General features: G+C 43.5%; 1 protein-coding gene, 1 non-coding gene and 1 pseudogene across 2 annotated transcripts; all 3 read left to right on the forward strand.

Annotated features, from left to right (window-relative positions):
* Nucleotides 1-2,293: 2,293 nt before the first annotated feature.
* Nucleotides 2,294-91,406, forward strand: SHQ1 (SHQ1, H/ACA ribonucleoprotein assembly factor). Its single transcript, XM_030867730.3, is given in 12 exon segments — nucleotides 2,294-2,546; nucleotides 7,402-7,466; nucleotides 9,155-9,277; nucleotides 10,277-10,437; nucleotides 16,370-16,482; nucleotides 22,937-23,064; nucleotides 33,172-33,326; nucleotides 35,580-35,633; nucleotides 38,010-38,133; nucleotides 55,039-55,159; nucleotides 90,130-90,633; nucleotides 90,635-91,406. Coding segments are annotated over 12 exon segments (1,731 nt in total). The 5' UTR covers nucleotides 2,294-2,403; the 3' UTR covers nucleotides 90,675-91,406.
* LOC115859161 (U6 spliceosomal RNA) lies at nucleotides 88,466-88,572 on the forward strand. The gene has a single exon (XR_004041942.1). It is a non-coding gene; the product is annotated as a U6 spliceosomal RNA (small nuclear RNA).
* Nucleotides 91,407-96,954: 5,548 nt separating the features above from the next.
* LOC115859095 (large ribosomal subunit protein uL11-like) lies at nucleotides 96,955-97,510 on the forward strand (annotated as a pseudogene).
* The last annotated feature ends 46,669 nt before the right edge of the window (nucleotides 97,511-144,179 follow it).

Genomic DNA, 144,179 nt, shown 5'->3' on the forward strand with positions numbered 1-144,179 from the left:
TAATGTACCCATGCACATACAGACATAAAGTAACAGGGTGCCTAGAAATATGTACATAGAAAGATAAAAAGCTCTGCAAGAGTGGCTAGATGGATCACTCTTGGGGAAGCAGAAGAAAAGACCGAAGTTGGACAGCAATCAAGGGAACTTTATCTGTAGTCTGTTTTTTAAAAAAGAGAATGAGCTTCTAACTTGTGTAATTTATCACTAATTAGAAATCCAAGTAAACAAATCCCTGTTATATATATCAGTATTTTATGATATAGCAAATGCAATATATATTTCATCGAAATAAATAAATAACAGCAGCAATGTACCATATAGTCTTTCTGTGTTGCAATCTTGTGTGTGTGTGTGTGTGTGTGTGTGTGTTGCCAAACAAAGAGTAAAACATCCAGGAAATGCACAGCTCTACTTTGTAAAGTGCTTTCAAACAGACTTTCCTCATGCATAGCTTTTAATAATTTAAAAAATTAATGCTTGTGACCTCCAGGAATGAGGTCCCATGGTAAGTGTAAAGATTCTTTTTAGAGAAGCTAATTTGGAATGATCCAGCCAAAGGTCTATCTCAAGGGACCTTTTGAGAGCTTTACTATTTCCAAGTTTGTATCAATTTATTTTCATTATTGAGTGCCTATTATTTATAAGGCCCAATATGTTCTAAAGCAGCGAGACTTGTGCTTACAATGGGAAAAAAGTTGGGTATGTGGTAATATTAAAGGGAGTCAGCTCTATAGTATTTTAGAGCTTGGGCTCAGTAATCAGACTCACTTGGGTTTCAATTTCCATTGCACCACTCACTAGCTGTGTAATCCTGTGCAAACCATGGGGATATATAAAGCCTAGTTCACGGAGCTGTCAGAATGGGGAAATGAGATCATTATAAAGGATACTGTGCAGTGCTGGCACACAGTGAGTATTCAGTCAATTCAATTAATTCCTCTGCCACCCAAGGAATGGATGAATGTGTAAAGAGTGCTCTTTAAACTGTTTTACACGTAAACTCTTTGTCTTCATCAAAACTCCTAGATTTAAGCTGAATGATTTTTATTTTGAATTTTTTATTTTATTTACTCCTGTTAATATGCTTTAATGAGTCTTAATTAATTTTCAAGACTCATAAAAAATTGGAGGTTGAAAAGGCTTTTGAGGTTATCTGGCCCACTGTCCCCAGAGATGACTTTCACCCATCTTCCACTGATATTTAAACCCAGGAAATAAAAACATTTCCTGGACTATTCTAGTTACTGGTGGAATAACAGGAAATAAAATGAGAGGGAAGGAAGGCCAAGGGAATATGCACGGGAGGAGGGAGACTAGTGAGAGAGGCATTGGGAGAGTATGACCAGCATAGAGTAAAAAGGGGAAATACAAGGAAGAGAAGGAAAAAAGACAGAAAAGAGGACCTCGATTGAGTGTAAGGAGAAAAGTGAGAAAATGAAAGAGGGGAAAGTACAGAGGCATTGCAATTCGTCAATTGCAGGCACTAACAGTGGTTAAGAGTCAGACATTCTGGGTTTTGGTAATTGTAAAATGCATGATCATAAGACATATTGCTTAATCTCTGTGAGTCGTGTTCTTCGGAGTTCGTGGTGTAGATTAAACGAGCTAAGTGGGATGGACGCTCTCTAAACAAGAAAATTCTGTTTAAATAGGAGCTAGGAAGAGGAGAGAAAGTGGCAGAAAAAGATACAGGGAGAGGGACGTGTAGGGCGAGAAGGAGGAGATAGAAATCGGTAGAGACAGAGGGAGAGGGAGAGGGAGAAAGGGGAATTGTTGACAAAGCAGGTGAGAACTAAGGAAAACCACAGTAACGATGCTTCTGTGGCTACTGCGGTGACGGCTCCAACACACCGAACACTGACAACTTGCCAGGTATGTTGTTAGAGCTTTACATGCATAATTCCATGCTGTACTCACATCATCTCTACGAGTCTATGTTCCAGCCTCATTTTATAGAAGAGATATCTGAAGTACAGAGAGGTTTTGTAACTTCTCCAAGGTCTTACAGCTGCGAATTGGAGAGAAGGGATTCAAACGCGGGTCTCTCTGCCTGCAAAGCCAATGTTCAAATCATCTCTAAGAACCTCCAAAGAGGCTTGGTGGGTCCAAGGCGGACTCTAGCCCAGGTTCTTCCAAGTTATGCCCTGGGTTCAATTTCTGCGCCCAAAGGCTCATTCACCCCGTTCCTTCTCCACCTCCCCACTAACAGCGTCCCGTCTCCACGGAGATCGCCGTGGGGCGGGACTTCCTTTCTCACGCACGAGCACTTCCGCCTCGAGCCGGAAGCGCCGTGTCTAACAGAAGGGGCACCAGAGCGTGGGGACTTCTTGGAGAGTTTGAGCGGCAGGACTGCGACTGCTGCGAGAGTGACCGACTTGGGCCCCAGAGTCCGGCGTGGTGATGCTGACCCCGGCGTTCGACCTTAGCCAGGACCCCGACTTCCTGACTGTCGCTATCCGCGTGCCCTACGCCCGGGTCTCCGAGTTCGACGTCTACTTCGAGGGGGTCGACTTCAGGTTCTACGCCAAGCCGTACTTTCTCAGGCGAGTTCCGGGTGCCTGGCTCCGGGAAAAGCGTGTTTTGGGGATTCATTTATACATTTATTCACTCATTAAATAACTGCTTATCGAGGGAGGATGAAAGAACAAGAGAGCACTTCTCAGCATCACGACTACGTTTTCCCGAGGTCCCTGCAGCACGTGCTGAGGAAGCGAACTCTTCCAGGCGTGCGTTCTGGATGTTGCAGAAGCTCATCCTTTCTTTTTTTTTTTTTTTTTACATCTTTATTGGAGTATAATTGCTTTACAATGGTGTGTTAGTTTCTGCTTTATAACAAAGTGAATCAGTTATACATATACATATGTTCCCATATCTCTTCTCTCTTGCATCTCCCTCCCTCCCTCCCACCCTCCCTATCCCACCCCTCTAGGTGGTCACAAAGCACCGAGCTGATCTCCCTGTGCTATGCGGCTGCTTCCCACTAGCTATTTGGTTTACGTTTGGTAGTGTATATATGTCCATGCCACTCTCTTGCTTTGTCACAGCTTACCCTTCCCCCTCCCCATATCCTCAAGTCCATTCTCTAGTAGGTCTGTGTCTTTATTCCTGTTTTACCCCTAGGTTCTTCATGACATTTTTTTTCTTAAATTCCATAAATATATGTTAGCATACGGTATTTCTCTTTCTCTTTCTGACTTACTTCACTCTGTATGACAGACTCTGGGTCCATCCACCTCATTACAAATAGCTCAATTTCGTTTCTTTTTATGGCTGAGTAATATTCCATTGTATATGTGCCACATCTTCTTTATCCATTCATCCAATGATGGACACTTAGGTTGTTTCCATCTCCGGGCTATTGTAAATAGAGCTGCAGTGAACATTTTGGTACATGACTCTTTTTGAATTATGGTTTTCTCAGGCTATATGCCCAGTAGTGGGATTGCTGGGTCATATGGTAGTTCTATTTTTAGTTTTTTAAGGAAACTCCATACTGTTCTCCATAGTGGCTGTATCAATTCACATTCCCACCAGCAGTGCAAGAGTGTTCCCTTTTCTCCACACCCTCTCCAGCATTTATTGTTTCTAGATTTTTTGATGATGGCCATTCTGACTGGTGTGAGATGATATCTCATTGTAGTTTTGATTTGCATTTCTGTAATGATTAATGATGTTGAGCATTCTTTCATGTGTTTGTTGGCAGTCTGTATATCTTGTTTGGAGAAATGTCTGTTTAGGTCTTCTGCCCATTTTTGGATTGGGTTGTTTGTTTTTTTGTTATTGAGCTGCATGAGCTGCTTATAAATTTTGGAGATTAATCCTTTGTCAGTTGTTTCCTTTGCAAATATTTTCTCCCATTCTGAGGTCATCCTTTCTTAAACTTTCTTACATCCCCGCCTGGAAGAGATTCCGGAGCCACTGTAAAACATGGAGTTTGGGACCATATCGCCTTTCCATTTTCTGTCCTGTTGCCCTAGTTCTTGTCCCTTTTTCTGTTTTCTTTTCGCTCTGCGTTAGTCATCCTTGCCCTGGGACAGCGCGCGCTGACTTCCCAGCTGACCCGTCCATTTGACTTTTCTCAGTCCACGTTCTGTTCCCCGACCTCTTGGCTGACTGCTCCCTATTCCCTAAAATTTTCGCCTTCTTTGGCCCCGCCGACGCCAAAGTCCTCTCGTTCTCCTACCTCCTCGTTGTCTGCTTCTCTGTTTGGTTTTTGCCCCCTCGTTGTGGTTGTCGCCCCCCAAGCCTCAGGGAGGGACCTTCAGCACTTGTCTGTTTGCATTTTTCTCCTTGAAGAACCGTAACAGCAGTGGTAACAGCTAACCCCTTCTCCTCCCCTTTCGTGTGGCGGGCAAGCAGTGCGTGTAAGTGGCGGTTAAGTACTTGTGTGCATTGTCTCATTTTACCTGGACAGCGATCCTTAGAGATAGGCATTATTATTAGCCCCATTTTAGAGAGGACACAGCCAGATTATTCTTACTTAACGTTGTCAATACCTTGTTCTCTCCTTTCCGCCAAGGGAAAATCCATTCTCCTCATCTTTCTCATTCCAGCCTACCTTTCCTGCCCAACTAAGTACTTTCCCAGCACAGACATTGCTCTTGAGTTGAGCTGGTTCCTTCACTGGGCCTGAACCAGTTTTGCTCAGGTATCTATTAGGCCTTAACTTAATCCATCTATCTGAATATATTGCATTTCCGTACTTCTTCACTCTTTCGTTCTTTCGCTTGATTTATCGAGCTCATGGTATATTCCAGACTCTGTTTTTGGTATTGGGGATGTGGTGGTGTCTTACGTAGTTTTCATTCTAGTGGGGAGAGAAAAACAATAAACAAGTAAACATATAACTACAAATTGTGGTAATTTCTCTGAAGGAAAGTAAAGTGCACTGATAGAGAATAAAAAGAAGCCTGGGTTTATTCAAAGTGGCCAGGGAAAGCCTTTCTGAAGAGGTGACATTTAAGCCAGAACATGAAGAATGGGTAGAAGACGATGATGGTGTTAAGAAACATTTATTGACTTTTTACTTCAGGTTACTGCTTTATGTAAATTATCTCACTGGATTTTAGGACAGTCCTACAAAGTAGGTTCGGTTATTTACCCATGTTACAGATGAGAGCGCAGAGGCTCAGAGAAAAGATATTAAATGAGAGAGGATTGTAAAATAAATGCAATACAATAAAAATTTCAAAATAAAAGCCACTTGCTTAAGTTTGGGAGTTTTGATGAAGACCAAGTAAGAGGACGTGTGAAGCAATTTAAAGAGTAGTTTTAATACAAATTCATCCATTCCTTGGGTAGCAGAGGCTCGGGAGTTGTGGGTCTGAGCACACTTAAAGTTCTGTGACTTTTGGCAAGTTATTTAGTCTCAGTTTCCTAATCTGTAAAATGGAACTAATATTACTAATCTTAAAGAGTTGAAGTGAGGATTGAGATAATACATGCATGATGCTTATTACTGTGCCTGGTAATTATGTGTTCAGTAAATGGTGGGTATTATTATTTATTAAGAGCATCTTACTGTTGCAGTTATGTGCTGCTAAATAACCAGTCAAGCCTAATGGTGTAAAACAACAATCATTTAACTCCCTCTCTTGGTTTTTGTGCCTTAGGGATTTGGTAAGGTGTTGGCTGAGCTGTTCTGGCTTGAGGTCTTTAATTTAGTTGTAGTCACACGGTGACTAGACCTGGGACAGGAAGGGCTGAAGCAACTGGGGGCTGATAGGGTGGGTGGAGGAGGGAATCTCTTCTCGAGTGGTCTCAGGACCTCCCTGTGTGGTCTGTTTTCATGGTCTAGTTTGTGATTCCTTCAGGGAGTTGGACCACTTCCATGATACCTGAAGGTTTTAAGGGCAGATATTCCAGGGAGCAAGGCAGAATCCATGTCATCTTTTATAACCTAACCTCAGAAATCACAGTGTCACTTCTGCTATATTACATGGGTTAAAACAGTTCCAGAAGCCCACTCACTTTTAAGGGGAGGGGACATAGATTGCACTGTTGGGAGGAGTGATGTGAGATGGACCATCTTTGGAAATACAGTTTGCTACAGTATACCAGAGATGGATAAAACCTCACCCCTGTCCTTGAGGAATTGAGAGTCTAGTGGGGAAGGCAGATCTGTGAGCAAATATGATTTCACCATCATGCATTACGAATTTAACTCTATAGTTACAAAGGGTTTAGGAGAAGGGAGATGATAATAATAGTTTACAGTTTCTGAATGCTTGCCTACTGTACTAGCCACTAAGCTTTTTACATTATCCTTTCTTCCTCAGAGTAACCCTAGGATAGATTCTGTTATTTTTCCCTTTTTATAAATGATGAATATGAGCCTTGAAGTTAATGAACTTGTACCAAGAAAGTTACAGAGCTAGTAAATGGCACAACTTAGACTTAAGTCCACAAATGGACTCCATTCAGATTCTGAGAGTAAAGTTAGTGTTTGTGTGCATGATAACAAACTAATTTATTCGTAACTGAATCTTTAGGCTGAGTTTAGAAGAGATTTTTGTTTGGAAAATGTGTTGTAGCTTCAGGAAACATTGGGATCAAAGGTAGGTAGGTTGGAAAGCCCCGGACCTCTTGGGGGTCTGCCAAGTTTGATGATGATGATGATGATGGTGATGATGTTAGAATAGGTAGCATGGAGGAGGGGGGTGTGGGAGGAAAGGAGGTTCATATTTTAAGTTTGGAGTGGAATGGAGCTGGCCTCATGTAGTACTGGTGAGTTTAAATTATCTAGTCAGTATCAAGGCAGCGATAGAAGCTTTTTTAATAGAAAAGTGACAATCAAATTTCTGTTTTAGAAGAATTCTTCTGGGGCCTAAGTGGAAGACTGACTGACCCAGAGTGAAACTGCAAACAGGGAAATCAGTTCATGTCCTTTAGTAGGAAAGAGGGGGAAATCCCCATATAGTATTAGTGAGATATGAGAAAAACACTTTTGCTTTCTGCCTTTTTTTGTACTACTTAAAAGTAGTAATTTTCCCAATATAAACAGTTGGTTTTGTTGGTTCTTTATTCTTTCTTATTTCTTGATTCTTTTTTTTTTGGAAGCTAATTAGTACACTTTTATTGAGCCCATGCTGTATCGGGCACCAGGTATATAAATAACTCTCACTAGGAAGGGAAAAAACTGTAACAGTAATGATATCTAATATTTATTGTGGCTTTTCTTTTTAAGTGTTTTATCAGTGACAGCGCCTATTCAAACAGAAAGATGAGTCACCTCTGATTTCTTTCTTCTTAGCTAGAGAAGAAATGTAAGTTATTTAGTTTGTAAAATTTAAATGCTAGGATTATCCTTCTAAAATTGTTGATGTTTAATATCACGGATGGTCCCTTATGATGCTTTGTAATTTAAGGACTTCATGAGACCTTTTATTACATCTGCAGATTAACCCTTCCTGGAAGAATTGTAGAAAATGGAAGCGAGCAGGGATCCTATGCTGCAGATAAAGGTATTGCCTTTGGAATTTTTGTTAGTTTTTTTCCTTTGGATTCTTCCTGTTGGAGTAGTTAAATAATAATCTCACGTACTATGGGGACCTTTAGGTGTATGGCAAGTGCAATCTGCCCCTGTCACTCTGTATCGTTTCTTAATGTCCAGTGCCTGTTATTCATGGATTTTTAACAATTACATTTCCTCAGTCCTTTAAAGTACTTCACAATATTCTTTAAAGTAAAGTTCAATTAGTCATATACTCTGGCTTTGCTGTCTAGAAGTTTTATTTCCTACTTCTCCCTCCATTTAGTAAGTTAGATTGTTGGAGGTGACTGATTAGAAAAGATGTGGATGATTTTTGTAAGTTGTGAGTCGAATGTTTCTTTTTCTTTTTAAAAATTTTTTTAATTTATTAATTAAAAAATTACAGTTTTCTTTTTAAAATTTTATTTTTTAATTGAAGTATAATTGATTTATAATATTGTGTTAGTTTCAGGTGTAGAGCAAAGTGATTCAGTATATATATATATATTCATGTTTATATATATATATATGTATTTGTATATATATTCTTTTTTCTTGTGCAATTTTCAGTCTTAAAATTTAATTACATGTAGGTGAGAGAGAAACTGTCCATAGGGGGCATTTAAAGGCTGATTGAATTTTCTACTCCTAATTGATAAGCCCTTCATTTCAACTCGTCTTGAAACCATTTATTTTCCTTCTGTAGAAACCACTGGATTTTCCTTTGTCACTGGATCTGGAGTAAGAATAAACTTGTGTACTGTTGTGTGGTTTATTCAGTGACTATTTATTGACCTCAGTGAACTAGGGTAAGGGAGGAAAGATGGGATGAAAGAGTTAAATGACAAAGTTCTAACCCATAGCACAATATAACTAATGTGGTAATAAAGTATAATGAAACTGCCTTTCTAGGTAGTAAATCTGCTTTTAATTGCAGTAAGTTGCATACAGGAGTAAAGTTATTAAATCTTGAAAGTACATGGGGGTTTAAGAAGGTTGTATATGTGGAAATATTTGGGTTTAGTTGTAGCTGATACATTAGAATATGGGTTAAGTGCACTGAAAGAGGTAAACTGTTTTAAAATGTAAGAGTAGTGAATAATGTAATCCATTCATAGGCAAGCCTAGATGAAGCTGATAAACCCAGTCAAGGAAAGAAAAGGAGTACACAGATGGAATCTGGGTCTGCGTTAGACAGACTTTAGGGATATATTTCTTGAGATATCAAGAACTTTATCAAGCTGTCATTGCCTTATTTAAGATTTCATGTGTATTTGAAACTGCTGCTCTTCTTCATTGGATTAAATATCCTGATTTCCCCCCCCCCCCAGTCCAGAAATAAATCTTATGAGTAGCTACGGGTAACTCTAAGCTATTGCCTTCTCAGGCCATTGCATTTTTGACTTGAACCTTTAATATTATAAATAGGTGAAGGTGATATTGGGTAGGATTTAAGTATTCTGTGGCTTTAACAGATTAATTTCTCATAGAGGTGACAGCTGAAACAGTGGTTCTGAAAAGTCTTGTTTGAGCCTTTTTCACTAACTATGTAATAAGGGTGTAATTTTGGAGCTCTGTGTAATAGAATTACAGTTTACCAAGATACCTGTTTCTTAACTGTATTTGTGAAGTCTTTGTAGTTTTAAATCTAGCTAAGCATAAAACAAATTTATCTTTAAGGAATTTTTACCATTCGATTGCCCAAAGAAACTCCTGGCCAGCATTTTGAAGGGCTGAACATGTTAACTGCTCTACTGGCACCAAGAAAATCCAGGACTGCAAAACCACTTGTGGAAGAAATAGGTATGTTTATTGCCTTTGGGAGGAAATACAGGTAAACGAATGTTTGGAATGCTGTGTGTTTCTAGGGGAAAAGGGATATAGCAAATAGGAAATTGGAGAAAATACTTCAGGTGACAAGATAAGGAAGTCATGTGACACCATGTGAAAATAGTTCATTTGCTGACACATAAGTTAAAGACAGAAACAACTCTGTTGAACCTGTAGGTCAGTCATGTTTTGGGACGAATTGAAATAGCATCTCTGTGTTTGGCGAAATATTGGCCTCTTGAGCTAAAATCAGAAGGTTACAATTCAGTGTAGTAAATATAAAGTGGACGCTGCCTAGGTCAAGAAATGGAACGTTTCCCACATCCTGGAATCCTACCCTGGTTATTTCACCCTCCTTACTCTCCAAGGTAACCACTACCCTCAGTGTAGCCTGGTTTTGAATTGTATATATAATTCATACAGCAGGCGTTGTTTGCTATCTGGCTTCTTTCACATAACATTTTTTGTGAGATTTATCCACATATAGCTGAGATATGTTTTGCTTTCATTGCATTTATTATTTATGCATCCTGCTACTGATGGAACTTTGGGTTGGCTCTATTTTTTTTTTTTTTTCGCTAATAAGATTAGTGAGACTAGGGGTGGGCGAAATAGGTAAAGGGGATTAAGACGTACAAACCGCCAGTGACATAATAAGCAAGCCACAGTGATGTAATGTACAGTGTAAGGAATATGGTCAATAGTAGTCTAATAACTTTGTAAGGAGACAGATGGTGATCATTTCATAATGTTTGCCAATGTCAAATCATTATGTAGTACACCTGTAATGAACCTAGTATGGTACATTAACTGTATTTCAATTAAAGAAAGAAAAAGAATAGCGGGGCTATTCATATCCTTATACATGTCTTTTGGGGTACATGGGCAGGCATTTTTTTCCTATACTTTTTCTTCCCCAGGTTGTACCTAGGAAATCCAATGCTTTAACAAATTAGTATTTCGCACATTTAGGTGCTTCTGAGGTTTCTGAGGAAGGAGTAGAAGATGACGATGAAGAGTTTGATTGGGAAATTGAACAGTCTCCCTATGAAGAGGTACCGGAAAGTACTTTGAATCCGGAGTGCCGCTATGGGTTTGGAAACTTACGCTCAGGGGTGTTTCAGCGGTTACAGGTATGTTTTTCTAAAAGACTTTGGTATATACCAAGGGTTTTACTATTTGCGTATTTTAATTTCAGTTCTGCTTATACCTGGAGGTTTTTTATGAAGATTGTAGGAGGTGACGTATTTAGAGCACAAACCACAGCTCCTTGTACGTAGTCGTTTACTCGGACGTTCACTCCCTTCCGTTGCACTGGCTGTGCTGCCCAGTCTCACTGCGCTTACACATGGAAGGTGCCCTGGTCTCCTTTTTTTTCCACTTCATTTGCTATTGTGGACATGAAGTTTCCAAAATACAGAACAGAACCCCTCTCTCATCATACTTCCTGAAAAGCTTTATGTTTTATACCTCTAAAAAATGAAAATCGTATACTTGTGGCTTGATGTCTCTTCTGTTTTATATGTAAATGAGACAGAATATTCCTGGTGAGAATGGGTTTGTGGCTTTTGTGAAATTGTTTAGTTCTTGATATACAAGTAGGCACTTTTGTTTATTTACTCTTGATGGGGGTTGAATGTAATCTCTTGTTAAAATCTGATCGTTTGTCAGTTAGGCTAAAAAGGAATGACATTAGTCTTTCTGTTCCTCAAACATTCTAGTAAATTCTACTTCATGAATGAAATGGAGATTCTGGATTATTTTCTATTTGTACTACAGAAAACAACATAATGGGGTCTTAATTTTTTTTAAATGAAAGAAATGGTGGCGAACAGTTTTTTACTTTAACTTCATCCCTGTCTGGGTAGAGGATGTTAAACCTGCTTAGCATGTGGTTTATTATAGTAAGACATATTTGAGTCTGCTAAGGAAAGTTAAAGGACCTATGTTTTAGTCCCACTTGTACCTCTGTTTAGATTTCGGATGCAGGCCGGTTATTTGACCACAAATAAGTTTTGTCTGCTCTTTGTAAAACAGGGATAAATTTGCTCACCTACTTTATAAGGCCATTTAGAAAATTTAAGGAGATGCTACATTGTGAAAACTCTTTGACAAAAAGAATAGGATGCTAGAAAGACCTCTGCCCTTGAGAAATATAAAATGCTCTCAAGACTCCTTAAAGGGAACAAAATTGGGAGTTACTTAAGAGCAACTATTGCTGATGAGATACTTCGTTCAGAACCTTATGTTTTTCTGCTGAGTTATCGTTTCTCTGTCTTCTCTCTCCCTAATCACATTCCCAGGTCATCTCTGAGGTAGTAAGAGTAGAGTCAGTTTTTTCTACAGCAGAAACTACAGCAAATGGATCTTAATTGTTTGGCTGAGAGTATTATTAGTCTATTTGGGGATTACCCGTCTAAAGCTATAAAGGAATGAGAGAGAGAGAGAGAAAAAAAAATATATATATATATTCTTTTTCAGATTCTTTTCCCTTATAGGTTATTACAAAATATTGAGTATAGTTCCCTGTGCTATACAGTAGGTCCTTGTAGGTTATCTATTATATATAGTAGTGTATATATGTTAATCCCAAACTCCTAGTTTATTCCCCCACCCAAGACCTTTCTCTGCTAGTAAACCAGCTAGAGGAAACTGAGACCACTATTGCATAAATAAGAGCTTTGAGAACATCTATTTTAAAATGATGTGTTTAAGAAACCACTGTTTTCTCAACTAGTGAGAAAATGTTTTCTCCCAAGTTTATAGTTTCTCTGGTGCTGCCTTTGGATGAGAAAATATCCATAGAGTTTTGCTGACTACTCATACTTTACTAGTATTTTTAGTCTCTTGCCACCACCACCCCTTTAAATGAAATATAGCTTCATTTATCTCTGATGATAAAAGTGATACGTATTCATTTTGAAAGTACAGTATAACAAAGTAAAACATCCTCCATAATTCCAATACCCGGGTATCTTCTCTGAATTGAATAATTTAACCCTTTATTGGGGGAGAGGGTATAGTCCTTCATACTTTTTTTCCCACCAGCCATTTACACAGGGTTGGCTTGTGAGCATCGGTATTTTATACTGATACCGAGATGGAAATAAAAATACGTGTGCTGAAACAAAATCTGTCACCCCCCTCCCCATACAGACACGTGCGCGTGCGTGCGCTCGCTCGCTCGCTCGCTCTCTCTCTCTCTCTCTCTCTCTGTGTCTGTCTGTCTCCTTTCTGAAGTTGCTGCCAGCCACAGGGCGCCTTTGGAAAGCTGCTCTGGCTGCTCCAAGTCAGGGCTTCACAGCAGGCTCCTGGTGACAGTGGCTGCCAGCAGCAACAATCCTAGAGTCTCTGGTCTTTAAATAGCTCTCCTAGCAGTGACCTTAGCAATGCTTTCAAAACAGAAAGAGAATCACTTTCACCCTGCTGTAGTGTGTCATTTCTCATCCTCTTTTCTTCCTTCCCTTTGGTTGACAGATGCCTTAGACTGATTTCACTACCCCAAGCTAACTTTACTTTTTAGTTCCAGTTTCTCTTGAGGGTCCAGTGGGCACAGAGCCGCTGCGGATGATGGTGCGAAGGACAGGCCTGGGCGGGGCTTGCACTGCTGTGGACGTTCACGTTCTGCGGGGCACGAGCTGCGCAGCTGTGTGGACGCCCTGAGTCTGGAGGCTGGGGGAGGAGGGGGAGAATTCTCTTCTGGCTGTTGAATTGTCACTCCCACGGGAGCAGGGGCCTTGTCTGTATGTTTATTTCCAGGTCTCCAGCGCCCAGAGCAGCGTCTAGCTCAGAGCAGAGCCTCACACGCTGTTTGCTGAATGAGCAATTTGAAAGTGAACACCAGGCAGGGTGCTGGGGGTACAGTAAGCAAGAAGACAGACCAGATCTCTGCCCTCATGGTAGTTTCTAGTGGAGAGACAGATAGTAATCGTCTAAAGGGCAAATCAACAAGATAATTTCAGATACAAGTGAAGGAGAAGGGGGTGATGTGAGAGCCGGGGCGGGGTGGTGCTGTTTTGGCCAGGAGGCCCCGAGAAGACCTCTTGGAGGAGATGACATTTGCTGAGTCCTGAATGACGAGAAGGGTGCTGTAAGCGCAGAGACTCAGTGTTCCAGAGATGGCAAGAAGTCTGGTGTGTGGCTCCTGTGTATTTGAGCCAGAAGGGGAAGGTAGGAGATGAGGTTGAAGTACAAGACAGCAGCTAGATTCTGCAGCGCTTTGAGCCATGGTAAGAGTCTGGGTTTATTCTTGGTGCAGTTAAGGTTTTGAAATGCCTGGAGTTACTTCGGTCCAGTTATCCTCTGAAATGTGAGTCTGAAAGATTATACCCCGTTGTTGACCTTGTATCTGGTCCAGATGAAATAATGAAGCAGGACATTATAATCCTCCCTGGCTCCCCAATTTTTTTTTTTTCTTACTACTTGCAAGTGAGGCAGCTGAAGAGGAGGGAGGGTATGTGCTCTCAATAGGAAGTCAGCGCCTGAGCCACAGGGAACAGCAGTGGAGCAGGGAGTCAGAGAGAAAGAAACTGACGTTCTTGAATGATCACACCCTGTACTTAGGCCTTGCTCATATTAGTTCACTTAACCCTTCTAACAGCCTATGGGAGACAGAATGCTGTCCCTCACCCCTGCCCCTGATGTCCCCGTACTGACCCCATGTACTAAGTACATGGCGAAAGGGACCGCGCACATGTGAAGAGGCTGAGGATCTTGCGATGGGACGATTATCCTGGATTATCCAGGTGGGCCCTGTCTAAGCACAGGGTCTTTACGAGAGGGAGGTCAGAGAGTCAAAGTGAAAACAGAAGCAAGCGCATGATGACGGAAGCCGAGGGAGAAGGAGACTTGTGATGAGGGGCTCCTAGGCCAGGAGTGAGGACAGCCAGCCTCTAAGCTGGAAAGGGCAGAAAAGCACACAGTCCCGCGGAACGTCGGAAAGGGAACCAACCCTGCCTTCGCCTTCGTTTTAGCCCAGTGAGACTGACCTTGGACCTGTGACCGCTAGACCTCTACGTTTGTGTTGTGTTAAGCCGCATTTGTGGCATTTCGTTACAGCAGCAAGAGGAAAGTAGTCCCAGCCTTGTGACGGAGGCGTGTCTAGTTTGTTCACAGTGAGGGTGCTGAGGCTGAGAGGTTGCACAGTTAGACTGGACCTGGCTTTTAAATTCAGAGTTTGTCTAACTCCAGAGCCACGGTTCTTCTACCTCATCAGGCTGTTTTCAGAAATGTATGTGTGTCGTGGTGGGCAGCAGGCAGGGAACTCCTTGGGGCTCGAAGGAGGAAACAAATCCGGGGACTGGAGGCTGCTGGGGAGAGGGGCTTGGGGTCCCCGGGCAGGAAGCGGCTCTGAGTACTCATCCAGCGGAGGGGAGTCCTGTGGACACAGCACCATCCTTGTCTCCCGCAGGGCCTGCTTCACCGCCCCTCCTGGCTCTGTGGCTGAGGAGCTGATGCCAGGCAGGTAAGGAGGCAGAGAAGCGAGGAAGAGTGCAGGCTGTCCTGCTCAGGGGAGAGGTGCTTCTGATGGGTGAAACTAGAGCTCTGAAAGCGTTTTCCCATGGAAGCATTGCTGCACACTTGTGAACTTTGTATTGTGAGTGCTCTATTTACAGTTTATTTTGACTTGAATAAACTTGCGGGCTGCCCTGAGATTCTCTGTTATTTATCATAGTATGTCTATAGGAAAATACATTCTGAGTCTTCCAAAAGTAAATTGTAAAAGAACTTTTGGAATGCAAATTTTCCTAAGCTTGGGGACAGCCAGTGATCTGATTTTTGCCCAGAATGTTTGTACTTAAAAGTATTAAGATGTTCTGGATGTGACTTCCAGAAAGTTCCCCGGGCCCCTTCATTGTACTAGAATGTGCTTATATTAAATGTTGTTGATGTTACTTGAGCTCAGTGGATTGTGATAGGGAAGAGAGATTTTTTTTTTAAGTGCAGAAATTATGATTGTGTGGGGAGTTCTGTATCCTAGTCTTTCCCTGGCCGATTCTGTGTAGCTGGTTTCATTGTAGTGATTTTGCTGTGCTATAGCTGCCGACTTTAAGCCTGGGTACTAGGCACTAACCTACCATTCAATTTACAAGTTTGTTCTAATGGTTTGCGTCCACAACTGTCTACCAACTTATTTCCCTTGACTTCTTTTCAGCTAATAGTGTTCAAGCTGCTTCCGGTTTGCCTACTATCCCTTGCGGTTGGTAGTAGGAAAGGGCAGACTGAAGAAAGAAAAAAAAAGAGCTTTAGGAGTATTTTGCATTGTACAAAGTTTCTTTCCTTCATAATTCTGATCACAAGAAAGAAGACCATGTGGCATTGTAGGTGGTTTTACTAATACACCTGTTTTCTGTAGGGTTGGGCTTAGGAAACAAGCCATACAGCAGTATGTACTCATCCAGGTGAAGGTGATTACAGTAAGGGTGAATATTACTTGGGATTGGATTTGTAAATTTTCAAGTGGAAAGTCATATCTATCAAAATTGCCCTTAACAATTCTCGATAGGGGTGAGAAGGGACCAGGAAATAAGGACAGAGCCCACAGTTGGCTTGGCCTTGGGGTGGGGGTCGACTGGATAGCCTGCATTTCTGTTCAAGGCGAGTATTTACAGGGACACGGAAGTTACCAAGGTTTGGTTTGCTGACGTGGCACCCCTGGCAGCAGCAGCTCTGTCTTGGGTCTAGAAATTCATTTCAACTTGCCTTTCCTAACTTTCAAATCTCTGGGAGTAAATGGGGGAATGAGTGCAGAATTAAATGTTCCTGTTTGCTTGCAGAGGATTACCCTGTTTTTCATGTTAAACTTTTATAGCCTTAATCTATGTTAATCAGTTTGTTTGTTTTAAGGATTAGATGACATAATTGATGTGAAAGCTTCTAACAGGGCCTGGCAGGTAGTAGGTGTCTAACAAACATTTGCTGGATTTGAATCTAAATGTCACACGTGGTATCACGGCTTACCAATCAATTAGATTCTTCCTGTGTTTGGGCATTTTGTACAAAATGAGATTTTTCATCGCTAAAATAGGAGATAGCAATTATTCTTTCTTTCCTGGGTGTTCTTAGGATGAATTGAGTGATGTTATCGATCTTAAGGATCCAGATTCCACCCCTGCAGCTGAACGAAGGCAGAAACGCCTGGCTGCTGAGCTGGCGAAGTTTGATCCTGATCATTACCTGTGAGTATTGAGGGATTTTTTTTCGTTTTGCTTTTTTTGAGAATTGAATAATTTACTTGACATTGAGTATTTAAAAATTTTTTGAGTATCTTTTTAACTGTTAGGTATGTGCTTTTTTGGACTCTAGAATTTAGTGATGGCTCACAACCTTAGTTGACATTTGAATTAGCCTACAACTGTTATACCTCTGTGATCTTTGTAAGATACTGTTTTTCGTTACCTCATTGCAGCACCAGAGAAGTCTTTTAGTGTACTTTGAGTTTTTTCCTCGCCAAACTTAAAAATAGAACATTGCATCCATGAGAATCGTAGGTACCATTCTTTTCAGGAGACTCTTTGCTGTGATTAATGGTATATATAATTGAAAACATGTTTCAATTTCTTTTAAGAATTTGAATCTACATGTCCCACGTTTCTTGGCTGATCCAGGGTTTTCCCAACACTTTCATCCACTGGCACCTGTAATCGAGGATCTGTTTCAAATTAACAAATAACTGTTCATTGGGGTAGGGTATAAACAAAATCTACTTTTAAGTTTTGCTGTATTTCCCACCTGCATTAATTGTGTCTTGAGCCATCGTGTGTCTCTGTCAGGCTTATATTTGTCTAAGGAACAGATGTAATTAACGGGTAGGTAAATAATCACTTGCCTCGGAAAGATTGTGATGTTTCTCATTGGCCTCGATAGCAGCACTTCTTTCAAAGAAGTGGTTGTCCCCGGGCCTCTGTGGGTACTCGGTGGCTTTCCTAGGATGTGAGTCGTGTTTTGATGTAGACCTCACTTATTATTCTTCCCAAGTTCCGGGCCCACGATTTTTAAACTGTTATATATGCAGCTGTCATTGTCATATTCCCTTATACTTGTATAGTGCTCTCAGCTTGTCAAGTGCTCTCATGTGATTATTTAATTCAGTTTTCACAACAGCTGAGGAAAGGAGGTTAAGGGACTCATCCAAGGTCACACCACTACTAAGTGGCTCGGCCAGGACTTGAAAAGAGTCTTTCCATTTGTCATTTTGTGTTTCCTTTTCATGTACACTCTCAGTTTAACTGCTGTTGCTCTTCTGATTAACATTCTATCTCCTGTGACACAGTGGGAGACTAATTGGAATGGCAGAAATATATCCTGTGATGTGCAAATGGGCTGAGTGATGTGTAGTGATGAATGGGGGAACTCTTGGACATCCTGAGGGAAGCTGAGTAAGAGCAGGCTGGGTTATATTTTGGAGGACGTCTGGGAGATTCAACTCCATTTACATTGCCATTTCTAATTACCTTTATCTCTCCAATTGTGATTTTAAAGGTCCACTGAAGAATAATTTGAAGAAACGCATTTAAAATCATGCTGAATATTTAAAGCAGAAAGATTTCATTGTCACCGAATTTCCCGGGCAAGCATGAGAACAGATTGAGCCTTACAAGACAGAAATTTCGAGTGGGAGGGAGCTTAATTAGCAGAACTGCCTATCTCTTCTCTTCTAAAACTCGAAGTATAGCGATATGGCCTGAGAACATCAAGAAACTGGAATTTATACTTAGCAGTGTGATATTAGAAGCAGCCCTTATTTTTCTCCATCTTCTGGTTCTTTATCCAGAAAACCACATTTTCTTTAATAGTATGCATGAAATGCTCTTCGCATTTCTCCAGGAAGAGTTTTTTTTACACGAGTGACTTAAGTTTAGTCACAGGCAAGTTGGAGAGTGGGTGTCAGGAGATAAAGGTTCTTTGTGACTTTTCTGGTAGGAATAAGACTTCGGCAAATTGTCATTTTTGCGTTACTCATTATTTATATTAGCTGACTGACTCACCCAAATGTATTATATTAAATGAAGTGCAAGCAAAATTCTTTTAAATTTTCAGTTAAATTTTTTTAGCTCAGTGCTTTTTTTGTTGTTCTTAATGGTTAGTACAGTGGAAGAAAAAGTTTATTGTAAATTCTTATCTACCATGCAGACAGTACATTGCATGCATTGTATTAGACATTTATATCAATATACGTAAATGGGTAATACGTAATGCATGTACATGCCAGTGTAATACATAATATAAAATATATTACGTTAGCATAATATATGACATTTTCAAGTTGTTTGACTTGTCCTCACAAGTCATGATGTCTCTTCATGTTGTCGGAGTTTTTAGGAGCTTAAGGAAAACTAATTTTAATTTCATCCTAAAGCGGAAAGGTAAATTGACTATATACAAAAATGTACACGTTTCAAAGGCACATATAAATGACTTCAGATTATTATTGTTTTTAAAATCCTCTCTTGTAAAGTATGGGTACCAGTGTGTGATTTTTTTTTTTTGCCCCCTATGTTTTGCAGCCCAGCAGAATTCTGGGCATATAGATGATCCATAAACAATTATTTTTTTTTTACTATCCATTTCTTGCCATTTATAATTCCTTTTGAGTAGTATTTTTACAGTAAAATATGTTGAAGGCATCTTGAAACATTCCTTCATAGTCCTTTCCCTTTTGCTTATTATAGCTAAGTTTTCATATTTCTCTTGCTGAGAGTGGTGTTTTCTTTTCCTTCCCAGGCAAAGTGTTTTTTAATTGTTGGCATATTTTTTACTTCAACCAGTTCATAAAATCTCATTTATTTCCTTCTTTGGGAGAAAGTAAAAGAATTTAGTCAACATTCAAAATATCTATGAGATAAGAAAAGGGACAAAAATGATCGTATAGCATTTGGGGTGCCTTTTTTTTGGAACAAGAGAAGGCCCTCTTTATTGTTTGTTTATTTTTTATTGAGATATATTTGATTTACAATATTATATTTGTTTCAGGTGTACAACATAGTGATTCAAAATTGTTATAGATTATACTCCATTTAAAGTTATTAAAAAATATTGGTTATATTCCCTGTGCTGTACAGTACATCTTTGTAGCCTGTTTATTTTATACATAGTAGTTTGTACCTCCTAATCCGGGGTGTTAAGTAAAATTGTAATGTACAGTGCTACACATGTGTTAAAGAAGATGACAGACTGATCAGCGTTCTGGATTTACTGAGGAAATCTCAAAATGACAAGTAGTAATTAGAAGGCTGAGAAGAGGATCATCTGCTTCCAAGGTGGCTCTTTATTCAAAACAGCAACCTTAGGAAAAAGCACTGGGATAAACATGTCACTTATTCATCCTTTCACGTACGCACTTATTTGTTCAACAAATATTTGTTTGAATGACTTCCGTGCCAGGCAGTGTTGTAGACAGCAGGGAGAGTGTGGTGAATACGAGGTAGCTGCCCTCATGCGGCTTACACTCTAGTGGGGAAGTGGATAGTATTTGGACTGTGATAAGTGCTATGAAGAAAAGCCAGGTTAAGGGTTTACAGAGCCACTGGGCATCTCACTGACTCCTTTGTTTCAACATATTCAAAATCGAACTCATCATGTTACCTGTAAAGTCTTCCTGAATTTTCTGCTTGGTGGAATGCCCTTTTTTTCATCCCAGTCACCCAGGTTAGATACCTGGGGTTCATCTTTGACTTCATTCTTATCCCACCCTTTCAATCAATCCTGAAATTGTACCGTTTATCTCCTTGCTCTGTCCTTCACTCCGTCTCTTCCTGGCCCTCGTCTGTGGTCTGTGTCTGGCTTGTTGCAGCTGTCCCCTAACACCCAGTTGGCATCTCTCATTCCAGCCTGCACTTCTGCAGATCCATCAACCATAAGACTACCAGCAGGATGTCTTACGTACTGAGAGTGAAAATCTGCTTAAACCCTTACTGGGTTCTCCTTTGCCTACAGCATAAGCTCCTAACTCCTTAGCATGTATAGAAAGTTCTCTGTGATCTGGACGCCACCTGCCTCTGTAGCATCTCTCTTGCCACCCCCTGCCCACATTTCATACTGTGGCGGTGACGAATGTTTGCATCTCCCCGCCTGTACTACACCGCTTCTCACACACTTTTTACTCCTGGTTTCCCTTTGCTGACTATTTCCCCACCCCATCCCGCTTTCCCTGAAAAACTTTGACTTACCCTTTAAGGCTGGGCTCAGTTGTCACCCCCTGGCACCCTTCCTTCCAAGTTGGCATAGGAGCTGCTCGTGTGTTATAGCTCATCTTGTTTTTACTGCATGGTTTTGTAACATTCTGGGTTTGTGTCTGTGGTTCCCGTTAAACTGTGGTGCCCTGAAGGGCAGGGACTGAGTCTTACTGATCTTCATCTGCCCGACCCCTTCATATAGAGGGCCCTCAGTGAATGCTCGTTGAATTAATGGCATTTAAAAAGTTGAAAATAATTTATTCGGGAAGGTAGAACATCAGTTGACCTCAGATCTTGGGCATCATAAAGAATAAACCATCCCAATTTAGATGAGGGACTGTATTAGTGAGATTTTACTCAAAACACTTTGAAAGTTTTTTGGGGGCAGGGCATGAAGGTGGCAGAGATACTGTGCTACAGAAGCAATTTTCCCCAGTATTTTTCTCCTGGGGAGAAAAGCGTCTTTTCAGATGGGCTCTTCTAGCCTTGACTTAAATGTCCTTGGTGCCCCAGCTTTCGACACCCTTGCCTCTCACTGTGCCACTTCTTTCTCCCTGGGCATTCTGTCCTCTTCTCTGGCCTCAGTAACTGTCTGAACGCTCAGGACTCCTAGGTGGTCTCTCTTGAGCATCAGATTTGCATGTCTGACCGCCTGTTGGACAGGTCTTTGCTTGTATGTCCTGCAAGGACACCTCAAGCAGCCCATCCCAAAGCAGAAGCCATTCCCTCTCCAGTCGTGTCTGCTAACATCCCAAGTTAGCAAAGGGCACTGCGGTCCACCGAATTGTCAAGGCCAGTGTCCTGGGCAGCAGCCTGATCCTGACAGGAATTGATATTGAGAATTACTGTTTCAAGATAATTGCTGTTCAGTTTTGTCCAATATGTGCCTTATGTCCTCAGTCATAAAAATGGAATGTTTGTATTGGTTAATAGCTTGGGTTTCAGACTGAGACTTCAGTGGATCCAAATTGTGGCCGCACTTCTTACTGGTTCTTTGACCTTAACCATGATATACAATTTTTCCAGCCCTCAGTTTCTACTCATGTAAAAGGGGAGTATTAATAGCACCCCTTGCCTGTGGGGGTGGTGTGAGGATTCAAGGAAATAATTGATGAAGAGTACTTAGTGCAGTGCTTGGCACATCCAAAGAACTCAGTGAGTTATCTGTGATCCTTTTAATTTTAAAAATATTTCAGGGACTTCCCTGGTGGCACAGTGGTTAAGAATACACCTGCCAATGCAGGGGACATGGGTTCGAGCCCTGGTCCAGGAAGATCCCACATGCTGCGGAGCAGCTAAGCTTGTGCGCCACAACTGCTGAGCCTGCACTCTAGAGCTCACGAGCCACAACTACTGAGCCCGTGTGCCACAACTAGTGAAGCCCACGTGCCTAAAGCCTGTGCTCCACAGCAAGAGAAACCACTGCAATGAGAAGCCCACGCACTGCAACAGAGTAGCCCCTGCTCGCCACAGCTAGAGAAAGCCTGTGCGCAGCAACGAAGACCCAACGCAGCCAAAAATAAATAAATGAAAAAAAATTTTCAGTATCTCGGTTGAAAGAAAAAATATTTAAGGTCACAAAACTGTGAGCTAGGAAATCCAGTTTACCAAAACAGCCAGTGTGTTGAGGTTCTAATTACCTGAAATATAAATGAATTTTCCACCATGAGTTATATACTTTTTGTCATTCTTTTCCCAAGAATATCAGTTTCCAATTTTGAGTGCAAGACCGTATAGTTTCTGAATAAGTGACCTCCAAGAGTATATTTTGAATGTAGCAGTTATTTTCCTAGTTAAAACTGAGAAAGTAAAGTGTGGGAAAATTAATTTTCTGTTCTCTACAAAGGTTGCTTTTATCTTTTGCAATAGTTTTAAATTAAGGAACTATTAAGATTAGCATAGCTAAATAAAATAGATTGCATCATGGAAGGAAACATGAGTGCACGTGCTAAAAAAAATAAGGGGTGTGTGTGTGTGTGTGTGTGTGTGTGTGTGTGACATCTGTGGATATGTAGTATCCTAAATCTTCTCATGTGTTTATTTATTTTTTGTTGGTGGAGTTAAAAGATGCTTTCCTTTAACTATATAACCTTACAAAAATCTGTGATATTTGCAAACCTCGCACAAGCCCTAGGCTTCAGTCCATTGTGTGTTCAGATTCACTTCATCCCACATGGCTGTGGTACAGGGCATGGGACTTCAGAAGGAGACTGGTCTTCTCTGTACTTTCTGTCTAAAGAGATCACAGATGTCAAATATCCCTTTAGTCCAGTGCTTACTTTTTACTTATGACTATTAGTAACCACAACAAAAGTAATAGCAGGGCTCAGTCTTTCCTTGAAATGTACTTTTAGTCTGTATTTCTGGTGCAGATGTGATGAGTTAAGGTAAAATTTTAAAAAGTGAAAACCAGCCTAACTCGGTGTAACAAGACCCTTCATATTTTTTTTTTCCCTAGAGCTGACTTTTTTGAAGATGAGGCAGTTAAACAGGTTTTGGAATATAATCCGTGGTGGATTGATCTGTATTCAAAAATGATGGCTTCTTTGGGAAAGAGTCAGGAACAAGAAGATCTTGATGCGTTAGGTAAGAAACTCAAAATTAGGTCATTTGTTTACTGCCTTTCCTAAGCACACAATTATAATTGCCTCATAGAGTGAAGATGTTATTTTGATTTGTTAATTTTGGAAATGGGTCTTCATCCCAGACTGGGAAATGCCACTCAATAATTACACTTACTTGTCTTGGAAAATTCTTTTGGAATATGTTTTACTTTTGAATCATTGGGGTCTTTTAAATTTTTAAAAAATTTTTTATATTTTTATCAAATTTAGGGACACTAACAGAATATTTGTAGCTGTTGAATAATCTGCTTGAGAGATCTGACCATTCCTCTGTGGCAAGGGCATTTGAGTATTAGAAATGGTGAGAAGAGACCCAGTTTTCAATCCCTTTGTCTGTTGAATGAATTTGTTAAGTTCTTCCTAGTTTTTTCACATGTGGTTTCATGTGGAAGCAGAACTAATTATCTTCCCTTCCGTACCTTACAGAGAGCAGGTGAGCCAGTTTTTACCAGCGAAGGCTGAGCTGGGGGGTTTTATGAGCCACAAGAGACTGCTGTGCCATATTTAATATTAAGCTAAATGTTATGCACAGAGTCATTTCTTAGATGGGCATTGTATTAACACCTTCTCTGAGTGGGAGGTTGGTGTGTTAAGTCTGTAAGTTAGAATTAAAACAGTTTCTAGTAGGTCAGTGTTTTCTGTTACACTGATTCAGTTACACTGTTACACTGATTAAAAATACTACACCTAGACTTGTGGTGTGGTTGTGGTAGTATATACAAATGCTGAATTTGTATATACAAATCAGTATCTGTATATACAAATCACTTTGTAGTATATACAAATGCTGAATTTTAATGCTGTATACTTGAAAATTATATAATAAAAAGTACATGTATTAAAATTTTAAAAGTCTATTCTATGCAGTATTTGAGAATGAACAATTTTACTACCCCCCCCGCAAAATTTAGTGTTTAAATGAAAGGAATACACACACACACAAACACACACACACACACACACACACGCAAATACGTTAAATGGAATATAGAATTTCCCCACTCCAAATTCCTCTTCTTGAAAGTAATCACTACAAACAATTTGGGTTTTTTTTTTTTTTTTTTTGTGGTACACGGGCCTCTCACTGTTGTGGCCTCTCCCATTGCGGAGCACAGGCTCCGGACGCACAGGCTCAGCGGCCATGGCTTACGGGCCCAGCCGCTCCGCGGCACGCGGGATCCTCCCAGACCGGGGAACGAACCCGTGTCCCCTGCATCGGCAGGCGGACGCTCAACCACTGCGCCACCAGGGAAGCCCAATTTGGGGTATTTTTAATGCATATCCTGACATCTAAATATTTGCTTTAAGAAATGTATACACATAGACTCATATACACTCTCTTCTCACTGCTTTCTCCAGTTCGCAGTGTATGTTGTACCTCTTTCTTCAGCACTTACAGTCCTACCTGAGGCTCTTAATGCCTGCCTAGTGTTCTGTTGTATATTTGTGTCATGATTAGTGGCCACGTGGTCTGTTTACCACTGGTGGGCATTCGGGTTGTTTACAGGGTTCTGCAGTGGTCTTTTTTGACCACTCATTCTGAAGTAGCTGTTGCAGCACAATGTTTTGATCCTCCGCATAGCAATGCAATATCCTGCTATTTGCTCTATTTCTAGAGCCTAGAAAGAACCTGTTATGTAATAGGTACTCAGTAAATATTTGTAGAATAAATAAATATTGCAGTAAATATTTTTGTAGTTAGGTTTCATTAGAGTTTAGGTGATCTCTACCAGGTTGAAAAATTGCCACTGTAATTTTTTGGAATGGACTCTATATTGCACAACGGAAACTCTTTTATAAGTAATGACTCTTGTTTACATTGTTTTCAACAAATCCTTGGTTTTATATTTGATTTGAGTTTAAGAATCTTTCAGAGACCTCCCATATCATGTAGGCGAATTTTCAGGTACAAGATTGCTAACACAATTTAGATAGTTAACTGTATATGCCATGTGGATCTGCTCAGAAAGTTTGCTCAAACTTAAATCATCAGTGCTCTCTAGTGAATCATTTTCCCCAGTTTGGGTTCAGTATTTTACTGAAGTGGTCTGGGGAGGAATTGGTGGTTGTGTAGTTAAGTTTTCTGTCCACAAGGGTGCGCTAGTTGCCCTAAAAATCGAGAGACGGCATTACCTTTGATTTGAATTTTAACTTGCTCTGCTTTGATCCGTTGCAGCTTGTTCTAGGTCCTGTTTTCTGTGTCAGCCGTGCTTTGAGTTAGTTCTCTATGTGTAATTTTAACAGAAGGTTAAGCCAGTCGGTGCCTTTAACCATTGGCCTTCCTGACCCTTTATCTTTATCTGACCTGTGGCATATATCCATACTGGTGCTTCAGGCACACTCATATTCTGCTAGCTGTTACGGTGGTTCATTCTAAGAATCACCTTTAAAAACAGCAAGGGCATGTGATAAAGGTAGAACAACTTGAATTCAGTGTTGTACAGAAAGTACCTCTTGTAAATGTGCCAAGTATCAGGTTATGCATAGAAGGTAAATGCGGGTTTCTGGGTTTAATGCCTTGCTCCGCCACAGGCTGGCTGTGTGACTTTGCAACTTCTCTGGGTTGCTGTGGAAATCCTGTACCTACCTCATAGACTTGTCATGAGGATTGAACTAGACAATGTACTTAAAATCCTTAGCATACTATAAGTGTTGGAAATTGTCATCATAGAGTAAATCAGTGGCAGGAGAGCCAGGAATTACCTGGCTTCCTTTTGAAATCATAATTTTTATACATTTACACAGCTTTAAGGGGAACTTCTTTAACATGATTCCTCTTTCAGTTTCTTTTTCTTGTTCAAATATTTGAGACACCCAGAATTGGAGGCGTGAATTGAAGTGTGTCGAGCCAGGCTCAAATAGGAGAAAAAAGAAATAAACCAAAAAATAAACCTTAAAGTTCTCAGCTCACTCAAGCAGCGTGATGCTGCTGTAGTTTTCCCCTGCCTCCTCTTCCTCTTTTTTCTTCTTTGCCTCCCAGGCCTTCCTCTCTGTCCCTGCAGTGGCACGTTGCCAGGCATATATAATGGTGCAGGTGAGGGGTGCACCTTTGATTCCTCCTCATAAACTATTAAGCTGGTTTGTCTCGATTTGCAGATAAGCCTTAGGTGGTGAACTTTGCCCCCCGCCTTTGCCTTGCCAAAGACGAGGTTATGGCTCTTGTCATTTTCATCGTCGCCCTGAGTTACAACACGGGGACTTTCATTGCCATCTTCAGTTTTGTAATGATCCGGATCTTCCTCCCCAAAGGCTTGTAAATGGAAGTGTTAAATGCTGTACTCGCACTGAGCTCTGGTTTCACGAGGATGGACTTCCCGCATTTCCCATGTTGTCTCTCAGTGGTTAATTTCAGCCCAGGAATCTTGGCACACGATTGCTTGTTATGACACCACATAACATTTATAGTCAATGAACTTCCTACCAGGGACATCCTGTTTGGCACCAGTGTTTGCAGAGCTGTCAGCATCAGCCCTGAAAGCTGCAGCACTGTGGAGCTGCCCATGTGGGCCAAGGGTTTGAATGAGCACATTTTCTTCTGATTCCCTTGATCTGTTTCCAGAAAGTGGACAATGTGATGCATTTGCATTCCTCTGAGAGGAGCCAGATCATGGTTGATTTAATTGTTGACCCGTGGAAGACAGGGATGTTTGGGAGGGGAATTAGGCAGAAGAGAAGATTTAAAAGTAACAAACGAGGTGATGTTCGAAGTGAAGTGACAAGGTCACTTTCCACTTTGATGGGAGCCCCCGGGTAGTCCTCAAATGTTTTGATGGGGTATTTCATGTTGGGAGTTGGTCCTGGGCCCTTTGCTTCAGTGTTAGGGCGCCAGTTTCTTCCCCAAATGAACTGAGCTTTAAGCTGGCTTTTGTTTGACTGTAGATTATGTGTAGAAGTATAATTGACCGAAATGTTGTGAACTGTCAATATATAGCAAAGTTGCTCTGTCGTGTAGCTAAGTCATACGAATGCTTGACAAATGTTACTTGTGGTGGCAAATCATCCAGGTATTGCTGGCACCGTGTCTGTACTTATTTCTAGCGTTGCTGCTTGGTTAGACCTGATTGTGTGCAAACCTCCCCAAGATCCCCTTTGGGTGATATTATTTACAGCTCTAAAAAAAAGGCCTGGGGGAGCTCAGACTTTTGGTTTCTCTAGTGATTTCCCAGGCTGTTGTTATTGTTATTTATGATCTCTGGTTTCTTTGAATTTCAGAATTTAAATACTTCTGTGTATTATTAATGAAGTACTTAGGCCAAAATGGAACTCAAAACCACCCAGAAAAAGGTGGTGGTGTTTCATTTTTAAAAATTTAATTTTATTTATATATATATTTTTAAATTTTATTTATTTTTTTTGACTGCGTTGAGTCTTCGTTGCTGCACGCGGGCTTTCTCTAGTTGCGGCGAGTGGGGGCTACTCTTCGTTGTGGTGCACGGGCTTCTTATTGCGGTGGTTTCTCTTGTTGTGGAGCCCAGGCTCTAGGCGTGTGGACTTAGTTGCTCCGTGGCATGTGGGACCTTCCCAGACCAGGGATCGAACCCACGTCCCCTACGTTGGCAGGCGGATTCTTAACCACTGAATCACCAGGGAAGTCCCAGTGGTGGTGTTTTAAAGGAAAGTTAGGGGCACCCAGCATTCAGGAATTCAGAAGAGTACATTCAAGTCGGCCTTCCTTGTGTGTACGGTTGTGGGAAGTGACCCGTGATATGTGGAAGCACTTAACTTGTGGGTCATGTAACATCAGAACACGCAGTTCCCAGGTCATCCTTTACAGATCACTGAGCACATACAGGTGTGATGACCAAAGAGTAAGGAGTAAACATGTGGATGAGTTGATGTGTCGTTCAGCGGTTCTGGGCACGCTTACCTTGTGATTCAGACTTCCATGGAAGCAGAAGTCTTAATTAACCAACTAGGATCTAAAGGCTTTCCCTCTAGTGAGATACTGTGGTCACGGACACCTGGCACTTTGCTATTAGCTAAACTAATGAACGTCTCCAAAACTGTACCTAAGGGAAGGAATACTGTCTCAGCCCTTCTAGGGGTCTTCAAATACTTTGTGAGATAATACGTTCTTCATGTAGTGAAGAAATGTTCCTCCTTACAGGTTCCTTACATCAGACCACTTTAAGTGAACCGAGAGATTCTCTTTAAATTGAGAAATCTTCGTACGAGCCCCGTAATGGAACACTAAACACCCAGTTGATCTGTCACATGAATTTCTTTTTTGAATGTCAGTCGTTAAAGAATGCTTCATTTGACACTGGCCTGCATTAAGTTTAAAAATATACACATTTCTTTATATTGCTGGCCAGCAAATTAAATAAATACATTCGCATAGTTATTTGTTGTTTATGTAAGCAATGCTTGTATAAATACATTTAAAACTTTTTTTTAATCATAAGGTTTTTAACATGCTTGGAAAAAATACATATTTTATGTCAAAACCTTGTTGTTGTTTTTTTGGCACTAAATATATTTTAGTGAGTAAAGGAATATTGCTTCTCGTAATACCAAGTAAGTGTATTTAAGATTTTTTTCCCCCGGAGGACAGGCTGCTAAAAAGTGCTGGAAGGAAGCCTTACAGCAAAAAGAAACCATGTTAAACTTAAGGCTCCTAAGAGAGTACAGAAGTGAGTTTGGAAAACGATAGGTGAAAAGGGACCATTATGTGGGAGTAATCAGTCATATTCTTTTCCTTCTGGCTTTTGCCCAGTTGTGATGAACAGAAGGGCAGTCTTTTGTTGAGCAGAGACAGAAAGGGACTGGGACTTGACTAGGTATCAAGAGAGTGCTCTGGGAATATTAAAAAAGGCAGTTTAATAATTTTTGGTCTCTGAGAAGGTGTCAGAGACACGTGTCTTTTATTAACCCTTCTAAAAAGAGGCTTCTTGAGTTAGAGCTGGGCTCACGCCCACTTGGCTAGCGACCGAGTTTCTTTCCTTCCTTGCCCCTGGGTGTGGTCATGAGACTAAGTCTTCGATGATGGGAAGTGAGTGGCAGTGCTGTGTGTACTTTCTGGATCAAGTCTTTAGAAAGGAGGTGTTTGTCCTCCTCTTCTGCCTTCCCATTGGTTGGAAAATTTTGGCACCTGGAACAGCATCTTGGACCATAAATGGAAGTCATATGGTGGAGGCTCTGATGCCCACCCATCCTGGATCGTTCACTCCGATTAGCAGCATGAGAGAAAAACTTCTGTCTTACTGAAACCACCGTATTTTGGGTCTGTCTGATACAACAGTTTAGCCTGTCCTGACCTGCATATAATGGACAGTTCTAAAACCTGGAGAAAAAGGCTTCAAAGTTATTTTAACATTACTTTGATATGCACTGGCACTAGAAGCTGAATGCCCCTCTTGACTGGGTTGGACAGCTTTTAAAGTGAATTTGAAAGTGGTTGTCTGATAGGACATGGAAGGAAAATTAAGGATTACTTTGCAAGGGAAGAGATCGATAACGCTCTGATTTAGAGGTAGCAATATATCTAGATGCTTAAGTTTCTTTAAAAATTGTTCTAAGGAACTAGTAGGCTGTGTTTTACTCTTTACTTTAACTAGGAACTCAGCACGTCTATGTGATTAGCTGTTACTCTCTCTGTAAGTCTTGCTCTAAGACAAGACGTATTTTACTTTCTATGTATAATAATGAGGAACGATAATGCTCATGTTTTCTTAACTTGAGAAGATATATATTTTATGATAGCTTACCTAAATTGTAGACATTAAAGGCAACTTGGAGGGAACTACAGTCTTAGACTTGCTTGCCTTCCCAATGTAGACATAAAGGTGTTTTTTTAAATCATTAGCTTTTATTAAATATCTTAGTTTTTTGGTCCGGGTAGCCAACATTTGGTAAGGTGACTGATACATAAAAAGAAATAGCTTCTCACTCTTCTGTCAGTAATTTATTGGGAATGGGGAAAAATATTATATTTGCAGGTGACAAAACCCGAAAGTGCTTGGAAGTAGTTTTTAGCAAGAAAAGCAGCAGATTTATTTGATAAAATCGGTGGTTCAATACAGTGGAAAAGATGGATTAGTGAACAGACTGCTGGCACAATTAACTCTTCATCTGGAATTAACGAAAATCTTAAAACTTGAAAAAATAGCTTTCAGATGGATTAAAGACTTAAATTTTTTTAATTTTATTGATGTATTTTTTAATAGATCTTTATTGGAGTATAATTGCTTCACAATACTCTGTTAGTTTCTGTTGTACACCAAAGTGAATCAGCCCTATGCATATTCATGTCCCGATATCCCCTCCCTCTTGAGCCTCCCTCCCACCCTCCCTATCCCACCCCTCTAGATCATCCAAAGCACCGAGCTGATCTCCCTGTGCTATGCGGCTGCTTCCCACTAGCTATCTGTTTTACATTCGGTAGTGTTTATATGTCGATGCTACTCTCACTTCGCCCAGCTTCCCCCTCCCACCCTTTGTCCTCAAGTCCATTCTCGATGTCTACGTCTTTATTCCTGCCCTGCAACTAGGTTCATCAGTACCATTTTTTTTTTTTAGATTCCATATATATGCGTTAGCATACAGTATTTGTTTTTCTCTTTCTGACTTACTTTTCAGTCTGTATGACAGACTCTAGGTCCATCCACCTCCCTACAAATAACTCAATTTCATATTAAAGACTTAAATTTAAAAGAGAAAACAAGTAAATCTTAAAGAAAAGCTGAGAGACTCCATGTACAATTTCAGGGATTGGGGAAACCTTATCAAAGGCTATAAATTCATAGTCTGGTGAAGAAAAAAAGATAGATATACTGGACTACACACAAACATAAATAATTCAATGGCAGAAGATCCCCTAAGCAAAGTCAGTAGAGATGCCGTAGATTTGGAGAGATGACTGGGGTTGATGTCCATAATAGCCGAGTTCTTAAATATTTGACAAGCCATCCAGAAAAAACTGGGCGAGACATATTCTCAGGGGTAATTTACAAGAGAGCAAATCCAAATTGCCAACAAACCTGTGAAATAATGTTCAAAGTTTAGCAGTTAGAGAAATACTAACTGAAGTAACAATGATATGTCACTGTATTAGTTTCCTCCTGCTGCATGACACGTTACCACAAAACAGAAACACAGTTCTAATCTGAGTCAGTTTCCACGTGTCAGGAGTCAGGCATGGCTTAGCTGGGTCCTCTGCTCAGGGTCTTGGAAGGATATAAACAACTGTGGCCATCTTTTCTTTTTCTTTTTTTTTAAAATAGGTGTTGGCAACCATGATCCTTTCTGGAGTTCAGGGTCCTTTTCCAGGCTCACATGATGGTGGGCAGAATTTGATTCCTGCGGCTGTAGAACTGAGACCCTCCATGTTCTTGCTGGCTTTCAGCCGGGGTCACTCTCATATCTTAGAGGAACCCACAGCTCCCTGCCACGTGGCCCCCTCACAACATGGCATCTTAGTCCTTTAAAATCAGCAGGCGAGTCTCTGGCTCCAGTCTGCTGATAATGGAACATAATCATAATAATTATAACACCGTTGGCATATTTTTTTAAATAGAAGCAAGTTGCAGGTCCTGCCCACACCCAAATGATGTGACTCATTGGGGGTCATTTTACAATTTTTCTTACCACAGTCACTTCGCATCCATTAAACTGGAAATGATTTTGATTTTTTAAATTTCTTTTGATTTTTATTTATTTGGCTGTGTCAGGTCTTAGTTGCGGCATGCAGGATCTTCATTGAGGCATGTGGGATCTTTCGTTGCGGCGTGTGGTCTCTTCGTTGCAGCACATGGGCTTCTCTCTAGCTGTGGCGCGCGGGCTCCAGAGCACATGGGCTCGGTAGTTTGCAGCACGCAGGCTCTCTGGTTGAGGCGCGTGAGCTCAGTAGTTGTGGCCCACGAGCTTAGTTGCCATGTGACATGTGGGATCTTAGTTCCCCGACCAGGGATCGAACCCGCGTCCCCTGCATTGGAAGGCGGATTCTTAACCACCGGACCACCAGGGAAGTCCCTGGAAATGAGTTTTAAAAAAGCGTTTATTGCTGGGAGTGGGCAAGAGATATGTGTAGGAAAGGGAACTTATCCATGACCATTAGAAAGGAGAGTTGTAGCCCTTAAATAAAGTATCTCTTAAAAACAGATAAACTTTTTGACCCAGTAAATCTAAAGCCTCCAGTATCCAGTGACATATGATATAACATTTATTGCAGCATTATTAGCAGTGACATAAAGCTGGAAGCAGAGTGAATGCCCATCAGTAGGGGGAGTGGTTGGATAGAGCATGCTACACCATGGAGTATTCTACTCCTTTACAAAATTAGCTAAGTACCAAGTGACTTGGGGGGATTTCCTAGAGGTATTGTTGAGTGAGATGGGCTAGATGGAAAAAAAAAAATCTAATTCTCTGGGTGGGGGGGACAGTATCAACTCGCTTGTATACACATTTTTGTGTCTGGTTGTAAAGAAAAATATGAAGTGATATATACTAGATATTTTTAACATGGGGGAGGCAGTTGTTAAGGATGGAAACAGGGTGCCAAGCAAAAGGAGAAAAGGAAACTTCCTCTTCCCACAAGTCTGATATGTGTGGTATGGTCACATTTGCATATTTATGTAAAACTTTGTTTCTCTGTGTAACTAATATTTAAAAAATACGATGCCCTTAAAATTGACTAATACATGGGAATATTTCCGTTTCTTTGTATAGAACTTTCACAGTAGATAATGAATATTTACAGAGTGTTTCATTTAGCTTTTATATGTTTTCCGTTGTCAAAATGTAATTATCTTAAAGTCAATAACTGTCATTTAGCTGCCTTGAGTACAGAACAGTGTAGCGGGAAAAGATCAGGGGCTGGGGGGGGTCTGGAAATAAGGAATAGATATTGTTTAGACATTTTTTTCTGTTTTTTTTAGCTCTACTAGGATTTAAGCAAATACATAGGTCTTAATAAAACTGTGACGTCTAGTTAAAAAGTTGTTTCTATGTCCAGAGTTAAATAACTTTTTATTTTAGCTTCTGTAATCCAAGTTATAATTTTGACGAATCTTCTGCAATGGGGGTTTTGCAGCACGTAATGGAACTAATTTTTAAATGCATTTTATTCTAGTGTGTTTTTCTGAAGAAGAGAAATACCAGCTGCGGAAATTTGTCAATAAATCTTACCTGCTGGACAAGAGAGCCTGTCGTCAAGTGTACTACAGTTTGATTGATATCCTTCTGGCATATTGCTATGAAACTCGTGTCACCGAAGGAGAGAAGAATGTAAGTGCATGTGTGTCTGTGCAGGTTGGCATAGACTGTTGTATGGAGTAAACTGCATTAATGTCATGAGTGAGACCAGTCGTGATTAGTTACTTAGTGACGCTCTGGGCGGAGGTGCACAGGTGTGTTGGTGATGGGTACCAATAATGTTTTTATTTGGTCTTTTTTTTCTTCTCTCTTGGCTTTAGTCTCTGCCAAATAGCAGAGTATGGAAGTAAAGCTGAGGGTAGAGAAAAAGGATATCCTGAGCTCTCATCTCTTTTAGGAGATGAACTGACCAAATGAGAGGGCTGTTGCTACATGACACTTGACATTGGCAAGGGGTAAACTTTACTATAACCATTTCTAGTCTTTCTCCGACCTGTCCATTAACAGACATAAGGTATAGTATTTTATAAAGAAAGGAATGTGAAGCGTTTATCTGCAGGTGTTCCTCAATTTTTTTTTTTTTTTTTTGCGGTACGTGGGCCTCTCACTGTTGTGGCCTCTCCCGTTGCGGAGCACAGGCTCCGGACACACAGGCTTGGCGGCCATGGCTCATGGGCCCAGCCGCTCCGCGGCATGTGGGATCTTCCCGGACCCGCGTCCCCTGCATCGACAGGCGGACTCTCAACTACTGCGCCACCAAGGAAGCCCTCAATTTAAATAGTGTGTGTACTTCTGAAAAATTGTATATAAATCAGATTTTAAAAACTGGATTGTATCTTTTTGGTATTCGGTGAAATCCTATTGTAAAAGTAAATCCTTTTGTAAAGTATGTTGTTTCTTAAATGATCTTTTTTTAAAAATATAGACTGTACTGTATCTCTTCTTAAACCACACTTGATTTTGTAAATGAAGAGCTAAACTTCTTTCTCACCTATGTCACTGATGGCATATATTTAAAACAAGGCTGGAAAACAAAACAAAACAAAACAAAAAAACTTTCCAGTTAATGTGTCCCTGCATCTGTGTATAGTAGTCTTTGCTCAAGGGATTATTTTTGAGCTGTGCATATGCTTCCCTGTTTTTCATTTATTTATTTTATTTAAAAATTTTTTCAGTTGGAGTAAAAGTTGATTTACAGTGTTTCAGGTTTACAACATAGTGATTCAGTATTTTTATACATTTTATTCCATTTAAAGTTATAAAATATTGGCCATATTTCCCTGTGCTGTACACTATCTTTTTGTATTTATTTTATACATAGTAGTTTGTACCTGTTAATCTCCTACCCCATCATGCCCCTCCCCCTCCCTCTTTTTAAATTACACAAATAATTCATATCATTGTAAAGAAAAATACACATAGGAAGAAAATAATTAAGATTTCCTGTCATCTCAGCCATTGGAGGTAGCCACACTTAACAAGGTGATGTTTCTCTTCTAGGCTTCTTTCGTTGTGTATGTGTATTTACATTGGGTTATAATGTATATACTATTATTTAACCTGCTTTTCTCACTCACCATCATAGCATGAGCATAGTGTTAGGATAAGGATTTGATATGGGCCAAACCTTTTGCTGCTGGGATTCTGAAAATTTCAAAGGTGACTTTTGAGATTTGGATTTGTCTCCAAAATGAATATTAATGAGCGTAACAAGGGCATACTATAACTGAAAATGGGTTTTGTTTCCGCTCATCTTTTTAGAATACCATAATCAGCGAAAATGTTTTCGTTGACAAAAAAGTGCTTCATATTGCTTGAGAAGATGAGTGAGAGTGTTTAGTTATGCTCGATATAACTTCGCATTTTTGATTTGATTCTTGGATTCACATATTTGAAATCATGAAGTCTTGCAACTTCAGAATCTTCTCTAGAATGCACTTATTCTCACAGGCATTCTCTGAAAGGCCAAATTCTTGAGCAGCTATCTAAGTGCCAGAAAGAGCACTTCAACATTATCTTTGAGTCTTTTGGTAGATTATTTATAGCATATTTGGGAGGCAGGTAACCTAGTTGAGAAGGACGGAAAGTGAGCACGCATTGCTTTGCTTTAGTTTCAAAGTCCTTGCTTTTGTGTTCTTGTGTTCTGGTGCTCTTACCAGTGCAACAGCTTTCCTTTATAAATTTCCAAGGAAAGTAGACCGAAACTTGCCTTTGATCTCCTTGACATCAGTAAAGCCATTATTTTCCTGCAGTCATAGATGCTTCTTAGGTTTTACATATGTCAATACTATTTATATACTAGTTGAGTAAGTGGATCTATTTGCTTTAGTTTTGAATGACCTTACCTCTAATGTGACACTATCCTTTTCTTCAAAACAAATAAAGGTTGAATCCGCGTGGAATATCAGAAAACTGAGTCCAACACTCTGCTGGTTTGAGGTATGATTGTCAGTTGCAGTTGTTTAGATTTTGTTTGTTCAGAGTTATTTTTTTGTTGTTATTAGCTCATTTGGGGTAATTCAAGCAATTCCTTAACTTTTTAAAAGTGATAGCTTTATTGTACAAAGTTTTTTTCCATCTTTTTAATAAAACTGATTTTATTTATTACTTTTACTTTAATCATAGTACACTAATAAGGCCAGCTGTAGGGTATCTTGGAAGTTTGGAGAAGGAATGGGTATACTGTCCGTTGCAGGAAGATGTTAGGTTGAGTTTGAGGCATGTATGTAAGTCGGCATATATTGGGGCTCAGAGCTCAAAGATGGGCAGAAAACCTAGGTGATACTACTATTAAGTGTCACTTACCACCAGAAGCCGTGCTAATAAGGCTTTTGTGTACATTACTTCACCTATTCCTTTCTACTGAAGTGTGTGAGATAGAATTATTTTACAGATGAGGAAACAGATCATATGGCTTAAATAACTTATCCTGGGTCCTACAGTTAGTATGTTTAGATCTGGTAACTCTTACAATAGAGTAATAATTGCTTTTATATCTGTTTTGTAGAAAATAGTTGTGTAGAGCTCACCAAATATAGCAAAGAATATTATCTTTAAATTTACTAGTTTTGGGACTTCCCTGGTGGTCCAGTGGGTAAGACTCCGCGCTCCCAATGCAGGGGGCCCGGGTTCAATCCCTGGTCGGGGAACTAGATCCTGCATGCATGCCACAAGTAAGAGTTCGTATGCCGCAACTACGAAGTCCGCGTGCCACAGCTAAGAGTCTGCATGCTGCAACTAAGACCCGGTGCAGCCTAAATAAATAAATAAATATTTTAAAAAATAAAATAAATTTACTAGTTTTGAACACACTGTTGTCCATCAAAGCAGAAGCTTTAAAACAGTGTTTATTTAAACAGTTGATCATTGCATCATCTATTAAGGCAACTAGTTTTGTTTCTGTTTTTTTTCCAGTTTGAATCCTAGACAGTGTACATTTTAAGTTGGAAAATCAAAGTTGTTTCATGGCATCACTTTATTCAAATAATAGATAACATGTAAACAGGAACTGAAGCACTTAACTTTAGCAAAGAATCTTGCTATTCGTGAATGTCCATGAACCAACAGCTTGACCAGTGTCCTCTGCTGGGAGCTTGATGGAGAGTCAGGATCCCATTCCAGACCCTCTGAGTTAGAATCTTTAGCAAGATCTCCAGGAGTTCATATGCATGTTTAAGATGGAGAAGTGCTGTTCTCCAGACTTCCCTTGAGTTCTACATATTTCCATAATCAGCATATAATGGAGAAGCTGGCTTTCGTAATAATTGCATTGATTATTCCAATATTGAAAACAAAGTAGTTGGGGACTAGATAATTTCATAGTTTAGTTATAAAAGTCTGCATGAAGAGATCCACCTATTTATGATTTTATTTTGACATTTTTATTGTTTTTGAGATAACTTAGAATTGCCAGGCATGTAACTAGCTCTGTCAAACTTTATAAATGTTTAGTTTTGTGCCAGAATATTTTAGAAATTCATCATTCCTTTTTAGATATAAAGTATCCTCTGTTGGGTACTCAGTATTCATAATCAGATCACTCATTTGTTAAGGATGAAAATACATGGAAGTGATGTATACTCCCTTACTTTTAATTTTATATTTTAATTTTTGTATGTGGGTTACATTTTTAATGCATTTTTAATCAAAACCGAATTAAAAAACAATTCTGTAGAAAATTGCCTTTGTTTAGTGTTTTTGGTAAGTTTTGCATTGTTAATGGTATCATTACCATTAACCAGGATAAAGCCTTTTTTCCAGAAATGAGTAGTTTTCTCTTTGAAAAGTGAAAGCAAATTACTGAAGTAAATACCATGTATTACTCATGCCTAAAGCAAAAAAACCCAAAACAAACAAAAAATCAAAAGAGGGGGAAGGGGGAACTGAGAACACACTTCACTAAAGAGTTCTATATTTTTCATCTGCATTATCTCGAATGGTCCTAAAAGACAAAAACATGAAACATATATCATTTAGAAATGTCTTTTATGTGCATCTGTATTTTGTTAGTGCCATGTGTTTTACATTCCTATTGGTAATTCTTAAAAGACTTTTTAAAACTTTCCTCCTACGTATGTGATTTCTAAGGAGCATTTGTGATACGTTGATAAAGTATGAGAAATTACAAAGACTGAGATAAAAATTTTATTGTAAGGTTTACAGAAAGAGTCTCACTTCATGGCTTTGTATTTGTCTTCCACTTGGCTTCATGTTGATCCAAACTTAGTTTTTAATTGAGAATAGTTTTACATTTCATTGTGTGCTTTTGTTTTGTGTAATATGGAAACGATTACTCATTTAAATGATACTTCACAGACTTGGACTAATGTTCATGAGATCCTGGTGTCTTTTGGAAGAAGAGTTTTGTGCTATCCACTTTACCGCCATTTCAAGCTGGTGATGCAAGCCTACAGAGACACTATAAAGATGTTGCAACTAGGTAAGATGTTATTATGCTTGCAAATTTGAGAGTGAAAAGTTAAACACTTTTATAGTCTGTGAGGCTATAATCATGATTTTTGCTTTTTTTTTTCCCATACAAAAAGAAGTAATGAAAATCATCCCATCCAACCCCTTTTCCTCCCAGGTATTGTATAAAGTAATAGTCCCTCCATATAGGTGTATAATCACACACAGAAGTATGGTACTCTTTTCAGAGAGGAGTAGGAGGGGTAAATAGAGACAGTTTTCCAAACCATCTTGTGTTATAGTAGATTGTAACGTGCAGTATTTCTGTGTCATTCAGATGCCTATAATTTTCTAGGCATTATTCTAGGATTGTGAGTATAATAATAAATAAGTTCCCTGCTCCTATGAAGTTTATGGTTTTGCCAGGGTGACGGATGGTAAGTAAGTGAGCAATTCCAACATTGAGTGAAAAGTTCTCTGCTGGGGGAAGGAGAGTGATCATAGGAGGGGGCATGGAACCTGGACTTGGGAGGTCAGGAAAGGCTTTGCAAAGAAAGCACAGCTACTCCGAGGACTTTTGACTATTGCTGTATCAAACCCGAAAAGACAGATATTTGCTATTTTTAAGGATGTGGCAAATTCTAAGCTCTGAAACAGATTCCGAAGTGCCTATAACAGCATCATTGGATTAAGTATATAGTTTCCAAGGTGATGACTTTGAAGGGGCGACATCCACTTGCATGTCTTAATTCTGGCACATTTATTCAAAAGTCACTTGCTGTACTTTATGGTCGTTTCTTGTATTTTTCCTCCGAGAGTCTTGTTTCTTTGTCCTTAGATAAAAATGCTTCTGGGGGTTTAGTTTTCAGACTTGAGGATAAGAAGGAGAAAGAAAGGAAGAAGTTCTTTCCTTTATATCTAGGTGACTTCATTGGCTTAACGGGAAGAATCACATCTCTAATGTTTTGTCCCTCCTAGAGGTTTATCTCGGTTTTTCTTTGACTTCTGTGTAACCTATAGTCTTCTTGCTCTGGGGGAAAAAGTCATGTTTGAAGTAGATTCTTTCAAAGTAGATAATAATTGTAAAAGTGAATCATAGTTAAATGGAAGATACTTTTTTATTAATCCTGTTGGTTCAGACTGGCCGTATTTTATTTTAAAGGATTGTTGATTATAGGACAGCAGAGCTACTACCTTTGAGGACTCTGTCTTCTTTAACAGTGGGAAACAAACTGCTTTGGTTTTTTTGGGTTTTTTGTTTTTTGCATGTTCTTTCTTCTTGCCTTCTGTCCAGGATATTTTTTGAACTGCAAAAATTACCTTGAAAAATTAATCTACTGTAAATGACTGATTGTTGAACTTGAGTTACATCACAGTTAATTTCTTGTTTAAGTCATGCTAGATTATCTGCGCATTATTCATAGATTTAAACAGTGAGAATGCAGTTGGTGATTATCTTGTTATATCGTGGCTTCGAGATGGAAAACTGGCAAAACCCCCATGTGCATGTGCGTGCACACACACGTGTGCACACACACCCTCTTACTTGTTACTTTTCATTCTGGGAAATAATCTAGTTCTCTGCATTTTTATTTGAAAAGTAAGCAGTTCTGTGATTCATAACCAAAAATAAATTTGATTGCCTTGACTTACACTGTAGTCAATTACTCAGAGTTTTAGTAGGTTGAAATCATTATCTATCTGACAAAAAATAGGCTTATCAGCTGTGTTGTAATAGCAAGAGAAAACCTGAGGTAGCGCGCTGAAAATGAATACCAACCCTCTATAAATCATGCACAGTATGTTCTGTGGCTAATTTAGGTTGTGGCTCGTTAGTGCTGAAACAGGGAGCTGGATTGTCTAGAGTTCACACCATAAGCTAAGGGGATGGCAAGTTCTGGATGAGGATTGAAACCTTTGCTCATACAGGTGCGTGACACTGGGATGCCTTTAATGCCATGGAAGAGTCTCAGTTGTTTAGACACCTTATAATTTAAGTGCAGATAGCTCTGGTTTGGCATTTAATGTTCTCCAAGAATGAGTTCGTGCCTACTTATAATTCAAAAGAGTGATCACACTTTTATATAAAGGTCAGTATAGTGCTTCCATAGTTGAAAGTAATAAATAAGTCTTGCCCCAGAAGAAATACCAACCTCAAGTGAAACACGCTTCCAGAACCAATGAAGGAAGGCTGGTGTCAGAATCCACAGAAGATTGACTGAGAGCTAGGTTTTTAAACAGCCATGACTTTGCTTTACGTGACTTCACAGAGGCCTTTACAAAGATTCTTTACTGGGCCTTTGGCTATTTTCAATTTTCCATTCTCTCTGCTGTACCTTCCCCACCCCGGAAGACTGTACATTCATCTCTCACTGTTACCGTATGTCTCGCTCAAATTCCTGCAAGGCCAGAAAACCTACTTTGTCCCTGTGAGTGTTATTTTAGTGCTTAACATAGGGCCTTGCATGTGGAATTGCTCTCCCTGAATTGATATTCTTGGGGCACATGATCATCCCCATTTTTTCTATCTGTTCCTGTCTCTTTAGCAATTTTCACTTCCTCCTCCTTGTTCCATTCTTTGGGGAAGAGTGGGAAGAATCCTTCATGGAAGCATCACTTAGGTGCTGTTACTCACTGAAAAATCAATGAACAAAAGGAATCAAAAGAGAGCAGCTTTTCTAATATGTTTTAAGAAATTTTATTCTCTTTAGAAGTGACATAGTTTAGTATTTGATTATACATTGTTTATACAACTTACCGTTAGTACTCCTGTCTACGTTTCATTCAGCTTTCTAAAGGGATTCTTTACTCTTCTTTTATACTCTTGTGCCGCTGTTGAACATATAATGTAACTGTTAGATCGAAAGGGCTAAACTTCAAGGGGTAAAAGGGGAAAAACTTAATTTTTTCTCTCCGTTCCCCCCTTTGAGCTCATTCTGTGGAGTCTTTCTTTGATTGTTTCTGGATGGAATATGTATCCTATAAATATCACATCACACACGTATATCCTATAATATATGATATTCTGTAACTTTTTCTATTGCTTTAGATTATAAGAGGAGTCTGATTTCAGCACTCAAAGTGTTTCCTTTGAACTTGATTAAAAAAATAAATCTTGCCTTCCCCAGCTCGGGCCTGCGTCAGGTTGGGAAGCCAGCAGTGGCGAGGGGCCCATTGCCCTGCTGCAGAGCACTGCTTGCTTCCAGAGCTGCCCTCCACTCAGCCGCGGGCTGTTCCTTCATGCTTCTCCCTGGGGGCCTGTGATCAGGTTCGGGTCAGACACCAGGCTTTATATCCCCACAGCTTCCGGGCCAGGTAGGTTACGTTCTCCAGGGTTCCCCCACAAAACCCCCTTTCTCTTGGGGGTTTAAGGTGGTAGGAAAGTACCTTCTCCTCTCCCTCCTGAGTGGTGGTAGAAACCCCATAGCGCTCCAGCGACCTTATCCGAAGAGACTTTCTGGACCTCTTTACACTTAAATTCCCAGTGGTGAATATTGTTCTAAGGGGTCATAAATCAGTTTTTGGTTAGTGTCTCTACAAGCTTAGCCCAGAGGGTTTTAGCATGTCTTGTTACTATATGGGAACACTCGATATCTCTTTTGTCCTTTGTGAGCCTTATTGGAAGTGAGTCAGAGAGAGTCCGGCCTTAACGTGCTAGCACAGTAGGCATTCTAGCTGCAGCGCCCTGTTGACTCCTTTCTGTGCGCCAGCGCTAGGCTCAGTTCCTCATTTCATCCACACTGTCTTCCTGAGAAGTCGGGATTTCTGTCTCCATTTTGCAGATAGAAGACAAGCTCAAGGAAGTTCACTCTGCTTGCCCAGGGTTACCCAGCTAGGAGTTGGCGGAGCCTGGACTGGACGCCTGGTCTGTCTGACTCAAAGTCTGTGCCCTTTGAAGTGTTGAAATAGTTATAGTAAAGGAAATTATATGAAGCCAGGATTCACTTCACAATAATCCACAGTGGGTCGGGGGAAAGTGGGCAGGGTGTGGAGGAAACAAGGCTGGCCACGAGTTGGTACTTGCTGAAGCTGGGTGATGAGTACTTGGGGGTTCACCGTCCTGTGGTCTCTCTTTGTACATGTTGTGATCTTTGTTTATTTAAGTCTGGACTCTTAACCCCTATTCACCATTTTGTAGAAAATATTATACTTTTTGTTCAGACAGTTGTATAAATTTTTTTGGCTAATGAAAACACACATTTGAAGGTATTATTATTATTATTTCTGGTTCTGTTTTGTTTTTAGGGCTAACCAGAAACCTGCCTTTCCATGAACATTCGGGGTCTGATGCCTAGTGGCTGCATGGCAGACCATAACCTAAGAAACAGGCTTCTGGAGATTAGTTATTGTTACCAAGTAAAAACTGGCATTACTTCATACAATTAATAACCCTTACATATTAGTCTCACTGGGTTCAATAATCAATTTGTCAGAAATGACTGCTTTACTAACCTCCTCTGTAGATAGTTGTAATAACACAATCAATGTGAAAGAAAAGAACCACAGCACAGGACTTGGGGGCTGATCTTTTCCTTTAAGGAAAATGATAGTTCAAGATACTGAGCTATGGCCAGTATGTTGTGTGAGCTCTGAGTCCTCACGCAACCTGGAAGATGAGTTTGTTTTTAGTGTTTGAATTCTATTTAGTCAAAAGTCCAAATGCTGCTTTTTAATTGAATTGTAAAGATTACTCTAACTTGAAAACTAGAAGATGAAATCGCTAGGAGTTTTAGGTGTTGACATTCATCTGTATTTCATTTTTGTGGCTTCTCTATTAGGGACATTTTAAGGAACCATTAGACCTTTTAGTTTTTCCTCAAGTGCATTATGTAAAATGATTTTGAGGGTTATTCAACAAGTGTTGGTTGAGCACTTGCTATGTGAAGGTGCTGAGCTGGGTCTGAAGATCCAGGAGCGAGCAGGAAGGATGCGACTCGCACTCAGAGAACTTAAAATTCTAATGGGGGCCCTGGAATAACACAGCTACCAGGTTTAAAAAAAAAATTACATTCGTAATAAGTAGCTCAAAGCAGAAATACAGCGGGCGAAAACATAAAGCCAGGAAAATTGGCTGAGCTTTAAGTCACGTAAGACATTTAACCTCCTACAGAGGGGAGCTTCTGCCTTATTTGACTTCAGATTATCGGCTCCTCAATTTCCTGTTGCTCTGAAGTACTTGTACATTGGTTGATGCGTCCATCTATTTATTCATTCAGTAGGTATTTTGTCAGTACCTACTAAAAAGCTATTTATTACGTACAAAGCGCCCTGTACATACGAAGAGCAGCAGAAAGCTGAATTAGATTCCTGTACTGTGTTTGGGAGCACCTGCATGAGTAGGGGAGCTAAGATGTCCATCACAAATGTAAAATACAGGGTAGGCAGTGGTGAGCACCTTACACGAAATGCCAGCTAAGTAGTTCAAAACAGGGAGAGGTGACATTTCATTGGGGATCAGAGGAAGCTTCATTTGGGACATGAGATTTGAATTGGCACTTGAAGGGTGGGTAGTACTGGCCATAGGAGTAGGAGAAGTGTTCTAAATATTGTGAGTGCGGGGCATGAGGCAGTTCATAGAGGAGCATGATTTCATCAGTGAAACTTGGGAGTTATAGGCTCTCTGACCCTGAGATTTGCTCTGCAGCCTCTAAAACTAGTTGACAGTTCCTTTGCTACCTGAGTCAGCTGGTCTCCAGAATTGATTTCTCTGCTTCCCTAATATGATCACTTAATTCCCTGCTCCCCAGCCAGGAGATGATAATTCTTTCTGTTTTCTTCTTCATTCTAAATTGTGCTTGAACTTTTCATTTCCTAGTCAATTCCCCATCACAAAATGTCTCAAAGAATGGAACAACCATAGTGCTTTCAGGAAATTTCAGTAGCGTGGAATTCAGATCAAATATTGAAGTACTTTTGGTACCTGCTTTTGCTGACTGCTTACTTGCATACCAGCTAACCTAAGAAAGGAGGGGCTTCTGAGCCCTGGTGCGTGGGAGCTGCAGCTGGAACGTGTGTGGGAAAGAGGAGGACTCTGCTGGGAGGTCCCCATGTGCCAGTCTTTGGCCTCACTCTCCTGGGTTTCTTCCACCAGGCAAAGCAGATTTCTTTTACTCACACCTCTTCATCAGAGCCTAAATCTGGGTTCCCAGTCTTAAATTGGCACCTTCTTGGTATCTATCTGTATTATTTACCCTCAGAGCATTTGTGGGTTGATACATACACTTTTGTATGGAAGGATGCTGTGTATGTGCATAAACATTAAAGGGAGCAAAATCAAATTCCGATCAACTCCATAGACACTTGTTTCCTCTAAGGAGCCTGTTAATCATTGAATATTGTTAATCTCTGAAATTTTTTTAGATTGCTCACGTCGTAATCTCTGGGTTATTACATTTGTATAAAACATTCTTCGTTCCCTTAAACTACTCTCTAGGGGGCAGCATTTCCTGTATGGTTTACAAATGCCTTTTAATTGCCACAGATGATTAAGATCTTATGGTTATTCTGCTCCAAAAAAATCACTTAAAGTATCTTACGGGTGGGTGATGGCTCAAAATCCACTGCTGATCTCTTAAATATTTACATATATGTGTGTGCGTGTATAGATATAGATATATACACATATATATATACATATATCCAATTTAAATCTACGTTGTATTTCCTGTACTATTTATATAAGATTTTTTGTTAATTTCTGCAGTTTCTGAGCTGAGTGGTGTAAAAGAACCCCCAGGAGGTTAGTTACATGGTTTGATATTATGGCTTTTAAAAAAACTTCTCTGGTTAGTGCCTCTTTTAATAAATCTAAAGTCAGTTTAGAGATATTTTTTATTGATCTGTTTTTTTTAAGGAAGTAACTGTAAGTTTACGTTCTTTAAGTAAGCAGATAAAGGCAGGAAAATGTATATATTTAAGACAAATTTGGGAGAACAAAGAGAAAATATTTTATTTACCCTAATGAGTGAAAGTCCTGTTGCATGGTGATACTGAGACCTAGATGAAGTAAGTTGAATAATACTTTATATGTTAAATGGAAATCATGGAAGAATCCTATTTTTGCAAGTTAGGGTTTCTTTCAATAGGAATTAATACTGAAAAGTAATAAGCAAGCAGATATTTATTCAACAGACACAGATCAAATCCCTTCTCAGTGCAAGGCATTAAAGGAGAATCATCAAAGAGTTATGAGACTATGTATGACTTGACCTTGGCTCTTGAGTTTATTGTGTAACAGGAATGATAAGACAAAAGATAGTATACAAAATATAAGGATTTGTAATATACAAAGGAGAAAAATTCCTTAAGAAAATACCTTAACTACCACCCACAGGCCAAATCCGTGCTGTATGACTTGTGAGTTAAAAATGCTTTTTACATCTTCAAATGTTGAAAAAAATCAAAAGGAAAATAGTATTTCATGACACATTTAAATTATATGAACTTCAAATTTTGGTGCCCAGAAAAAAAGCTTTATTGGAACACAGTCATCCTCCTTCACTTGGGTATTGTTTATGGCTGCTTTTGTGATACAGTGGCAGAGTTGAGTAGTTGCAACAGATTATGTGGCCTGCAAAGGCAAAATATTTACTCTCTGGCTCTTCAGAGAAAAAATGTGCCTCCCCTTGCTATAGGTATACCTGAAGTTGGCCCTCGAACAACGTGGGTTTGATCACGGGCAGGTCCACTCTTAGGTGGATTTTTTTCCGTAGGAAACACTGTAGTGCTACAGTGTCTGTGGTTGGTTGAATCTGTGGATGGGATGGAACTGCAGATACAGAGACTGCCTATAAGTTACATGCGGATTAATCCCTTCGTTGTTCAAGGGTCAGCTGTGTACGGGATTGGAGGGGAGCCCTCTCCAAGTGAGCCAAAGTCTTTGGCTGCCTTCCGTTCCAGGTAGTAGCCAGTGTTGAAGAGGATCCTGTCAGCTGTTTCTGTCCTCCCCACAGGATGAGACAGACCTGAACTAGTTCGTTCCTGTTAGAGTAGGTCCTTCAACATTAGGAGAAACAGAGATGCCTGCTTGGCCAAGCAGGCGAATGAATGAGGGTGGCAGAGTTGAAGAAACATGGGAGCAATGAGGCCTGTGTGAACTGGAGACATACATGCTCCATCGGTAGCCTGTTGTTGCCATGTGGATATGTAGAGTTGCCACCTTTAGGGACTTAAAAGGAAGTGGAAAGTCATGATCTTTAATATAAAATTGCTCAAAAGTTTGAATGTGAACAATGATGTCAAGATTTAATGTGATACTATAAGAGCCATGGCTTGTCTGGGCACCCAGGTCAGCCTGTGTGGGCCATCAGTTTATGATTTCGACTCTAGAGCAAGCTAAGTGCCAGCCTGATTTCTCACACCCTCTTGGTCCTGCCTGTTTCCAGCTGCCGTGAGGCCTTGTACCGGGTCTCTGCTCCTTCTGTCGCAGCTTGAGACCCAGTCTCCCCCTGGTGTGGGCTCCAAGATGAGGTGGGGAAGGAGGTAGAGGTCCTGCATTCTCTTAAGTGACTATGACCAGGAACCTTAAAAAAGCAGAACAGAACAAAACCCAGATCCCTTACCTCTCTTTCTACTTGCTTTTGTATTGCTACCCTCCTCAGCTTAGCCTGGTCCGGGTGGAGGGGATGAGTCCCCGGATTCCAGTACCATGCCTCCTCACTCGGACTCCAAAGGGTGCTTTTGATACGGGGGAGGGGAGGGGCTAGACAGGGCAGAAGCAAACAGCCTGATGCGTGAGGTGCACGGCCCTTATTACTTCAAGAATGTGTAGGATTTAGAAAAGAAGTGGAGGAAGGTATTTCCTGAGAAAGCAGAAAGTAAAGAAAATCAGGGAGAGGAAAAGAAAAGAGTTACACGTTAAGAAATGACAAATATTCTGCTTTGTCTGGAGGCCTGGGCTGTGAGGGGAGTTGAAGGAAGAGGCGGGAGTGGTGTGTTGGGGAGCACGGTGGAGAGCCTGCAGTGCTTCCTAAGGAGACTGGCTCTGTTTTTTTTATATATAATTTTTAAAGGTTACGTTCCATTTACAGTTATTACAAAATATTGGCCATATTCCCCGTGTTGTACAATATATCCTTGTAGCTTATTTGATACCTAATAGTTTGTACTTCTTGCTCCCCTACCCCATCTTGCCCCTCCCCCTTCCCTCTCCCCACTGGTAACCACTAGTTTGTTCTCTCTGTCTGTGAGTGTGTGTCTTTTGTTTGTTGTATTGTTTAGATGTCACATATAAATGATACCATACAGGATTTGTCTTCCTCTGAGGAGAGTAGGTCTTATTCAGTGAGGGACCACTGCAGAGTCTGGCATTGGGGTCTGTGACAGGCCCATGGAGTCACATTGATCTGGCAGAAACACCAAGTCATTGCAGGGGGTGAGATTCGAGGTGTGGAGAATAGAGGAGACCGCCATTCTCACCTGAAGCCGAGTAGTTTGGGGACAGGTACTGGGTCTGGACTGGGGTGCCAGCAGTGGTGCGGAGGAGGAAGGAGTACGTGGGCACGTGCTTTGCAGGTAGAAGGGTAGGAGCTAGTCAGGGGAGTCCCGGGACCCTTGATCCCATATGACCTGATGTCCTCCTTCCCTTGTCATCTGTAAAGTGCTTACATGTCCTTGTCTCGCTCAGTTCCCACAGCAATTCTGAAGAATTTCCCCTCTCCATCTACAGACCTGGAAACAGATTCAGATTAAGTACCAAACAGCTAAGAAATGACACCAAGGCAAGCAGATTCTGGGCTGTACAACTGTTCCACAGTGCAAGAGTTACCATTGTTATTTTTACTTTGTAAAGAAATTAGCTAAGAACTGCACAAGATTATTTATGTGTAGCTTTTTAATGATCTTTCCTTAGCCTTTTAGAATTTTGAGACTAGAATTCTTAGACCTTAATTTCATAATCAAAGTTTTTATGTAACTTTTTAATATAAATTAAACTTACATGTAGATAGAGATATGTAACCATCTTTACTAGATTCTGTTTCCAGTACACTGATTAAAATGTGAAGAAGCGTAACTCAGTTCTCCCAGTATGTAAACCATTCAGCCATCACAGACATTCTCAACTGTGATACAGTGAGGGTGTCGAAAGGCTTTGGTTTTTTTCCTTTTACCTTGACCTGGTCAGTATTTCCCATCACCAAAAGGGACTCGTAAGTCTGGTCGGACTGGGTTTGTTTTTCCCCTTTGTGATCCATTTAAGGAATCCAGTTGTCTTTCTTCCTATATGTTTCTTCTCTCTGACTGCATGTACAGTCTTAGTTTTCCCAATTGGAAACTAAGCTAATTCCAAAAAAAAAAAGTCAGAACTTTTCATATTAAGTAATAGCTCCTGGGAAAGTGAAGTGTAATAGTCTTAATTAAAGGAGCAATGCAAAAAAGTTATTTTAAATTGAGCTGCCCGGTATTGAGATACATGCTGTATTCATAAGGTGGAATAGTTGAAATAAAATTTTATCCACAGAATTAAGAAGTTTTAGGTGCTTATGGATTTTTTTGTTTTTAATTCAGGTCTACATTGCAACTGTTCCAAGAGCTTTTTTCCGTGCATGTTCAACTTTTTAACCTTTCTACTTTTATACTTACTGTATAGATGGGATTTTCTTTTTTAATGTTCTACCTTGAACTTGGATGCCTCACTCTTAACTGTCTGAAGAAAAATTAGTCATGCTGCCATTATGTAATTTTGATGACATCCGGCCATGTATTTCTAAACTGACACAACCACTGCTTTGACAGGTGACTTAAGGAGGAGGATAGAGTGAATGTCCAAGCTGTCCTTTCAAACCAGCAAATCTGGCAGGGATTGTTAGAGCAGAAAAGGCAAAAAGCAGCCTTGGGTTAAATTCATTATTTGAACTTCTGATGGTGTGGTGATAGAAGAAAGTTGGCACAGCTACATCCTTTTCTTGTCAGGGAATAGAAATAAAAAGGAGAGGCAAGCCCATTGTATAGCCCACATCTGTCATGACATCATGGCTTAAGTGTACAGATCACAAAGGTGTTACAACTAGTACGTGTTAACTGAGCAATTTGACCAGGTGCTTTTAAACTTAGGTTCTGTGTGAGCCAGGCTACATTAACAGCCAGTCTTTACTGAACAGGATCCTACAGTTTGCCAGACATTGTTCTAGACCCGGGAAGACAGATGAGAAGCCGTGTTCTTTCCTGTCAAGGAGGTTGCCACACAATGTGATAAATAGTGACGCTGTATATTACGCAGTGGCTGGGAGGCAGATGTACCTGTTTTCATCCTGACTGTTGCTTTCCAGCTGTGATCTTGGCCAACTCTTTCATTACACTGAGTCTCAGTTTCCTCATGTATGAAATGAGCAGGAGGTCACCGACCTTAGTAGGGTTAAATGATGCAGTGTATGGAGAGTCCTTGGTGCAGCGGAAGTGGGTAGCTGTTAACTATCGTAAGGGACAGTGTGGCAGGCGTTATGGAGCAACTCAAACCGGCTTGGGTCGGGGTAGGGGTTGGGTGAGTGGGAAGCCAGTTCCTAAGGAAGTATATGCTCCTTGTGAGACTTGATGGTAAGTTAGGTTTGGGTTGAGGTTTGTGCATTGCAGGCAGAGGGAACACTTACAGAGTGTATGTTTGCTTTGTGTTGATTTTGTTTGTGGCTATACAGACAGTATATGTAATTTTAATAACAAAAAAGAATCTAAAAATTTATTTAGGGCTGTGAATTTGTGCTCAAAATAACAACTATCATGGCTTCCAGTATTTGTTTCTTACTACAGCCCCAAAATGTAAGAGCTTAAATGGCATCTGAGGAAGTTGAGGATAAAAATACTAAACAGACTGAGAAGCTTTCATAAAGTTAAATTTAACGCATGTTTGTGTTAATTGTTAGGGACTGGACTTTATGCTACTTCCTAACAGGGCCCGATATTGAAGCAAATTACCACACTTCGATTCTCTTAACTTGGATTAATTTGACACAGTTCTTCTGTCATCTCTTTATGGTCAGATGATCTCTGAAAATTAATGTTGAGAATAATTCATGAATTATCCCTCCTGATAATGTGGTCTCATCAAAAATCCCAGAATTCTAGCCAGATATCTACTGAGTTATGCATTTTAGGATGATAGCCCTGTTGGCTTTCGTTTTGAGATGATTTTACAAATGAAGACCAAGCAGTGCTTTCCTCCAGGTGTTTTGAATAACCACCTCTTTTTCCTTTACTCTTTTTGGCTTCTTGTCTTGTATGGCTCAGACTTTCAAGGACAGAAATAGCTACCCTGAAAACCACAGCCATATCATTGCTATAATGTACCAAGAGTTGAAAAGAAATTCAGCTCTTGCTATATAGAGTTAGCAGTTTTTATTATTTTTTTCCTATGCTGGCTTTTAGCCAGTGGAAACATCCGCTATCCTTTTAATCTCCTAGAGATGGGAGCCATTTCTTAAGAGCCTTCAACCATGAGCTTGGTCTGTCAGTGAGCGATTATGGCCAAACCTCGTCGGCTAATAGGAAGATTTCAAATAGCCAGTGGATTCTACTGTAGAACAGCTCAGTCTCGTCTCTGGTTTAAGATATATTAACCTGAGATGCCGCATCTGTCCAGAACAGGAAAGCGCATTGTTCTTAGTTTACGTTCCCTTTAAAGAAAAGCTGGAGAATGCGTAGCCAGAGACTGTGTTGGATACTGTTTACTGCCTACCTGCTTGTTACTATCATCCTTTTTTTTTTAGTGTTGTTACTGTGTTTCTCTGTTGTCATTAGACAGTCATTTTCCCTGAGGTAAAACGTTCATGGCCCTTGTCATTTATAGGCCAGGTTACTGGTTTTAAACTGCCTTCACTGGTTTTAGACTCTCTTGGAGAGATCTTGGTGTCAGAAGTCTTTGCTCCATGGATAGGGTTGGCTTCAATGAGGACGAGGTTGAGCATAGAGAATCCCTAACTCTTTGGACAGGCCTGTTATTGCATCTCTGTGGTGAAAATAGTTACCATGGTTACTGTGCAAGGTACCTGCTTTTTCCTGCTCTGGACCAGGCAGTGAGCTGGCAAAAAACGGTCACTTTCCTGCAGTGCCTTTGAGCAGAAATGAATCTCTCAGATTTAGGCCTGAGCAGTTTTTCAGGCGCATGGGATGTGTGACGAGCCCATGACTGGATACAGCCCCACAGGAGGCAGGTACACTGAGTCCCCTTCTAACCACTGGCTGTGTGACAGCCTGGAGGAGGGCCAGCGCTTTCCTTCGCTGATAGCTGTTGGATAAGTGGTTGGCAACCTGAGAGAAGGAGCAGTCAGTGCAAGAGAGATGTTATAAAAAAAAAAAAAAAAAAAGCTGCATGCTTCCTGAGCTTCCTGGCTGTAATGTAATCATCTATTGATGCTGTGGTCACCTCTGGTGATCTAGTGGGAACACACGAGGTCAAGTATGGCCTTGGGGTAACAGTACACAACGTTGGGGGCAGGATGGTTTTAATGTACTTTTTGTTCTAGAGTGTCAGCTGCCGGGAGCCTACTTTTCATTTAACTTACTTGTCACATAGCACACTGAAAATAGTTTGAGAATGAAAACACAAGCTTTTGAAGAATGCGTAACTTTCTCTTTCAAAAGTGCCTCGCGTGTGATTTTCTAGAATCACCTGATCTAAATATTGCTTCTCAGTTGTGCAAAAATACAAGGTAAAGAAAATTGAAATAGGAATTTAAAAATTTTAACATTCTTTGTCAGTGTTTCAAGGGTTAGCTATGTAGTAAGGAATGTCTGACTTTTTGTTAAATAGATAAATGTTTATTGTGCAGAATTTTGAAAATAGGGGAAAGTTTAAAGAAGAATAACTGTAATCCCATGTGTGGTGTTTATGTTTGAGTTTTTTCCATGTGTATTTGTCTTTTTTTTTTTTTAAGAAAATAGGGATCAAAACATGTAAGTACAATGCAGCTTCACTTTAAATTTGATTACTTTGGGTGTTGCTATTATTATTATTGTTGTTATTTTGTGATAACTGGAAGATTTCAACTTGCCTGTGGCCCTTAGCAAGGGACAACCTCACTTTAGGCATGTCTGCAAAACGAAACTAGGAATTTTTTTTTTAATTTGAAGATTTAATTGGCTTTATTCAGTGATTCATGAATCGGGCAGCATCCCATCTAGCAAGTATCAATGGAAGAGAGCTCCTCTAATTTCATTAGGTAACGGTTGCAATGGGTTCTCATTAAATATGTGACCTTAATTCCACACTCCTTTTCAGAAAACTCTCTGGTGTGTAGGGTCTTCTGTCGCTGCCGTGCACACCTGCCTTTAGGTGTTGTCCCCACCGTCCTGCCTGACTGCGTTCATCTCCTGCTCTCTGTCACAGCCTGGCTTCTCCCAGGCTTGCCCGTGTACTCCCTTTGTTCTTCTCCTGGAACCATCTGCTCCACCTAAATGGTCTTTTTCTGTTGTGCCCCAAACCTACCCTGTTTTAAGTCCCACTCTGCTCCTTTTCACACCGCCCTCCAAGCTGGCATACCTACCCCTTTTCTTCACTTGTTGAATTATTTGCTGTGAGGCCCAGCTCCAAGTCCTGGATTTTCTATTAACCCACTTCTGTTAGTAAGGCATGTCCTCGAGAGGCAGTATTCAGGGGCATCACGCTATAGAGGAGCTTATACAAGCTTCAAGTGAATGGTTTATTTTTTGGATAAAGACCTATGGCTGACTTTTAAAACTTTAAGTTAGTAGTTTTCATAAACCCCCCGTCCCCATTCCCACAAACGAGAGAGAGAGAGAGAGAGAGAGAGAGAGAGAGAGAGAGTAAGAAATTGGCATACCCTTGCCCTGACATTTTTTCTCTGTTGCAATTTAAACTGTTCCAAAAATTCTCACAGTTTAGTTAGTTCTCCCTTGATTTTCTTCTGTTTGGATAACACGGCTAACTTGGTTTCATAGTTTTGTGAGTTTTGATTGTATTCTCTCCTCCTGTCATCAGACTCTGCCTTCTAGGCCTGGGGCGTGGGGGGATCCCCACTCTTCGCTACACATAGTTGCCCTGGGCCACTTTGATAAGACACAAAGACCTTGACTTAACCAAGTGTAGTTTTAGGCCTTCTAAGTATTTCTTTTAACCCGTTGAGCAGTGGAGGTTTATTGACATTCCTCCCCTCTGCGTATGAGGAAGCCACATAGTGAAAATTTTTGAAAAAAACATGGCCCCTGTTTTGAACTTACTACCTGCTTAACTCAAATAATAAAAACGTGATGTAGACCGAATGGCCCAAGAACACATGGGTAGCGTAGCGGGTAGCTTCGGGAGTCAGTAAATTAAGAATTTGGATCCTGGGCCCTCCACTCAGTGGCACTGTATCTTAACGGTCCTTGAGCCTCAGTTTCTCCTTCTGTGAAGTGAGCAAAGGAGGTTATGAGGAGAATCAGCCGAGTTTCCTTTCCGTTTCTCTCCTTTGCAGGGTTTAGTAAGAGCTCTGACGATTAGGGAAGTCAGTCCGGGCTTCCTGCAGGATGAAGGCTTGAGCTGGGCTGTGAAGGCAGGCTAGGATCCCTCCAGGTGGAACAGAGAGGAAAAGGCCTTCCAGGTGTGGGGAAGCAGTTGAGCAATGGGCCACGGACAAGTCCACAGAGCCTTGAAAGCAAGCGCAGGGAGGGCCCTGATGAAAGCAGTGCATCAAAATGCAATGTCAGCGGGCTCAGCGGGAGAGAGTCCGAGGGACGTGGAAGAATTTATAATCTCCGCATGAGTGAGGATGGGTGGTCGGGGAGTGGTGGGGAAAGGGCAGCTACAAGAGGCATTTCCAGAGAAAAATCGTCAGGGCTTGGTGTGTGAGGCTAGGGGATGGAAGACATTGTGAGCCTTTAAGCAGGTGATTACTGTGTCATTCATTCATTCATCCTTAAAATACTTCAATTGAAAATGTACTGCTACAAGGTTCTGTTCTAGGTATTGGGGATTAATGACTAAATAAAACAGAAGTCCCTGCTCTTATGAAGCTCACTTTCTAGTGTTAATTGTGTTAAAAATTTAGTGGCAGCAATTTTGGCATCTTGTGATGTCATTAGGTAGCTCACGATCCTTTTATCATATCTAAAAGCCAAGTGGGAAATGTCGATGAGAGCACATCCAGTGTCCTCACGAAATCAGTGTACAGTATTTTCACGTTTTAGGACTATAAAGATAAGAATAAAACAGTGAAGCTGAAAATGCCGTATTTCACAGAGCTAAGGAAGTGGCACTACTGTAGATTTAGTCATTTGCCTTATGGTTAATAAATTTCAGGGACCGTCTTGAAGTTTGGAACACCTAGGGAATTGTTGTCGAGTTGTGCGATTCCTTTTGTAGGCTTGGGTTTGGATTAAAATTAGGTTCATTTAACAACCAGGAGGAAGTAATTAGGTTGAACAAGACTTCAGTATTTGATGGCTTTTTTTCCCAAGTGATTTTGTCAGCTTGTTTTTGAAGTAGGGCTATGATATTTTAGTTTTCAGTCTGAGTTTTCTTCAGTTCTTCAAGGTGAAAAAATTTAAGTTTGTACTAGATAATTCCTTGACAAAAAATGTTGATGTAAGAAATAGAGACATTTGAAAACTAAAATATAATTTTCCATGGTATTTTGAAAGCTTGAAATAGAAGAACATTATCTAAAGTTATGATGCATTTAAATACTCATTTACTTAGGAAGCTTCTCTCCCTGTCATTTAATGTACCTACTCATGTTTTATGTTATTTTTAAGGTAACCACAATTAATCAGCTATAACAATAGAGTATAAAGATTTTTTCATACTTCTTAAGGAAAGAAATAAAGAGGTTTGGACTTAGTACTGATATGATTTCTTGCAATAAAAGAATATGAAAAATATTCAAATAATGATTAAAACTCTGAGCTGCCGTAAATATATTACCCCTCAGTGTGTGAATTTCTCAGTTAAAAAAAAATCAGATGTTTTTCCTTGAGGATGATTTGATTTTTTTTCAATTTCCTTCAGGTAAAAGTGCAGTTTTAAAGTGTCTACTGGACATTCACAAAATTTTTCAGGAAAATGACCCAGCTTACATTCTAAACGATCTCTACATCTCAGACTACTGTGTGTGGATTCAGAAAGCCAAGTAAGTTTTCAGTTACGAATTTTACATGCTCCCATTTCCGGAACACCTACTTACCTGGGAGGAAGAAAATGAAATAACCTGGAGGATAAGTTTTAATCAGGGACAAACCCGTACAGGTACCAAACATTTGAGAAGTCCTGTATCAGCACAGGGAACTTGGTGAAGTTGCTTAGGGAGGAGGTGCAGATGACAAAAAGGTTAATTTTCCTAGAAAGAAATTGGTACCGCCTGGAAAATATGTGTTAAAACTGACAGTTGTGACTCTTCACTGTTACGCTATTGACTGTCCTCAGTGAAATCGCAAGACTGGTCTATCTGAACTTGTGTCTGTGGTTTAATTACAGTGGGGTGTGAATGCGAGTGTGTGTGCAGGCATATGTGTAAACATCACAGGATACAAACCTAATCAAATGTAATCACAACGAGAGCTGTGCCCTCTTTGGTTAATCTCTGGCTTACAGAATCCTTTATTCAGAGTAGAAGAACGAAAGTCTTCAGGGCCTAATAAAATGTATCTAAGGGTCTGAACATTTACAAATGGCCTCCTTGAACTTGGTATGTAAAGAATTTTTTAATTGTTTGCCATTGCCTCACTCAAGGAAGCATATCAAGTTTAAAAATGCAGTGAATTTTCATTTTGTAAAGGGTGTTTTATAGACCTGATTCTTATCAGACGTGCCCAAAATATCCATTTTAGCAGCAAGAGACTGTTGACGGAGAACATACAAAGAGAGCCTTTGATTGGAATAATTCTTAGGTGCTAGAGAAAAAGATGGCACAACATCATTTGTGACTTAGAAGAAAAATGATCATGATATTTTTACTGTTAGTGTGATTGGTAAATGAATGCTTTAGGATGGCGTTTAATGCCTGTTTTGAGTGAACCATTATATAAAATTTAGTTTTGATTTCTGTTCATGGGGAAGCAATTATATTGCAGAGTGAAATAAGAAAAAAACTTGAGGCCCTACCTGTTGTAAGCAAAATGCTTAGGGACTGCTCAAGATATTGCCAATAACATACAGCAGGTGGTGTCAGCATTCGAGTTGGAAATCTAGATTTCGCCAGATGGAAAATTGCATCTTTAACCCCTGAGGTCATGATGGTATGTCATCACTTCATTTGATCCTCCTGCTAATTGAGCTTATCGAATACCCTGCTGCCATTTCCAGTTGTTTTCATAATAAAATTAAATTGAAATAGCCTATTTGTGAGGGTTTAGGTTTTTCTTTTTTTCTTTCAGGGTGAGGATTTTATAAGCATGTAATGAGCATCGACGTTTGTGCTAGGATCCCATTTCTGTGAATGCCTCCTTCCTCTGTTTGTGGCATTCTTTATTGACTAGAGAGAAGATCGTATTTCATTGAACTAGAAGGGTATATACACCCTCAAGTTGATGTGGGGATTAATAGGACTTTTTTTCACTTAAAAAATTTTTTTTCCCTGGGTTTCAAGTTGCAGGAAATAAAACGACATTCTTAGGTTTCTAGTCATTGTTATGATAATAGTAATTTTAAAAAAGATGTTAATGTATTGCGAGCAAGGTAGAAGAGAGAAACCAGCAGGAACTCTTCAAATTACTTTGGAAAAAAAATTTTCATCTTTACCAATTTGACTGTAACTTTTCTATCCCTAAATAAGCTGTGTCGTTTTCACTTTGTGTGTTACGTTTTAACTCTAGTCTAACCCAGCTGTTTTCCCCTCCCCCTTGAAGTAAGAGAACCTAATTTTAATCAAATTTTCTAATTTTATTCTTAATTTTTCAAGCACAGCATAATTGAACTTTCCAGTATCATCTTTACTGTGAACTTTCTTGGCTCTGAATTAATAATACTGTGGTGAATGTCCATAATTTCCATAATTAATTTCTTCCTTACTTTTCACCTTCTATTTTATTTCTTTCCCATACAGTTTATTAGTGAAATCTAGCACCTTATTTTTATGTATTAAAATAGTTCTGCATTTTTCTTAGTCTCTATTTGAAGTTTTTGATTATAATAATAATGACTGTGTGAAATTTTATTTGAAATACCAGGCAAGTGCTAAATTCTGACTAGCATTCCATTTTTACAGTCAGACATTTACTTTGGCAAAAACTTACTGGAATATGGGTAGCAAAGGCATTCTTACACTGAGTTAATGAAGTTAGGGCAACAACTGTGGTAAGTTTTGCTTTAGTGCTTCGTAGTTAGTTTTCCTCGTGGTATGTGTCTTGTAGAGCACATTTGCAGAGCTTAAAAACTGAAGCTCCTGCGTTTTTGAGTTATAGACTCTGCACATAATTTTTCTGAAAAGGAACGCTTCCTGCCATCCTTTGCTGTAAGCTTCATTGGAAGTTTCTCGAGTGTGGTGGCCCCTGCAGCAAACACACCCTGGGTGGCAGCATGCAGAGTGGTTCGCTTGAGGTCATATAGCTTATAAGAGACAGGTCTGTGATAGTCTCAGGTCCTCTGGCTCCAGATTTCATGTTTTTGCAGATATACCACCTAGACAAGCCGTTGTCTTTGCCCATGGTATGGGGGGCGGGGGGGAGGCGGTGTGCGGGGAGCCCTCCCTGTAGAGCGCTTTTCCTATAGGAAGAGGGATTAAAGATTTATCTGTCTTCCTCCGGGATATTCCCATAGCACTCGGTTTAGAGATCACTTAGGCACATGTCCTGTCTGCCTCACATTGGGCATACCTCTTTCTCCTTCTAAAATTTTGAAGTCCATGTGAATGAGCACCTATCTGGGCCCATTACAGTTCCTTGTGAGCACAGTAAATTTTAGTTGAATTGAATGGTATCTAGTAGAGCCAGTTGAAGGAGCATTTCATTTTTTTCTTTTTGAACCAAACTGTAAATTAGCTCTAACTTATTTTTATTGTCATTTTTAGCTACATTCAATAAAAGACTTCGCCCTTCCCCTCATTTCTTTTCCAGTGGGCTGCACTCACCAGTAGCACTGGTAGTTCTGACGTACTGAAAGTTTAGCATTTTACACCCTTTGGTTTAAGCTGGGGTGGAAAAGCTTGTCCTGTAAAATATGTTCCAGCCCTGCCTCTCATGGACCGTAAGACCTTAGCAAGTCACTCCATCACTTCATCTAATGCACCAGTGTTAGTATTTTCTCTATTTTCCAGTGCATTTTTAAACCTGTGGAAATAATACTGCACATATCATTTTGTAACGTGTTTAATACTTATAATAGTACCCTATAAATCATTTTCCTTTATAGCATAATATCCATAGCATAGTATTTTTAAAATAAACTAATTGGTTCCTCATTATACAAGAAGTGCACACCCACTGAAGAAAACTTGATACTTTATGGTTTTAATGCATGGTGTAATTTGAAATGACATGGGATAGAATATGGTGTTATTTTGTTTTTCTGCGTGGAAAATTTTTGATTGTCTATTTTTGTTTAAAAGAAATTAAGATCTAAAATCCCAGCTAACTTTAGTACAAGTCTGAGCTTGTCATGAAGGTTCTGTATCTTTGTGTTCTCTAGTGTAGTTTTTTAAGGTAGGTGCTTAAGGGGGAAAAAGAAAATGTATGTCTTTGAAACACTGAACCTTTTTACATTGAACTGATAGATGGTTTACTGTGATCAATACTCTCCATGCATTTGTTTTTGCACTGCTTTTTTGCATTCTTCCCCCCACCCCCCAAAATGAAATCTTACTTTGCAACCCTTTGGACACTAATGTGCAAAGTTTGTAGAGGGAAACAACTCCATCACCTAATAGTTTTGTTTTATTTGATAAATCCTGGACCTCAGCTTCCTCACTTGTGAATAAACCCGAGCCATTTCTGCACTGAAATCTTAAAATTTTAGAAAACTTAGGACCATATCGTTGCTTCATACTGCTTTGCTTCTTCTGTGTATGTGCTTTGGTAGGGGATAGGGTTATGTTCCTGAGAACAGTGTAGCTCTCTTCCTTTTGGCTTTCTCTTGTTCCTGGTTTATCTGCCAAAAGCCGTGGGAGTGGGGGGTCACGCATATGCAGAGGTAAAACATCGGCACTGAATGTAGAAATGGAATTATTTATTTTTTTCAACCACTAATTATTGAGCCCTACTCTATGCCAGGTACTGAGATAGGTGGTGGGGATACTCCGGTGAACAAGGGACACAACACCTTGAAGCTGATCTTCTAGTGGGGAACATAGACAGAAGGAAAATGTTATGCCGTAGCCTGATAGCAGCAGCTACAGTGGGGAAGTATGGGTGCTATAGGAGCACTTAGGAGGCCACATGCTTAGTCTTGGCGTATAGGAAACCACTTCCGGAAGGAAGAGTTGAAGCTGAGGGCCGAAAGGTCAGGAAGGAGTGGTCAGATGCAGATGGGGAAGCAGGGGTGGAGGGCATTTCAGACAACAGGGACGGAGGAATGTGGCCCTTTTAAAGAGCTCAGAACGGTTGGATCTTGGTACAGGAATGAGAGAAAGGAAGTGAGGCTGGAGAGTTCTTGTAGATCATTGGCCACATGAAGATGTTTGAGGTTTGTCCTGGGAGAGTGTGGAGCAGCTGAAGAGTTTAAGCGATGGAGTGTCTGTGTGAGCGACACAGTAAGATTTAGATTCTGGGAAGATCCATCAGGTTACATTGTGGGGAATGAATTGGGGTGAGGGCAGAGCTCAGACTCAAGGCTGAAAGGCTAGTTAGGAGGTGAATGATCCAGGCAAAAGGCAGCTGTAGCCTGAGCCAGGGCAGTGAGAGTGGGGAAGGAGACTAGTGGTCAGGTTTAAGGGGTAGATGAGACAGGACTGAATAAGGATTGGATCTCAGGGGAGAGTGAGAATGGGGCCAGTCAAAGGTGAGGTCTGGATTTTGACTTGGGCCAGTTAACGGGGCCGTCGGAGGTGCCTTTGCTGAAATTAAATCATACTGGGGGGGGGTAGGTTGGAAGAGAAGTGAGAGGGTGGAAAGACGAGGAGTTCAGTTTCAGAAATGTTGATTTGAGGTCTCTAAGGAGTATCCATAAAGAAAGAGTCGGGAACATTTGGATCACAGCTGGAAAAGATGTATAGAGAAGAGTTGGACAAAGAAGGGATATGAATTAATAGGAAAACATAAAAAATGGTATCTGGTTGTACAGTACTGTTACACATATGAGTATAATGATAATCAGGAGTGGATGCATTCCAGGCTGGGAAAATAGCATCATGCAGAGGAGTCGACAAGTCAAACGTGTAAGCAACGTGGAGAACAGATTTCCTGGTTGTAGCTCTGGTGGCTTAGAAGGGCAAGAATGGACGTGAGGCGTTTTTGCATTTGGATCACAGTTTTATCTGTCCTTTAGTTTCCCTTTGTTATTAAGTAAGAGAGTCTGCAGTTAGCTTGAGGTCATGATGTTTTAGTAACAGGGCCAGATCAGAAACGCTGATTTCTCCCTTCGGTGTGCTGGAGACTGTCACGGTATTTTTGACTTAGAAATCACTTGGTGGTCTTCCCTGGTGGCACAGTGGTTACGAGTCCGCCTGCCAATGCAGGGGATGTGGATTCGAGCCCTGGTCCAGGAGGATCCCACATGCTGCGGAGCAACTAAGCCCGTGTGCCACAGCTACTGAGCCTGCGCCCTGGAGCCCATGAGCCACAACTACTGAAGCCACGTGCCACAACTACTGAAGCCCGCGCACCTAGAGTCCGTGCTTCGCGGCAAGAGAAGCCACCGCAATGAGAAGCCGGTGCACCGCAACGAAGAGTAGCCCCCTCTCACTGCAACTAGAGAAACAAAGACCTGACGCAGCCAAAAATAAATTTAAAAAAAAAATCACTTGGTTACATATGAGAAAACCAGTCGGACTTTTATAGTAAAAATGAGGACTTTATTAGGAGGCTACAGGTTATCTTCTGGGACCCAGGTGCAGAGTACAGCTGGGCCCCGTGAGCTCAAGGCACGAAGTGTGGGGTTGGCTTACTTTCTGGTGACATGTGGTCCCTCGAGTTGCTTATTTCTGCAGGTCCCTGCTGCTCTTCTCCCTTTGGTGCATATGGAGGAGAATGGCTCTTCTACAGCTCTGAGTTTCCATGTGCCTAGTTTCAGTAGAGATGGACTAGAGTCCCTTGTTTATGATTCCAAGGGAGGGAGAATGTGGTTGGCCCAGCATGGGTCCGTGTTTTTTCCTGGTCTAGTTGCCTTGGTCACAGAGGGCGTGGAGTGGGGGTGCCCCCTAACGTGGTACACACATGGTCCCAGGGCCCACTTTGTCACCAGTGAGTGGCCTTTCTCAGAGCAGGGTGCTTGTGGGGCATGCAGACCCCTTAAGAGGATGCTGCTGGAATTCCATGACAGCATTCTGAGCCATAGCTAAGGGCGAGCCCTGACACCTACCACTGCCTGTGTCACTGACACTCATAATAAAATACAGTGCTGAGGCTGATTTCAGAGGGCTGTTCAGTTCAGGCTGATCATCAGGGACTCTAGGTGGTTCCACTTCTGCAGGGGAAGTTACTTCTCTGACAGTGGTACAACATTAAGGGTTACATTAGCTGCTAACGGTTAGCATGTAGAAATTTCAAGAAACAATTGTGCAGAATTTCAAGCAAGTTAAACCTCCCTTGAATTGAAATCATTCTTGGGAAGGTGCTTATTGAGGCCTGTCAGGTTGCTCCTCAGTTTTACTGTTTATTTTTAATTAAATCCACCAATTCGTCCTGGACGGGAGTGGGTTTTATCTCCATAAGAAAAGATTAGTACATGCCAATATCCATTCACCGTAGCCCTTCAGTGCGGTTTCATATAGAAAGGATTTACTTAATGGTTCTTCACCTTATCACCGGTAGTTCAGCAATGCCTACTGGGGACTGCTGCTCTTCATTAGACTTCTCTAACAAGAAATGTGCCAATAAATCATGAGATTACGAATGCTCCTAAAGATTTCAGGACAAAATAAGCCTTTGTGAAGATACGAATGCTCCATGTGACTGTACACATTGAGAAAACTAGCCAAAGAATTCTATATCTGAATGTTCAGGTTTTGTGGAGCTTTTTGTTGTTGTTTTACTTGTTGTTTCTTTGTTTTTTTTAATGTGTAATATCCTTGTTTTTTTTTTTTAAGGTGACCTTTTTTATTTTAGAATAGTTGTAGATTTACAGAAAAATTGTGAAGATGGTACAGAGAGTTCCCAGATACCCCACATTCAGTTTCCCCTATTATTAACTTCTTACATTGGTATGGTAACTTGTTACAATTAATGAACCATTATTGATACATTATTATTAGCTCAAGTCCATAGATTCATTTAGCTTTTCCTAGTTTTTACCTAATGTCCTTTTCCTATTTTAGGATACCACATTTTGTTTCGTTGTTTACTAAGAACTGGAACTCAAATCAGTAAAGCTCCGTTTCTTGCACATTTCGTTTTTCCAAGAGCTTAAATGCTATTGAAAGGCAATGAAATATTATTGAGATATATTAAGATGCCTGAGGGGCTTACTACATACAAACATTCTAATCTAGACCTTGAAAAAAATAGGTTTGGCAGATGGGAAAATGTTTAGAAATTTGGAAACATAATTCATTTATCATTTTTACTTCTACCTGTACTGTGGGCATTGTGATTTTGCTATATTAATAAAAATTGAGGTTTGTAAAAGTAGAGTGAGCAAGGCTTTATATTTTCATATTAATTTTCTAAAGGTGGTAGACATTAGAGGATAAAGTGTGAATACAAGTTCTTATAAAAAAGATACAGACTTGCCGGGGTGAGTGGGCAGCTCCCAGACTGGAAAATGAGGGCATTTATCTGTACAGGGAGGCTTGTCCGTGTCAGGCCATTCGAGGACTACGGCTGCGTGGCTGTGTTTGGTTTTTGTCTCTGTCCTTACTCGTTTTGTTCCCAGATACTTGGCTCCAGACTTCTTAAATCCTTGGTTTTGGCTTGCTGGGGCCCTGGCTTTTCACAGAGTATAATTAGCTACTATGTGAGCAAATTGGTATTTTCCTTCACCTCCCTGTTCTAATGTACTTTTGCACGTCATAGGTCTTGGGAGGATTCTCGGTGGAGGAGACTGGCAGGATCAAGTGAGTTCCGGTGGGAATTGATGTAGTCAGGTTTTGTGAACCCGTATTCTCTGCTTCAGATAGAATTTTCCTTGTGCTCGGATGCTCTTCACGTCTCACTCAGAGAAGAGGCTTACATTGATTAATGTGGCATATGTGTGGTTATCTTACTTAGAAAGTGCTCTGTTTAAGGAGAGCTTTGTCAAGAGCGTCCTTTGAATGGAGTCACAAGAAAGCTTTTTAAAAAAACTGACAACTTCAAGTACAATTTCCTTTTTCTTCTGCCAAATATGACTGAAACCCAATCCTTGTTATAACATAATTATCTCAACTGAAGCCAACTGGGAGTTGCTGCCTTAATGTAAGGGGTGTGAAGTCCCCTAAACAAATAGAAGATTAATTACATTCACAGCATGTTATGAAGGTGATGAGATTGATTGTGATCATTTGACTGGTCCCATTTCCTGCTCTGACTACTTTCCTGAATAAATAGAAGCTGGGAAAATTATAAATAGAGCTTTAGAGAGTACCGTTGTGCCATGGGTGGGAAAACGGCGTCCCTGAGGTATATTCGTAGATTGTAAGTGATATATGATGTTAATTGTAGATAATTTTATCATTGATTATTTGCTGTTCTCAGTTTAAACAGCTTTCCAAGGATAGTTTTTATCTTTCAAAATATAGATATTAACAGAGCATTGGAGGAATTTGACAGAGTGTATTTTAAGTGTATAGATTTCAGCAATTTTTTAAAAATTTTATTTATTTATTTTTGGCTGCATTGTGTCTTCATTGCTGCGTGCGGACTTTCTCTAGTTGCGGCGAGCGGGGGCTACTCTTCGTTGCAGTGTGCGGGCTTCTCATTGCGGTGGCTTCTCTTGTTGCGGAGCATAGGCTCTAGGCGCGTGGGCTTCAGTAGTTGTGGCATGCGGGCGCTTAGTAGTTGTGGCTCATGCGCTGTAGAGCACAAGCTCAGTAGTTGTGGTGCACGGGCTTAGTTGCTCCGCGGCATGTGGGATCTTCCCAGACCAGGGCTCGAACCCATGTCCCCTGCATTGGCAGGTGGATTCTTAACCAGTGCCACCAGGGAAGCCCAATTTCAGCAAATTTCTGATCCAGTTTTAGATGTTTTTACTTAGTGTGGCCTTTTAGAAGGTTTAAACTAAAGAAAATGTCAACTCTTAGATGCTTATGTTGTTTTTTCCTCATAGAAGCTTCTGCTTTTGTTAAAATGATAAATTAGTATTTTCATGAGGTACTGTTTTCCATTTTTATTATATGTTTGTCTTACCTCTTTTTCCTGGATAGTTTTCTGATATTGTAACATTGTGATTTTGATTTAGACGTTTATTCTCCAAATCTTCTGTTATAGTGGTCTCTAAAGTGAGCTTCACTTAAGGCCATGGAGCGCGTAGAACAATCTTTCTAGAGTGCAGGAAAACTATAATAGCTCAGTGTTTATTGATTAAGAAGAATCTTAAGCTTCACTAATATTTAATGTATGGATCAGCGGCAAAAGTCATGTTTTGTGGGTCCCAGACTTTTTTAATGATGGGCTACTTGATCCAAAGTTTAGAGGAATAACCATCTTTATTTCCAAACGGAAGCACTTAGTACATTTATTCTCAAAGCCTGAATTATGGCCGGGGAGGGGTTGTCTCGCCTAAGAAACTGGAGCTGGGGTTCAGGGACTCCAGTCAGCCTCTGCTAGTTGCTTGAACGTAGTTGAAGACAGAGAAACTCAACTTCCAGAGCTTGAGATTTGTGCCAGATGTAAAGTGGTCCCTTCGTGCTTCAGTTTTATGTTCTGTTTGATGAGTGGAGAGAAAGAAGCCTAACTCGGGAATGCAGAGCCTTTGTCATGATGATAACATGTATTTCTTGTGCCCAGACACCTTGTCTTTTGCTTTCGGGGTTCTTATGTATTAACTTAAAACGTGAAAGAACAAAAAGCCGACTATCCTTATGAGAAGAAAAGAATGAAATGTGAAATGGATGCTCATATAGGTTTGGGAGTGGAGTGTAACGGAGGCTCAGTCTCAAGATGTTACGATTCCATGAGGAGTGATTTTGTGATTTCATTGTTAGTTACTGATCCAAAGAAAAGGAGCCAAAGAAGTCTGGACTGTGAATGTCCTAAAGGGCAAAGGACTTATTCAACTTGGTACCCTGGCACCTAGCAGAATGCCGGTCACTTATTAGTAAATGCTCATGGAACTGAAAATTTTCTTTCTAATTCAGTAAAAAGCTTCAATGAAAAGTAGCAGTTTTACCCTCCCTTTACACGATACTAAACCTCTGTCTCTAGGACCTTCAGCGCATGTCCTGTTCTTCTTGTCCTAATCACAAGATAAGGATACATGCACTTACCTACACAGATGTTACGTGTCCAGATGGATGTCAAAGGAAACAGAGCTTTTTGCGGGTGCTTATCTACCCAGATCTGAGAAAGTCAAAATGGGCTGGAGGTGTAGGAGAGAGAGCAGTGTGTGGAGGTTCGGATGGTTGGATGGATGGATGTTTAGATCACTTCCATGTCCCCTGCTTACTGTTGAGCAGTATTGGCCCAGAGGTTGGTGTGGGGACCTCCCCGAGGAGTCAGACGCAAGAATCGACCATCAAGGGACCAGCAGCCACACGCTGTCCGCAAGTCCCGAGACAGAGAACATGAGCCAGTTGAGGAGGAGGAGGGTACTCTGGCCTTCAATTCCAGGACATTCCCCAGGTCATCTCCAAGTTACACACCCGAGCAGGAGACAGACGGGCGATCCACTGTGTAACTGAAGGATGTCATGGATAGCCATTCAATTTAATTCTCTTTCCAAAAGGGAGATACCTATGTGTAATAGTGTCTTAGATCACACCTTGTTTATCTAAAATATTTATAGATGTAATTGCTTGTTAATTATTAATAGTGTATTAATTATAATTATTTAATTATTAAACTCAATTACTTGTAATTATAACTATTTCTTTTCTTTGTGGTTCATTTGTTTAAATGAATTCAGAGTCTGATTGAGTCCAAAATTTATTGAATATCTACTATGACCAGCATTGTGCTCAGTGCTGGAGGTTAGATCAAGGTCAAAATTTCCACATCAAGGAACCCACTGTCTGGGAAGGTTAAAGACACTACACTATTGTGAAAAATCATAACTGGAAAATTAAATGGCAAAAGCCACGTGTATAGAGCTGTATATGCTGAGATGGCTCAATCACATTAAGAAATATGTATTGGGCTTCCCTGGTGGCACAGTGGTTAAGAATCCGCCTGCCAATGCAGGGGGCATGGGTTCGAGCCCTGGTCTGGGAAGATTCCACATGCTGCGGAGCAACTCAGCCTGTGCGCCACAACTACTGAGCCCGTGTGCCACAACTACTGAAGGCCGTGTGCCTAGAGCCCGTGTCCTGCAACAAGAGCAGCCACCGCAATGAGAAGCCTGCGTGCCACAACGAAGAGTAGCCCTCGCTCGCCACAACTAGAGAAGCCAGTGCACAGCAACAAAGGCCCAACGCAGCCAAAAATAAATGAATAAAATAAATAAATAAATAATTTAAAAAATAAAATAAAATAAAAGTCTGGCCAACATGGCTGTTCGTTCTAAAGTGATGTTACTGTTAAAAAAAAAAAAAAAAGACGTATTCACAGAACAAAAACCCTAGAAGGAAGCACATTAATGTTGATAAAAGTAATCTCTGGCTTGTGGATTTACGGGTGGCTTTTCTACTTTACACTTACTTTTTGGGTGTGTTTACAGTGAACGTGTATTTTATTTTTTCCCTGATGGGCATTTTAGGAAATTACAAGGGTGATATCAGTGCTTGTTTTTTTTTTTCCTTACATGTAAGAGAATATTACAGAACTGAATGAAGTAAAAAGTGTGATGATCTGCACTTAAGGCCCAACTAAATCAGTAAACGAATGAAAAAAGAAAGCCCTTATGTCCTGAATGAAATGAAGTAGACATAAATAGATAATCTATCAGTACTTGCTTGAGCTTTCTCAAATATGAACTTAGCATTTAAGTAGCAATTTGACATTATCTTCAGATGTGGAGTTTCTCTCCTTGCTGGGTGCACCATTTTATTATTTATTCAATATAAAATTATATAGAGCAGAAAAAAGACACCAGACCATTAGACGTCTCCTGTGTATCTGTTCTCAGATTTACAATACATCAAGTGGCAGAATATACTCTGATATCATGGCATCTTTGTCCTTTGTGTAGGTGAACTGCTGTTAGCCTTGTGATGGATGAAATATCACTTTACATCACAGATTTATAATTATGTGGTGTGCCTTAAATGATGGTGAAATGTGAAAAGTGATGTCTGCTCTGATGATCTTGTTTTCTTCAGGCTCTTTCTTGCCCTGTAACCTCAAGCCGCATACACACCCAAAGTTGTTCTTCGGCGATCTCATTTTTGATACCTTCCTAGAACTCAAAGACACTTTGAGCAAAGAATAAAACACCATCTCACATCTAGTATTAAGTACCCTAGGCCGTTCCAAGTAAGCTTGCCAGCCAGTTTAGATTTTCTATCCGTAGAATATCCTAAAGCTTCAAGAAAATAAGGGTTTAGTTCTTACTGAAAGAAATTCACTTCATTTCTAACTTGATGTTTAAAATTACAGTTGTCAGCACACGTCCTATATACCTGTTTTAACAGATAAAACAGTTAAAAGGATTTCACTTCAGCTGGGTAAGCTAAAGCCATCTGAATGAATAAAACTATTGGCAAAAGGTCTCCACTTGACTAAATACTAGATTAATAAAATACAAGCTTTCAAAACTCAGGAAGTTGTGAAGCTTTTATTCTGAACACATCTATACTATACATACTTATGATTCAGAAGTGTTATCGTAACCCATGATTTCAGATGGAAATTTCAAATCTAGAATGTTCAGGAGGTACGTACTAGGTTTATGTTACCTTTTTATCAGAAAGATCCAGTCTTGCTCCAGGTTTATGGGAAAACATTTTTGTTTTTGGTTAACACAAGCTTACACAGATCTTCCATCATGTTTCCATTGATCATACTTTTTCAAAGGTCACCTGCCAGTCAAAGATGGGCTCTCCCCTTGAGGCTTGGGAGTGAGAGGTGAGGCCACACACCTACTCTGTTTCACATCTTTGGGGGTCTTGTTACCAAGTGGCGGTGATAGTGGTTTGTAAGTTGTGACTGCTATAGGCTAGAGTATCTGTTCTCCCAACCATCTGTTCATTCAACAGATATTTATGAGTTCTTACTATGGGCAGCGTTCCGTGCTAAGGTTCTGAGCCTCCAGTGGTAAGCAAAAACCAGACGTGCTCCCACGCCCCATGGAATTTATGGTCTAATGGAAGAGAGATGTTAATCAAAGAATCGCATACACAAAACGTAAAAGCAAAAGCTTGGAAAGTGCTCCAAGAAAAAAGATTCATGCTCCTGTGAAAGCACATTATATCCAGCCTGGTCTGGTGGGGGGATACGAGGAGGAGGCAGGTAATGACCCGGGAAGCTTTCCTTGGGGAAATACTTGCTTTGAGTACCAAAGTACAAGCAGGAGTTAACTTAAGTGAGGTGATGGATTTCACAGAATGTAGGAGGCCCACTACTTGCAGAGGTCATGTGGCAGGAGGGAATTTTGTATGTGTTCAAGAAATTGAAAGAACATTAGGATGTTCAGCCAGGGTGGCTGAAACATAAAAGGTATATGTGTGTGTGGATGGATCAAGATGCGGCTGGTGATTCAGGCAAGGCCCAGACTGTACAGTAGCTTCTGCACAATGTTAAGAATTTTATCTTGGTCTTGAGAACTGTGGGAAGCTGGAGAAGGATCTTAGGCACACGATGGGAGAAGATCACTGGGGTAGTAGTGTGAATTGCATGTTACATCAGCTAGAAAGCTCCTTGTGAGGGATGAGTGTAGCCTGACCAGGGAAGTAGGATTTAGGGACTAAAATGGATTTGGGGAGAGAGGGAGAAGCCATCACGGAGGACAGCGCCTGAGTCTGTGGCTTGCGCAGCTGAACAAGTGATGAGACCTCATTTGGGAAGAATAATTCTCAGGCAGTTGGCTTTTGTTAGAGAAGTTCTTCTGTTCACAGAACTTAGCCTCGTTTGTGGTGATCTGCACTATAGTTCATAATTCTGGGTAATGGCTAGTTTTCTTTCTTTGCCTCTATGGGTTTTTTTTAAATTAATTTATTTTTGGCTACATTGGGTCTTTGTTGCTGCACACAGGCTTTCTCTAGTTGCGGCGAGCGGGGGCTGCTCTTTGTTGCGGTGTGCGGGCTTCTCATTGCGGTGGCTTCTCTTGTTGCGGAGCACGGGCTCTAGGCACGCAGGCTTCAGCAGTTGTGGCACACGGCCTCAGTTGTTGTGGCTCGTGGGCTCTAGAGTGCAGGCTCAGTAGTTGTGGCACAAGGTCTTAGTTGCTCCATGGCATGTGGGATCTTCCCAGACCAGGGCTCGAACCCATGTCCCCTACGTTGGCAGGCGGACTCTTAACCACTGCGCCACCAGGGAAGTCCCTTTTTTTTTTTAAATGGAACTATTGGGTTCAATTATCGTTACCTCTTATTTGCCTTTTTTGTATGTGTATAGAGTTTGGTTATTTTCTTAAAATATTTTCTTATGAAATATAAAATATTAAAATAATATAAAATATGTGTACAGTTTAAAGAATAATAAAAAGGTGAACATGCATGTACTTACCAGCAATCTTAAGAAATAGAGCATTACCAGTTTCCTAGAGGTACCCCATGAGACCAGTCCCACTCATATTTCCCTCCTCCCTCTGGTAACCACCATCCTGAATTTTGTACTAATCATTACCTTGCTTTTCCTTATGGTTTTGCCATCTGTGTATTTATCCCAAGTTTAGTTTTAGTTTTAGTTTTACTTGCTTCTGAACTGTATGTAAATGGAATCATACTGTATGTGTTCTTCTGTTACTTGCATTTTTCATGTAATGCTTTTTCTTTTTGGGGGGATTTAACCATGATGATGCACAGAGGTGTAGTTTATTTATTTTCCTGCTATCTGAATCGACTGCAGTTTGTTCATGTATTGTAATGTAGATTGGATTGTTGATAAATGGTTCCCATTTTGGGTTATTAGGAAAATCCTGTTCTGAACATCTTTGTTCACGCTTCATGGTACACTTGTGCAACTTTTTGAGTAAGCCCTATACCGAGGAATGGAATTGCTGGGATTTAGGGGATGGTTGGAGGCCAGTTAGACTTTACTGGGTAATGCCAAAGGGTTTTCTAAAGTGGCTGTACCAATTTATTTCAACTTATACTCCCAGCAATGAGAATTTCACTGGCTCAACCTTCACGCCAACACTTGTATTGTTCAGATTTTAAAATTTTGCATTCTCCATGGGTGTGAAAGAGTTTCTTTTGTCATTTTCATTTTCATGTTCTTGGTAACTAATGAAGCTAAGCATCCTTTCATGTATTTGTGAGCCATTCATGTCCCTTCTTCTGTGAATGTCTGTCTGTTGTGTTGCCTACTTTTTATTAGGGCTATCTTTTTCTTTTTGATTTTTAGGTTTCCCTGGTATTCTAGATACTAGTCCTTTATTGATTAAATATGTTGCAAACATTTCTCCCCAGTTTGTAGTTTATCTTCCAGTCTCCTTGTAGTGTCTATATAAACAGAAGTTTTTAATTTTAATGTTGTAGAATTTATCGATATGTTCCTTTATGGGTATGCTTTTTGTTTCTTGTTTAAGAAAGTTTTTTGATTTGCTTGTCATAAAGATATTCTCATATAGTATCTTCTAAAATTTTTATTCTTTTGGGTTTAGCATCTAAGTCTTTAGTCCACCTGGAACTAATTTCTGTGTATTTTATGAGATAGGGGATCCATTTTCATTTTTTCCCCATATGGATAACCTTATCCCGGCTTCATTTATTAAATAGTCCATCCTTTCCCCATGCATCCTGCAGTGCTCACTCTGTCATACATCGTTTACATATACACATGGATCTGTTTCTAGGTTGTCTCTTCAGTTTCACCGATTTACTTGTCTATCATGTACCAATACCATACTTTCTTAATTACTGCAGCTTTGTATCTTAGAATCAGCTTGTCAAGTTCCATGAATAACGCTTTAATTGGAATTGCTTTGAATCTATTAATCAGTTTTGGGGGAGACTAAAACATTTAGTCTCTTTGCGATAACATGGTGTGACTCTCTAAGTTTTCTTTAATGTCTTTTAATAAAATTTTATAATATGCTCCATAAAAACTTTATACGTCTTTGCTAGATTTATTGCTTTATTTTTTGAGTTGCTATTGTAAATGGTATTTAAACAATTTTTTATTTTCAAACTCCTTGTTTAAAGTATATAGAAATGTAATTCACTTTTTAATATTGATTTCTGTATACAGCTACCTTGCTAAACTCTATTATTAACTTATGTACAGATTCTCCCCAGTTTTCAATATAGGCAATAATAGCAGTGCAATAATAACAGTTAGGTTTCTTCTTTTCCAATCTTCATATCTTTCATTTCTTTTTTGTTATTCTTCTTCATCATATTGTACTGACTAGATCCCCTAGTAAAATACTGAATAGATATGGTGGTAACGTACTTCCCTATCTTACTCTTTATTTTTTAGAAAATGCTTTCAACAATTCGCCATTAAATGTGATGTTTGCTGCAGGTTTTTGTAGATAGCCTGTATCAAGTTAAGAAAGGTTCACGTTATTCGTAGTTTGCCAAGAGTTTTGATCCCAAATGGTCATCAAATTTTATTGCATATTTTCCTCATCTTTTGAGATGACCCTAAGTGTTTTCTCCTTTAACTTTTTAGCATAATGAATGGCATTTATAAAATTTCTAACTTAAATTAGCCCTTGCACTCGTGGGATAAACCTATCTTGATTATGATGCATTATTTAAATAATGATGCTGAATTTGGTTTGCTGTGTGTGTGTGTGTGTGTGTGTGTGTGTGTGTGTGTGTGTTGCATGTGCAAGAGAGAGAAACAGAAGACCAAGAGAGAAAGACAGGGAGGGAAGGGAGAGGGAAGGGAAGGGAAGGAGTTTGGCCTATGATTTTCCATTCTCGTACTATCTTTATCTACATTTATTATCAAGGTTATGCCAGCCTGATAAAGTGTATTGGGGGTTGTTGCCTTTTCTGTTCTCTGAAATAGCTTATGTAAGACTGAAACAATCTCATCCATGAATTTTCAGTTAAGTTCACCCCAAAAGCCATCTTGACTTTTTTCTTTTTGAAATTTTTAACTATTCATTCAGATTTTCCAATTGCTATACAAGTATTCTAGTTCTCTGTTTCTCCTTGAGTCAGTTTTAATAGATTATATTTTTTTAGAAGTTTGTCCCTTTCATCTAAATTTTCAAAACTTTCTAACATAAAGTTGTTCTTATTTCCTCTTATCTGTTTTCTTCTCTACAGCATCTATAGTTTTCTTACTTTACATTCCTGTGTATTTGTGCTTTCTTGTTTTTGTTTCTTCTTTTTTGATCAATCTTGCAAGAGAGTGTATTTGATTAGTTTATCAAAGAACCAATATTTTACTCTCTTGATCCTCTCTCTTTGTCTTCTATTTCATTACTTTTTGCTTTTATCTATGTCATTTTATTCGTTCTGTTTTGGGAAATTAGTTATGCTGTTTTTTCTGACTTCTTATATAGATGCTTAACTGGTTAACTCTGGACCTTTCTTCATTTAAGTCTATAAACTTTCCTCCAAATACCTGCTTTGTATGCATCTTCAAGGTTGTGAAATATACTGAATTTTCATTATTACTCTATTCTAAAATTTTCCGATTTTACTCATGAAATGTTTAGAAGTGTGTTTCTCCAAGTGTATGGGGTTTTTATGTAATGTCTTTATTACTGATTTCTAACTTCATTGCATTTCTGTCAGAGAATTTAATTTGTTGAGGTTAATTTTATGCCTAGCATGATCATTTTCTTAAATTTTGAAGCTTGAAAGTAAGGTTTATGCTCTGATTGTTAGCTGCTAATTTGTATGTCTGCCTATTGTTGAAACTTGTCAGTTGGGCTGTTTACGTTTTTATATCCTTAATGATTTATTTTGTCTGTTTAATCTATCAATTTTTGGATTGAAAGGTGTGTGAAAGTCTCTTACTGTATTAGTGAACTTGTCAATTTCTTCCTGTCGACCTGTGGTCAGTTTTTACTTTATGATTTGAGGCATGTTATTTGGTGCTAGTAGTTTACAATAACTGATATTTTGTCTCCCAGTTATAGCTCCCTGGAGAACTGCAGTGTTTATTAAGTAGTGGTCTTCTTTTATCACTGATAATGCTTTTTTGCCTTACAATCTATTTTGTCTGATACCAGTATGGAGATCCCAGCTTTCTTTTGGTTAATATTTGCCTGGCATATTTTCTTTCTGTCCTTGGAGGAGTTAATTTTTGTGAACATTGTTTCAATAAACTTTCGATGACTGGTTTCAGATTCAAAGATAACTACAAAATCTTATATTTTTTTGTATACTGAGCATTTGATATAAAGCTGTGATGGATCAGTAATTTAGGAACCAGTTTAGATGTTTTGGGGGTTTCTGATCTTACTGTTAGGTACGTTGTCCTGTCTGGGTTCCCTGATTCAAGTGTGTCTGTCTCTGACGCCCCACTCCAGACTGGATCAATCCAGCAGGTCTTTTTAATTTGTCCTATATAACTTCTTTCACTTAAATTCCTCTTTTTGGTGTCACTGCCTTTCCTTTAATTCAGGCCTGTATTTTCTCATTTCCTGCCAGAGTGTCCCCTATGTTTTCCTTGCCCCCAGAGTCTCACTCCCTGTCTTGTTTTCTTCCAACAACAATGCCAATCCTGTCATCCTGAAATGCCATTTTGCTCATGGCTGTCCTGCTCAGCAGTTCTCCACAATTCCTCCTGCCAAGGTTAAGAGCCTAAGTGATGCCTGAGCTGGGTTCAAGACCCTTTGGGTCCTCTTCCTCATCTTTTCTACTTCTTCCCTCACTCCTGCTGATTGGGCACCCTCCCTCTCTCCTTCCAGATACACTCAGCATTTCCCAAATTTGCCAAGAGCTTCAGCCCTTCGCTGCCTTTGTACATTCCATTTTCTCTACCAGAAATGTTACATTTTGCCTGAAGCTTTCTCTAATGACACCAACAAAGTCATCTCTCCATTGTAAGGCTTGAAGCTAATGCTGGCATCACTTGTCTTGGTGATGATCATTGTAATCCAGTCAGTCATAGAGTTGAGATGTCTGGCAAAATCCCCTCCTTTGCCAGCCTTTACTTTGTGGGGCAGTTCCCTGTGCACTGTCGACACTACGTGATTTCTAGTTCTTGGCATGAGGCACTTGGCATGTCTGGAGACTGACTGATGGAGGAGGGGACTGGTTCTACTCTGAAGCACCTTAGATTGTTTGAAAGTTCTCCTTTGAATTGGACTGAAGTCTACTTTTTTTTCATTAGTTTTAATTCTGGACCCACATGGAATAATTCCTTTCTCTTTTCAAATACCTGTTTTTATCTGTCTGGGGGATTGCTATCACATTCCTTCTGAGTCTTCTCGATCAGCCTCTTCTGCCTTTAAATGATTCTCACAGGTCCAAAATTTCTACTTCTTTGCCCTTCCTGGTCTCTCTCTCTCTCTTTGTTTAATATTTACTTAGTTATTGATTATTTATTTATTTTGGCTTCACTGGGTCTTAGTTGCGGCATGCAAACTCTTAATTGCGGCATGCGAACTCTTAGTCGCGGCATACGTGCGAGATCTAGTTCCCCGACCAGGGATTGAACCCGGGCCCCCTGCATTGGGAGTGCAGAGTCTTACCCACTGGACCACCAGGGACGTCCCCCTTCCTGATCTCTTTTTAAAAGGCAAATTGTACTTTTTCAGTGCCTCCCCTCTCCATTTTGGGGTCAGTACCCTTTTAAAGTATCCTCCAGGTTTGGCCAGAAAGTAGAGAGGAGCTGTCACTCTCATTTTTTATCACCATTTCTGTATTAATGTGGTCTGGGAGCTCATCTACTTATAGTTGGAAACCTCAACACACTCCTTATTCCTAGTTTGCCATTAACCAAAACCCTTAAGATTTTTGTCTCAGATGTTGAATTAATTATAATTTGTCTCAGACGTTATTTAATTATTTACAATTATAATTTCTCATGTATCAGCTATTGAGAACTTTGTATCTGTTCCCTGGTTTTTACCCTGTTGAATTTGGTTTTGTCCCATGCACCTGCTTTAACTTTTTTGAAACTAGAATCTGTCATCCCAGCTATTTCCTGATCTTTTTACTTTTGTAACACTCTTTGTAAACTTGACTCCTGAAATCCAATAAGTAATCATTTTCGGAGCTTCTTCTGTATGCGAAGCACAAGATGAGGGACCCGGGAACTGAAGAGGAATTAGTAAGGCTTATGCCCTTAAGGAATTAGAATGAATGTTCTATGTTTTCACCTAAGACAGTGAATACACGTTGAATGAAGAAGTCTGGCGTCAAAACTTTTTACTCTTCCACTAGGTCCCTTCCTTCAGGTGGAAATTAATCTTACCTGTAAGGTCAAATGTGAATCCAGTCAGCTTTATAACCATACACCCCATGTTCTGTATTTCACCCATAAGGAAGCCACAGGAGACTGTCACATGCCTTCCTAAAACCCAGGCACAATCTTTGCCCAGGGCTCACAGGCTGAGGCCAGTCCAAGGGATGGCATCCATTTTTGTGAACCCATGCCAGCTCCTGGGGACACCACTTCATCTCCGAATGCGCACAGTTCATGGGTTTTGAGTTCACGGTCTGCAGTTTCATCACTTTCCTTCTTCACCGTCTGAAAGATAAGCAAGATGCATTTGCCTCTTTCCTGTCTTCTGTGTGGATGTTGGAGGCTAGAAACATTGTTCTTATCCCCTCTCCAGTTTTTTCTGTGATCAGCAAAATGCCTTTTCTGTTAGTATTAATCTGTGTCACAGTTTTTGCCTTCCATAATGATAGCTGTAATTTTATGGTACTTCCTGGGCCTTTTTCTCTTTTCTTCATCATTCTCATTTTATTGAACAGACAGCCCTTGGCCAAATTGACAGAAAAGCAAACTCCTTCTTCTTGGGACTTCTGAGATATAGTCTGGTCCAAATGAAGCCCTGATCATTCTGTCATCTTAAGCCATGGTCCACAAAGCCAAATCCTGTTTTTGATTTGAAAAGGTTGAGGTCGAAAACTTGTCCCTTGCCATTAGAAGTGTAGAGAGGCCATCGAGTATCATGGTTAAGGTTATGGGAGCCAGTGGGCCACTTGGCTGGCTTCAGATCTGTATGGCCTTGGACAGGTCATTTAAACTTTCTGTGCCTCAGCTATCCACAAAATTGGTAAAATTAGGCAAATTAGATGAGCTGACACACGCAGTATGCTTAGAGCACATTAGCACAGACTAAGTAGTCAATTAATGGCTTGCAAACAACACAGTTCCTCCATTGATGCATTGCTTGCTTAACAATGCCATTGGCTGAATCAGGCAGTCGGTCCATGATAATAATAGGAGCTTACTGCATGCCAGGCATTGTGTTGAGTACTTTATATTCATCATGTCTCTTAATCTCATAGGTTTTATATGATTTGGGTTATGTCCCCATTTTATTATGGCCCCAGGTTACAGGTATGGAAACGGAGGCTCAAAGAGATGAAGAAACCCAGGCCTGCTTGTCAGAACCTGAGCTCCTAACCACCTTGCTGTGGTCAGTCATTACCCTGTCATCTTCCAGAACATTAACCCACCCTCTCTGTTAACACTGCATGCTCTGTCTCTGTTGACGAAGATCCAGTGTGGTTTCTATTAATGAGCATTTAGTCTTGCTGGGGAGAAAACATATGTAAATGGCAGAATTAGTGGATTACGGAGAGAATCCGCTTCATTGCCAGTGATACAGCGGGTGATACAGCCGTAAGAAAGATATTGATTCAGGGACTTCCCTGGTGGTCCAGTGTTTGAGAATCCGCCTTCCAGTGCAGGGGACGTGGGTTTGATCCCTAGTCAGGGAACTAAGATTCCACATGCCACAGGGCAACTAAGCCTGCACACCACAACTAGAGAGCCCGCGTGCCGCAACTAAGATCCAATGCAGCCAAAAATAAATTAATAAAATAAAATAAAAGGTATTGATTAAGAGAAGAGGGAACTTGGCGTGGTCTACAGGGCTGAGTGGAGTACGGGGCTTGACCTGGGAACTAAAGATGGGTGGGGTCTGACCAGGCACAGAGAGAAAGGAGGGAGGTGTGCAAGGCAGGGACACAACTTGAGGCAAATCCGCGAAGTTAAAACAGTTGTGCTGGGAGTGAGAGCAGTGGTGAACTGGTCGCGCTGGTGGAGCGGGAATGTGCTGGGGTATATAGAATATGTTAGAGCATTGGGGAGATGCAGTTATGTCTGCAGCATGTACGAGTTGCAAGCTGGTGGCCCTTGGGTCACTATTGGTTCTCAGTGAGTTTTCTGAAACTTCGAATTGGTTGTCAGCACTTAAAAACTGGAAGATTTTATGTCAAAGTCTGGATTTACAGCTGCTCTGGAACTAACGGAGAAGTTCTGGCAGTTGCTGAGCCCACGTCCCCGCTTGGTGACAACTGGCCAGAGCTGAGGCCAGCTGTCTCCCCTGTACGGGACAAGGGTGCCCCATTCTGCACAGACCCCCGCCCCTTCCATGCGACTCCATCTGCCTGACTGGTGAGGGCAGCAGAGTTTGTGACCTTGGCCTCTTGGATACAGGCTCTGAGACTGGATCAGAGGACCCTGTCCTTTCTTCCTTTCAAACTGCAGCCTCCATGAGAGCAGGATCCAGGCTTTGCTTGGGCACTGCTGTGCTGCTCGGGCTAGAGAAACGCCCTGCAGATCTCGGGCCCTCAATCAATGTGGCACATGGGTGGCAGCAGTGACCACGTTACAGTGGGCTCAGTTTCTGAAGCTGAACACAGACGGATGAGGTGCACAGCAGTCAACCGGGTGGCTCATTTTAAGCCCTGTTTTGAAAAAGGCAAACTGTGGATGACCCTTAAGCAGCAAATAGGCCACTTATGAAGTCGAGACTGGTCTGCGTGTGTGTCAAGGAGAAAACTGCTGGTTGTGCTTTGCTCTGTTTCCAGCCCCATTCCCGGACCCGGGGAGGTACTCTCTTGTTCTCTTCTTCGGACACACACTAAACAATAGGAGTGGAAAATGCATCAGGAAGACCTAAGGCACATACTTATTGGCTTCATTCAGCAGGAACAGCAGCACGACCGAGAGCACAGCCAGAGTTCCCTGCTCTGTGCGATTTCACAAATCCTGTAAAACCCTAGTTGCTTTTCACTAGGGATGTGATCGTTCCTCCTGGCTGCGGATGGCAGCTCTCTGCCACGGCTCAGTTTAGCCCGGGTTCTTGTTCTGTTTATTTCTTTCTTTCCCTTTCTTCTGCACGTGATGTTCCTCTGGGCTCCGTCTGCACTCACCTTGCCATGGGAGCCCCGGAAAAGAATAAAGTCCACCCGCCTCTCCCCCCCCAGGCTTGGCTCCAGAAAATCAAAGCCCAGCAGAGGCAGCTCTTCTCCGCCTGCAGCAGGGTCAGCGATTTGTGTAATGTTTTCCGTGTCAGCTTATCTCTGCCGATTTCTTGTGTTTGTGAGCAAGGGGAGGAAGTGCCGCATCGCCATGGCTGCCTTTTTCAACAGGTGGGAGCCGCAGCTGCGATCAAAGCCCAGCCCCGCGCTCCCCGCCGACAGCCGTCCCTGCTTTTTTGTCAAGTGTTCCTGGTGGGGCTGGATTCATCCCTTTGGAGTGAGGTGGCTGCAAGAAAAAGCTTACCCGGATGCCCCCACGAGGAACGAAAGGAGAAAAGCCCTTACGTCTCTCGCCCCACGTGGGAAGCTTTTTGATCACATCGTTTGAATCTAACCATAATTAGGCTTTTGCATCCAGTTCTCGTAGGAACACGAAATGCTGTTCAGCCAGCAGGTTTGGTACTCACAGCCCTCTAACTGGGGGTTTCAGTTGTGCTGTGTATTCCTGTATTTAGTCACACGATATTTTGGAGCCACTTTTTCATTCTTATTTTTAGTAATCAGTAATTTTCGTAGATAGTAATTTGGGTCTGATTGGACATCTTGGCAACTCTTCAGTTCTCATTATAGCAGAGTTTTCGCCTGTATGTCTTGATGCTAAAGTGAACACAGAATTCTTAAGCGATGTCCAACAAACTAATTTTTGAGAGTCATGGTCACTACCTTAAAATAGAGAATAAATTTTAGTTCCCATCCTGATACAAGTATCCTAGAAGGCTTAATTTGCGTAAATGTTTTGCCAAGGGTTGGATCCCCCAACATAGGAAAGGTTCTTCAGGCTTAATTTGCGTAAATGTTTTGCCAAGGGTTGGATCCCCCAACATAGGAAAGGTTCTTCAGGCTTAATTTGCGTAAATGTTTTGCCAAGGGTTGGATCCCCCAACATAGGAAAGGTTCTTCAGGCTTAATTTGCGTAAATGTTTTGCCAAGGGTTGGATCCCCCAACATAGGAAAGGTTCTTCAGGCTTAATTTGCGTAAATGTTTTGCCAAGGGTTGGATCCCCCAACATAGGAAAGGTTCTTCAGGCTTAATTTGCGTAAATGTTTTGCCAAGGGTTGGATCCCCCAACACAGGAAAGGTTCTTCAGTGATTGTCCTGGCTAGTGTGGTCTTCCAGCCTCTTGTTTCACGTAGGTAATAAGCCCTGTGAGTACCCAGATGGTGTCACTGCTTCGGTGGGACCTAGCACACAGCAGGTTGCGTGTTAGAAGCCCTGGCCATCCCCCGGATTTACCCTCTGGCATCAGGCCCATGTTGGCCTGTGAGCACTGGTGAAGTGTAGAGAGTCATTCATACCTGCTTAGGCCATGTGACTGAGGAAAGGATCACACGGGCTCACGCATACGAAAGCAGTTCAGAACCCTCCAGTCTGGTGCCTGTGCGGAATATTAGTGCTCCAGGCTGTGGTAGCCCTGTACTCTTAGCTTTGTCTAGACCTCGTCTTTGTCACAGGAAATTAGGGCTTTCGATTCGATCTTGTTAGTCGAATTTTGTATGCATAGCCACGTGAGGCTATTTTAGTGTAGATTAATTAAAATAAAATAAGATTTAGGATTCAGCTCCTCAGTCACGCTGGACGTTTCAAGTGCTCAGTTGCCACGTGTGTCTCGTGGCTACCGCGTTAGATAGCACAGATCTAAAGCATTTCCATCTTCACGCAAAGCTCTGCCAGACAACCCTGGGCTCAGTTATCTATCAGGTTCCCTCCAGCCTGCGTTTGTGTAGACTTCAACAGAGTGGCTTGCTCAGTTCTTAAAGGAGAATTAATTGTGCCTTTAATGCCCCATCCTCCACCCATACCAGGGGCGTGGATCTGCTGTAATCTCTGCCCTTGTTTCCCTGGTGGCTGAGCATGAGGCCTTCCTATGGCATCTTTCACAGTTTCTTAGCAGAGAAAAGTTAGCTGTAGAAAGATACGTTCTTGAGCCCTTAAGTAATTTTATCTAGCTTATATTTATAGTATGAAATACTATAAAATTCTGGCTTGGCCAGAATTTCTCTCCTCTTTTACTAAACCTCTGGGTCTTCCTTTTTAGAAATAAGATAGCCCGTTGTCATTTTCCTTGAACGTGGGCCAGCACAGATTGGGTATCAGGCTCAGGTGAGTGGAAGGTAGGAGAAGCAGTTTTCTAGGCATGGATACATGATCTGGAGATTAGAGACAGCTACGTGGGAATTGACATCCACATGGCTTTTAGGCTGGGAGCAGGGGTTGGATGTGAGTATTGTACCAAGTTCAGTGGGCTGGAGGTTCAAGCCAGGAAGAAATGGACTAAGTAAAAAGCAAGAATAAAGCCAGGTCTCACACTTTAGGCTATTCAATGTATTTGGTCCCTTATGTCACCTTTCAGTGAGGTCTTCTCTAGACACGTAAAAAATTGAATCCCCTCTGTCCTTAACACTCCTGGGCCACTTTTCAGCTGTGTTTTTTCCATAGCAGTTATGCCATCTAGCACCCTCTGTATTCACTTAGTTTCTGTTCGTTGTCTATCTTTTCTTAAACAAGAGTATAAGCTCCATGAGCATGAGGGTCCTTATCTGTTTTGCTCAGTGCTTAGGCACATAGTACTTTCGGTAGATATTGAATGAATGAATGAATGAGAAATGCGTCTGCCGCGTTGTTTCAGTGAGACCTGGAGGTAGAGGTTACTTGTGCGAGAGGCCCATACTGGAGGTAAGGAAGCAATCAGAGGAGGGCAGGGCGGGGCTAGGGCAGGCCTGGGTGGGGTCTAACCGGGCTGGAGAGGGAGTGGGGGAGGAGCAGGCTTCTGGAGCCTGGCCTTGGGAGAGATCTCTGCAGAGGTTGAAGATTTTGTGCAAGAAAGCAGCTGATCCCAGCTTTGTAGAATCGGTGCTGGGAGATGAGATGTTTCTGAGAACGAGCCTCAGGATCAAGCGGGCCTAGAAGAAAGGCCACGGAGAGAACTCTTGAGCCAAAGGGCCATTAGAGAAGGGCTCCTCGCACCTTGACCTGGAGCCCAGGTGGCTGAGTGGCTGCAGGCTGAAGCTTCAGAGCTGACCCAGGAGCGGGGGAGAGCCTCGTGCCAGTCCCATCCTGCCAGCTGTTTGGTCAGATTGAGTCAGCGATGCTGAGAGCTGTAAAGCGTAAGGTGGTCATAATCATCACTCCGACACGGTCACGTCTGTCTGAAGCAGTGCTTCTCAGACTTCACTGAGCATACAGGTCCCCTGGGAGCTTGTTAAAATTGCAGATTCTGATTCAGGGGTCTGGGATAGGCCCTGGGGTTTTGCAGTTCTCACAAGTTCTGAGATGATACTGCTGCTGCTGTGCAGGGACTCCACTTTAAGTAGCAGGGCTTTATTAAGGAGAGGAACGAAATATGCATCATTGATATCAGTTGCCTTTATTAAGCCTTTGAAAATTCTCCTTGGATAGGCTAGGGACTGTCACTTAAGGATGTTCCGATAGACAAGTGCTTTTCACTGTAGTTGACCTAAAGTAGTTTTTGAGAGAACATAAGCAACCATTAAGCAAACTGGCCTTCCCCGATTCTGATTTTCTGTAGATGAACGCTTGTCAGCACTGTTGTCCAGTGTGGCTTTCAAATCCAAGGCTTCCTAAGGCAGTTCTTGAAAGTCCAAGCCTGAGCAGACTTTTACGTCCATTGCCTACATGGGAGAGGTGGTTGTACCCAGCAGGGTGTGGTGTGTGTGCTGAGCTGCTGACCAGCTGGTCTTGACAGGCGCCTGGATCGGGGTTAAAAGTCTGCTCTTGTGCGTAGCAAATGGACTTGAGGACATGGGGAAGGGGAAGGGGAAGCTGGGACGAAGTGAGAGAGTGGCATGGACATATAGGACATATATACACTACCAAATGTAAGATAGATAGCTAGTGGGAAGCAGCTGCATAGCACAGGGAGATCAGCTCGGTGCTTTGTGACCACCTAGAGGGGTGGGATAGGGAGGGTGGGAGGGAGACGCATGAGGGAGGGGATATGGGGATACGTGTATATGTATAGTTGATTCACTTTGTTGTGCAGCGGCAACTAACACAACAATGTAAAGTAATTATACTCCAAAAAAGATGTTTTAAAAAAAAAACTAATGGCATTTGACCTGTGCGTTGTGAACTTGCTTTGCAGTGGTAACTCCTTTATCCTTTCCATTTTCTCCCTTCTGCAATGAGGATGTCTTTTCTACACCTGTCCAACCATTATATTTTGCAACAGATAACTTGTTTTTTAGTTTCACAGGTCTGTGGACAGAGAGGAATTTACCCCAGGATGGAACATACCCAGAGACTCACCTAAACCTGATTGAGATGAGGTTTAGATGAGATTTTGGACCTAGAATTGATGTTAGAATGGATTGAGACCTTGGGGATGTTGAGACGGGTGAATGTATATTGCATGTGGGACAGCCATGAATTGGGGGGGCTAGAAGACAGGCTGTACTGGGTTGGATAGTGCCCCCCCAATTCATATCCTTCTCAGAACCCTAGAATGTGACTTCATCTGGAAATAGGGTTGTCGTAGGTATAAATTATTGTTAAGATGGGGTCATATTGGTGTAGGATGGACCCTTAATCCAATATGACTGGTATTCTTATGAGGAGAAGAGACACATCCAGGGGGAAGACAGACAGCCACACAGAGAGAAGGCAGGTGGTGACAGAAGCAGAGTTTAAGAGTGATGTGTCTGTAAGCCACGGATTCCTGGCAACACCTGAAGCTAAGAGATAGGCATGGAAGAGATTCTCCCCTCTGAGCCCTCAGAAGGAAGCAGCCCTCCTGATACCTTGATTTTGGACTTCTAGCCTCTAGAGCTGTAAGAGGATAAATTTCTGCTGTTTGAAGCCACCCAGTTTGTGGTAGTTTGTTATGACAGTCACTGGAAACTAATACAGGGAGTTTTTGGAAAATTATTCTAATGGTCTAATGGACTAGGTGTTGTTTATCATAATCCAGCCCCAAAGAATGGTATTAAGTCAAGTTGAAAATAGGATGAAAAATTATTTCATTGGCCCAAACTCAATATGGCATAAATGACTCTTTTTTTTAACATTTTTATTGGAGTATAATTGCTTTACAATGGTGTGTTAGTTTCTGTTTTATAACAAAGTGAATCAGTTATACATATGCATATATCCCCATATCTCCTCCCTCTTGCGTCTCCCTCCCACCCTCCCTATCCCACCCCTCTAGGTGGTCACAAAGCACCGAGCTGATCTCCCTGTGCTATGCAGCTGCTTCCCACTAGCTGTCTATTTTACATTTGGTGGTGTATATATGTCCTATATGTCCATGCTACTCTCACACTTCGTCCCAGCTTCCCCTTCCCCTTCCCCGTGTCCTCAAGTCCATTCTCTACGTCTGTGTCTTTATTCCTGTCCTGCCCGTAGATTCAGAACCATTTTTTTTTTTTTTTTTTAGATTCCGTATATATGTGCATTAGCATACAGTATTTGTTTTTCTCTTTCTGACTTACTTCACTCTGTATGACAGACTCTAGGTCCATCCACCTCACTACAAATAACTCAATTTTGTTTCTTTTTATGGCTGAGTAATATTCCATTGTATATATGTGCCACATCTTTTTTATCCATTCATCTGTTGATGGACACTTAGGTTGCTTCCATGAATGACTCTTATCTTGCAGTATTTTCTGTATGTCAGATGACATACAGAATCGGTAATGTCTTGTTCCAAGAGATCAGTTGTTTCTGTTAATGACTGAGATGGAAACGTTTTTTACTCTTAGAGAGTAAGGACAGGCTGTATTCATCTGTGCATCAGGTGCTGTTTGTCTTTCATGGCACTTTTCAGAGTAGAGGTTCACCAGCAACTTCTACCTAAAGCTAATGCATTACCTTTTATTTAGATCAGGTTGCATAAATGTATTTTGGGCGGAGGAGTTTGAAGTTTGGAACTGGTTCTTTTCAGTAGAGAAGAATTATGATTATATGTCATTATCATCATTGCCTTTTAAAAAGAAAGTTGATATACCGTTTGTTCCCAGAAAGAACCCGAGTGTGTGTTTGTGTGTGTGTCTGCGCTTTGAAATTAGAAGGCCAAGTCAGCATATTCCATCATCATCCAGTATGAAATGTGTCTGGAGTGGCCTCACTGGAGTCGTGTCCTACGTTATCAGTTGCTGGCTCTAGTGTCAGTATGTCATGCCTGGCAGGTTAGCAGGGTTTGGCGGAGGAAATGAAACTTAGTCAGTTACTACAAGATTTATAGTAGGCCTGCTATTGCAGGAAGTGGTGAAAAGTTGATTGATAGTTTGAGACAAAACTCTACAGCAAGAAACAGGATGTATGCTTTCTATTTATACCTAGTTTTCTTTTTCCTGCATTTCAGGGCTCCTTTTGCACTTTGTTTTGGCTGTTTCATAAGGCTACGGTTCCCTTTATTTTTTTCCCCCTAAATTCAGTTGCCAAATATAAAATAATTGAGGAAATTTTATATCAGCTTAGCCACAGTAAAGGCATATACCCTCAGCTGTTACTGTTACTCTTTCATGGCAGTTGGATTTACTGTAACTTGTCAGAAGGCAGTCTTTAATTAAAAAAAAAATTCCTCCAGATAGGATATTATTTCACATCTATAAACAGAATGGCAGGGTTTTGGGTTTTTTTAAAGCTACATGGCAGGATTACATTTCCAAAACTTTTCTAAGAAAAACCTGTGTTGAGTATAATTCTATTAAAATACGACATTGGTACGATCTATCATGTGTCTTTTAAATGCTGAATCTCTTCACTCTGTAATTAATACATCTTAACAAGTAGGAGTTCTTCACTTAGATATAAAATATATACTATAAGTACAACTAGTAACTCAGTGTATGTGTTCATTGAGTATATCCACATGTACCTGGTTTTTGTAAGCATTCTAGTTAACTAATAATGTCACTTGACAAGGCTTTTTGACACAACCTAGCCTGGTCTGTTTTGAGTGTGACAGTGAGAAACCACTAACTGCGTTAAATGAGGTGTTTTCTGAAATGGAAAGGCCATTACAGAGTTAGATTCTAGAATTTACAAGGAGTGGCAGAGTTAGAACCAACTCCAGTTGTGCCAGTGCTTGAAAGAACAAAGAGGCTACTCTTTCATGGCTTAATTTTTTTCTCCAAAGGAATAATTTCCTTTTCTGTGAACAGTGACTGCTAAGTTATCTGTGTAAAATGATTGAATAGAAACAAACCCAACTTTCATTCCTCAGGCTGTTGGGTCATATTCTAAACCAATGATATTTTGAACATTTTAATTCGTTTTTTATCCCAGCATTCTTTGAGAGGTCAAAATGCTTCTTCTGTAAAGTTTCTATAAGAAGTTTAATATCAACTTGGGAAACTAGACAGCTTGAGGTAGTAAAAGTGGGATAATAAGAAATAGAGGGACTTCCCTGGTGGTGCAGTGGTTAAGAATCCGCCTGCCAATGCAGGGGATATGGATTCGAGCCCTGGTCTGGGAAGATCCCACATGCCGCGGAGCAACTAAGCCCGTGCGCCACAACTACTGCAGCCCGCGTGCCTAGAGCCCATGCTCCGCAACAAGAGAAGCCACCGCAATGAGAAGCCCGCGCACCACAGCAGAGAGTAGACCCCACTCACTGCAACTAGAGAAAGCCCGTGCACAGCAGCAAAGACCCAACGCAGCCAAAAATAAAATAAATAAATAAATTTATTTTTTAAAAAAAGAGATGAATCAGGGTGGCAAGGAATAAAAAACAGAAACATATAATCTGTTTTTTACACACATTATATAAATGGGTCATCTTAAACATAATACAGTGCTAAAAGTGAGAAACAAACTTTTCTCGGAAGCATAAAAAGTCATCTCAGCTGGTAAGAGGCACGAGTTTCTGTTTGGGTCCTGGGCCTCATCCTTGCCACCTTCCTGCCTGTTAGAGTTGACACTTTTTAGTCCCAGCATTGTGAGGGATGCTTTCTGAAAAGAGCCAAGATGACAGGTAGGGAGCTTTGAAATTCCAAATTCATGCACTTATAAGTGATAGATGTAATATTTTTATAGTAGACAATAACAAATATATACATAGTTTTAACTTGAGTAGATATATCTACTGTATTCAGGAATATCCGCAAAAACAATTCACATTTTTTCCCCCTGGGATTCTACAACCCCTGTAGGTAAAGCTTAAATGTATACTCCATTTAAGATTGCTGAGCCAAAGGGACCAGTCCTAGTTTCTCTGGAGAATTCTGGGCCTTAGGCAAGTCAGAACTTGCTCCTTTGAGGTGTTGAGTGGTATCACGTTGGGAAGGAATCAAGAATGTGGGCTTAAGAAGGGAAGCTTTTCAGAGCCTGAGAATTCCTGGGAGCCCCCGTGGTGGGGAAGAGAGAGTGCGGGAGCTCAGAGGCCTGGGCTTCCCGTCCTGACTGCCCCTCATGAGCGGGGTGAACTTCAGCTGGTCTCAACCTCTCCAAGCTTCTGTTTCACCATGTGTCACGTGGGGATAAAAATGAAGCCGATTCATAGGCTTGTGGTTAGGAGCCAGCGCAAGGAGACGTTTGTGGAGCGCCGTCCTTCACGTATTGTTGAAAGTGTTTAGCGTGGCTCTTAAACATGTGAGGTGTGTGCTTACTGAAGTGTGAAGGCTTTTAGTTCAGATTTTTATTTTGCATATGATAATTTAATGTGAGGCATTGTCTCCTTGCCCAAGTTCATGGCTCTTTATCTCTTGAAGCTGTGTGTCATTACCCAGAGAGGACCTTTTTCAGTGAGAAAGATGGCAGTGAACTAGTCCTTAGGCTGGCAGGGCCTTGCAGTAAGGAGGATTTAAACTGGTCCACTGGCTCTCACCAGATCCGTGGCCACTGGTAGCCAAGGTTTCAAAATATACGGTGGGCATCATCTACAGCTGTCTTGGACGTGGATGTAGATTATACTGCAATCGTCTTATTTCATAACTGTGTTTTTAAAGATGTCTCAAACCCACCAGGGTTCACTCAGAGTTATAGCCCTTTGGGAATCATTCACCAGCTCTTGTGGATCTCATCCCAGTTTTCCTCTCTACCCCGGACCATCTTTCCTTTTCTAAGCTCTGGCAATCCCAGCACCAATACATGGGGTTTTCCTCATTTAAGAGAAAGTTGTGCATCCATGACGGCCATTGTCCTTGTCCTACCCTCCCTTGGACACTGACTGCAGTGGAAGCTTCGGGTCCTGGTTACACTTGTGGGGGGCCGGGGGCGGGGCGCGGAAGCTCATTGTTAACGTTAAGTATTTTGAGACAAAGGGGTCTCAGGTACATCCAGGCACTTAGATGAAAGTCCCCAAGTCCCCATCTATCACTTAAGCTCTATTGAAATGAAGTCTCATTTCCCCAGTATTATGGGATGGACTTCGCTTTGACGAATGAATTTATCCTGTGAACTCACCTCATCCAGTTTGTCTCAAGCCACTCATTTAATCTTTGGAGCTAGGGAAACCCAGAAGACATGTCACTCATTGCCACTTTTTTTCACTTGTCACACCAGATTTTCCTCTATGGAACAGCAAAGATATCATTTTTGGAGAACTGCAGTATGCTTTACACGTTGCTTCAGAAACAGAACTACTAAAATGAATCCAGGTTAATGAAAAAGTTTATCTGTTCAGTATAATGTAATGTTTTAAATGTAGCAAAAATATCCTCTGAAATAGCATGAGATGGTTTTCTGCTAAAAATGAAAAGCACTCCATGTCGCTCTCTGACTGCTTTTTTTATTTCTTTTTTAGTTAAAAAATTTGAATAGGTATTCCATTCACATAGGTTTAAAAATGAACAATAGTGTTTGGTTCAGCAGCACAGATACTAAAATTGGAACAATACAGAGAAGATTAGCATGGCCCCTGTGCAAGGATGACTCGTAAATTTGTGAAGTGTTCCATATTTTTATATTGTGTGATATTGCTTATATGTGGAATCTAAAAAAAGGGTACAAATGAACTTATTTACAAAACAGAAATAGAGTCACAGATGTAGAAAACAAAGTTATGATTAACAAGGGGGAAGCGGGGGGAGGGATAAATTGGGAGATTGGGATTGACATATACACACTACCATATATAAAATAGATAACTAATAAGGACCTGCTGTATAGCACAGGGAACTCTACTCAATACTCTCTAACGACCTATATGGGAAAAGAATCTAAAAAAGAGTGGATATATGTATATGTATAACTGATTCACTGTGCTGTACAGCAGAAACTAACACAGCGTTGTAAATCAACTATACTCTAATGAAAATTTTAAAAATAAGACCCAATATGTGGTGACAAGTCTCCCTCTCACCATCATCTTCCATCTTTCCAGCTCCTGCAGTGCCCCCTCCACATAAATACTAGTGTTTTCTGTAGCTCTCCAGAGTTCATGGATAAGTGTACAAGCAAATGAAGTATGTTTTTATGTCTTTCCTTTGTTGTGTGTGTTTAACATAGAAGGCAGCGTATACATGTGGCAGGCCTTTTGTTGTTACACGATATATCTGGGTTAGCCCCTGGAGAACCTCATCTGTTACATAGCTGTAGACTTTTCCTTCGTGGGATATGCCATAGCCGTATGCCACGTTGATGGACATTTGGGTGTTTCTTATTTTGGAGTATTAGAAACAATGCCACAGTAAATAGTACCTTGGGCCTGTGTCGTGTAGCCTACGTGTTTAATTTCCAGATGCGGGTTTGCTTGGGTCAAGGGTATGTTACGTTTTCAGTTTTGAAAGGTATTGCCAGGTTCTCCTTCATCGGGACTGTAGCTGTTAACTCTCTCACCAGCAGTGTATGAAAGCGCCTTTCCTCCACAGCCTTGCTGGCAGTGTTACCAAACGTTTGGATTTTTGCCAATCTGATAAATGAAAAATATATCTCAGCACGACTTTAATTTGTATTTCTCTTATTTGACTGAAGTTGTTGAACATCTTTTCGTATATTTAAGAGCCATTTGTGTTCCTTTGTATGGGAATTGTCTGCTTGTGTCTTTTGCCCATTTTCCTGATGGATTATTATCTGCATTTTTAAGAACTCTGTTAGGAGAACTAGGCCTTGTTTTGTGATATGAATTACAAATATTTTTCTCAATTTTGCATTAGCCTTTTGACTTTTCTTGTAATCTTTTTTTCTTTTTGCCCTACAGAACTTGTTGATTTTTATTAGTTTTTGTAGATTTTTATTAGAATTTATCAATCTTTGCCTTTCTTTTGTGGCTTTTGGATTTTGAGTCCTAGTTAGAAAGGCCTTCCTCATTCTAGGCTCATGAGGGAAATCTCCTGCGTGTCCTTATAGTACTTGGTTCCTTTTTTCCATCCATATCATTGATCTGTTTGGGGATTCATCCTGTGTGCCGTATGAAGTATGGATCCAGCTTTATTTTGTTATCTCTTTAAGCTGTGGACCCTGTTATCCCCAGACCAATTAATGAATAGTCCTAACATTTCTTCTTAAAATGGTCTTCAAGGTCCAGAAAGTTGGCAGCTCTTGCGGAAGCCTTAAAGAAAGCATCCCCGACCAAGGCCCAGCTGGGGTTGGAACTGCAGGAACTGGAAGCAGCGGCACTCTTGGTCCAGGAGGAAGAAGCTGCATCGAACGCAGGAGCCCGATGCATTTCCGGGCAGCAGACGCCTTCCTCCAGCTCTGAGACAAGCGATTCGGAGGAATCAGAGAGCAGCACATCGTCTGAGACCGAGGACTCAGGCTCGGAACACGAGGAGCCCAGAGGTGGTGAACGTGAGGCAGGGCCTTCCTTGCTCGGTCCCTTTGTTGAGGAAAGCAGCACGGCCCTGCTTCCTGACCATGGTGGGATGTGCAGAAGCGTGGTCCTCCCAGGGTCTGATGATGGTCAGGGACAGCCGCTCGCCTCTCCCCGGGCTCCTGGGGCATCTGAGCCTCTAATCCAGGAGCTTGGAGAACAACTGGAGACTTCGGTTCAGATTTCTGAGCCCAAGGGCTCTGCTGCTGGACAGCGTGCTGAAGAGAGACAGCCGGCAGACACCCAAGAATTGACTCCGAGTGGTCTCATTCGTTATTGAGAATTACGTCAGATTTGGTTTTGTTGACCGAATGGGAATTCTTCATTTTCACTTTGTACTTTTCCTTAGTGTATACAACATTGTTTGTCAGTGAGCTAATGTTGACACCAGTCGGTTTTCTTGTTGCACCTTTAAAAATAAAGTTCTAAAGTTTTTCTTAAAGCAAAGTGTAATTAATATTTGGAGATAAGAATAATAGTTCTGCCAGAATCTCTAGAAGGTAGAGCCCTAAAATACTTTGAGTAGCTTTACAGAGATACGCAGGACATACAGTAAGCCGCAAACATCTTAAGCAGATAGTGTGACAAGTGGTGACAGATACATACACCGAATAAAACCAGTACTGCAGTTGAGATGCTGTACTTACCCACCATCTCCAAGTGTCCTCCTGCCCCTTCGTCACCCCTCTCCCACCCGCGCCTCTGCATGCCACCCACCCCCATTCCCCAGGCAAGCCTCCGTCTGCTCCGTCGCTGTACGTTAGGTTGTATTTCCTAGAATTTAATATAAATTGAATCGTATAACATGTACTCTTCTTTGTCAGGCTTATTTCATTCAGTATAATTATTTTGAGATACATTGATGTAGCGTGTATCGAGGTTTGGCGGTGTTTTCTTTTCCATATCTGAGTAGTAGTTCATTAAATGGACATTTGGGTTGTTTCCAGCTTTCAGCTGTTCCAAATAAAGCTGTTATGAACATTTGTGTGCAAGTCTTTGTGTGGACATATGCTCTTATTTCTCTTAGGTAAATATCTACGAGTGGAATGACAGAGCCGTATGGTAGGTGTATGTTTAACAGTTGAAGAAACCACCAAACTGTTTTCCAAAGTGGCTGTACCATTTAACACGCCCACCAGCAGCCTGTGAGAGCTCCGCTTCTCTCTCATTCTTGTCATCACTTGGTGTGGTCCATTTTTAACATTTTTACCATTTTAATAGGTGTGAAGTGGTATCTCCTTTTATTTTGCATTTTTAAGACTTCTTATGTTGAGCGTCTTTTCACATGTGTATTTGTCATCTTTGGTGAAGTGTCTGTTTAGATCTCTTGTCAATTTTTTTAAGTTGGGTTGCTTTTCTTATTTTTGAGTTTGGAGGGTTCTTCATAAATTCTAGATACAAATCCCCAGAGGAGTCATCCTTGCATGCCTGATAATCTTTGATTGGATAAACATTGTGAATTCTACCTCGTTGGGTACCGGGTATGTGTTCTTATAAATATTCTTTAGCTTTGTTTTGGGATGCAGTTAAGTTACTTGGAAATAGTTTGATCCTTATGGGTCTTGCTTTTGTAATTTGTTAGGCAGGTCTGGAACAGTGCTCTGTCTAGGACACACTGTTTCCCCGTCCTAAAGAACGATTTTCCCGTGCCCCAGGGATTATGAGTGTTCCAGTCCGGCTGATGGAAGTAGACACCTGTGTGAGTGCTGAGCACTGGTCCCTCTAATCCTTTCATGTGGTTCTTGCCTGGCCTCATTTATAGGCTCTCCTCTGAGTCCTCGACCCTCTCCAGGTATCTGGGGTTCTCTACAGCTCTCCCCTCTCCCCTACCCTGTCTTGCAGACTCGGGCTGCCTTGGACTCCCCAAGCTCCCAGCTCTGTCTCCTGAACTCCGGAGTCCATTGGGTTCTGCCTGGGTCGCCCCTCCCTGGGCAGCCTAGACATTCTTCCAGGGCAGTAGGCGAGACCCTCGTACTGCTCCTGGGGTTTGTTTTCCATCCCTTGGGATCACTGTCTTTCATTGCCTGATGTCCAGTGTCTTGAAAACCATGGTTTCATGTATTATTTCTGTTTTTCTTGTTTGGTTATGTCAGGAGGGAAAATTCATCTGGTCCGTATTACTCCGTCTTGATTGGAAACGTAAGCCTCCATTAATAATTTAAATGTGAATTTTCCTACTTGAGTGTAAGCTCCTAGGGAGTGATGTCTGTGTCGTGTCTTGTTACCACTGAATCATCAGTGCCCATATTCTCAGAGCTCCATAAATATTTGCTGAATGAATGAACAAATGAAATAAACCAATTTGCTTTAGGGAGGAAATGAAATGAAATCTGATATGTATTAATCTCAGTAGCATTTTTATTTCAGGAGAGGGTATGATCCCTTTTACTCTGGGTCTGTATAGGTTGCAAGTATTTGTATTTCCACTATAAATACCAGTTTGTATTAACAGGATAGTTGGGGTGACTGTGCTATTTGACACACATGTTAACTCCTGAACACCATAACAGCTTTTTTAGAATGTGTTCAAGACTTTTCTCAGGCTCCCCAGAGACGTTCAGAATCCCTGTGACCATTGAAAATGCATTTCTCCTCAGTAGCACATGACCTGAGGCCAGTTTGAAAATGCATTATCTGTTATTCCCCTCATTTACTTCTACTGACGTCAAGTTGAGCAAATCCACTCTTGTCTAAAAGTTTAAAGCCGTGGAAGTTTCTCCTTCCATCACCTTCTGTCCTTACTTAGGAATCTAAACAGGATCTACTTTGGTGAGAATTGTCTTGGGTAGAAAAATTTGTTGCTCTCTTCCTCCAAGGATGGGCAAACATGATCCTTCCCGGACATCCTCAAAGCAGAGGAACTCGCTGAACGACTCTCATGAGTTTTAAAAACAATGTGAGTGAGCGCCTTAATTTTAGATTCCGCGTCTGCCGCGTTACTTTTACCCTTTCTTTGTTCTCAGAGGGTTAAAGCTTTGTAATATCGCATTACCCTGTCTTTGTTTAAGATGAGTTAAGAACACTATACCATGTGTGTAACCCAAAACACATCCAAGGGTGCTGCCTTTAATATATTTTTTAACTAGATGACCTGCCAGGCAACTCGAGGGATTTCCTATAACCATATGCATTTCCCAAGAACCCTGGGTGATGGAAGAAAAAATAAAAAGTTAGGGAAAGCACAGAGAGGGGACCTCAGCACTGCCTAGCTGCAGCTCAGTGGCAAGAACCAGGGCCTCGGGGCTGAGGAGACAAGGCACTGAGTCCCAGAGCCATGGTTCGGAGGTACGCCAACCTCTGAGCCTCTCCCTTCCTCTTGGAAATGGGAATACAACGACTTTTTTTGCTTATCTTACAGGATGATGAGACTGCATGTTCAAAACATCATTTTATCAACTGGAAAGTATTAAACCAGCATAAGAGTTTATTATTATTGTCACACTCCCCAGTGCTGCACAGGGCTCTTTTCAGCTACCTGACAACAGGTTTCTGGGGGAGCCAGCCCTTGGAAAATGAGAGCCCTGTCAGTCGCTTCTGAGGCATGCTCGTGGTAAAAGTCTACACAGTTCAGCAGATTAGACAGAAATATTAATTACATCAGTGAATCACAGCACTGCCTCATCTTCTGGGCGGGCATGATCATTGACCTGTGTTCTGTGTTCTGTCTCTCCTCCCATCATCCTTGAAGAATGACACGGGGCCTCGCTGTGGACATGATCGGTTTTAGGTGCCAGGGACTACACTGATACCATCTTTCACTGGCACGGGATTAATTTACAAATGACACAGGGCTACTCCCTACCACATTCTAAATTGGTTGAACAGCTGGGGGGTGGTTTTCACACCTGCTAGTGAAAAATCCATTTGGGTTGCATGGATCAAATTCTATTACCAAGAATTGGGCATATGAGAGAAAGGATCAAGTTTTCTCAGCCATAAGACTTTATAAAATTCTTCTAAATCAAAGGGAACTCCTGGATATCTATTTTGTTATAAGGAGATTGTTATTTTCTATCTTGTAACTAGAAATTGACCCATATAGTCAATAGTGACAAAAGATACATCTAAAAGAAATGGAAATGAATGAAAGACAATATAGGAAGGAAACTCTAGGCAGCTTTAGAGTTGCCGCTGTATTAAAAATATACCAACTCTTCAGAAAATTATAAAATCTTGGAAGATGTAGACATCCTCTTCCTCTTGTATAAAATGATCTGTCATGTAATGTCATTGCCTGTCTGGTAGATTGAAGTTAAAGCTTCATAAACACAAATCTCTGTGACTGTTTGGTCAGGCGTCTCCATGAAAGCAAATCAGAGATTGCAAATCTTAACATCATTCCATCTAAATCCCTGATGGAGTTTTTGTTCGTGATCGGCTGCTCCCTTTCCCGCCCATTTTCTAAGTGCGTCATGTATAGTTTCAATCCATAGCAAATGAAGGAAGCATTGATTAGACTTGATTTAAGGCAGCAAGTGATAAATGCAGCTGGAAATTGATTCATGCCTCTCCAGTGACTGGGGCTCAGCCATCCACAGTTGACACAACTCTTGTCTCAAGGCTGGAGAAAACAAACAGGGAAACACATGTCAAACAGATAAATGACTCGGCTGTTTTGAACTCTCTGCAGAGACCATTTGTTTCCTAGATAAGGAAGACTGCTCTCCAAAGTCATGAAAAGATAAGCTGGAGGAAAAGGATGGATGTGGGAGCAGATGCCTTAGCACTTGGGAAAAAAACAAACAGAAAGGATGTACCTCCCAGAAGAATCTTGCTACATGGATCCGCTTTCCTTTCCCCCCAGAAAATGCTGGAAGCAGCGATTTGGCCACGCGAGCCTCGGTCCTGGCTGGGACCACATGCTGAAGGCTCTGCCTCTGGTTATTTTAGGTATTCCAAGTGGTAGGGCATCGTCTCTTATGCTCTTTCCAGGGGGACATTCCCCACCTCTTGCTGGAGTGAGCATTCAGGGGAAGGAGTAGCTGAGCGACTGGAGAGCCCTGTCTATAGTCCCATCTAGCCTGAGGCTCCAGCAGTTTCACCACCAGCCCAGAGACCCCCCGGAAAACAGGAGCCCTACTGCAACCCAGGGCCTCCCGTGGAGCCTCACCTACAGCACAGAGTTCCATATTTACTGTCTTTGTTTCCGTACATGCTGTGTTTTCCCACCTCCACCTGTTTGCTCGTGCACTGCTTTCTCTTCTCCCTGTGAGTTTGCCCAGATTGGCCCATGCAAATGCCACCTCCTCCAGGAGGTCACCCTTCATTCTTCCTGGCTGGAAATAATTTCCCTCCTCTGAACTCCCACTGAATCAGGGCCAGGTCCTGCTGGAAGAGCCTGGAATCCAAGGAAAGACGAAGGGATTGGAGCAGGGAAGAGAGATTCCTACCAGGCTGTCCCCTAGGGCAGTGGGTTCCAGAGTTCTGTATTCACACTTCTGTAAAATTAAGATTAGAAACAAGAAAACGAGGGTGCGGGGCAGGGAGGAGTACAAGGCTGCCAGTGGTTAATTTTGTTCATGGATGTACACAGGCCGTATTCTACTGAAACCATGCTTCCACACAAACGTGTTAGCATCAAAAATGTAAAAAGACCTTTCAGAATAGTAGTCCTCTAAATCCAACACACTTACCTACAAGAAAAACCCTCTCACCTGAGAATCACAGTTAACTGCTTGGCATCTGTAGTTCCAGTCTTTTTCTGTGTATTTGTATACAGATATATATATATATACCCACATTAAAAAAAAATTAGAATCATGCACTACATAAATTGTAAATCCATTTTTTTCTCCTAACAAGAGGTCATGACTATTTTCATAAGTCATTGAATAACCTCCCAAAATGAGGCTTTTCCTAGCTGCACTGATGTAGTCTTATTGAAATAGAAGAGATTACTCTCAAATGTAAATTGTATTAATCAGAGTTTTCCTGCTGTGTAGTGTATTAGCCAAGCATGGGCACCTAGATTCTCTAGGTACTTCCTTTTCCTCAGTTGCATTACTGCAGCCTGGTGTATTTTATAGAAAGAATACCCTTGAATTAGAGAAGAGACAGGGTTTTCATAACATCCGTCACCGTGGAGCCACTGCATGGTACCAAGCTCTGTGCTAGGCTCGTCTTGTCCTAAGCACGTCACGCAGGGCCTGTCTCCCCGTCAATCCTTCTATAGGCATAGACCCGCCGATGGGGGCAGCTCTGGGTATGTTGAGACCAGGTAGCTCTGTTCTTAGCTGACTGGATCGGGCTTGAACTTGACCCAGGGTGGGATCTGCTAGTCCGGAATGCTTTATTAAAACCAGGGATTCTCGATTTTCGCAACACCCTTGGATCATCTGAGAAACTTTAGAGAAATACTGATACCCAGTCTTCTCTGAAGACAATGGAATCAGAGTCTCTGGGGATGTCTAAACAGGCAAAAAGTGGAATAATAAGATTCCTGTGCGATTTCAGCTTTCGGCTCAGAGGAGGTCAAGGTGTGACTTTCTTCGGTCCTCCCAAATCCGGGTTCATCTGACACCAGCCACCTCTACCATGCCGCCTAAGTTCCCCAACGAGGTCAAAGTCGTGTACCTGAGGTGCACTGGTAGGGAAGTCAGTGCGACATCTGCCCTGGCCCCCAAGATCGGCCCCCTGGGTATGTCTCCAAAAAACACTGGTGATGAATGACATCACCAAGGCAACTGGTGATTGGAAGACTCTGAGGATTACAGTGAAACTGACCATTCAGAACAGACAGGCCCAGACTGAGGTGGTACCTTCTGCTTCTGCCCTGATCATCAAAGCCATCAAGGAACCACCAAGAGACAGAAAGAAGCAGAAAAACATTAAGCACAGTGGAAACATCACTTTTGATGAGATTGTCAGCATTGCCCGACAGATGCTGCATCAGTTTTTAGCTAGGGAATTCTCTGGAACCATTAAAAAGATCCTGGGGACTGCCCAGTCTGTGGGCTGCAGTGTTAATGACCATCACTCTCATGACATCATAGATGAAATCAACAGTTGTGTGGTGGAATGCCCAGCTGGTTAAGAACTGCAAAGAAAAATAATTTAATCAAGTGTTATTTGACCAAAAAAAAAAAAAAATTCATGCTCTCAGAAATCTGCACTGGGAAGTGCAGAGGGCATCAGGCCCTTGGCAACCGATGCTGAGGGTGAGAGATGCACTGAACGGGATCTAGAGCTGGTCTTGCAAGCTCAGAGAGGAGGGCAAAGAAATATGAGTTTAGGAGGATCTATGCAGTGGAGAAAAGATAACAGCTGAGAGGGCTGAAGACACCAGCTGGTCACAGAAAGGAGAGTGGCTGGATGGAGAAGGATGCAGACACCTGAAGCTGTTAAGAGGACCCAAGAGCAGCCCTGGATCCCTACACCACCCTCTCACCAATTCCAGTTCCATTAGGCTTGACTGTATGCCTGTGCTTACTCTTTGAGATCAGAGAGCATCCGTTTCCCTTATTGCTGGTCAAATCAGAGGTCTTTCTTAAAGTAACAGGAAACCTGAGACAGCTGCTTCAAACTGTAAAGAGGGTTTATTAGTTCATGATGAAAGTCCGGTAATAGCGTAGATTTCAGGAGAGGCTTAACCCAGCTGCTGACTTTGTGACCAAAGCCCTGTTTCTTGTTTGTCTGTTCTGCCATCCTCAGTGTTGGCTTCATCCCAGTTTGGACACCTCTCACATCCCAAGGCGGCTGCCAGCAGCCCCTGCAACTACCTACTTTCTTCTTAACATCCATCCAGAAAAGAGAGTATTTGTGTTCCAGCATCCACAGCACGTGTCTTCAGGTTCACTCTGATTGGATCAGTTTAGGGACACACTCAGTCATTCACGGTTGGCCAATGAAATGTGCTGGCTGGCTTTTTCTCAGTCAGGTGGCCAGCCCTGGAGCAGGATAGGCAGAGGAGTGTCAGCTCAGCCCGCGGTCCAGGGAAAACCTGCTGGGGAATGTGGCGAGCCGACAGCTACAGGCCGCCACAGCTTCATTTCCTGGTACAGCACGGCGTTCATGTGGGGGCCACATGTTCCCCAGGCTGTTCCCAGGTGCTAGTGCTGGGCCGTTGCTACCCACTGTGGGACTTCCTTCACAGCTCTGAGACTTTGTCAGGCTGAGGACCCTGTGGGGCTCTCCACCGGATCTTCCTTGCCTCCTTTCTTTCACACATGTCAGTCCTCTTTCTGCTTGAGGCCCTCTCCTCCTACTCTTGACTCCTCTCCTCTTTAGCCTTCACAGAGGATGCACCTGTAATTCTCTCTTGGCTTCTGCTTCCCACAGGACCCCCTTGACATACCCTGGTTTTCCAAGTGAACCTCTAATTTCACAAAGGAGCTCAGCTCAAACGTACTGAGTCCCACAGTGCCTGAGGGGCAGAGACCATCCCCAGCACTATACAGACGAGGAGACCAGGGTTCCAGGCTGAGTAGATTGCCTGATGTCACCCAGGCAGCAAGGGGCAAGCCTTGGATTCCAAATCGTATCTTCACCTCTCTGCAGCCCTTTACAACCTTAGATGCTGTCCTCGAGGAGCCTGGTGAGGTGGCCTGAGTCTCTCAAGGTCACCCAGCTCCTCGTGGGAGGAGAGGCTGAGTCCCAGCGTGTGTCCACTGCAGACGGCTTTTCTAGACTTCTTCACACCTCGGGGACGAGGGCTGTCGGTGGAGATCGTCACTGTCTACCGCGCAGGCTGCGGGACCCACTGACCCGCGGAGCTTGGGGACTTGACAGGTGAGCCGTCAACATGCCTGTCATCCTTTGCGCATAACTCGTCCTGGCACGGTGTTTTAAAAGAAAAAGAAAAGTCAGACGTCGCTGAAGAGGGCCGGGAATTCAAAGCGCGGGAGCAGGCGGGCGGTCCGCCACCCGGGATGCGCTCGCTTGGCCCCTGCTCCCTCCGGGCTGGGCGGGGGTGTGAGGGCCGCACATCAATGAGGACGCCTGTCCTCCGTGACGCGAGCCCCACCCCCTCTAATCCGCCGCATTGTCCATTGAAGTGTCTAATTATGTGTCTTACAACCGCAGAACTCCCCCCAGAGCAACGGGGCCCTTCTGGCAGAATGAAGGGGATGATCGCTCCATCTGTTCCTCCGGCGCCATCGGGAGGCGGGCGAGGGGGCGCGGGCGGGGCTGCGCGACTGCGCGTGCGTGAGGGCGGGGGCGGGGCAGGAGGGCGGTGGAGCGCAGGTGCCGGGAGAAAGGGGATCCCAGCGGCAGGTGCAGATGCCAAGCTCGCCGCGGCTGAGTATATGCTTAATTACAGTCGACGAAGGGGGCTGTTTTAGTTAAGAATTATAGGAGGCAGGTTCAAATGGAGCTCGGAGCCGAGCTCGAGAAGGTAGCAGGCTGGGAGCTGCCGGGGAGGGCAGACATCTGCGTCTTTAATTGGGGGTGGGCGCGCTCAGAATTTCCTGATACGTAAAAATAATCACCTGGAACACCGGGAGGCTGTAATGGAGAAGTCAGAGCGCCCGCTCCCACCCCCAAAGCCGACTACATTGTTTGGCCTGAAGCAGATCCTTAAATTACAAGCGTATTTCATTCCCCTCCCAATAACGTTATTTCTCCGTGTGTGGAGACCTGGCTCCAGGGGCCCATGGAAGTACCACCTGGGGTGGAAGGCACAGAGGGGACGATCGGAAGTAGGCTGTCTTTGGAACCAAACGCCAATATGAGTTTTACAGTTTTCTTCTCCGTTGCCTGGTTTTCAACAGGGGTGGGCCCATTTCAAAGCGAGGAAACGGAGAGGCGCTCAGGCTTTCCCGGGGGAGGACACCGCGCAGCGGGAGCCGAGGACTCAGTAGGAGTCAAGGAACATTGCGAAAGAAAGGATAAACGGGAGTTGGTTAAGCAGGCGGAGGGTGGGGTGGGAAGAGCGTGTCCCAGGTGGAGGGACGGTGATGGGTGAGAGAACCAGATTGCTCTAATGGCTGGGACAGAGAGGGGGGTGAGTTAGCTACCCCAGCGGACTGGAAAAGCAACCCATAGAAATTACATGCCCCTGTGGGCCCAGACTTGGGGGCGGGGGGCAGGGGGAGGAGGGAGAGAGAGAGAGAGAGAGAGAGAGAGAGAGAGAGAAAGAAAACCCCGTACACACAATAAGTGAAAAGCAATTGAATATTATAGTCCCTGGTGAATTTCATTGTAAGGCGCAGCAAATATTGTAAATCCGTCCCCCTCCCTCTCTCTGTTTCTTACTTTCTTGTTTTCTATCACTCTTTTATCATAGTCTCTGTCTGCCCCCAAATGAAGAGTCACCTTTCCCCTCCAAACCTCTCTGACTCTCTCTTTCACTCTCTGCCCCCACAGTTACCTTCCCTTCTTCCTCCTTCCCCCTCTGTGGCTGTGATTTTGATCCTAGAGCACCCCCTTCCCTTCACTATAAGTTCTGCTCACTCATGGCTCCTTCCCCCTTGGATGGTTTAGGGCAGGAGGAGTCCACAAAGCAGACCTCGCTCTGGCCAAATGCATCCCATCACCTATTTCTGTACAGCCCATAAACTGAGAATTTAAATATATATATATATATATGTTTTTAAATGATTGAAAGGAACTTGTAGAAATTTTTTTCTCTTGTCATATGTTACATCTCATTGTGTGTTTCCCTGTGTAATAGCCTTGAATTTGCCTCTTGGCCCGCAAAGCTTAGACTATTTTACCAATTGGCCCTTTTCAGAAAAAGTTTGCTGACCCCTGGTTTAGAATTGGGATATGGGTACTTATGCAGTAGCATTTGGGGTGCCTGGCCCGGGGCTTCTGGGGTTTTCCAGGCCCTCCCAGGGGGAGGGTCTGAGAGAGGCTGGGGTGAGAGGGGTGAGGCTTCTGTGGCCGGTCTGGGAGGGCAATTAAGGGGAAGGGGATGGAGGCTGCTTTCAAAAACAAAACAAAACAAAAAAAACCCATTGGTAGTTGTCACAGGGGCCAGCCAGGGTCATACTTGTTTTCTTAGGATGGGAAGTGACTTAGAACTACCTTATCATTCCTGAGAGTAGGAATGGTGGAGTCCTGCTTCAGGATCGTCTTTCCAAAAGCTGTGGCCCTTTTGTAATCCTTTTTGGAGTCCTTCTCCCATCTTTTCTGAACATTTTTCAAAGCTTGTCATACGAAGCATCTTCCCATAATCTCCTGAGCTCCTGGGCGATGGTAGACATGTCGTTTGGTCCGTCTGGCATCCTCCCGGGGAAACCATTCCTGTCCCACTCTGTAATAATGGTGCTCTGTCCCTGACTGTCTGAAGGGCTGACACTACACGCAGGTCCCACCACAGGGGTGGACCCATGGCAGTAAAGCAAATCACAATAAGATGAGGTATATCTGTACTAAGCATGGAGCCCCTGACACTTACTGAATTGTGAGAGGGGCCACCCAGGTAGGCACCGTGCCTGGCCCTGCCCCTTGACAGCCATTCTGGGCAGTGTTCATTGCAGTTATCACAGCCAGCACAGATCTGTCTTTAGGGTGGAGTGGTCAGATACACATCTCACAATTTCTAATTTTTCTTAGTTATGTCCTAAAGCTGTGACAGTCAGAGTCAAAAGGTTGCAGTGTATTGAACACCTGCTGCATTCATAATGCGCCCCAGCACATGTTCCTCTATAGGCCTGACAGTATGCTTTTACTTTTAGTATAAAAGTCTCTCTGACTTAGTTTTTATTCTTTTATTAGGGGTGATTTGCTAGGTGTAATTTATAATTCTCTCTCTATATGAGATTGTTCATATCATATACAAAAATACTGCTACTAGTATTAGTGACAGCTCACACTTATTGAACACTTACCAAGTGCCAGTCTCTGGACAAAGGGCTTTACTGGCCTGATCTCCCCTAATCCTTACCAGAACTCAGGGATATGGGTGCCATGAGTCCGATCTTACAGATGACAAAACCAAGTCTCTTGCCCAAGCTCACAAAGATATGAAATATTGGCATTAGCAACTAAACTTGGTTTTATTTTAAAGAAAGACTAATAATGGGCTAGAGAAATGGGGAGCTTTCATGAAGGACACCCATCACCTGCTTTGAAGACAGGTCAGGATTTACCGCCCATTAGCTCTGTGACCTGGAGCATTTACCAAACTTCCTTGGGCCTCGATTTCTTTGTCTCTAGAGGAGGGGTGATAACTTCATCTTGAGGGAGAGAATCAAATGAGAAATATAAAGTTCCTGACACATCGTTAAGGCCACAGTTGGAGCCCAATCCCTTTTACTTTTTTATTTTTATGTTTTGTTTTTGTTTTTGTGGTACGCGGACCTCTCACTGTTGTGGCCTCTCCCGTTGCGGAGCCCAGGCTCCAGACGCGCAAGCTCAGCGGCCATGGCTCACGGGCCCAGCCGCTCCGCGGCATGCGGGATCTTCCCGAACCGGGGCACGAACCCGTGTCCCCTGCATCGGCAGGCGGACTCTCAACCACTGCGCCACCAGGGAAGCCCCCTTTTACTTTTTATTCCACCAGAGTAGACTGAATCATACAGGTTTCCAGAGAGTCCATGCAGTGCAATTGAAGCTCCCTGAGAAGTCGGTTTTTGGTCATTTTGTTTATGCCGTATTGCCTGCACCAGAACGGTGCCTGGCACATCACAGGCACTCCATACGTGTTTGTTGAATTGAGTTCTCTCTTTCTGTGAGTCTGCAGTTCTGTCACATGTGATTAACAGTGGCTTCCCAACAGTGGTTGGGACCAGGGGGCGGAGGGGGATCCAGGAGCAAAGCTTTGCATGGAGGAGGGGAAAGATCCACGCTCATCTCACTCAACAGCCCTCCAGGAGCCAGGTCTAGTGGCCTGCAGTGTTGTTAAGAGCTCAGCCCTGGCCGCCCTGCCTGGGAGAGCAGCTTGGGAGTTAGCCACTGGAGCTGCCTGACGCGTGTCCTGAAGCAGTCAGTGGATGCAGCTCCAGCCGTGCCTCTTCCTTCCTTCTCCCAGACTTGTCCGGTCCTCCGCCTATGAGAACCCCCCCACATCTGCACAGCGGCCGGGCTCAGAAAGAATCCTTCTTCAACGCCAAGTATCGGCAGGGCTCTCAGGGTGTGAATTATTCATCGACAAGCCCAGCACCCATCTGTCTCCAGTCAGCTCTGCTGACACCTCTCCGCACCCTGAGCTGCCCAGCACCCCCGTGGTTTCCTCAGAGTGAAGACGAGCCCCTGAGCCTTTTGCCTTAATTGGAGAGATGATGGGGCGAACAAGAGGCTCTAAAGTGTGTATTTGAAATCAATTTGCTCCTTGAAGCGGCATGAAAACAAAAGGCTGAGAGATGCCCACTGTGAGGGGATCGCCCTGGCGCCACGTCAGCTCAGGCTCCGCTAATGACCTGTGGCCAACAGCCCCCTCACACCTTTGCTCTGAAGAGACTGGCAGAAGCCGGGCGGGGGTTGGGGGCACGTGGCTTTCTAGTCTCAGAGGTTTCACAGGGCACAGCCTCTGAGAATCACGGACAGAAGATGGGGGGCCTGATCTCTTGCACATTTGCGGTGGCCGCCCTGGGAGGCCTGGTGCACCCCGCTGGCTCCTGGGGTGGAGCAGGGGTGGGGGAAAGGCAGTAAGATTTCAGAGGTTTAAAGAAGAGGTTCAGTTGCCTGTGAACGCAACCAGCTTCTAGAAATCTCTGGAGGTAACGGATGTGGCAGCAAATCTGTAGGACAAGAGGCAGAGGAAGGCATATATATGGGTTGCTAGTTAATTCTAAGGGGCAAAATGGCCATTTTCCTATGTTGAAATAATAGGCAGGAATTATTCGTGTGCATCTTTCATGACCAGTGGCTGAGAGTCTCCAGGGGAAAAAAATAGGGGTTTCCTCAGGAGGGAGTTATACTCTAGTAAAGAGTTCCCCAAGAATAAGTAACGATTGTGACTTTTGCCTCATAGCAGGCCATTCAAAGATGCTAGTGGCTCTGCTTCCCCTTTTAGAGCCACACACCCTACATTATATGTTGTATCAAACATTACATCGCAACCACATCGTAAGTATATATATATAATATATAATATATATTACACATATATTATATATAATACCTATATTATATATTATACATACATATTATATATAATACCTATCTTATATATAATATATATACAGTATATACTATATATACCTATATTATATAATATATATACAATATAATATATAATACCTATATTATATATACCACATACATATTATAACGTACTCCTATCATATGTACATATGTAGATATATTTATTTTTATACGTTATCTCTATTGTAAAGAAGTTTTAGAAGTTCACTTTTGAACTTACTCGGCTATGAATAGTCACTCATTTAATTTGCTATTGGCTCTGCTTTCTAAGTAATCATCACGCATAATCAAGAGCTCTTGCAAAGCAAGGTAACCAACTCACAGATTGTCTTCGTATGTAATACAATCTTTATGAAAACTAAACTTGACAGTGAACAAAGTGGACCTAATGTTTGTAAACATTGAATTAGACATTTATTCATTCTGATTTTGCATATCTTTCTTTAAATGTTTCAAGCCAGTGCCTTTTATTTTTTCCTCTTCTCTGACATGTTTGTGAGACCTGGAAGGTGGCGTGTGCGTGTGTGCCTCTGTGTGTGTGTGTGTGTGTGTCCACGTGCGTGTGTCCACGTGCGTGTGTCTATGCATGTGTCCTAATGGATAAAACAGGCTTGCTTGGCTGGGGGTGGGTCGATGGGGAGCCTGGAGGAGGTGCTGTCAGGGTCTTCAGGCTTCCAGAATCTTATTTCTGCAGGTCCTCCTGGCTCTTTCCCTTGAGTGAAACAATAAGCTTGGCAAGGTTTGTGCTTAGGTAAAGATGCCCAGGACTCATGGTCGGTCAGCACCTCCAGGTGAGGAAAACCTTAGACGGTGCCGAACCCAGGAGGACCTGCTAAGAAATCCAGTGACAACCATGGCCCTTACACTCACAGCACAAAAGTCAAGAAATACAGAGAGAAGGCGGGTACCCTCTCCTGGCGTGGGGTCTCCTGAGGGGGGTGTGTTTGTGCATCACTTCACCCAGCAGAGGAGTAGTGGAGGAGTTGTTTTCATGCCAGCCCGAAGAGGAGGGAGGGGAAGAACAGATGGGACGGGCGCTTTGTCACCATCACCTGATCGGTGGCCTCCTTTCATTAACATTTTATAGCCTGGCACTAACAGCGGGATCATTCAACACTAGCATGGGGTTGACCCGGTTCTGAGTATCAGGGGGCCTCGGAGACGCATGCGCATGCATTCCAGTCTGGCCCTGACCACTCGGCGAGCCCCACTGGCTATTTGGGGAGAGGGGCGCAGGAGGAATGAGGAGGGACCAGTACTGAAAGGGCACCTTCTGACTGCCAGGCACTGCACCCATGATTTACTTCCTAACTTCATGCCTCAAGCCACATGTGTCCTTTCTCAACTGAGGCAGTGGAAGCTACGGAGCATTAAAATGATGAACCCAAAGTGACACAGCCAGGATGTGGCAGCGGCGGGACTTGAATTCAGAGCAGTCACACTGAAACCCTGCGCTGTTTCTTTCATACTCTGCTGCTGCCCGGAATTCCTTGGCTCTCAAGAGTATGTTGGTGGGATTTCTGCTATGCCTCTAAAAAGATGAGCGTCCCTTCCAGTAAATTGTTCCTTCCCTGAAACTGAGAAGAGAGAAGAGGTAGATGCCACGGTGCCTCTGTGTCGGGCAAAGATGCCCAGCAGAGGAATCGGGGCTGAAGTCTAGCCCGCATGTCACCTGCTGGTCGGTACACTGGCGTTGGGCTTCATCAGGCCAGAGAGGGTTGCCTGTCAAGTCCTATGCCCCTGAGACCACGTCTACCCAGACAGGTGCCTCTTAATAAGTTGTACAAAGACACTGTCTTAGTTTGGGTTTTCCTGGGAGCAGACCCGGAGACCAATATTGTAGTGCAAGTCTTTTGTCTGGGAGGGGATCCCAGGAAGCACTAGCAGGGAGGAGAGAAGTAAGACAGGGAAGGGGGAGGCAGAATTATCTGGGTATGTATCAAGGTGGTTATCACTGTGGACAACCAGAGCCCCAGGTCGCCGCGGGGAGCTCTGGGGAACAGCAGAGAACATTGCCCTGAAGTCATCACAGTGCCTCATCGGCCATCACTCAGGGCTGCTTCTGGGGGGCTGTTCCTCTTTCCCCACACGCAGGTTGTGCTCTTGGGGTGGCAGACAGCCCTCCTGCCTGATGAGCTGCCCTGGTTGCAGGTGTGTGCAGAGGACGTCTGGGCAGGGTAGAGCCAGTGTCTACCCGGGCGCCCTTTACGTGAACCTGATGCCGGGTCCAAGACTTCTATTCTGCTGGATCTAATCGACCCAAGTGATTATCTATACCCCCCTCTCCAAGCCCATTCATCAACTGCAGGGTGAGCATAGACACCCATCTGTGACATTGTCTGGAGAAAAAGCCCATGGCCGCTAAAGCATCATCATGACATAAAGCCTCCTGACTTTATAATCAAGTCTGGGCCCTGTTCCTGGCTCTGATGTACCCTTTCTTCATTTTCTGCCTCTTTCCCTTCCCACCCCCCACCTTCGGAAGCCAATAAGGAAATCCAGGTTTCCTGGCTTCCTGCCTTCCTGTTTTTATCCTCTGGACCTCCGGCAGGGCTGGCAGGAGCAGGAGGCGGCTGCCTGGAGTGACTGCACGAAGCCCTGGAGTGGGACTTGCGCAGTGCTTGGGTGATCTGGAAGCTGTGTGTGCCACTTTCTCTGACGTTGTTTGTTTAATGGGGGTGGTGGCCAGTGGAAACTTGGAGGAGGCTCAGTTGACCCTTGGCATCTCCCCCAACAAAGCTGAATCCTTGCCTCGGCTGAACCCCCAAACCTCAGAACCCTCTGCGCCTTCCAGCACTCTCCCCGGACCACCTGGGGCTGCAGTTTTGCTTGTTCTCAGGCTAAATGGCCAACTGCAGAAGAGCTGAAGCAGGAGTTTGGCAGAAGTGTAAAGAGTTGCTTCAAATCAGAAACGCCCAAACGCAAAATTGCGACTACTTTAGTTTCTGTTTCCTCCAGTTCTGTTGCCGTCGTTCCCTGGAGGGTTATGATCCTACTTTCCAGGTCCCCTTGACGATTTTTGCCCAGCACAGACACAGCTCCGGAGGAGGGGATGGCCCAACCCTGTTGCTTCATTTGGCACTGCTGATCTAATGAGGTGTAAATCCCACAGATGCCGCTCGGGGCGGCCAACATAGTAATTTATACCAATTGGTGTGATTAGACGAAGCCCTCAATCATCCTGCAGTGTCGCGCTGCAATCTGTCACAGTCCTCACCAGACGTGCTTCACCCTGGCTTTGTGCTGGGATGAGTACATGCTTTCCTGAGTCCTGCTCAAGAGCCCAGATATAAGAGTGAGAAAAGGGCCCAAGGACTCATGACCGCCTACCAGGAGTGAGGACGCTTCCTCCCCTTCACCCGGGAGGGGACTGGCCGTGGGCTCAAAGCCTGACTCCTTGGGCGTGAATCCCCGCTCCGCCCCTAATAGGCTGCTTTCCTTGGGAAAGTGACTCCACCCCTGTCGCCTCAGTCTGTTCATCTGTAACATGGGGTGATAATAATGCTACAATCCTCATAGAGTTGTTAGGAGGGTTAAATGAGTTAATATGGGTAAAGTGCTTAGAAACATACCTGGCCCATAGTATTTGTCAAATAAGTAAATTTTCTTACTTTTTTTCTGTCCACTCCAGAAAGGCTCTGAGGAATCCACCAGTGAAGGTACACAAAGACCAGTAAAATGACTGAGGAACTCAAGAACCACATAAGGAAAGGGGTAAGGAGAGAGGGTTGTCGTCTGTTGTATTAAGGAGGGCTCTTTGGGCTCCAAGGAACACTTACTCATCCAATGACTATGTACTGATCACTTAACCGCGTACCAGCCAGCATGCTCGTTGCTGGTCTTAACAGCAGTGACCTCGTGGAGCTTGCATTTGAGTGTTACTTGTACAAAGCCCAAGTAAACAACCAAATAAATGAGATGATTTCAGAGTGACAGAGACATGAGGAAAGTAAACAGGATGGAGTGAAAGGGCGGAGTGGGGTGGAGGGCAAATACATGTTGGGTGAACAGGAAAGGCCTCTCTGACAAGGTGACGTGACAAGAAAGAACCAGCCATGTGAAGCTCTGGGAGGAGAACTTTCCATACAGAGGGAGCAGCACGTGCAAAGGCCCCGAGGTAGGTGGGAGCTGGGAGAATTGGAGGAGTAGCAAGAAAGCTGTTGTGGCTGGAGCAAAATGAAGGAAGGAGAGCAGTGTGTAGAGGTTGGGTGGGGCCAGATCGTGCAGGGCCTTATCGGGTAAAGTGTTCGACTTTTATTTTAAGGACTTTGGGTGCTTGAAGCAGACAAATGGCATAGTCTCCGTTACCATTTTAAATCTTTTCTTTTTAGTATTTTGCATTCTTCTCTTTTTTTTAAGTCTTTATTGAATTTGTTACAATACCTCTTCTGTTTTATGTTTTTTGGCCGTGGGGCATGTGGGATCTTAGCTCCCCAAGCAGGGATCAAACCCGCACCCCCTGTATTGGAAGGCGAAGTCAACCACTGGACCACCAGGGAAGTCCCCTCCTTCACCATTTTAAAACGTTTAGAAATCCAACTCTAGGTAGCTTTAACAAAAGGGAAGATTTCTTAAAAGACTGTGGGAATGTCTCAGAGAAGCTATGGGCAAAAACAGATCTGGGCTTGAACACTGGGAGATGAGTTCTCCACCCCCATGTTGGGTTTTCTCTGTGCTCTCTACACCCCAATCCACATGGAGCCAACAGCTCCTTTGTTATATGAACTTGACTTCCACAGTCCAGCGTCTCAAGAGCAATGCATCTCTCAGTTCCAGCATGCCTCAGCTAAGGACTTAGGGGCTGGCTTGAGCCCGGAGTCCATTCCTGGACCCATCAGCTATGGCCAGAGTGGGGGTGGGGTCACGCTTGACATCCTGGCTGCTTCTGAGTAAGGATGGGGGTCTGGGCAGGAGGAATAATTCTCCAAAAGGGAAGTGAGGGTGTAGGGCAGAGTAAGCAAAGTGTCCAAGTTGCCAGAAAACCAGAAACTAAAGAATGTAGCTGTAAGCAAGCTCAGAATTTAACCCTGAGTTTCCTGGCAGCCGAAGCTCAGAAAGAAACATGAGTGGGTTTCAGAGTTCTCATCTGCTAATAAAACAAGGCAGAGCAGATCACTAAAAGAGAAAAGCGTTTTCTTCCGCTAAAGCTAAGGGGACATTCTTGAGAGGTTCTCTGTAGAAGGGGAACTGAGAAATACGATGGAAGATTCTCAGCAACTTTTTAATTTAAATTTCTCAGATGATTTAGTTTTTCTGAATGTATGGAGATTCCCTTCTGGGGAGTTCTGAAAGTAGAGGGAGGGGACATCACGGAATCTCAGCAGTGGGCTGGGCGGGATATATTTGTGGGAGCCAGAGTAATGTGTCTCTTTCTGATGACCTCATTGGTTCGTAGGGACTTCAGCGCAAGGCTTGAAAACTCAAATGCCCTCGTACTAGGGAGATGCATGTGACATGGGCTGGGTGCCTACACCATGGTCGACGCAGCTGGTGATCCAGCTCGGTCAGCAAAGAGACCATAGGAAATCGCTGCTGTTCAGCCCCCGCCAAGTGTGTCCTCTTGGGCCTAATGATTTTCCAAGAGGAACTGGAAATTCTGGACTCCAAACCTTGAGTGTTGACAACGAATTGAAATCTGTCTGAAAACTTTCCAAGAGCCCAGCAAAATGGGGGTGAGGGGTGAAGGCGGCTGCAGCCAGGGGGGTGCAGCTTCTGTGTCCCCGTGACCAGTTAGCCGGCCTCACGGGAGCTTCCTGGAACATGAAGGGCTCAGTTGGGCTTTTGTCCAGATCTGGGCACAAGAGCCCCGGGGGTGGAGACTCTGGGTCCTAAGGAGAGATGCTGCCCTCCCCCATTCTCCCGTTTCAGGCTATGTGCTTGGCCCCAGGTATCCGGTGATGAGTGAAACAGGTCCACCCCTGCTCTCAGGGGGTTTATAGTCCAGTCAGGGAGCCAGACTTTGGACAACTAACTGCACAATGAGGTCATTGACCGGAGTTGTACAAAGTGCTAGAGGGAGGCCCACAGAAGGCTGCCTTAGGTGTTCATGGGGGTGTGACCTAGTCCAGGGGGTTAGGAAAGTTCCCCTGAGGACAGACTTCAGCTGAAGACTTGAGCAGAGGAGTAGGAAAGGGGAGGAGTAAGGAGGTTTGTGCTTCCAGACAAAGGAAGCGACCGTGGTGGCGCAGGCTGGGGAAGCTGTCTCAGGAGGGCAGCATTACGGATGGGCTGGGCCGGGGGAGGAGCTGATGTTGTCCGCCACGTTGAAAACTTAGAACTTGTGAGAAAAACGATCCAAAACTTAGAAAGAGGGCAAAAAGGAAGCCCACAGATTCTTTGATGTCAGACCAGAGCATTATTTACTCAGCCCACCCGAGGATGACTTAATTCTCTATGAGCTTGTACCTTTGTTTGATTTTACTCTTTACTGTTTGGGCCTGATCTCTCTGAAGTTACATGTATATCTGCAGAGAGCTGCCCTTCTGCAGAGAAGTCAGTGCTTTTGGTCTGGTAGAGAAGACCACCCCAAAGCTTCTCGCTTTATTACCCTGAAGGACTTTAGTCAGTTTTGTTTCTAACTTACAAAAATGAACAAGTAGGGATTTCCCTTGGTGGTCCAGTGGTTAGAACTCCACACTTTCACTGCTGTGGGCCCGGGTTCGATCCCTGGTCGGGGAACTAAGATCCCGCAAGTCGCACAGCGTGGCCCAAAAAAAAAAAGGAACGAGTAAATAAAACTTGACTTCCATACATCCTTCCTGAGGGACTATTTAACCCCCTGTCATCAAATGCTTTTTGAACCAGCTCTACTATATCACTGGTTCTCTCATTAATGAGTTAAATAAACATCTGACACATTTTTATCCCATATCAATAAGAGTTGGGTTTTCAGAAAACAGTATCTCAAAGAGATATCTGCACCACCGTGTTCACTGAAGCATCATTCACAGCAGCCAAGACATGGAAACAGCCTAAGTGTCTAATGACAGATGAACGGATAAGGAGAGTGTGGTGTACATATAAATGGAATATTATTCAGTCATAAAGGAGAAGGAAATACTGCCATTTGTGAGAGCATGGGTGAACCTTGAGGGCGTTATGCTAAGTAAAATGAGTCACACAGACAAAGACAAACACCATGTGATCTCATTTATACGTGGGACCTAAAAAACCGGAACTCAAAAATATACAGCAAATAGACTGGTGGTTGCCAGAGATGGTGTAGGGAGTGGGCGAAATGGATATAGGGGGTCAAAAGGTACAAGCTTCCAGCTATAAAATAAGTTCTGGGAATGTAATGTACAGCACGGTGACTACAGTTGACAGTACCGTTGTATATTTGAAGGTTGCTGAGAGTATGTCTTAAAGATTCTCATCCTAAGAAAAAAAAAGTTGTAGCTATGTGAGGTGACAGATGTTAACTAGATTTACTGTGGTGATCATTTCATAATATATACAAATATTAAATCATTATGTTGTACACCTTAAACTCATACAATGTTATATGTCAGTTATATCTCAATGCAACTGGGGAAAAAAGAGTTGGGTTTTTATTTTCTGAACATTATTTTTTGACTGAACTTTCTCCTAAGCATGATGAGAAACCATGGAGGGTTTTAAGCCAACACCTGCCATGATTGGATTTGCGTGTGGATCAGTGTTAATGTTCTGAGTGTAAGCAAACCAGGCTTCTATTTTGATTGTCAGATGGGGGGATTTCCCTCTTGGGACAAATAACCGATTTGGTTGAGGACCAATCTGCTGCTGTTATCATCAAGTGTAGGTTTATTATAGGGTCTTTCTACAAACATAGGAGACTCTAATCATGGCGGCGTCCATTTTTGTTAAGATTGAAAGCAGTGACTAATAATTTATTGTAAAGGAATCTGAACTAATGAGCTCCACTTACAATTAGAATGTTTGAGAAAGCTCTCTTCTCCTGGGTCTCCCCAGGAGGCCCAGCTCCGACAAAGGTGGCACCGCTCAGCCGTCGGGCAGATTGCTCATCGACTGCGTCAAGTGTCAGAAATTGGGCGATCTCTTTAAAAAAAAGAAAAAAAGGGAGGGGAAGATACCAGCATCCATTTCCATAAATTACTGAATGTGAAGTTAACATCTTCTCGTTGGAGAAGTGTTGAAATTGCACAAGCTAATTGGCGAGTCAGGGAAGCAGTGTTGGGACTGCAGACAGCAGACGAGTCATTGTTCCGTGGCGGGCAGAGTGAGGGGGCCCTGCTCCCTGGGGCAGCCATGCCCATCCAAGTGGGTCTCAACCAAGAAGGGCACCTGGAATTATGCCAGAAGCTTCCTCCGTTATCTCCTTTAACCCTCACAGCGCTTTGGGGGCCCTTATCTCCTTCCCTCAGGTAGGAAACTAAGGCTCCCAGAGGTTGAGTGACCTGCCAGAGGTCATGTGGCTAATAGGTGGCTGTGCTGACGTTTCGGTCTAGGTGTTTCGAATTCATGACGCCAGTGTGCCTTCCTGTGACTTGTGAACATTCTTCACTTTAGTTTCCTCAGTGTTTATACTCCAGCAAAATCATTCCAACTGATACGGTAGAAAGAGTATGATTCCCCCCCCCCACCACTTGGTAGAAGTAATACTCAGCTTTAGACAACTGATAGATTATTGAATTGGGAAATAATGATTCCTCCCTCCCTTCCTTCCTGCCTCTGTTCTTTCCTTTTTCTCATCAGTATGCATCCTTCAGGTTTTTGCTGAAACATCGTCTACTCACTAAAATGTCTCGTGGCTGTTTTACTTCAAATTGCGATCTGTGTGAGCCCTGAATGCTCGTTCTGTCACCTTATTCTACTTTTTCTTTTTTTCCCCCCATAGCGCTTGTCGTCTTCTAACATACCTATATAATATTGTGTATAACATATATACGTTATTTGTATTATCTTTACTATTTAGTATTTGTCTTCCCCAAACAGAATTTTAAATCTCAAGAAGGAAAGAATCTTTGGTGTGTTTCATTTGCTTGGAACAAGGTCTGGAATGTAGGAGGTGCTTAATAAATACTTGTTGCTTGAATGAATGAATGAATGAATACCCGTTATATGGCCTTTTATAGTTTAATGAAAATCAACAAGGAAAGCAAACCAAGCTTATTGTACACATCCAAATTCTCAGTGTTTGCAATATTCTCTCCGTTAATTTTCATGACATAGCAACTGTTATTATCATCATTTTACACATGAGGAAACTAAGGCCCAGAAAAGTAGAATAGCTTGCCCAAGGTTACACTTCTAAAGCTACGTTAAAAATGAATTTTGTTGAGGTATAAATTTCACATAATACAGAGCATCCACGTTCAATGTGCAGTTGAGAAGTGGATACGCCCACGTGACTATCACCCAAGCGAGATGCAGAACCTCTCTGTCACCCCAACAATTCACTTGTGCTACTTTGCAGTCGATATCCTTCAGCCCCTGGTAACCCCTAATTTGTGTTCTGCCCTTATACTTTTGCCTTTTCTGGAACGTGTTATACAATGGCATCATATAGCGAATGCTCATTTATGCCTGGCTCTTTGGCCCAGCATAATTATTGGAGATTCATCCGTGTTGCTCTGTGTACAACCGTTCATTCCTTTTTCAGCGCTGGGGCTGTTCTATTATATGGGTAGACCATAACTTCTTTATCCGTTTCCCTGTTGCTGGACGTTTGGATTGTTTCCGGTTTGGGTCTATTAGAGATAAAGCCACTGTGAACATTCTTGTACAAGCTTTGTGTGGACATCTATTATCATTTCTCCTGGGTAGATGACTAGGAGTGGGCTTGTTGCACTGTATCGTCACTCTGTGTTTAACTTTAGAAGGAATGGCTAAACTCTTTTCTAAAGTGTTTGTCGCGCTTTGCGTTCCCACCAGCAGCATATGAGAGTTCCAACGGGCTGACATCCTCCCCAACCTTTAGTGTGGTCAGTCTTTTTAACTTTCAGCATTGAATTGGGTGTCCAGCAGTGCTTCCTTTTGGCTTACATTTTCGTTTCCCAAACGAGTAATAACGTTGATCGTTTTTCATGTGCTTATTGGCCAGTAATGTATCCTCTTTGGTGAAGTATTTCTTCAGATCGTTTGCCCATTTTTAATTGGATTGTTTGTCGTATTATTACTGAGGTTAAATGATGCTTTATATATACTATTTTTATGCATTTGTACATTTATACATTGTGAACACATTTACACATTTACATTATATAATATGATTTTTCCCCCAGTATGTGGCCAGCCTTTTCATCTCCTTAATGGTGTCTCAGAACCCCCTTTTTTTTTTTTTTTTTTTTTTGCGGTACGCGGGCCTCTCACTGCTGTGGCCTCTCCCACTGAGGAGTACAGGCTCCGGACACGCAGGCTCAGCGGCCATGGCTCACGGGCCCTGCCGCTCCACGGCATGTGGGATCTTCCCGGACCGGGGCACGAACCTGTGTCCCCTGCATTGGCAGGCGGAGTCTCAACCACTGCACCACCAGGGAAGCCCTCAGAACCACTTTTGAACGACGGTCTGTCTGCCCTTCATTCCTTTCCACTTTCCCAAGTAAGGTCCATCTCGAGGAATTAGACCCTCAAGGGGTAAAAAAATAATCGTGAAAAATAACTAAAATACCCAGAGGAAAAACACAATCCTGGCCTGTGTTTGTTCAGTGGGTTCAGAAGTGAATTTCCCTAATGTGAGGCTGAGGGAGGTGGAGAGAGAGTTAATCACTAGCCCCGGCTCAGTGTTATTTTAATTAAGCATAATAAGAGTAATGAAGTTATGCACCTCTTAGGATTTATGGCTTAGCTATTGGTATGGCACGGAGAGGATTTCAGGAACAAATATAAGTGATGGAACCCCAGGGACTTTTCCTATCTTGCTGGGTTGTCCTGTAACCCCACAGGGTGGGAGGTGGTGCTGTGATGCGGTGGAAACAGCAGAACAGGGCAGGAGTGGGGCTGTCGGGAGACCTGGATGTGTTACTTGGAGCAGGTGCTCTCCCCTCTGGACCCCAGCCTCCTCACGTGAGGAGGATTTGATGCAGCAATGTGTTGGTGAACGTTTAACGCTTAATAAATGCTTCTCCAAAAAAAAAAGTACATGTATGTGTATACATGTATATATATGTACTATGTATATATACACATGTATATATGTATTTGCATATATACCATGTGCTTATAAAGTTTACTGATATTAGTGATGTATAAGATACAATTTAAAATAATAAAACATAGAATATTATACATTCCACATAGCCAAATAATTTTCACAAAATGCTTTTGTTGGTTTTTGCCCAACTCTCCTATCAGTATCCAACCAGCAGTTACAACTGACAAATGAATGCGGCTCTGACATGAATATTGGTTGATATTTTTGTTTATATTAAAGAGGAAGATGAAAGTGAAACAACAAAGACATATGTCAGGACGTTATGCATTCATCAATGGCATGAGTGACTTCTTTGCTGAATTGGATAACAGCGTTTGAATACTGGAAGACTGTTTCCTTGATTTTTGCTCTATTCACAGTGTAACAGCTGTATATACGATGCGCTTAATTGTTGACATTTTCGCCACTATTCTCTTAAGTCTAGACAATCAACAAAACAATAGATTAAGCTCTGACGTGTAGTGTTGGCCAATGTCTATGGTGTAAAGACTCCTACTTTGACCTGTGTTAAGCTACCCACGTGATGTCAGTGAAACTGGGTTTCAGAAGAGCTGTGTGGCTGTATGCCCTTATGTGCTATACCCACTTTACAGATACAGGAGATATAAATAACCTCAGAAGTACACATAATAGTAAAACATAGTAAAATACTTAGGAAGAGGTGGTTTGAGTATTTATGACCTTTATTTTTAATATAATTTATTTAATAGAAATTTATATAATTTAATTTTTAATTATGGCTGTGTTTTAATAACCAGCTTGGAAAATTCCTAAAAATGTTAGAGTCAGCCCTCGGGAGGGTATGAGCTGGTGGCAGCACGACAGTGGTTTGATGAGATTCAACCCAGTGTCCATAGCCAGGTGAGACTTCCAAGAAGGGCCAGCACTTCAGAACTTCCCATCCCATGTCACTCTCCCCTCCCAGCCAGGGCCAGGCCACTTCCTCTCTGAGAGAAGCAGGTGCAGAGAAGTATATTAATCGGCTTGGGCTGTCATAACAAATACCACAGATCGGGTGGCTTAAACAACAGACGTTTATTTCTCACAGTTCTGGAGGCCAGAAGTGCATGATCAAGGTGCCAGCAGCATTGTTCTGGCAAGGCCTCTCTTCCTGGCTTGTAGACGGCCACCTTCTTGCTGTGTCCTCACATGGCCTTTTCTCTGTGCACCACGCTCGTGGCGTCTCTTCCTCCTCTTGTAAGGACACCAGTCCTATTAGATCAGGACCCCATCCTTATGACCTCATTGAACCTGAATCACCTCCATAAGGTCCCTGTCTCCCAATGCAGTCACATTGGAGGTTAGGACATCAACAGATGGATTTGGGGGGGACACCATTCAGTCCATAACAAGCAGTGTGGTGTTTCTGCTCTGCCACAGGAAAGGAAGAGAAACAGACAGGTGATGGGGCAGTACTTGATGCCAGAGGCAGGGCTGGGGATCCTTTCCTGCGGTCTCCAGAGTGTGTCTGGGCCAGACGCCGGCCAGGCAGAGCGAGGAGGGAGCGGGGGGAAAGTGTAAAGACAGATTTTGCAGGGCTGATAACCCAAGCCCAAGGGTGGGGGGGATGTGACAGTGCCCTTGGCTCTCACATCACTGGCATGGTTAGGACCCTCGCCGTTGGAACAGTGTCACCCTGCATGGGCAGTGGAGCACAGGAGTCAAGGCCATGGGCATAGAGCCAGGCTTTCTGGGCTGCAAGTCCGAGCTGACCATTTACTAGCTGAGGGACCTTAAGCAAGTTACTGACCCTCTCTGTGCATCCGTGTTCCCATCTAAAGACTACAAATAATGCTGGTACCTTCCTCAAGGGTTGCTATGAAGATTAAATGAAAAAACATATTTGTACTTATATTTATAATTAGAATATAAGTGCCTGGCTCATTGTAAGTGATGTGTCAGTGTTATCTTTCGCAGCTGCGTTTACAATCTGTTTCCCTTTCTCTAGTGTGTGTCTTTGAGAAGATGGATCCCGTCTGTCTTTGAACCCCCAGCCCCTAGCACCATATCTGGCACTTAATAAATGTCCAATAAGCCTGTTGAATTACAGATAAATGTCGAAGTGCTTTGGAATGATTCAACAGCCAAGGAAACAAAATTCCTTCATACGTGGACTCATCCAATTATTAAATCATACATTCATTTAACAAATAATTTTTAACAGCTTGATTGAAAAATAATTCACATGACATACAATCCATCCATTTAATGTATATAATTCAATGGTTTTTAGCGTATTCACAGAGCTGTGAAACCATCACCATAGTCAATTTTAGAACATTTCATTACCCTGAAAAGAAACACCATACCCATTACCAGTCATGCTCTGTTTCCCCCTAAACCCCGCATCCCTAGGAAATCCCTGGTCTACTTTCTGTCTCTATGGGTTTGCCTCTTCTGGACATCTCGTTTGTGTTGTATCATATGATATGTTTTCTTGTGACCGGCTTCTTTCACTTAGCTTAATGTTTTCAAGGCTCGTCCATGTCATAGCATGTGTTGGTACAACACAATTTTTTTTTTCAATTTTTAAACATCTGCTGAACTCTGTGAGATAAACCAGAGAACGTGCCATAAAAACCGTATCGTCTGGAAAATACATGTTCACGTAAAGAGCTGCACATGATTGTTTAGCAGCTAAGGGCAGCTCTGGGCTAAGCATTTCACAGTCTCTTGTTTATTCCTCTTACCTTCTCAATGACGTAGGTATTACTGTTTACCTATTTCACAGATAAGAAAACTGAGGCTCGGAGAGGTTAGTAGCTTGCTCAGAGTCCTCACACGGCAAGGAAATAATCAAGCTAAGATTGAGACACTTGTTTTCACGTGCTGGCTATGCCATCTCCGTTCTGCAAACGAAACACTCACAAAAACATTCCCCAGATCCATAGAAACCTGGCCTATCGCAGCTGCACCGTCGCCGGTGTTCTCAGGTTGATCCACGGGGCCGAGTGTCGGTTTCAATTTATGAAAAATACAAAAAAAGGAAGGTGTTGGCTCTGCCTGCCTGTCTAGCCCGCCTGCGGGAACAGGGCCCGGGTGGACAGAATTAGCTTTATTAATGTCTCGTTTCCCGGGATCAATATTTGGCAGTGCTTCCTGTCTTTACACGGCTGGATGGGAATTAAAAACGAACATGTGTGATGCAGTGAATCCAACGGCAGAACCAGGGATGGCTTTGGAGCCGACCTCCTCCTGGAGCCCACTGACATCGTGATCCGGGGCCTGGGAAGTGAGTGTCCGGGTGTGTGTTTTCAAGAGTGATTCTGATCAGGGAAAAAGCTCCAGCTTTTACGCCTCAGCGTTGTGGACCCTCTAAGGCCAAACCCACAGTGCTTCATTCCAACGTGCAGACACTGGAAAGGAGAATGTCTCAAGGTCAGGCCACCCCCGGGAGAGGACAGCAGCCTGACAAGGTCACGGCCAGGAGATACTTACTTACCTTGTGAGTCAGTTATCACAGGTCCCACGCGGGCTCAGACACTGCCTGCTGCAACATTCCTGGGAGGCAGACATCAGCTAGGAAAGCAAAGTGCTGTCATCTCCTGGGTGCCCGCTGCACCCTCGGCCCTTTGAGGCCATCCTCTGACCTTCACAGCTCAGCAGTCCTTGTGATGCCCACTTTCCAGATGAGGAAACCAAGGCATGAGAGGAGAAGTGAGCTGTGCAAGCTTCTGCAGGAGTAAGCAGTGGAGCTGGGATTCTTAACCCAGGTTGATCTGGCTCCCAAGTCAACACCAAGTGATTCACTGACAACAAGAAACAGAAATGTCCGGCGGATGGGAACCTGGTAGCTCCCTGTAAGGAAGAAATACAGCTGGAGGCCGCAAACGATGGACGCAAGTCTAATCCTGTTGGCAGCGTTGTTTTGTTTGGCCTGAAGAGTGTTTCTTTAAGAACGTTTGAATTTATTACCAGCTCTTAAAAATAGGGAGTTTTCATATAGAATGCAGATTTCTGGCTCCTCTTGGGAAACCAGAAGATCTGGGAACAGTCAGTTGGAGCCGAGGATGACTGCCCTTTCTAGAAGGAATAGGAACCATCTGGAGTGCCATGGCCCCCGCTCAGCCAGGGGCCTGCTCTATGGGAAATTACATGATCCCACAGCTGCACAGGGAGGCTGGGCCCAGCCAGGGACGTTCCTGGATACCAAAGTGGAAGGGTACCAGCCTGACGGAACTTCCTCAGTGTATTGGTTTGCTAGGGCTGCCCTAACGAAGTACCACGCACTGGGTGGCTTCAACAACAGAAATTTATTTCCTCACAGTTCTGGAGGCTAAAAGTCCAAGGGCAACGTGTCAGCAGGGTTGGTGTCTTCTGAGCCCTCTGCTTGGCTTGCAGATGGCTGCCTTCTCCCTCTGTCTTCACTCTGAGGGCGTCTCTGCCCTAATCTGCTCTTCTTATAAGAACACCAGCTGTACTGGATTACGACCCACCCTAATGACCTCATTTTAACTTGGTCACCCCTTTAAAGGCCCTCTTTCCAAATATAGTCACATTCTGAGGTGTAGGAGGGTAGGACTTCAATATACGAATTTGAGTTGGGCCACAATTCAGCCCCTAACGATCAGGTATTGATTGTCTCTCCATAGGGGCAGACCCCGTTTTGTAGAGTCTGAAGCTTATACAATGTTGGAAGCCTTCTTGGTTAAAAAAAAAAAAAAAAAAAAAAAGAATATACAACCGTGAATGTAGAATTTGGTGCAGGGAGCAGAGCTCTTGGTGCCCTGCCCATGTCCCACAGGCTCTGGCACTCAGTGTCAGGACCCCCAGCTTTCTCCAAGTGCCCTTGGCCACCAACAGTGCTGGGGAAATAAATCCCACCAGAAGCCCTCAGCCAGTGACTCCCTCTCTCCAGGGTGGGACTGCTCTGAGGTGTGTGTTCTACCCTGGGCATTAACTATGTCTTTATTTTCTGTAAGGCTGTTGTTTTGACCTCTGAGGCCTTGCTGACCCTGAGGGAATACTCCCTCCCAGGGTTAGAGGATTCAAAAATGCGCCCTCGGGTGTATCTTTCAAATGCAAACCAACCAATCCAAGCACCTTCTTTGTCTATCAGGCTCTCACACTCCAAGTCACCATCCCCTTTCCCTAACCATTCCAGGGCCAGGTACCAGCCAACTAGGAACAGCCCTGTGCCCAGAGCCCACAGAAATGAGTCAAGTTAGCCAATGGTAAGCATCCTTACCCTGCCTCACCTGTTCCTTCCTGCAGAAACCACAGTAAAGACTCTTCATGCCCCCCACCCCCGTCCCTCTGCCTCCCGACCAACGCCTGTGCTTCTCTGTGTGGCTTCCCATGTGCTGTGCCCCCTCCTCTTGGGAACTATGAGTAACAAGCTACCCTTTCTATGGCAGTCGCCCCCTGATCTGTTGGCCTTGCCTTAGCTAAATAGTGAGAAATCTGCTATTTTAAAACATTCTGTTCCCCAAAGGCCTCCATGGGGTTAAGCTCCAGATCCCCACAGTGGGAGCTGCCTTGATAACGTGGCCTTTGTTGGCTGCGTGCCCTTCCAGGTCTCATTTCCCCACAGGCCTGCCAATACACCTCCCAAATAAACCAGCCGTATTCCCATCCTTGTCCCAGGGGCTGCGTCCAGGGGAACCAAATGAAGTCAGCACAGAAGTGAATATTTATTTTAAATACAGAGAGGAAATAAAAGTGGAGACAGTGGCCTTAACTGACGGCCACTGAAGGATCTTACACTGACAAATTTTACAAAAACGTGTGACCACATGAACACACTGTTAGGGCTCTTGGAAGGGGCCCAGGCAGGTGAGGGCCCCAATGCTCAGACTTCATTAGTTCATGTACATCACCCTCTGTCTAGGATGTAGGTTCCGTGAGTGCGGGGACAGTGCCCGGCACAGTGGCTGGCACATAGCAGGTGCTCTGTACATGATAGGTTAATGCATGCGCAGCCTAACAGAGCGGACTAGGTGTGCCCATCTCTCTCCTGGGTGGTGCTTGATGGGCATCCTTTAAGTCCCCTTTTTGACGGTGTCTACTGGTAGTAGCCCAGCCTCCTATAGAGGGACAATGATTTTCTTTAAATATGCTAATCCTTCATTCTTAGAAACCTGGGAGCCAGACTATCTCTTTAAAAGCACCTTGCAGTTTGCTGATTGGATCCACTGCGGGCTGACTATATGGTTTAACTCCAAAATGGCAATTCTGTCTTCGTTATTTCTGAGTTCTTTGGTGGGACAGGATGGATAGGTGGGGCACCTGGGCAACAAGGAAGGAGCAATGTATTATATTGACTAACGTATGATGTGGAGCTGCACACACCAGCTGGAAGCTCCTCAGCTCCCTAGCAGAGTGATTTTTTGGGCAAGTTACTTAGACTCCCTGAGCCTCAGTTTTCTTATCTACAGAATGGAGCAATGATGATACCAGCTTCCAGAAAAGCAGGAAGATTCCTTGAGATAATGCATGCAGACCCTTTGCACGATGTCTGATCCATTGTCAGAGCTCAGTCAGGGGAGGCTGTTTATGGGAAACGTAATACTAAGCCCAAAGACTGTTGACCCCTTGAGGCTATTGCAGTGCTATCCACAGGCCTCGGGCCAGCGTGGAGTTGTTCTCCAAGTGACATTTTACCAGTCTCCAGGAGCTTGTGAAGCAATCAGCGGATGCTGTAATGTGAACAAGGCATCATAAATGATGTGCTTTGTTTCCTGTGGGGGTGGATTCCTGGTGACTATCAGAGGTCAGGCCTCTCCTGACCGAACAATGGGGCTTCCTGAGGGAAACAGCCCTCTCCTGTGGTCAGTCCAGCAAGAGTGAATCACCATTTGCCTGTGACAGCTTCTGGTAACAGAGAGGAGAAACTGAGTGAATGATCGGTAGGAGCGGAGAGGCAGAGAAAGAAAGATCAAGGGACAAGAGAGAGTGCAACAGTGAGCTTTCTCAGCAAGCTTAACACAATGGGGGTGTGGTCTGTAGGAAACAAGATTTACAGAGATGTGAAATGTGTGTGAAGTGCAGAAAGAAAAAAGAAGGAAAAAGTGAACTGGGAGAGTATAAGGAAGAAGAAAGGAGCAAAAGAAATCAGAAGCACATGAATCTACAAGGTTCTGCCCTAAGGCCAGCCAAAGCCTGGAAATTGAGTAAATAACAGAATCTATAAGTACACATGCCACTATTTGCCATTCCTATGTCAGTGGCAGACATCACTAATCAATCATAACACTTTCAGCTGAGCTTAAATGTAGCCTCAGAATCCTTCTCAATCAGAGATCCAGGTTATAATCCACTAGAATAGGTGTTTGCATTGAAACCCTCTTCCTGTCTGGGTTGTAAGCTCTTGCCACGCATTATGGAGAAGGCTTGGACCAGAAGAGCAGACTAAGGCACAGAGGACCCAAGAGCAGTAAGGAGGGAGCATTAGGCCTGGCACATTCCTGGCCAAGGGGCAGAAAGAATGGGCCCTTCATAGTCTCAGAGGCTGAAGCCCTGTCTCCTGCGCTGTTGCACTTATCAGACAGTTCTATTTCTCTGACAGTAAAGTTGAGAGATAAAGCTGCCAGACTGAAATGAGATTGTGTTCTAGACATCTCCAACAGTGCTGGAAAACAGTGGCAGCTCAATAAAAAAAAAAAATGTTGAAATAATTGAACAAGGAATGCTCAGGGGTGGTAAATATAGGGAAAAGAAATATTCATTCGCCACTGCGGGGAGTGATGCGCCCTTCCTGGAGGGTGCTATGGTCCTATATATAACCTTAAAAATGTGCAGAACTTTTGACCTGGGAATTCTATTTCTAGGATTTTTTCCTATGGGAACAGACCTAGGAAGTGCATGGTAGTTTATTTCCGAGACTTCATTTCAGTGTTGTTTTTAATATTGTAAAAATATTGGAAGCAACCTGAATGTCCAACAGTAGGGGATCAGTTCAATGAATAGTGATATATTCAGGAGATGGAAGGCTACACAGCTGTTTATTATGATGCTGTCTAGGAATATTTAATGACACGTGGCTATATTTATGATATGTGATTGGTGAAGAGAGCACGTTATAAAAAAGCAAGTACCAACCTGTCTCCTCAGCACAATAGGAAAGGCATCAGTCTCATAAAAAGGCAAGTACCTTGAAAAAAAATTAAATATATGTATGTACACTGAAAGGAACTGGAAGGACATAGGCCAAAATGTTTTAAAAAAATGTTTATCTGCCGGTAGTTGGATAATAGGTGGTGATTATTTTTTCTTTCCACTTTTCTATGTTCAAAACATTTTCTACAGTAAACAAATTACTTTTATAATAATTCACATGTTTAGAAGTGACTGACAAGAGGCATGTATACTTGGTCATTTTACACTGAGACTCACGTATCCACGTGGCGTATGTGACTTTAGATATTTGAACTCTCTGGACTACCTGATAATAATGACATGGAAATAGCTGATATGTAATAAACATGAACACTTAGTACGCAAGTGCCAGGGACTGTGTTAGGTTCTTCTCATATTTGTCTCCTTTGACCTCACAGCAAGGCTGGGAGGCAGGTTCTGTTGGTCTCTCCATTTCAGACGTGAGGAAACTGAGGCTTGGGCATGAGGTGCCGAGGCCCCATGGGTGCTGAGGGGTAGGGGAAGAATTCGAAGGCAGGAAGGCTGTCTCTGGAACCCACACCTTCAACCTCCTTGCTCCATTGCCTTCAGCCACAGAAAATCTGAGCCAGAAATTTTTGAAATTCTACCATTGAACCAACGGGTATTAAGATATCACAGTAGCAGTGATTCTGAGAGCCCCAGATTAAGGTAGGTTCACATTTTTGTGTCGGTGTGTGAGTTCTTGTCAGAAAAAAAAAAAAGAGGGAATTAACGTGTCTTGAAAAGATTCCTTTTTATAATTAAGCCTTCCTTGCCTGCTTTCTGTTACCTGCACTGTCACATCACAGCGATAAATAGTGCGGGAAAGGCAGCAGCTCCTGTGTTATGTCAGGGCGTGAAGATGAGAAATCTAGCGCAGAAACCTCTTTCGCTTTGTTGGTCGTTTTCTGGGTGCTCTGTGTACATCCTCAAAGCTGCCCCTGCACTGGACATCCACTAGGTTAGATATATTTTTTGTCCCTGAATGGCATGTGTAGTTTCAATATGTGTCTCCACAGAGCATTTTGGGGGGAAGTGGGGCCTGAAAGGGAGCGAGACGGAGTTCTCTGCCGTCAGAGGTGATCCCTGTAATCACTCTTCTACCTTTGAACAAATCAGAGCTTCTGCTCAGGGAAGGAAACTCTTGGGAGAGGCTGTTCTGGAAACTGGGGATTCTTTAAGCAAGGGTGAAGGGTCAAAAGATACCCTTAACTCTTACAGGTACAGCGGTATTTGGTACCGCTGCAGTGTGGCTGCAGACTCGCCAGGGCAAAGGGCTCATGGACCCAGAAGGAAGGAAGTGTGGAGGATGGAAAGAACAGAGGCTTCACATCCTGACTCGCTAGCCCTGTGACCTTGGACAAGGGGCTTCCCTTCTCCGAATTGCAGTTTCTTCATCTATAAAATGAGGAAAATGTTGGGCTCCTAGGTTTCCTCCCTTCCCCTCCCCCTCCCCCTTCCTCTTCCTTTTTCTCCTCTTCCTTTTGCTCCTTCTTCTTCCCCACCCCTTTTCCATTCTTTTTTGACTAAGTGAAACAAGATATATGAATGCATGAAACGCCTGGCACAGAGGAGAAAGTCAGCACTAGCCAGTGAGGCAGTGTAAGTTCATGGTTGTGGCCGCGGGCTCTGGAATCCAACAGAGACAAAATGTGGTGACTCAAGACGGCTGCAGACTCTGACACTCCTCCCACTGAGAGGTGGAGTCTGTGTCCCCTCCCCTGGGTCTGGCTGGACTCTGACAGCGCTGGAGAGACGCTCTTCCAGGCCTCAGGCAGCTTCCACTGGCTCCATCAGAACTCTCTGAGAGCTGCCATGTCAAAGTGCAGTTGCTGTGAGACAGCTGTGCTGGAGAGATCATACCTGTTTTCTCCAGGTGACAGTCCCAGCTGAGTTACCCAGCCTCCCGGCCAAGGCACCGATCACGTGAGAGAAGCTGTCTCGTACCCTCCCGATGAGCCCCTCCACCAGCTGAATACGACCAGGTGACCCCAGTCAACGCCACATGCAGTGGATCCCTGCCCTAATGGCTGTCTTTTTAAGTCGTCAAATATCGGGGTGATTTGCTACCCGTGGTACATAACTGGAGCGCCAGGGTCCGAGGCCCGCCTTGACCACTTGCTAACCAGCTATCTGATCTTTAGCTATTACCTCTGCAAGCTTCCGTCTCCTACCTTTAAATGGGGATGGGACCAGTCCTTGCCTGGCAGGATCTTAGTGAAGATGACACGAAGTGACTCTGTCAAAGCGCTCGGGGCAGTGCCTAGTACATAGTAAGTGCTCCAGAATGCTGTTACTGTTATTATTCCTTTCTCAGACTTTGCTGGCAGGATGACGAAGAAGACGCAAAAGGAGGAAAGCTCTCAGACCCTGTGTGTTTGAGGGCAAGAGGCCCTGGGCAGCCGTCTGCTTTTCCCAATGAATAGAATTGTCTTAATCATACTTAATCCTGTTCTCAGGAGGGCATTTAAAATTGGAACAGTCATCTATTTGATTTCCTCTGAAAGAGTTGCCCTAATGAAGCCGTGTAGTTTGCAAGGGAATTAAGAGCCTCTTCTCCATCCCGAGGTCACTCTCCTCTGCTGTGCGATGTGTTAGTGCACGCACGCGGGGCTGTTGGCACAGCTGTCTTCTTGTTTTTCTCCCTACTTTTGCTCCAGTGACTTTTCTTTGAGGGGAACAGTCTCTACTGACTTCTAGTCCCAGGTGGACACCAGGGATGTTTGCCTTGGTCTGCAGCCCAGGACCACGCCGCCCACGGCTGTGCCTTGGCTTCCTTTTGCTACTGATTCCCAGTCTTAGAGACTGAAGGTGTAACCTCAAGCTGGTTTGCCTGATGTGTGAAACCGTGTGGTTTCAGAGGAGAAGTTGGGAGCTGTAATATGCAGGAGTCCGGGACTGAGGGAGCGGCAACAAACAGAGTGCTGTAGAAAAAACGCTGTGAGCATCAGGGCCCTTCATTCGTCCATTCAACCAGTATCCCGTGAGCACGCCAAGTGCTGCCAGACACCAGGCTAGACCCTGTCCTAGAAATGCGTGTCCTAGATCTGATGCTCGACCCCTCTACCCAAAGTTGATCTGACCCCAGCAGAATGGCTAGAACAAAAGTGAGAGGCAATCCCAAATCTTAATGAGGCAATAAAGCAACTGGAACTCTCCTATGCCACTGGTGGGAGTGTAGCTGGGTCCGAACACTTAGGAAAACAGACTCTACTAAAGCCAAACCTTTCCCTCTGAAGTACATGCTGACAGAAGCACACCTATGTGCAGCAGAGGACACCTTCAAGAAGGGGCGTGGCCACACCATTTGTAAGAGCCACCCACGGGCAACAACCCGGAAGCTGGTCAGTTACTGACCACACCATTCCGTCTCCACACCATTCCAGGACGTCGCAGGAAACTGTGGACAAGAGTGACTACTGCACGATTGCATTTCTGTGCCTTTTCGAACGGGCAAAATTAGTTTATGGTGTAAGTCAGGGCAGCGTTTGCCCTCGGGGGTTAGTAGGTGGCAGGAACAGAAGGGGCTCCTGGGGAGCTGGTAATGATCTGCTGCTTTTTGACTGAGATGCGGGTAATGTTCACTTCACATGGAAATGTTCACTTCATGAAATCCATTTCCCTGGCTACTTATAATGTGTATATTTTTCTGATGTGTATTTGAATAAAAGGTTAGAAACACGCTAGCCAACTTTGATCAAATGGTTTTGCCTCTGTAAACTTAGTTTCCTTACCTATAAAAAAATGGATAATATAGCCTTCTTCTTCAGGGCTATTGTTATACTGAGATTCAGTGGATGTGAGCATTATAGTAAAAACCTTGAACACGTTAAAGTGCTTCATAAATGATGATTCTTGTTATTGTTTTTTTACTAATTTCTTTTTCTTAGATTTCTCTGAATGCCTAATTAAAAGAAAAAAAAAATCTGGGGAAAATGTCCCCAGATTCTTCAAGTGAGAAAGAAATTTAAAAAACAGCCCTACAAAAGGCTTTTTTTTTTTTTTTTTTTTTTTGCGGTATGCGGGCCTCTCACTGTTGTGGCCTCTCCCGTTGCAGAGCACAGGCTCCGGACACGCAGGCTCAGCGGCCATGGCTCACGGGCCCAGCTGCTCTGCGGCATGTGGGATCCTCCTGGACTGGTGCACGAACCCACGTCCCCTGCATCGGCAGGCGGACTCTCAACCACTGCGCCACCAGGGAAGTCCTATAAAAGGCTTTTCTGTGGGTTGAAGTTATTTTGTGGTAGGTGTCAAGTCACCGCAGATGAGAGAGAGCTCCGTTTTGAAAATGTTCCTTTTCATTCTATGATCCTCAAAACCCCTTTCCTAATTGCGCTCTGAGTGTGAAACTTTGGAGCGAGGATGTCGGAGCACCTGGAAGAAATCTCCCCCCCCCCGCCCCCGACCTTTTCCCACACATTTTGGAGAACATGACTCAGAGCAGATTTTTCAATTCCTCCAGAGCTGAAAACATGTTGTGATAAAGTTGATACCTCTGGGCCTGCATTTTCCCTCTGGGTCCCGGGACTGTGTGTCGTGAAAGGGTTTAGCAGCGCAGGCTGTACTCTGCTGTGGTCTGAACGCTATCAGACCCTGGAGAAACGCCCTGGGCTTTGCTGCTGGGAGCAAGTCCACAGTTTTTACACTCTGGATATTACATTTCATCAACTTACAAAGTGTAATCCTGGAATTAGCCATTGGCGGCTGGAAACAGCCCCAGCTGGTCACAGCTGGGAGAGGAGAAGGGGCTTGGAGGGAGGCCTAGGTTCCGGGCGGCTGGGAGAGCCAGAGAACCGTCCACGCCGGTCCCTAGTCCTCGCTGTGAAGTGGTGGCGCTGGTTCCAGATGTTTCCCTCGCCCACTAGAGACAGGCCAGGTTGGGGGCCGGAGTCCAGGATAGAGACGCCTGAGTGTTCCACTGTTACATGTTGGCAGGCCTGACTCCAAGGTCCAGGCACGTCTAATGTGATTTAGTCACAGTGAGGGAGGGTGAATGCTGCTTTGCCCTCGGGGGATACTGGCCATTTCGCTGTTTCTTACAGGCACTCGACTCAGGAGTCCTCACCTCTACAGCCTCGAGAAACTGCTATGCCGGCTCCAGGCCCTCCCTCCCAGCACAAAAGGAAGACTTATTAACCCAGCACATACCTGATTGTGTTTGTGAGGGTTGAAGAGAAACCAGGATTCTTATTTGATAGTATCAGTTAAGTCTTTAAAAAGTGTAGCCCTGGGCTTCCCTGGTGGCACAGTGGTTGAGAGTCCGCCTGCCGATGCAGGGGACACGGGTTCGTGCCCCGGTCCGGGAAGATCCCACATGCCGCGGAGCGGCTAGGCCCGTGAGCCATGGCCGCTGAGCCTGCGCGTCCGGAGCCTGAGCTCTGCAGCGGGAGAGGCCACAACAGTGAGAGGCCCGTGTACCACCAAAAAAAAAAAAAAAAAAATTAGGAACCTATCCTAAGGAGTTTTGACTAAAGTGCAAAGCTCTTTAGTGGTATTTCAGTACACTGAGTATTTGGTAAGTGCCTGGTAAGTGACCGAGACTTAACCGGTTCCAGGTGCCCTGCTAAGACCTCACATGCGTGATCGCATAGACTGCTCAGGACGAGCCCCTGAGATGCCACCAGCCCCATCCTCATTTCATAGCCAGGAAACCGAGGCCTGTGGAGGTTCACTGGCTGCCCAAAGTCACAGAGCTGACCGGCATTGGAGCTGGGTTTGACTCGAGAGTGTCAGCTTATAACCATTTCGTGTTAGAGCTTTCAGCATCCCAGGTGAGGCCGACATTGGGCCAAACCTAGACATGTTCACTGTTACTGAAGGAAAAGTGCAGGGCGCCATGGGAACCTGCGCCTCGGACATCCCTTCGTGGTCGATCATCAGCCTGGCCACAAAGGAAATAACCTAAATGTCTGACAATTAGGGTTTGGCTAAATTATGTTATGTCCGTACCTAGGAATACTGGGCAGCATTGAAATGAATGTTACAGGACTATGTTACAGGACTATGTTTACTGACATAGCAAGATGTTCCCATCACATTATTAAAGGGAAAAGAATGGTTATGGTAAAAGAAAAAAAAATTCTTTCCCTGTGTGTGCGTGCGCGCGTGTGTGTGTGTGTGTAGGCATAGAAACAACACATTACTTACTAGTTGGTTTCTCTAGGTTTTGGAATTACTTATAGATAGATGTTTTTTCTTTCCGTCTCTCTGACCTTTCTGATTTTGGCGGGTAATTAGCATGTGTTACACGTCTAATTGGAATAACAAGCTATTTCCATTTGAGGGCAGAATAGCTGCTGCCTCTTCAAACGCACAGATGGCTTGGTGGTCCCAAAGCACCTTACTCCTTATTTTTTTACAAAAGAGAAAGGAGTCGCCTGCAGGTGGTGAAGGCTGCTCTGTGTACCTGTAGAGCTGAGGTCCCTGAATTGGGGCCCGGGGGTCTTCTGAAGCCGAGTCGCCGGGACTGCTTGTTAAATGGCAACTTCCTAGATTGTAACCTGATAGTAATAATAACTCACTTTTATTGAACATGTCTTATGTGCTGGCCACTGTCCTAAGTGCCTTTTTCACTTACTAACTCATTTGAGCCTCACAAACCCTAGGATACGTACATGATCACACCCACTTCCCTGACGAGAAAGCGGAGGCACAGAGCAGGTGACTGGCATGCTCCAAGTTACAGCGCTGCTGGGGGTGGAGGGGACTCCAGGCCCCCGGTCTTGGCTCTGAACCCAAACTTGCATTCACTACCCTCAGAGTGTGGAGCTCAGGAATCCGGATTTTTAACAAGCTCCCAGGGGATCCGGGAGCACATCAAGAGAAGTAATGCTGCTCTAAAGAATCTTTTATCTCAGAGCCACTTGCGTTGTTTTGGATTAAGAAACAGCTGATCCATTGACTCCACGTCAGCCGTGAACGGACTTCGTCCCCTTGAAGTCATTAGAACGAAAATGTCGATCAGAGATTCTTAGCTGTAGGCGAGTCATCAAATGGGAAAAGTAGATGAGCTTTGACAACCCACTAGTCTAATTGTCAGCCCCCCTTCCTTCCTGTTTTCCCTTCTTTCAAACACATTCTTATTCAGAGCCCACGAGCTGCTCTCTCGGAAGTTGGGATACGGGAGTGCTGTATATGCAGGGTGCAGAGAGGCCCCCCAACAAGGCCCCCTTCCTCTGGGAACTCTGAAACAACCTCAAAACACCATTTGGAAAGCCAGGGATGGTTGAGGAGCGGAGGCCAAGGTTGCCCACAGGCGCCCAGACTGTTGCCTGCCTCCTACCTTTAAAGACTAACCTGGGGCTGTTTCCGAGGTTGTCCTGATGCGTTAAGATGCCTGCGGGCTCCAGTGGTGATTGCGAAGCTGGGCAGAGTTGCTGTGTTCAAGTATCAACCCCAAGCTGAGTGGCACAATTGCAGGGGCCTCATCCCCATTACATGAATGGAGTTGGGCTTCGGGGGTGAGTCCTGTACGTTACAAAGGGAATGGTAAAATGCCTAGGACCTGCCCCAGGTCTTCCATTCGGGAATCAGGATGAGGGGCCTCGTGGCCAAGTTGGACCCCAAAGGAGCCAATGAGACAGCCTCAAGCAGTGGACATGATGGCCCTTAAATGCAAGTCTTCCCATCCCAAGGTGGTGAACCATAAAATGACCCTTCCAACTGGCCACTTTGGTCCAGTGCCTGCAATGGAAGCTGCAGTGCTGAACAGAAGATTGGGCCACTGGTGGTGCGGTCAGCAGAGCAGGGGAACTAGGAAGCTTGTTCCCTCTGCTCGGGGGCTGGGGAAGCAACATATTCACCAGGAAGATCAGCTCTGGCGCCCCCCGAGCCCTCTGAGTGAGGGCTCACAGCTGTGCGGTGTGAGACCACAGAGCTAGGGACAGGAGGTGGCACCACGGCATTTGAACCTGGAGTTTTTCTCTCTCTGAGTCAGTGACTGATGCCAGAGAACAAACATCCCTGGGCCAGATTAGGAGAGAACAATGAGTGGTTTTTCTCTCTGGGGAGGCATACGTTCCACTTCTGGAGCTGCAGTAACAACCTGTGCTCGCTGGGAGTTCTTTATATCCCTCTGTTACCTCAAGGCCTGACTTGACAGCTCCGATTTCTACAGGGAATGAAGGAATGAAAAAGAAAACACTCTTGACCATGAAAGACACCACAGTCTTTCTCCAGAGTGAGAGGCTTTTCCAGGAGTGCAGAAAAAACACCTGGTCATTCTTGACTGCTTTGGAACAAATTGGAGTATTGGGAGAATGGATGAAGGAGTGAGGGAGGGGCGTGTCAGAGAGGGATGGAATCCCTGGGCTACCCAAGTGACAGCCTGCAGTGACTGTGAAGTACAGGGGTCATGCTAGAGTTCAACACTGGAAAACACAGCTGTCTCCCCTCCCATCTCAGCTTGGGCCACACCTCCCTCCCCAAGGAGCCTTCTCAGACCATAGACCAGCTTGGCTCCTCTGTCTTTACTGGCTGTCAGTCCTCTGCATTTGACCTTTGTTGCCCAGATTACACCTGTAATCTTTGTTCAGCACCTGCCTCTCCCATTTGACTGTGAATTCCATAAGGGCGGAGGCTGGGTCTGCCTTGTTCGCCACTTGTATCACTTGGGAATCTTTTGGTTGCAAGGAACAGAAATCCCAACCCAAGCTGGATTAGGCAAAAAGGGACTTTTTTCTGCCCAGGTTTGGAATTGGCTTTGGACAATCCTGGATTCAGGGATTCTGAATATAAGTCATCCAGATTTGATCTCTCTACCATTCTTGGTTCCATTTCATTTTCCTCCTTGCACTGGCTTTATTTTCAGGCTCCTCATGATGCCAAGTGGCTGCCACAACTCTTGCCTAAGATGCGTTCAGGAAGGAGTGTCTCTTCCCGGTGACTAAAGCAGAATTCTCAGAATTAACTCTGATTGGTTTAGCTTGAGTAATGTGCCCATCCCTGAACCAATCACTGTAGCCCAGAAAGCATGGTGCTCTCTGATTGGCCAGTGTAGCACGTACAGGTCATTGTCCACCCAAAAGCCATTTCCTCTTTTTCCTTGTCCACAAGAACCCATTAGGTATCAAGCAGGTGGGCAAGATGCTCAGGGAAGGTGACCCCTCCTCAATGCAGGAAACCATTCATGGTAATTCTGTCACCTTTTGGTGATGATTGGTTTAAAAGTGTGCGCTGGCCCACTTCTGGCCAGTAGGACGTGATGCAAAGTGTGCTGGAGGCTTCTGGGAGTAATTTTGCTTCCTGACAAGTCAGATCTATAGGGGGAACTAGCTCCCTTCTTGCCTTTGTATATTGTTGTGAGAGGATGGGATGTTTGGAGCTGCTGCAGCCGTCTTGCAACCATGAGGTGAGATATTGCTGATATACTGGGGATGGCAGAATGGAACAACGTCTGCCCCTGACCTCTGTGCTGTTTCACTTCTACAAAGTGACTTTCGGAGCCACTTTGCATGTGCAGGGCACAAGAGTACCTAGGATTTATGCTCCTACTGGGCAGCCCTTACCAATGACTGGTGCAGAAGTGTGAAAGCTCAACTCCTTTGCTTTGGACTGGGACAAATGGTGAGGTGTACTTTCCATGCCAGAGCTCCCTGCAGGATCCGGCTGAGGCTTTGGGCTTGCTTGAAATCAACCTTTGCTCCGAGTCTTCTCCTTTCCTCCTTTCCTCCACCTCCCCCCATTCCCCACCAGACGCCCCCGGGAGCACTTCCTTAATCAATCGCTTGCACACAAATTGTTAGCTCCTTCTGGGGGACCTGTCGTTTCACCAGGGCTTGCACATCACAGCTGCACTGTAAATATTTGTTGCCTGAGTGAATGAGTACATGAACGGATGAACAAGCCTGGGAAATCACAGGCAGGTAGAATCCGAACAGGTTATTATCCTAATTACGGGCTGTCTACTGTTTTCCCTCTGCCTCTGTGAAGCAGGTTAGCCCCTTGGGGAATTGCCCCAAAGCTTTTGAAGGGGACAGGGTGTGTTCTTTTGAGGGGACAGGCTCCTGTGCTTCCTAATTGGGCAGGCCATTAGAAGGTGAGGTCATCTCCCCAGGGAAGGAGGCAGGGCCTTAACACTCAGGAGAGGGGCCCTGGGGTGGGCACAAAACCAGCCTGAACATCTGCAGTGCCTTTCGTTACTGGAGCAGCGTCTGGAGGGGATGACCATTCTGGAATGAATCAACTAAACCTTTGACCTGAACTCCAGTTTAATTCACTCTTCCCCCTCCATTAGCTAGTGTAAGGGAGGGAGGAGGGAGAAGGGGAGGGAAACATATTTTATCTTTACGGCACTTTTATTCCAAATGACCTGCTGGGTCAAACCCACTCTCCTTTCATGAATTATGCATTAGAGGAATCCTTTTGTTTTTCTAATGGCTTTAGTTGAGTTCATCTCCTAGAAAGATTTTTTTTTTAAATAATCAGGAATTTCAAATCAAAAGCTCACCTCTTGCCATATCAGTTGAGGTGCTTTTGACTGGATTATCCCATAAGTGAGTCTCCGTTGGTAGAATTTTCAGACTTCCTAGGCTCTTAGAAATCAACCAGCCCCATCCCCTTATTTTGTACACGGGAAGACTAAGAACCCGGAGACGGGAAACGACTTGCCCAAGCTCACCCAGCGCGTGAATATCCACAGCTGTTAAAAGACGGAGACAGCAGTATATTTCATGCTCTTTCTTTCAAGTCCAGTGTTCTTTTCTGCAAGTAAGCCTGGAGAGGTAATAGGGTTGCCATGGCTGCAGAGCAAATTGCTCCAAAATCTAGTGGCATAAAACAACCACTTATGCTCACGGAATCTGTGGATCGGGAATTTGATGGAGAACAATGAAAATGGCTTCTTTCTGTTCCTGGGTGTCTAGGGACTCAGCTGGAAGAGCCAAAGGCTTGGGGCTGGGTTCATTTGAAACCTTGTTCATTCACATGAGTAGAGGTTGTTGCTGTCTGTCGTCTGGGACACTGGCTGGAGTTGTTGGCTGGAATATCCTCATATGGCCTCTCGTGTGGTCTGGGCTTCCTCACAAACATGGTGGACAGAGCTCCAAAGAGGAGAGTTGAGAGAGGGAGATGGAGCGAGAGAAGGAGGGGTGGGGGGAGAGATTGGTGGAAACCATGTTACCTTTATGGAACTGAAAGTCACACAGTGTCACTTCTACAACAATCTGTTGGTCAGAGCAGTTACAAAGTCCACCTGGTTTCCAGAGGAGGGAACACAGACCCTGCATCTCAATGGCGAGTGTCACATTTGTGAGAGGGCGTATCAAATGGGATATATGTTGGTGCAGCCATCTTTGGAAAATACACTCTACTACAAGAGGGTTGGGGCTGGTACACATTAAATGTTGCTGAATTATTTATTTAGTATCTATCTTGTCTGCTAGATTATCATTTCCTAAAGGGTAAGGTATGTATCTGGCTTGTTTGCTGGTATATCTGTGTCCAGCACAGCTGCAGCTGACTCAGGGTAAGAACTAAATACATTTTTGTTTGGAAAATGAGTGTCAAAAAGAAAGTCTTTATTGCCTAAAAATATACTCCTAGATTTCCCTTCTCCTCTTATGACCTTTCCTTTTCATCAAGAACTTAAACTCTCCCACCATCTTGCCTGGAGAGTGGATTGATTGATCCATTCGTTCATTCATTCATTCACACTTGGGGGCACATGGAAGAGGTAGTTAGCTTAGTCTTGGGTGGTCAGAGAAGTTGTCCTGGAGGGAGTGATAGATATAAGAGGAGACCTGGAGGATGAGCAAGAGGAAGCAGGGTGAAGAGGCAGAAGGAAGGGCACCCTAGGCAGAGGAGACAGCCTATGCAAAGATGGAGACAAGCAGTTCAGGGTGGCAGGCACATCGATTTTTTTTTTTTTTTTTTTGGCGGTATGCGGGCCTCTCACTGTTGTGGCCTCTCCCGTTGCGGAGCACAGGCTCCGGACGCGCAGGCTCAGCGGCCATGGCTCACGGGCCCAGCCGCTCCGCGGCATGTGGGATCTTCCCGGACCGGGGCACGAACCCGTGTCCCCCGCATCGGCAGGCGGACTCTCAACCACTGTGCCACCAGGGAAGCCCAGGCACGTCGATTTTGAGAAGAGAGTGACAAAAGGCTTACCTTTTGTCACTCTCTTCTCAAAAGATATAAGAGGAGGCTGGAGGAGCAAGCAGGGTCTGGGTTGTCACGGGGCGTTCAATGCCACCTCAAGGAATTTGACTTATTCCTAAGAGCAGTGAGAAGCCAATAATTAAGCAACCGAATCCGTATGTGTTTAGAAGAACCTGAGTGCAGAGTAGATAATGGATTGGAGCGGGACAAGGTGGGAGGCAAGTTGGGACGTTGCTGGCAGAAATATTGATGCGAGACGATGGGGGCCAGAGCCGCAGTGGGAGGAGGTGGGGATGGGGGGTAACAGGTGGGTATTTCCAAGGACTGGATGGAGGTGGGGATGAGACAGAGGCTGAGTCAAGGCTTGCTCTCCGGTTTAGGCAAGTAGGGGCATGGTGGTACCAGACCCTCAGCCAGGGAACCCTAGGGAAGGAGTGGGCTTGGGGTGGGGCTGTGAGGAGGTTATTTTTTGGTCACGTTGAGGCTGAGATGCCAAGGGGATATCCGAGTGGAGGTTCCAGGAGGTGCTTAGATTCACGAAACCGAAGCTCAGCAGAGTGGTCTGGGCTGTGCATATGGACGCGGGACCGATAGAGAGATGGAAACTGAAACCACAGGTGTGTCCATGCTCACAGGGGAAGGATGAGTGCGATGGGGCAGAGCCATGGAGAAGGCGGGCAGGTTTCAGGAGGGGGGCAGGCAACGGTACCCAATGGTCAGAGACATCAGGGAAGAAGAGGAGCGACATTGTCCAGGGGATTGAACGAAAGAACTCACTGGCAACTTTCACAAGGACAAGCTTCCCTGAGAGATATAGGGAGAAGGCAGATGGCAGAGAGTTGAGGGGTGAAGAGAAGGTGAGAGAGTGATGAATGGATGAATGAATGATAAGGTGGATGGATGAATGAATGATTGAATAGCATCCCAGGAAAGCCTTTACATGCCTCCTCGCAGGTGTGGTAATTCTGGAGATACCAGGATGTACTTGCCAAGTACACTCTGCAAAGAGACCAGTTAGGAGGAATCTTTTCTGCCCAGCTCTCTCTGTCCCGGAAAAGTACCAATGTGTGGGCTGTCCTCAGCATCCCTCCCCTAGCAACCAGCATTTGTATTTAAATTCTTGGGGGAGGGATGCTGTCATCTTGTGGCTATCAGCACAGCTCTGTGGTCACATCTGTTGTTTTTGTCTGTGCAACGACCATTCATCATAATTTGGCTAATGGCATCCCGGTTTGAGTGGGACTGATCCCTCATCCCTTGTTCCAGGGGTGGCACATGTCCCAAGCCTGTCCAATAAGACTCAGGCCTGAGATTTTGGGGAAGCTATTAGGAAAGAGAAGCATTCTTTAGGCAGGAGTAGCTGCCACACGGAAGCAGCCAGCCAGCACAGAGGAAAACAGATCCAGAGACAAAAGGAGAAAAACAGTCTTGATGACAATTCTTGAACTCCTGGATCCAGCCATGCCTGAAGCTACTTAATCCCTGGATTTTTCAGTCACATAAGCCAATACATTCCCCATTTTTGCCTGTCAGAAAGGGCTGTGTCAGTTCTAGTGATGAATGAGTGGTCCCGACAGCAGCAAACTGCCAAGGCGTGGGGGCCTAAGGGTGGGGTTGGCAGGGGAAGTTTACTCGTTTTCCTCTCAGGCATTTCCCTGGACACCTCACTCACCAAGTTGCTTCTGCCTTAGGAATTTCTCCCTCCTTTTCGTAGTCATCCCATTCATTGTTCCCATTTGTATTCCTACCTTTTTGTAAAGCTGTCCTTGCTCAAAAACGTTACCTGAGATGCACAGTGCTGTGCTGGAGGCCCCCTCTCACCCCCAGAGGCAATGTACGTGCTTATGATTTTTAACAGGAGAGGCTCCCAGAACCCAAGATGGGAGTTGGTGCATTGCAGGGACTTGTTTGGTGTCTGTGCCTTCAGTGACTTGCCGACAACCAGCGTCCGATTCCAGTTCCCCACCCTCTGGCCCCGCCTCCCCATGTGTACAGCACCCCTCCAACACTGTAAAGTCTTGTTCATTTGTTTGGAACATGAATTAATCGTGCCAGGGAGACTCCCGGCCACTGGACCACATTTTGCTGTGTTAGCAACAAACGTCCCTTCATCCTGTCGACACAACCAGAGGGGAGAACAGAGGTCCAGAAGCCGCCAAGGTGATGTGAGGACCTGTGGGTCACCCACAGCAGAGGGAGGGACACATGCCCTATTCTTTCCACCTCACCCCCTCCACACAAACACACACAGCGCTTCAGCCCCGATCTTGGTTTCCTTCCTTTGGCTTCGGAGCACACCTACCTCAAGACTTCAATTGCACGGATCCTACTTTCCATCCAGCTTCCGGCCTGTCCCTGGCAGGGACCCAGAGCAGGACATCTCCTGGGTATGGTGGGGCTCACAGGTTTCCGTGATGGGCTTGCCAGAATCGTCCTGCTTTATCTTCTGTCCCTCTTCATTTAGGCTTGGGTGCGTTCCTCCTCCTTTTCTCCTCTCCCTCCCTTCTGTCTTTCCCTCCCTCCCTCCCTCCTTCCTGTCTCCCTCTCCCTCCTCCCTTTCCTTCCCTTCCTCTCTCCCTCCTCTTGTCTTCTGCCCTCATCTCTACCTCCCTTTCTCCCCTTCATCTTCCCTCCCTCCCTCCATTTACCCTTTCCACCTGTCTTTCCTTCACTCTTTCCTTTCTTATTTCTCTTTCCTTTTCCTCCACTCCCCCATCCCCCTGCAGGACTTTCACCCTGTGGTTCCAGAGAAATGAGAATGAAGGGAATAATACTGAAAAGCGGCCAGGCTCAGCCAATAAATCCTCTAATGCTTGTAATAGTTTCATTTTCTTTATGTTCATCCTAGTTTAAGAGTTTAATCAACATCTTCGGAAAACTTGTGATTTACTCCACGGAACCTTAATAAGAGGCAAGGAAAGTCCCTCCCTCCCTTCTTTCCTTCCTTCCATTTATTCAATAAATGTTCTTTGAGGGTCTGTTCTGGGCCAGGCTCTGAGCTAAGTGCTAGACACAGTGAATAGAAACATGGACATGATCCCTGCTCTGATGACCTTACAGTCTAGTGGGAGAGACAGATTTTCACCACAAATCACACATTCATGTATTCTCACGACCTCAATGAAAGCTCTGAATTTCTGTGAGGATCTAAACAGACAAACTGACCCCGTGTGGACGTGGAGACTTCCTTGAGGAGCCGATCTGAAGGACGGGTTTTCTAAATGAGAGAGAAGAGGAATGAGCACGCCAGGCAGAGGGAACAGAATGTGCAAAGGCCCCGGGTTGAGAGGAAGCGAGGCACTTTCACAGAACAGTGTGGCTGGGACAGAGAGTGGAAAAAACAAGGCAGAGGTTGGCAGAGGCCAGATGTTCACGGCTCGCACCCGAGGGAAGACTTTGAGTCTTCACTCCAAAAACAAGGCGATGCCATTGAAGAGTTTCCCTGGGGGCCAGGAGGCAGGGTGGTGGATGGGTGTGATGGTTTGGCTGTTGGTGCCGTCTAGGGCGGGGTGGGAGGTGGGGCCTTTGCGGAGCCTTGCTAGCCTCAGGTGAACTGCGTGGACTGGAAAGAAGCAGATTGGGTTGGATACAGCATTGGTCCCAGGGGCTGGATTGGTACCTGTTCTGGTTTCTTGAAAGGGAGGTATCCTGCCTGCACACCTCCTGTGTGGGTCAGAGGATCCTACGAGTAAGGAAGGTGGAAGGATCGTCACTGACTATGGATAAAAAAGCTTCAGGCCTGAAGTCAGACAGATCTGGCTTTGCTGTTTATCAGCTGTGAGGTCCCAGGCAGGTTTGCAGCTTCTCTGAGCCTGTTTCCTTATTTGTAGCACGAGGATACTAATAGTAATAAATGTGTTCTTTTTGTCTGCCTATCATCCCCTTTCCGATTAGGAAATTACCACTGCATGTGGTTCTGGTGGGACAGGGGATCCCTCAGCCCCACTTACCTTCCGGGCACATAATCCAGGCCCCTTGGACCCCGCCTCTCTGTCCCCAGGGGTTGGTCTCAGGGACCCAAGCAGGGTCAGTCAGAGTACCTCCGTGGAATCTGATATGGGGCTGTTGGAGGAAAGGGTCTTTCTTGCTTTTAGATTACGAGCTATAAGACCATAGACTTGACCTACTGGCGTCCAATTTTCTCGGGAAAAAAATAAGGGAGATGAGTGGGGTAGGGAGAGGAGGAAGAAAGAGAGGAGTGAAAAAGAGAGAGAGAGAAAAAAAAAACTTTGAGGTGCTGGATGCCACAGTTCCTGAAGCCCAAAGCACCGCTTGCACTTAGTTAGTGAGCCCATCAGTGCCCATTCAGGCTTAAGCCAATTTGAGTTGGGTTTTGTCACTCATAATGGATGTGTTCTGACCAATGAACCACATCATTGGGTTATTGTGAGGGTTAATTTAGGTAAAGAACCAAAAGCAAGTGTGAAGTGCTCACCTTGCAGAGTGCTCAGTAATCACCATCGAGGCTTACTGTTTGGGTCACAGTTCACAGCTGTAGAATACATAACTAGAGTGTGTGCTGTTTCTCACCTCCTGTGTGTAGTCTGCTATTACCCCACAAAGCGTTATACACCACCTTCACGATCCGGCGTAAAAGCCTCAGGTAGTGACTCAAGCTCCCCTTCCCTCCCTCCCCATCTCCCTCCAAAACTTGTGACTCCTCTGTCCCCTGGGGCTCTCTTGAAGTGACGGTGACAGAAACAGAACGCAATGACCTGAAGGATGTAACTGTGTTTAGATCTAATTTAAGAAGACCAGCTCCCTCCTACTCCACAGCAACTGATTCCCCATTACCTTTTTTACAGAGTGTATTAGTTATCTATTGCTGCATAACAAATGAGCCCCAAACTTAGTAGCTTAAAACAACCAGAGATTTATTATCACCTGGCTTCTGTGGGTCAGGGATGCCGCAACAGCTCTCCTGGGTAGTTCTAGCTCAAGGTCTCTGAAGAGGCTGAAGGCAAGACATCAGCCAGAGAGCTACTTTCAGCTGAAGGCTTGACTGGGGCTGGAGGATCCACATCCAAAATGGCACGCTCATATGGCTGTTGGAAGGAGGCTTTAGGTCCTGGCCACATAAACCTCTCCACAGAGCTGCTGGAGTGTCCTCAGGCTATGACAGCTGGCTCTCCTCTGAGTGATCCAAGAGAGAGGCAGATGGAAGCTGCAATACCTTTTTTTTTTTTTTTTTTGCTGTACGCGGGCCTCTCACTGTTGTGGCCTCTCCCGTTGCGGAGCACAGGCTCCAGACGCGCAGGCTCAGCGGCCATGGCTCACGGGCCCAGCCGCTCCGTGGCACGTGGGATCTTCCCGGACCGGGGCACGAACCCGTGTCCCCTGCATCGGCAGGCGGACTCTCAACCACTGCGCCACCAGGGAAGCCCTGCAATACCTTTTATGACCTAGTCTTGGAAGTCACAAACATCATTTCTGCAATATTCTTCTGACTATACAGTTCAGAGCTATTCAGCGTGGGAGGGGGCTACACAAGGATGTGAGTACCAGGAGTCGGGGTCATTGAGGGCCGTCTTAGAGGTTGGCTGCCACGCTTATGAGGGGAGCAGTGGTATTCTTAGCTCTCATTCAAGTTTCTTCTTGGTCTGACGGGACTTCTCTTCACCAAGGAGGCCTGTGGGTGCTCACGATAACATGGCATCTTTGAGGCACCAAAAAACACCCCTTCCAACAACTTGTGCTTGAAAGAGCTTTTTTTTCAGAGCTTGCAAAGAGCTCCTTAAATAAACGAGTGAAATGACTAAACTAATTTGCTGGTCTGTAATTTCCTGCCACGTCTGGAGATTTCCTAATAAACAGTAGCTTCAGGCTGGCAACCTGCCAGCATTACAGCCCTCTCCTGAGTGACAAACAAGGGATGTGTAAAGCATCTCAGAGGGTTGGGGAGGTTGGTACATCACAGGGGAAAGTGCTGGACCCAGAGGCTGGATGTTTGGCTTTGAGAGCCGGCCCTGCCTCTTACCTACCTTCATATTCCGAAGGTATAAAAGTGGTGACAACCCTGGTCCTCCCGGACTCACAGGGCTATATTACTTGGTGTGAATGAGCTGATGCAGCATTTCCAAGAGGCGGGGCCATGGGACGCTAGCAGCATGGGCTGTTAACCCCAAAAGGTGTTCTGTACTGGAGTGAGCGTGGTTTCCCGTGTTAAGCAAATCCCAGCCATTTCCCACCTTCCTTGATGACAGGCACAGCCAGCTTCGTGGGCTTACTGCCAGGGCAGCCACACAGGGCCCTGAGCTCAGAAGGGCCCTGTTGTTGCTGTCTTGAAATTCTTAATACGTTAAAAAGAAATTTGGGGGCTTCCCTGGTGGTGCAGTGGTTGAGAGTCCGCCTGCCGATGCAGGGGACGCGGGTTCGTGCCCCGGTCCGGGAAGGTCCCACATGCCACGGAGTGGCTGGGCCCGTGGGCCATGGCCGCTGAGCCTGCGCATCTGGAGCCTGTGCTCCGCAACGGGAGAGGCCACAACAGTGAGAGGCCCGCGTACCGCAAAAAAAAAAAAAAAAAGAAAAGAAATTTGTATTGGAGTACAGTTGATTTACAATGTGTTAGTTTCAAGTGTACAGTAAAGTGAATCAGTTATACTTAGACATATATCCACTCTTTTTTTTTTAAGATTCTTTTCCCATATAGGTCATTCGTTACAGAGTATTGAGTAGGGTTTCCTGTGCTCTGCAGCAGGCTCTTATTAGTTATCTATTTTATGTGTAGCAGTGTGGATACATCAGTCCCAATCTCCCAATCTATCCCTCCCCACCCTGCCTCTCCCCTGGTAACAAGTTTGTTCTCCACGTCCGTGACTCCATTTGTGTGCTGCAAGCAAGTTCATTTGTACCCTTTTTTTAAAAAATCTTTGAAGTTGTGTTTTATAAGTGATGATTGATGGGACAATAGAGCTTTTGCCGGGCAATGGGTGTCTCGACTCCCAGGAGCCCCCTTCTCACTGTATCCTAAAGGTGGGCTCTTGACTGCCTGTTTCCCTTTCCTTCTGCCCACCGGCTCCCCCTGCCCTGCCCAGAGACACGTCACCAGAGCACCCAGATCACGGAGCTCAGGACGGAGACTGGTTCTCATTGGAGGGGTGGACTGGTCTGCTGTCACCCTCTGCCACCTGCATGCATGCTTGGGCCTGGGTGCTTGTGAGGGGGAGGGCTGGGGTCCAGTGCCCATCCCACGGCGTCGCAGGGCAAGGAGGCAGCTCTCCCAACGCTGGGCTGGCAGTGCCACGGCACGCTGGGCAGACAGTTTGGTGGGGGCCTCTTGCCTCCCTCTGACCCAGGTACCAAGGAGGCTGTAATCCCTTGGGGATCACCCATTTGCTGTGAGTCGGGGCACCTATGGGAAGAGAAGGTGAATTCCCGCCCCCCTCCCCTCACCCGCCAGGGCTGTGCATTCTCCCTTTTCTTGGCATCCCACCTGTGGAACTTGTCAGATCCTGTAACATCAAGGGCACCACGCTCTAGTGGGTCAGAGCGCAGACTTGGGAGCCGCACTGTCTGGGTTTGGGTCACGTCTCACCAGTGTTGTCGCCTTGGCCCATTTACCTACCCTTTCTGTGCCTCTGTTTCCTCACCTCTAAAATAATGATCATGTAGTTACGACCTCACAGGTTGTCGTGTGGATTCAATGTGGTAGTACATGCCGAGCACCTAGACCAGGGCTCCCCGTGCATTGGGTATTTAATATTTGTTTCCCCCAAAGGACTTCGGCACTCCTGGGGCAGAGGTGTCACCTGTACCGTCCACTGCTGCGGTCCTGGTACCCAGCGCCATGCCCAGAACAGATGCGATGGATGGACCCCGGTCGAAGGAAGGAATCCCCAAGAGGGGCTTTCCACGGAACCCTCACCCTATCTTCTCTTTTCTAGAGACTCTCACACAATCAGCATTCCACAGCACGTACATTTAGGAAACGCCGAGCTCACCTCCATGAAATGACGCACCCACAGGCGCAGGGGGCAGTTACACACACACAGCGCTCCGCAGGTCCTTTCCCCTCCTCCTGGTCCTTTGAGACTCGGTGTCTCATCCATCCGTGCCTCCTTTAGGGTCGTCTGACGTTGGGGATGGAGCACACGGACACCGCAGAGCCTCTTGCCCACCTCCCGTCTGGGCCCACCTCTCCCGGCCGCCCGATAACTCCTTCCTCCTCCCCAGCCTCCCCCGTCCCTAACTGGGCCAATCTGTCCCCCTGACGCCACGCTCTGCTTTGTTTTCTCCGCCAAGCCCTCTCTTGGCACTTGACGGATTCTCAGCTGTCGCGAGCACATTTTTCAATCTGTGCTCTTCCAGTGATTTCCCAGCCAGGTTTCAGCTTTTTAAACGCTGCTTAGTTTTATAATTTCCCAATGATTTTCCTCGCCTG

The sequence above is a fragment of the Globicephala melas genome, chromosome 11 (genome assembly GCF_963455315.2).
Source record: "Globicephala melas chromosome 11, mGloMel1.2, whole genome shotgun sequence".
NCBI lineage: Eukaryota > Metazoa > Chordata > Mammalia > Artiodactyla > Delphinidae > Globicephala > Globicephala melas.